General features: G+C 40.5%; 3 pseudogenes; all 3 read right to left on the bottom strand.

The window, feature by feature from the left end:
• The window catches only part of LOC100355051 (solute carrier family 25 member 44 pseudogene), an 18,782-nt pseudogene extending 5,882 nt beyond the window's left edge, over positions 1–12,900 (bottom strand).
• A 26,856-nt stretch (positions 12,901–39,756) lies between these two features.
• LOC103349853 (ankyrin repeat domain-containing protein 35 pseudogene) lies at positions 39,757–113,078 on the bottom strand (annotated as a pseudogene).
• A 17,909-nt stretch (positions 113,079–130,987) lies between these two features.
• LOC100355299 (vasculin-like protein 1 pseudogene) lies at positions 130,988–132,234 on the bottom strand (annotated as a pseudogene).
• Positions 132,235–144,179: the final 11,945 nt, after the last annotated feature.

Genomic DNA, 144,179 nt, shown 5'->3' with positions numbered 1-144,179 from the left:
TGGTAAATTTTAATTAAGAAGAACATGAGGCAAGTGTTGTAGTGTAGCAAGTTAAACCACCACTTGCAAGGTCCACATACCACATCAGAGTGCCGGTTCAAGTGCTGGCTACTCTGCTTCTTTGTCTTTTTTTCTTTTTTTGTTTTAAGATTTTGCTAATTTTCACAAGTTTCTTCTCATTCTCTCTTTTTTAATAAGATTTATTTTATTTATTTGAAATACATAGTTAGAGAGGTAGAGACAGAGAGAGAGAGAACTAGAGAGATCTTCCCTCCACTGATTCGCTCTCCAAATGGCTGCAACAGCAGAAGTTGAGCCAATCAGAAGCCAGGAGCTCCCACATGGGTACAGGGGCCCAAGGAGTTGGGTCATCCTCTGCTGCTTTCCCAGGTGAATTAGCAGGGAGCTGGAGTGGAAGTGGAGCAGCCAGAGTTCAAACCGGCACCCATAGGGGATGTGGCACTGTAGGCAGTGGCTTTATTCACTACACCACAGTGCAGGCCCTGACTACTGTGCTTCTGATATAGCTTCCTGCTAATGTGCCTGGGAAGCATCAAGTGAAGGTTCAAGTATTTGGTTCTCTGCCACCCTATGGGAGACCTTGCCTGACCTAAATCTGTCTATTACAGCCATTTGGGAACTAGACCAGAAGATGGAAGATCTTCTTCCTCTCTTCTCTCTCTCACTCTGCCTTTTAAATAAATTAACGAATCTTTTAAATAATCAAGAAGAACATAAAGAGCCTTAGTACTGCACCAAAGTCTGCCCCATTTTTCCCTAGCACTTTTTCCAGGCTTCAAACTAATTTTTACACTTGTCAAATAGTTCTAATCTCTGTAATATTCTTAGTAGCCATTTACTTTTAGAAAAAAAGATATATTTCTTTTGGATTTAATGTCAGTGTACTGGGTGAATGTGGTGTTTTAACAAATCGTGGAATTAGGGTGGCAATTTTTAAACTGTGGAGAAACTTTATTGCAATTGGAAAATACAATGGAGGGACGCTGACTTTAGAGGAAGGGCATTTAATAAGAAGATAAACTTGATACCAGATCTTTGGACTCAGATCTTCTGTCTTGAAAACAGCTGGGTTAACATGAAGGCTGTTTTCCCAGAGAGGGTTTCCTTACACAGCCATGAAGTCCTTGGTCCGTAAAGTCCTGAAAGTATAGACCACAAAAAGAATTATTTCCTGGGATCGGCACTGTGGCATAGTGAGTAAAGCTACCACCTGCCGTGCCAGCATCCCATATGGGTGCTGGTTTGAGTCCTGGCTGATCCACTTCCCATCCAGCTCTCTGCTACAGCCTGGGAAAGCAGCAGAAGATGGCCCAAGTACTTTGGCCCCTGCACCCCCGTGGGAGACCCAGAAGAAACTCCTGGCTTCTGGCTTCAGATCAGCACAGCTCCAGCCATTGTATAGTTAACCAGCAGATGGAAGTTTCTCTCTCTCTCTCTCTCTCTCTACCCCCCTTCCCTTCTTTCTCTCTGCCTCTGCCTCTCTGTAACTCTGCCTTTCAAATAAATATTTTTTAAAAAAGAAGTATTTCATCTGTGATATGTGCAACCTGTGGTATGTGCAATGAGAGAGAGGCTTTCTCTAAACCATTGTCCCAGCTCGGGATAGCAGTCACACAGCAATTATCTGCAAAAACCAGGCATAAATTCTGGCATCACTAAGTGCAAGGGTGCAGAAAGGAGAAGAAACAAGTTAAAATTGAATTCTATCTTTGAGATTCCTAAAGAATCATTGTAGTTAATTTTAGATTTGGCACTTGGTATAGCTCTGGTCCCTGGAGTGCACTTTAAGAAGCAAAAACCAAAACATGAAGATAAGTGAGATACAGCAGACTACATGAAAGTGATACTTCCACCAGCTGAAAATAACTGAGAAATATGCACTGATATGATTCAGTGCAGTGAAGCATCGTATCCTAAACTATTATACAGTTCTACAGTGCCTCTCCATGTTTTCTTTCAAAGGCCTGTTACAAATCTATCCAGTTCCCATTGAACTGATTCATGGTCACCTCTCTTTTGCTTCCTCTTTTCCACTACTTCAGGAGTCAGATTTTCCTAGTCTTTGTTCTGGCACTATCTTTTCTTGTTGTTCTTTTTTGTTTTACCCCCAAAGTGTGTTATCAGAACAAGCCATTCATTAGTCATGTCTTGAGTCACAGCTTCCACATTTATGTCCCTTACCCAACCTATCTCCATCAAGAAACCACTCCTTTCCCTGTCCTCTACCCGGTGACAGCCTAGCAAATCTAGCAGAACTGGGTGCTAGAAGCATTGCTTGCTTGCTTCTGCTTTTTAGAAATCAAGATGACTACCACCAATATTCTCCAGCAATATGCTCAATCCTGTCTTTTTCCCCAGAACAGAGCCTCAAACCCTTTCTTCTTTCTTCCTTTGTTCAATTTTTTGATGACATGGTTTTAATTATTTTTTGATTTTTAATATACTTTTTCATTCAATATTCTACCACAGCAATTCTTATACAAATATTGCTGTATTTTATGTATTTTATTTTAAGTAATTCTAAATAGACATACAAAATCATGTATTTATGGTATACAACATGATGTTTTGAAATACATATATAGTATGGCTTGATTAAATAAAGCTCATTAATATGTTCATTACCTCACATTCTTAACATTTATTGTCGTGAGAACACTTGAAATTTACTCTTAGAAATTTTCAGGTACACAATACATTGTTATTAATTCTAGGCATCATGTTGCATAGTAGATCCCTTGAGTTTATTCTTCATGTCTATCTAAAATTATGTATTCTTACCAATTTCTCATTTTTTCTGTAAAGTGCATTTCTTTCATAATGACCAAAGCATGTATGAGCTCTTGTGAATTTCATATAAAAAAACTGTTACAACATGGTCGATTTATTATCGAATCCTCCTCTTTTCCCATTAACTCTCGGGAGATGTGATGCAAATGATTCACTGCAGCATCCGAATCTGCACTCCTACAGTTCATACTGTAACTCCTCAGGCAACAGGGCTGCGAGGAGCACAGACTTTGGTGACAAAGGTTTGCATCTGGATTCTACCCCTGATCAGTTTTGTGACCTTGAGAAAGTTTCTCGTTTCATTCCTCTTTATTTTCCTTAGCAGCAAAGTGAGGATGTGTATTGCAGGAGCTCAGGTCCAGACTGAGACAGGCCCGAGAACAGCTGCAGAGCCCACCGCAGATTTCTACCTCTTTATTTTCGTGGCTGCGGATGAGAGCACACAGAGGCTATGCCTCTACACTGGCGGTGGTGGTGAAGCGTACACAGAGCACCCATGCCCAGCGATGCCCCCAGACCTTCTATATGCTTACAGAAAACAGTGGCGAATAGTTACATAATGGAATTGCATCAGCTTGTGAGCTCACTGACTTGCAAAAATTGTATCTACTTCTGAGCAAGAGAGCACTACTGACTATTTCCCCAACAATCCACTCCTTCAGCCTTCCTTGCCTCACAATCTATGCATCAGATATCTTTGGGAGAATCCCTGTGTGGGGAGTGTGGAACGTTATATCCAAATTCCACAACAATAATATAGGCTACAGTAACACACTATGGGTGAGCATGCAACACCAAATGTGATGAGCAAGTCTGTCCAGCACCTACCCCACCTGAGACCCATTCCCTGCTTGTTACACATTTCAGCACTTGTGAGGGCAACTCTATTACTTTTGCATAAAGCCAACCCAGACTGTCACATACAGAACGTCTCATCCATGGCTGGGTCTCATTACACTGCTCCCAGACTACGATCTTCACACGGGTACAGGTGTTATTCCATAATTGGTCTGAAGAATTCCATCCTTCCAACCCGTCCAGCTTTCTCCAGTGGCTACAGTCACTTTCCAAGGCAGTCCAGTTTCAGTGCTGAGAGGTAACTCAGTGCACGCCCAACAAGATAATTGATTGGTTGTCACTGTTAAAGTGTGTGCCCAGTCCACCAGGGTGTTCTCTGCTGCCAAGCTAAGGACAGTAAGACAGAGAAGTAAGTGGTTCCAACAATGGTAAATCCAGAGAGTTGGGTAGGATTTAAGTGGCTCAGTAAAGTGTGTAGAACTGCTTCCAGCTCTGCAAGAAAGTCACAGGTTAGCATCACATCATCCATATAATTGAACATATGCACTATCACAGGTATTGACCATTGTATCAAATCTGCCACTACCAAATCGAAACACAGGTGGGGCCATTTCTTGGGGTATGTTCAGCAGTCTGAAGCCACTGCTGCAAGGTTGGGTCACAGTCAGAGATGCCAATTTTTCCATTTGCAACTGTCTGGAGAGTAAGATCCAACCCCCACCCAACCTGCCTACTCCCTTTGTGCCATAATCAGAGCAGCCAAGTGTCAGTGTATTCAGAGACCTTCTGCCTAAACTTAGACCCCAGATCTAGTTCTGCCTGAGCTATGGATGGAATACAGCACACTCTACCACCGGGGTGGGGTGAGAGGGGGTGCTTATGGCTGTCCTTAGGAACCCTCTGTTGCTGTGTCTTACTCTTTTGAGCGACTACTGGATGGGCCTTAAATAGTCCTGGAGGCTCAGCATCACCCTCATCATCTCAGGACTCAAGCACGTCAACCACCTGGTTATCTCCGGCATTTGTATAGCCTTGTTTCTGGTACAGGAACGGTATCTTCCCTCACCCTTCTGTTCTCTCTCTTCTCCTCTAGGGCACATTGCAGGTGTCATACTCTGATCTCTGCTTGCGACTTAGCATTGATTTCTGCTTGCAAGGCAAGTAGTCAGACTTGTCCTGTGGCTTCTACCACCATTTGGACATCTTCCTTCTCTATACTAGTGGGTGAGCTATCCACTTTGGCCCAGTCTTGAGGGACACCCAGGCAGACAAAGCCATAAACCACCAAGCACCACACACACTCACGGCTAGCCAACCCTGAATCTCACCTTCCACCATGACAGAAGGCTTCACAGTGGCCTGAGAAGAGTCCTGTCAGCTACGCCAAGTGTTAACACAAGAACCCAGCTCCAAGAAGATCAGGTCTGGATTTGGACAGGCCAAACAACAACTGCCAAGCTGACTGCAGATTTATGCCTCTTTATTTCACTGCAGTGGGCAAGTACACACAGAAGGTGCATGCTCGGCTATGCCCCTAGAGTCCTACATGAGCTTACTGAAGGTAGTGACAAGCAGCCAAATAGTTACATAGCAGAATTGATCAGCTCCTGGGCTTTTATGACTTCCAGAATTGTACCTACTCCTGGGTGAGAGATCCTGATTGACTTTATTTTCACAACAGTAAGACAATAAGACAACTTTCCTCACAGCATTGTCTCAAGGATTGTGTTAACACATAAAACACAAACTTAGTGCCTGACACAGTGTGCAGTATGTGTAGGCTCTTTGCGAAAGAAAGTAAATTGAGAAACAAACAGAAACTAAAAGACAAAATGATAGGATTTGACATTTCTCCTCATTTAACCCCCCTCCTCATAATTTCCTCCCCCCTCCACCGACACACACACATACACACACACACACACTCCGAGGCAGCAATACTGGCAACAATGAGTCAACCAAGCAGACAGACAAAATGATGCCAATCCAAGAGTTAGGAAGTTTACTGACTCAGCAGTTGCAGTTGACAGAAGAGTTCCCTGTTCTCCACAACCTCACCACCATCTGTTCTTTTTTTTCTTTTTAACTGGGGTATGGTGTAGTGTTATTTGCATTTCCCTAGTGGCTTACAACACTAAGCAGACGTGAAAACCTCCTCAGTTGTAGATTTCTGTGTATCCAGCAGTTTTCATTTCTGTAGGAGCAGTGCCCAGAACACAGTTGCTGGGTCATAAGGTGGCTATGTTTAATTTAATGAGAAATTATCAAACAATTTTCCACAGTGGCTTTACTGTATGACAATTCCACAGGCAATGTATGAGTGATCCAGTTTTACTACATACTTACCAACGTCTGATGTTGTTGTTAGCTTTTATTTTTTATTTTGATAGGTGTGTGTGGTGATATGTCAATATTGTTTTAATTTGCATTTCCCTAATGGTTAAAAAAATATGGAAATTAGCTTCGTGTTTATTTGCCTTCCATTTATCTTCATGGTTCTCCTTGTGTTTTTTTTCCATTTTCTATTTGGATTGCTTTTTTTTTTCCTGTTGAGTTTTAAGAAAAAAAAAAAGAATTCTTTACATATTGTAGATACTAGTTCTTAGATACTTGCTTGTGGTTTGCAAATATTTTCCTTCAATCTGTAGCTTGTCTTTTCACCTTCTAACAGAGTATTTCAAAAAGCAAATTCTGTAATTTTGGCTAAGTTTGCTTTGTGTGCCACGATGGAGGAGGAATGAAAGCCTCATTCCTGTGTAACGTTTGCTCATAAGTTTGGGGGCAGGGCTATACTCTTCTTCCGTAGTGTTTGGCAGGAGTAGAATCTAAAAGCATTCTGACTTGCCAGCCTTCACATTTCCTGGTCCTTTGGCTAGAGAAAACAACAAGATTTTCCTGAAGCTTTTATGCAGGCAGTTATGTAATTTCCAGGTAACGAACTTTTTCAGCAGAAAGAAAACCCATAGCACTCAACACCATGTGTTTCTTGGGTCTTGGGGTTTCTAGCTGGCCTGTCAACATCTCTCCTCCTTTCAGAGTATTATTATTTTTTCAATTTTTTTAATACATAAAATGAACAGAAATCTTATTTGTACTCAGAGAGATGAATAAGGAAAATTGTATCTACTCTACCTTCTGGAAAGTGTATTTTGTCTTTTCACTTAAATACTAAGAGCTATCTAGGCCAGTAACACAGAAAGTTCCTAATATGTATAAGCACACAATATTCTGTTGAATTCATGTAGCATAATACACTTACTCAGTCCCCCATTTTTGGACATTTTAATAATCATCTGCAATTATTAATAATTCTGCCAGTAATAGGCTTACACATATGTCATACTTCCAGCATGCAAGTATATCTATTGAACAAATTTCCCAAATATTCATCTGTAATTTTGTAAGCTTTTTCCAAACTCTCCTCCATAGGAAGATTTTCAAATTACATTTCAACAAATAAAGTACAAATATTTTTCTATATAACATGTTTGTTAGCAATCATATTTTCTCACATTTATAGGCAAAAGGAGTAACTAGTGTTCTTTAATTTGCATTTACTTTACTTTGAAAGGAATATAGCATCAGCATGTATTTTTTCAGTGTAATTTGTATTTTGTATGTGAATTGATTTTTCATAATCTTTGAACAACACTCTATCAGTTAGTTGGGCTTTATATTCATTTCTAGGATTGCTTTGTGAATTAGAGGCAAAGTATGATTTACGCAGATTAAAAACATCCAATTTGCTATGCTTTGACAAATGCGTTCACTCATGTAGACACCAACACAATATATAGAATCAACTCCCCTGAAATCTTCAAATATAACTTAGTTAAAAGGCTGAATTAGGAAATAATGATTAGGCAAAATACTATTTCATTCACAACCTAATTGCTCCTCTTTTTTGGGTCCACTTTGTGTGAAGACAGAAGGGTGAATACAGGAGTACCTTATCATCTTATGAGCTGTTAAGAGGACAAGAAGCAGCTTTCCCATGTTTTATCCTGCATTTAGTATTTTCAAGTGTGTAATAGACAATCATCATCATTAGTCAACGTTCATTTCTCAGTTGGAACTAGTCAACAATTGGTTGTAAAAATGAAGAAATAAAGACTCCGTTCTTAATATAAAATAACCCCTTTATTATCTAGTGCTTTATTCCTGACTAGACAATTGTAAGTACTTATATTCTAAAGCAAAAAAAAAGATGTTAGCAATAACTTATTTGCCCTCTAAACAAAATGACAGTGAACAATGCATTCTCACACTGAAGTTCTCCTGCAGAGCTGATATGTAATCACTGAGCGCCAGCAAGTTTCCAGGAGCTACACAGGAACGTCATTAGGCATCCATACACAAGACTGGTAATTTGACTTATTTTAGGTTGTTTGTATTCCATGTGGGAAGAATGGAATCCATTAGCATTTGGAGATGAGTGGAGGTCATCTGAATTCATTTTCTATTTACTACTATAGGTAACAAAGAGACATTTAACATTTTGAACCAGTGACTCTGGCAAATAAATGTGAGCATGCTATAGAGTGCTGTGTTTCCAACAACAACATTTAAAATAGGTAGGACAAGGCCATTGGTAAGTAAATAACATTCTTCTAACATTTAAAAGAAAACTCCCTCTTTTTCAATAGAGGCATCTATAATTAAGACAAGGTGCTACTTAAGACCATATTTATAGTAAAATTCTAAATCAATGTGGCTTTCAGTATTTAAAATGACAACATGCATACTCAAGTAAGCTTCTTTTTAATGGAGAGTCAAGGATGTTTTCTAAAAACATCAGAGAGCAAAATAAAGACTTACAGTACCTTGGAGAAAATGCTTCCACAAGCAACAGAATATTTTACTTGAGCTAGGCACAAAAGTAACACAAGGCCTAAGTAACCTTCTTAATGCATAGACTTAAAAAGAGGTCTAGTCAAAAGAGTACTCCTTCTGTGTTTTCTATACTTAGAGTCTAAATCTGAAATCTTTACAAAGTCTAACTTTCCTCCTAGAAATTTTTCTCTAAGAAGTTTCACAATTAATGAAGTCCTTCTTCTTACCCTCTGAACAATTGTACATAGAGTGGGATGCAAGATCAATGGAATCCTTCCAGGCCACCCTCATTCACTGATGATAGGAGAAGCCATAGTACTCAAACAGGCTCACATTTAAGTTTATGGACACAATTCCATTTTAGGACATAAATTTGTAAATGTGCAAATAAGATCCAATTTTGAGGATACTACAATGTGAAGTTTCTGAAGATATCTCAAAGAAAATAGATCTATGAATATTACCTTTCAAATTAAACTGTACAGAATTATCTATAATTAGTAATTCATAGCATGTATTTATTATCAACATATATTTTATCCCATCCCTGGCCTGTCATGCTGTTCCCTAAGATTAAGAGGATGACTGAACAGAGAAAACAGAAAAATCTCACGAAAAATGAGACTAATGTGAATCTACCAGAACCTCAACTCTAAAAGATAATAGTAAACTCTACTGACAACAAAAGAAATATTAGTGGATTGCCTGAAGAATTGTGCACAGTTTACAAAAAAAGCTAGAACTCTTCACAATCATTGATATTTTCTGACTGATTTTGTATATGTGCAATAGAATTCATATTATGAGAATGCATTTATTTTTTAAGATCAGTTAGAAGTTATTAATTTCAGGTCATGGGAGTAAAGTGAGTAACAAAGCTAGTTAATTCCATTTTTTTAAGTTTTACTTATTTATTTGAACTGCAGAGTGACAGAGAGAGGGAGAGAATTTGGGAGGAGAGAAAGAGACACAGCGACACACTAAGGTCTTCCATCCACTGGTTCTTCCCCAGTGAACTGGGACAAATCAAAGACAGGAGCCAGGAAATCCATCCTGACCTACTTGGGTCATCAACTGATGCCTTGCTAGGTGTGTTAGCTGGAAGCTGTGTCAGCAGTGGAGTAAGCAAGTCTCAAACCAGCAGTCTTAGAGCTGGTTTATGGATGGTGGCTTAACCCATTGAGCCACAATGCAAGCCTCAGTGCTACTTTTAAAATTCAGAAACAAAGTAGTAAATTCAGGCACAATAAATAATGATAGTAAAATATAATGTGTTAAATAAAATAGTAATCTATAAATCCTGTTACAAATATGAAATATAGATATACACAAAAACAGGGTAGAAGAGAAAGTTTCTTTGTTATGGAATATCATCTAATAGCCCTAGAAAAAGTACGAAAATTATCATCTTGCATCATAGTAATTAAGGATTCAGTATAGAGTCATCAATGGATGCCCCACAAATTACTTATAATTACACAGTGAAAAATGATAACCTCACAGATAGAAATCAGAGAAGTAGACACTGGTTCAGGCTGATGAAAGGTAGAAAGGTAAGGTTTCCAGTAATGGAGCCAACTGAATCTTACTTGCTGTGAAGTGCTCAGAACACAACAATGATTCTTTTGTATATGTGATAAAAATGAATAAACTAGTTTTTTTAAAAGATTTATTTATGAAACATAAAGGACTAATATCCAGAATCTATAAAGAGCCTAAGAAACTTAATAAGAAAACAATCCACTTAAGAAATGGGCAAAGGACTTGAAAAGTCATTTTTCAAGAGAGGAAATTCAAATGTCCAACAGACAATGAAAAAAAATGCTTATGATACTAGACATTAGGGAAATGCAAATCAAAACCACAATGAAGTTTCACCTCACCCCAGTTAGAATGGCTCTCATACAGAAATCAACAAACAATAAATGCTGGTGAGGATGTGGGGAAAAAGGTACCATAACCCACTGTTAATGAAAATGTAAACTGGTGCAGCCATTGTGGAAAACAGTATGGAAATATCTCAGAAAGCTGAACACAGATATGCCATATGACCCAGCAATCCCACTCATGAGACTTTACCCAAATGAAATGAAATCAGCATATGAAAGTTATCTGAAAAAAAATATCTGTACCCCGTGCTTTTTTGCAGCTTCATTCACAATAGCTTAAAATATAGAATCAACCAAGATGTCCATCAACTGGTGACTGGATAAAGAAATTATGATGCACACACACACACACACACACAATGGAATATTACTCAGCAATTTTAAAAACTGAAATCTTGTCTTTTGCAACAAAATAGATGCAACTGGAAATCATCATACTTAGTGAAATAAGTCATTCTCAAAAAGACAGATACCATATGTTTTCCCTGATCTGTAGTAACTAACGAGTATCTGAACTGTAATGTATTAGAATGAAGTGGACATTTTGAGATTCGATGATTGTTTATAGCTCTTGTCTCTACTGTTGAGGAACAGTGTTTTTTTTCTTTATGCTATTTGTTTAACTCTTTACTTAGTGTAGGGTTAATCTTGTGAGTTTAAAGTAAGCTGAAAATAGATAATTGTAAAAATTAATAGTCGGAATAGAATAGGGAGGAGGAAGAAAGGTGGGAGCATGGGCAAGAGGGAGGGTGGGGTGGGGAGACTCATCATGTTCCTGGACCTGTTTATATGAAATACATGAAATTTGTATACCTTAAGTAAAATTTTTGAAAATAAAGATTCATTTATTTATTTGAAAGGCAATGACAGAGACAGACAGAAGGAGAAACGTGTGTGTGTGTGTGTGTGTGTGTTTAGAGAGAGAGAGGGAGAGAACATTTTTCTATTCATTTGTTCACTTCTCAAATGTTGCAACAGCCAGAGCTGAGCCAGACTGAAGTCAGAACCCAGGAACTCCACCAGGGTCCCCCATATAGGTGGCAGGTACTCAAGTTCTTGGGCCATCTTCTGCTGACTTTACAGACACATTAGCAGAAAGCTGGGGCTTGAACAGGCCCATATCAGATGCCAGTGTCACAAACAATAGCTTAATTGGCTGTATTACAATGTCATCCTTGCATAATCAAATTTCTAATCTTGAGTTAACATCAAACAAACCCAAACTGAGGGATATCCTATCAAATAACTAGCCTGGAATTTTTAAAATGTTAAGGTCATGGATGACAAAGACTGATGAACAGGTTCAAATTTTAAAAAGCTGAAAACTAAATGTAATGCATTATCCTGGAATGGATGCTAGGCTGAAAAAATCCATAAAGAACACTCTGGGACCATTAATAAAATTTGAACATGGTCTAAAGATGGTAATATAATGTGTCAATGTTAATTTTCCCTGTTTTTAGAATTGTATTCGGTTATGTAGGAGAATGTTTTGTTCCTAGGAAATACACATTGATGTTTTTAGGACAATTCAATGTGATGTCTGAAATTTACTTTTTAGTATTTCAGGAAAATTACAAATATATATTTAGAAGTAGTGAGAGAAAATGATAGAGTAAATGACCGGGTGGGTGCTTGGCATAGCAGTTAAGATGCTGCTTAGGACACCCACATCCCATATTGGAGGGACTGGGATCAAGTCGCAGCTTCATTCTGGATTCAAGCTTCCTGCTAATGCACACCCTGAGAAGTGGCAGCGATGGCTCAAGTAGTTTTATCTCTGCACCCACGTGGGAGACCTGGATTGAGTTGCCAGCTCCCAGCTGCAGCCTGGCTCAGTTTCCCTGTTGTTGAAGAGATTTGGGGACTGGAGATTCTCTCTCCCTCTCTCTCTCTCTCTCTCTCTCCCCCTTCATCCATCCATCCTCCTTCACTCCTTGCCTTTTCCCCATCTATCTCTCTGCCCTTCAAATAACAAAATAAATATTTTTAAATGAAAATGACAAAAATAGATACAGGAGATAAAAAACAAGCAATTGTTGAATCTAGGTAAGGGTATATGTAACAGAGTTTCTATTTACTATTCTTCCACCTCTAAGTTTAAAATATAAAGCAATAAATAAACATATACAATTTTTGTATATTTTTAAATTTTAAGCAAATTAAAAAAAACAAGCAAAAAGGAGAATATAGTCATTAAATTTTCTTAGATGATTCAGCAAAATTTATAAAAATATTATTTAAAGAGTCTAAATCATGAAAACATAGAATCTCAAAGTCCACCCTGGATAATCCTAAGCAAGAAAGGCACAAGAGGTTGGGTGTCTGTCTCTTGGCCAGCTGCAGGCAGTCGAGGCACAGCATGGCTGATCCTTTGGTAGAGACCTCATCTCTTGTGGCTACCATTTGCCCTGGCACTTTATTTACTTCGGAGCTTAGCATTCAGGTCCTTGCTTACACAGCTAGTTAAACACATTTGGAAAAGAATTACCTGTCTTCTTTGATAACATAAAATTATTCTTACCATGTAGTCACAGAAAGACCCTCCTTCAAAAAGACACGTGCACATTTAGCCAAGAAAATAAAAGGAATTTGGCCCACAACTTTTAACTCTCATAAAGTGAGAGACCCTACCAAGTAACCGTAGGGTTTAGACAGACAACATATATGAATGTGAGATTGAAAACAATCAATCAGAACCAGAGGTATCAGAAAAGATGAAAAATTCTTACATGTAAGGACTCTCTTCTGACAGCATTTGGTACCCCTAAATATTTTCTTCATATCTTAATTATTTTGTTTCAAAATTCACTCAGTTTCAAACTACTAAAAAGTCTAGACACCCCACCAATAGTGTTAAATCGCATATACCAAATCTCAAAACGTAGAAGTCAATTACCTGAGTATCAAATTCTCTTGCTAGATGGCTAAAGTCCCTTAATGCTAAATGTTTTTAAAGTGCATAGCATAGTGCCTGGCACGTAATCAAAACTCATTTAAGGATCATAGATCACAGTATTTTTCCTAAAGGGATACGTGCTTGGTAATTATGAGGAACGTTTATTATTGAGTCTTTTTTTCAACTATCCTAAAGCAATGTAAGTAAATAAACTCTCTGTTATATGTTAAGCAATATATGCATTTAAAATGTATTCAAAATAATTAAAAATAATCATCCAGTTCCTATCCTCACCTTTATGGCAGTTCATTTTCTGAGATGAGTGCAATGTTGATGTGGAAAAGCACACTGGGTCTCCTATGTGCACTGTTTCTATTTATAGTAGCTACAGAAGAGAGCTGCAGGAGTGTAGATCAAGGCATAGGAGCCACCTTCCAGTGGATGCATGATTTCCTTCTCGTAATAACAAAGGCACTTTGTCACAGCCTCAGATGAAGCACAACATCTTATTCCATTGTCTTTGTTTCTAGTGAAAGCTTTGAAAAATCTCCTTGATTATATAAAAACTTTTAAGTTCCAGAATTCATACACACACCAAATCCAGAATTCACACACACGCACACACACACACACACACACACACACACTTCTATCCTTGTAAACAAATGAAATTTTATGTTTTTGGATAAATTAAAACAGAAAACAGTTTGCTGACTATATAGCACAGGACTTCCTATCATTTGTGGAAATGACATGTTAACACGGAAAGCTATATATTAAAAAAGAGTCATTTCTGTTTGGACACAGAGAACAATTCCTAGACCTCTGATGTCATTTCAGATTGGTTTCTTTATCTGAGTTCCTTGGCTTATATTGCTACTTCTTTTTTTTTTTTTTAAAAATAACATGGGAAAAGGATATATAACAGGACAAATCAGTCTCCTATGGGGTCTTCAAAATAGATCTTACATTAGTAAGTGTCAAGAAAAATAGTCCATCCTTTTGGATTCATAAACCCTACATACCTAAGCAGGGAAAATAGGAAAATCAGCCAGGAACAGATTTTTGGGGACCCCACTCTCTCAGGTGTGCTCTGTCTACTGTATTTTCTCTCTCTAAAGTTGTATTTATTTATGCATGGAAGTTTCCCCAAGTCTCTCTTAGTATTCTCATTCCCAGACAAGCCAGAAGAAAAGCAGTCCACAGCCATCCCCTCAGCTGGTTTCCTTATGACTGGCAGTGGCTGTGCTCCCTCTCCTCTGGCTCCTGATCTCCTCAGACCATGGGGATTGCCATTGTCCCCTTTACTGCTGAGGCTGATGGCCATGCTGTCACCCTTGCCGTGTTTGAGCATGTGAAACACTCCCGGAAGTTAAGTTGCTTCTTCCTAACACTCCCCACTTGTTCTCCCAAATATATGATTTATTTATTTATTTGATAGAGTTATATAGAGAGAGGAAGAGACAGAGACAGAGAGAGAGAGAGAGAGAGAGAGAGAGAGAGAGAGAGAAATCGATCTTCCATCCACTGGATCACTCCCCAGATGGTTGCAACAGCCAAGCCTGGACCAGGCTGAAGCCTGGAGCTAGGAATGTATCCTGGACTCTCACTTTGGTGGCAGGGTATCAAGTACTTGGGCCATATTCCATTGCTTTTACTCAGGCCGTTAGCAGAGAGCTGGATCAGAAATAGAGCAGCAGAGACACGAACCGATGCTCATATGGCTTGCCGGAGTCAGAGGCTGCAGCTTTATCTGCTAAGCCAAAGCTGGCCCTGACATTTCCTTCTTAACTTCTTTTGAAGCCACACTTTCCCTTGAATATTGGTGCTCCCACTTTTCTTCCACTTTCTCCTCACTTGTTCTTAGATATAGAACTAATTGATTCCCATAGATTCAAATTCCAACCAGATACCAATGGCAGTAGCCTAGTTCCGTCTTGCAAATCTTTATTGGATATCTTTACATCTTAGAGTATTATTTAATATATTCCTATTCCCCAACCCACACCTTCCCTTTTCCTTCCTCTCTATGAATGTAGCAAACTATAGCAATAATAGTAGAGAAGATTTATTCAGTTATGCATTTGTTCCATTAATTTTTATTCACTTATCCTGTGTGAGGCTGTTTGGTACATATTTCATATGCACTCTTGCATATAATCCTTACCACAACTCTAAGAAAGTGATCTATGTTATCCCCATTTTACAAATGAACAAAAGGAACCACAGTGTGATTATAGAACTTTGTCAAAGTCAAACATTAAATGTCAGACTCCATCCAAGGAACTCTGGGTAGAGATTCTTTTTTTATTTTTTGATAGGCAGAGTTAGATAGTGGGAGAGAGAGAGACAGAGAGAAAGGTCTTCCTTTTGCCGTTGGTTCACCCCCCAAGTGGCCGCTATGGCCAGTGCATTGCAGCTGGCGCGCTGCAATGATCTGAAGCCAGGAGCCAGGTGCTTTTCCTGGTCTCCCATGGGGTGCAGGGCCCAAGGACCTGGGCCATCCTCCACTGCACTTTGGGCCACAGCAGAGAGCTGGACTGGAAGACGAGCAACCGGGACAGAATCCGGTGCCCCAACTGGGACTAGAACCCGGGGTGCCAGGCAGGCGAGGATTAGCCTAGTGAGCCGTGGCGCCGACCTGGCTAGAGATTCTTTTTTTTTCTTTTTCTTCATTTTTTTTGACAGGCAGAGTGGACAGTGAGAGAGAGAGAAAGGTCTTCCTTTACCGTTGGTTCACCCTCCAATGGCCGCTGCAGCCAGCGCACTGCGCTGATCTGAAGCCAGGAGCCAGGTGCTTCTCCTGGTCTCTCATGCGGCTGCAGGGCCCAAGGACTTGGGTCATCCTCCACTGCACTCCCGGGCCACAGCAGAGAGCTAGACTGAGATTCTTAACCTCTTTGTTTTACTGCCTTACCCCCATCTCCTGTGTTCTTCCTCTGTCAGTTCCCTCTCTCCAATATTTATTTCTAAAACCTGGGCCCTTCTGCAATAGCCTTGGTTTAGTCTTAATTGTCTGTCACTGAATTATTGTAATAGCATCTTCCTGTTTAGAATAACTACCAATTCTTGCCTCTTTAGATGGACTCTCCATTTTACTGTGGAAGATATCTCCAAAACACCACTCTAATCATGTTAAACTACAAATCCTTACAATGATATATGTCATTAAAAATTAGCTCCATGTGTACCTATATCCATTCATATTTCTATTTTTGCATTGATAAAGATTTTAATAATAACAATCCATGTGTGTGATTTTTAAATCTATTAGATTGAACCATATATGAAACCAATGGTCTTCAACCAATTTCAGTATTACAAAATAGCAATTTTGTATTTAGCTTACTACTGAGGTTTATAATGGAAAACAGCCCCTTTCTTTGTCCCTCCTTAGCTCTAATTGTACTCTCGAGAAACAATCATTTTTTATCCTTTCAGTTGGTTCTTTGCCTCCATCTTTGTCATACTGTGATGAAACTATTTGATTTGGATTTGACAAAATTGAAGTTATGCCTTAGATTAGAGAAAGGGGTTTGTGTGTTTGTTTTCTGTTACATAAAAATTTAACATATAAGGAGCCAGATTTCTCCCTGTTCATATTCTGCTATCAGTAGAATATGGCTCTTGCCCTCACGGCCTGCAATAAAATCCACGTTTCAAGCATCAAGATGGAGAAAAAGCCAAAGAAGCCACAAAGAGCTTCCTTTATTCTACTTCCTCACCTGTACTTGTTAATTCTGTCTTTTGATAGTAATTATTGTTACTGGAAAAACATCTTAACGATAGTATGGAGGTTCCCCAAAAAGCTCAAAATAGATCTACAAATGACTCAGTTGACCCACTTTTGGGACCACATCCAAACAAAATAAAACCAGTATATCAAAGAAATAGCTGAACATCCATATTCATTGAAGCAATATCCCCAATAGCCGAGATACAGAAATCAAGCTCAGTTTCCATTAATGAATGAATGGATAAGGAAAATGTGGTATTATACAAAATGCAACTTTACTCAGCCATAAGAAAGAGAGAAATCTTGACATGTACAAAAAAATGGATGAAACTGGAAGTCATAAGGTTAAATGAAATAAGCCAGACTTTATTTATAAAGCCAGACTTTATATATAAATGTAAATGCTTTATATTTTCTTTCATATGTAGAGGTTGAAAAAAAGTTAACTTGAATTTAAAATAGTGATTACTAGAGACTGGAAAGGACAGTGAGGATGGAAAGAGGTCGGATAATGGATACCAAATGACAGTTAGAAAGGTATAATAAATTTTTGGTGTTCTGTAGCACTGTAGGATGACTATAGTTCAGAACAATTTACTAGAAATATATAGAGAGCTAGAGAAGAGCTAATAAGCTCCGAACACAAATAAAAAATAATGAAATGGAAACACAAATTACCTGATTTGATCAGTTTATATTATACATGCATATTGAAATGTTTCCCAGTACCAAATAAAAATGTACAAGTATTACATGTTAATCATAATTTTTAAACTAATAATGCAAACTCTTTGTTTATTATACATTAGTCTTGCTCAGAATTTTCTATTTCACCCAGTTTATTTAATTTGTTGTCATACACTTATTTAGATTAATTCCTAAAATCCTTCTTTTATTGTTTTTGCTTTTTATTAATATAAAGAGAACAGATTTCATGTATTTCAGAGAAGATAACCATACCACCTTCCCTCCTCCTCCCCTCCCCCAATTCCTGTCCTTTCCTTCTTTCTTTTCTTTCATTGATTTTTTGCAAAGACATAATTTTATCCACTCTATAATCATTGGTTAACTCACCACTAACCATAATATTCAACCAGTTAAAAGCAGGAAGACCACATTTCCACAGGAGTATAAACAAGAGCTAATAATGACAATGATATATCACAAAATATCCATTTCATGCCTATAAATTTTTTGTATAATATATTAACTGCCACATATCAGAGAAAGCATATGATGTTTGCATTTTTGAGACTAGCTTATTTCACTAAGAACAATAGTTTTCAGTTGCATCCATTTTGTTGTGAAAGACAGGATTTTATTCTTTTTATGAGTAGTATTCCACAGTTTATATATAACATAATTTCTTTACCCAGTCATTAGCTGATGGATTGGGGTTGATTCCATATCTTAGCTAGTGTGAATTAGTAGCAATAAGCATGGGAGTATAGATAATTCTTTCATATGCTGATTTCCTTCCCTTGAGTAAATTCCAAGGAGTGGGATTGCTGTGTCATATGACATATCTATGTTCAGCTTTCTGAGGTAACTCCATACTGTCTTCCACAGTGGATGAACTAGTTTACATACTTACCAATAGTGGATTAGGGTACCATTTTCCCCCATATCCTCAGCAGCATTTATATTTGTTGGATTTTTGATGATAGTCATTCTGACAGGTGTGAGGTGTAATCTCACTGAAGTTTTACTAGTATTTTCCCAGATGGCTAGTGATCCTGAGCCATTTTTTATGTGCCTGTTGGCAATTCATATGTCATCCTTTGAAAAAAAGCCTGTTAATATCCTTTGCCCATTTCTTAACTGGGTTGTTTGTTTCATTGTTGTTGAGTTTCTTGAGCTCCTTATTTTTCCTTGATATTAATTCTTTATCAGTTGCATAGTTTGCAAATATTTTCTCCCATTCTGTGGGTTCTCTCACCACTTTTTTGAGTGTTTGTTTTGCAGTGCAGAAGCTTCTTAGCATGGTATAATCCTAATTGTTGCTTGTGTCCTTTTGCTTTTATTACCTGTGCTTCTGGGGTCTTTCCCAAGAAGCCTGCCTATGCCAGTATCTTGCAGAGTTTTCCTGATGTTTTCTTCTAGTAATTTGATGGCATCAGGTCATAGATGCAGATCCTTGATCCATTGTGAGTTGATTTTTGTATAAGGTGTGAGATCGGGGTCTTGTTTGGTACTTCTGCATGTGCAGATCCACTTTTCCTGGTATTTGTTGAAGAGGCGGTCTTTTTATTAGGGATTAGTTTTAGCTTCTTTGTCAAAAGTTAGTTGGTTGTAGATGTGTGGATTTATTTATGGGGTTTCTGCTCTGTTCCATTGGTCTAAATGTCTACTTTTGTGCCAGTACCAGGCTGTTTTGGTTATAACATCCCTGTGGTATGTCTTGAAATTTAGTATTGTGATTCGTTTGGCTTTGTTTTAGCTGTTTAAGATTGCTTTACCTATTCAGAGACTCTAATATTTCCATATGAATTTAGCATTTTTTAATAGATCTGACAAAATGTCCTTGGTATTTTGATTATAATCACATTGAGTCTGTATTTTAAATTTATATTATAATAAAAAGGCTTAATACTTCACCAAATAAAAAGTTTATCAAATAAAAAGCAAAAAGACCTTAGTTTAGTGGGAATATAGACAATGACTATAAATAATAATGGAATGTAAAATGATCATTTCACCCCTACACAATAAATTTTTAAGCAATCATAGATCAATAAAACTATATTGGTAAGGGCCGGTGCTATGGCTCACTATGTTAATTCTCCACCTGTGGCATCCCATGTGGGCACCAGTTCTAGTCCTGGTTGCTCCTCTTCCAGTCCAGTTCTCTGCTGTGGCCTGGGAAAGCAGTAGAAGATGGCCCAAGTGCTTGGGCCCCTGCACCTGCATGGGAGACCAGGAAGAAGCACCTGGCTCCTGGCTTCAGATTGGCATAGCTCCAGATGTTGCAGCCATTTGGGGAGTGAACCAACAGAAGGAAGGCCTTTTTGTCTTTCTCTCTCACTGTCTGTAACTCTACCTGTCAAATAAATAAATACAATCTTTTTAAAAAAAACTATAGTGGTAAGACATTCTGAACCATTGGTTTCATAAAGGTATAATCCAAAGTTTTACAAAACTACATTTCCAGCAATACTGATACACACAACATTTCTTTTTTCTTTCTTCTTTTTTTTGTGAAGTTTAGCTCCCACATATAAGGGAGAATATGTGTTATTTGTCTTTCAGTGTTCAGCTTATTTCCTCCAGCTGTATCTACTTTGCTGCAACTGGAAGAATGTCATTATTTTTCGAAGCTGAATTGCATTCCATTGTGTATATATACCACATTTTCTTTATCCATTCATCTGATGATGAATATCTTCATTGATTCCGAATTTTGACTGTTGTGAACAGTGCTGCTATGAAGGTGGTGACATAGGTATTTTTTTATTACATTGTGTTAAGTCTTTGGGTATATACCCAGTACTGAGATTGCTGGATCATATAGCAAGTCTATTTCTAGTTCTTTAGAAATCTCCACACTATTTTCCACAGTGGCTGCACTAGTTTATGTTCCCACTAACAGTGTATAAGCATTTCCCTTTCCTAATCCTCACCAGCATTTGTTACTCTATGTCTTTTCATTTTAGCCATTCTGACAAGAGTGAGATGATATTTCATTGTGGTTTTGATTTGCATTTCCCTGATGGCTAATGATGTTGAGTATTTTTTCATATATTTGTTGGACACTTATATTTATTCTTTTGATAATGGTCTGTTAAAGTCCTTTGCCCATTTCTCAACTAGATTCATTAGGTTTTTTGTTATTGTGTTTTTTAAGTTGCTGATATATTCTGGATATTTGTCAGCTAGGTAGTTTGCAAATGTTTTTATGATAATTTGATTCTTCATTCAAGTCAGTTCAAAATTCCCATCCCCTATGAAGACAGGCCTGTCCCTTCCCCAGTCTGCCACAAGTGCCCTCCTGAATCATTTTATTAATTCTATTGGCTTACCTTCTCTTACTATTTTGCTGAAATTATTTATTGCTACTTCTTCAATTATACTCCTACCAGGAATAGTATGTCTCTGTTCAGTAGTTCTCAACATTATCAGTGCCCTATATAAACAGACACTTAAAATACCAATAGGACAACAGTCCTTGCAGCCAGAACAGAACATAGATTCTTGGCATTCACTGACTCAGACCAGGAGTCAGAGCTGCATCCCTAAGGCCAACAGCAGTGCCCCGGAAAGATCAAGCACACTCCCTGTTGTAGATTCAGGAGAGAAGACTGAAGCACTCTGTGTTCAGCATGAAGCACCTGTATCCTGAGAAAGGAATTTCCTTTGCAGTCAATCCTACAAATCACATGCAAATAATTTTGTAGTAAGTTCTAATTATGAATTTTATATTATAAAATATTGCTTTGCATTTTAAAATTACAAACTATATTTACGTATACATAGATAGATGCTGCTTAATTGTCTTCTAAGGGAGTAAACATCTAGGTTGCCAATGGATCACAAAATATTTTGGGGCAATCTGAGATTCCCTAGCAAGAGATGCAGGTTAGAAACTAGCTTACAGTGATTCAGTAGAGGCTTTTGAGAGAGAATGCAAAGAGCCAATCCCAATAATGAAAGAAATCATCAGGTGTGCTTAAAGTCCAGGAAATCTCCCTTTGATGATTTTGGCATCATGTTGACTGCCTGCCACTGCTATGGTGAACAGTGAACTTCATCAGTGTTTTTCAACATCATAGCATCCCATAAGTCACAGATATCAAGTCAACTAACTTTGTGTGCTTTGTAAGATGTTACAAACGTATACCTAAGTCACATTTAACTGTTGAAAATTAGGCCTTTCTTCAAGCTCAAAGTCTCCAAAAAGTTAAGAAATTTATTGATATTGATATTAAAGCCTAAGCACTCATCTGATTGCTAAAGTGGAAATGGTTGTCTGAAAAGCCATTGAATATTTTGAGGGAATTTTTTTTGAAGAGGTAATCTGACTGCCAAGGTGGAAGTTGTTTTTTTTCTCTAAATATAAAAAAAACTGGGTCAAAATTCCATCAGTAACCTATCAGTTATTATGCATTGAAAACCATCTTCTATGGGAATAATTCATGGAGTTAAAAAAAAAGACTAGTCCTTTTAGAAGGCAAAAAGAAACTAAACTTGGTTAATGAGGTGTGAAACATTTAAGAATATGAATAAAATATTAAGACCGAAGGTTTAGAGACCCTAAAAAAGGGAGTGAACAATTGGCATAGTGGCAGACAGTTTTTGGAATGCTTGCATGCGAGTTCAAGTCCCAGCTTCACTCTCAATTCCAGATGTGGCAAATTTTTAGCTCATTTGTCAAAAATTACTAGATTGTAGATATGTGGATTAATTTCTGGGGTTTCTATTCTGTTGTATTGGTCTACCTATCTATTTGTGTCCCAGTATTAAACTGTTTTGATTGTAACAGCCTTGTAGTGTGTCTTGAAATCTGATATTATGATGCCTCCAGCTTTTTGGTTATTGTTTTAAATTGCTTTGGTTATTGAGGGGATTTTATGTTTCTATATGAATTTTATGATTCTTTTTTGTAGGTCTGTGAAGAATGTTCTTGGTTTTTTTTTTTTTGAATAGCATTAAATCTGTAAATTTCTTAGAGTAATATGGACAATTCTTCCAATCTACAAACATGGAAGACATAAACACCAGTAAAATAATAATAGGGAAATTAAATGCTCCATTTTCATCAATGGACGGATCAACCAGAAAAAAATCAGAAGAAATTCCATGCAAATAGAAATTTTAAAAAAGTCAAAGTATATAGGATAAAAACTGTTCAAAGAGACAAGGTCACTATTTAATGATTAAGGATCAATTCAATAAGAAGATGTGACGATACTAAACATATATGCTCCCAATGCTAGCACACCTAGCTTTATAAAATAAATGCTAATGGATCCAAAGGGAGGCATGGGATTTCTTTTTCCATCATTTCACTTTCCATCTATGTATATCTTTTTTTTTGAGAATAAATCATAGTATTTTGATTTGATAAAGGACAATCTAAACTCAGTAAGAGGGAATAAGTAAAATTAAAATTAGCTGATTAGAAGTGATACTGTTTATTTCTGCTGTGTTTGGGGTACCCATGCATTTTGTGCTGATACATAATTTCAAACAATATGTGAGTATAAAATAAAAAAACAAAATTGACTTCCCTGACAATTTACCCCAATTTTTCATCCATGATTGAATAAATATGCATCTCTTTTCCTTAAATCATTATTGACTTTATTTTTTAAACTGAGTTTTAAAAAAACATTTAATTAGGGGAGGGTTGCGGGTGGGAGGGAAGTCATGGGGGGGGGGGCAATGTAATCCATAAGCTGTACTTTGGAAATCTATATTCATTAAATAAAAGTTAAAAAAAAAACATTTAATTATTTAAAAGAGTCCAGAGAGAAAGTGGGAGACAGATCTTTTATCTGCTGGTTCACTCCCCAGATCTCTCCAATGGCCAGGAGCTTCACCTGGGTCTCCCATAAAGGGTGGCACAGGACCAAACAACTTGGGTAATCTTTTGCTGCTTTTCCCATGTTATTAGCATGGGGCTGGAAAAGAAGTGGAGCAGCCAGGACTCTAACTGGCATCCATGTGGGTTGCTAGCATCAGAGGCAGCAGCTTAGCCATCCATACCATGCATCTTACTGCATGGTGTATATATAAAAATATATTTTTGTCAGTCAATCTTGATTGAGAATATGAACACCAAGTAGGAAGAATCAGTGGGAGAGAACAAAAAAATACTGTTATTAGTGAGAAAAAGAGTCCTTAGTTCAAAAATAAGTAGCAATTCATTGTAGGCTATCTGTCGGTACTCATTCTCAGGTTAAGACTATTTCCTTATATAATTACATTTTGTTTCTCTTACTGTGAATGTATGTATATCTTTATTGTTGAAGTGTGTTTCTTATAAGAAGGATATAGATGGAACTTATTTTTTCATTCATTCAGCAAGGCTACATCTTTTAATTGGAGAATATAGTCAATTTACTTTCAAGGTTACTATTGAGAAGTCATGACTTGGTACTGCCATTTTTCTATAAACATTTCTGTTGTATGTTTTGAATCTGTTTTGTTCTTTGACTAGATAGCTTTCTGCCTCCACTTTGTTTCATGGTGCTGATTTTCTTTCTGTGTTTCTATGTGTAATACATCCTTAAGTATCATTTGTAAGGTTGTCCAAGTGATGAAAAATTATTTAATTTTTGTTCGTCTTTGAAGGCCCTCATTTCTCCTTCATTTATGAATTAGAGCTCACTGGGCAAATTATTCTTGGTTCACAATTTTTTTTTCTTTAGGAATTGGATTATATCTCTCCTTTCTCTCCTAGCCTGACGGGTTTCTGTTAAGAAATCTGCTGTCAATCTGATGGAAATTCTTTTAAAGGTGATTTTGGTGTTTCTCTCTTGCAAATTTTAGAATATTCTCCTTCAGTTTTGGTTTTGAAAGCTTGACTATAATTTGTCTTGGTGAGGATCCTTGCTGATCATAACTGTTTGGGTCCCTATGTGTTTTCTATACTGGATATCCATATCCTTCTCTGAATTTTAGAAATTTTCCAATATTATTTCACTTAATAGGTTTCTAAGTCTTTCTTTTTTCCATATACCTTCAGGAACTCATAAGACTAACATGTATTGTCATTTGATGATATCCCATAGATCCTGAACACTTTCTGGTCTTTCTAAATTTTTCTTCTTTTCTTTGGGGAAAGGGGTTTGATTGATAGATTTCAAAGATTCACAGGCAGAAAATTTTAAAAGAAATAATAATAAAATGAGATAAATACTCGGAAGACAGGGAGTGAGTAGAAACAAGATTCATTTGAACTTTAGTCATCCTAATTCATGGAGCCAGTTACAGATACGTTTTTTTTTTTAACTTGTATTTAATGAATATAAATTTCCAAAGTACAGCTTATGGATTACAATGGCTTCCCCCCCATAACGTCCCTCCCACCTGCAACCCTCCCCTTTCCCACTCCCTCTCCCCTTCCATTCACATCAAGATTCATTTTCGATTCTCTTTATATACAGATCAGTTTAGCATACATTAAGTAAAGATTTCAACAGTTTGCTCCCACACAGAAACATGAAGTGAAAAATACTGTTTGAGTACTAGTTATAGCATTAAATCTCAATGTACAGCACACTAAGGACAAAGATCCTACATGAGGAGTAAGTGCACAGTGACTCCTGTTGTTGACTTAACAAATTGACACTCTTGTTCATGGCACGAGTAATTTCCCTAGGCTCTTGTCATGAGCTGCCAAGGCTATGGAAGCCCCCTGAGTTCACTGACTCTGATCATATTTAGACAAGGTCATAGTCAAAGTGGAAGTTCTCTCCTCCCTTCAGAGAAAGGTACCTCCTTCTTTGATGACCCGTTCTTTCCACTGGGATCTCACTCGCAGAGATCTTGCATTTAGGTTTGTTTTTTTTTTTTTCCCAGAGTGTTTTGGCTTTCCATGCCTGAAATAGTCTCATGGGCTTTTCAGCCGGATCCGCATGCCTTAAGGGCTGATTCTGAGGCCAGAGTGCTGTTTAGGACATCTGCCATTCTATGGGTCTGCTGTGTATCTCACTTCCCATGTTGGATCGTTCTCTCCCATTTTTATTTGAGATGCAGATTCTATTGTCACTTCAATATTCCAGGAGGCTACCATGAAAATTCCATTTCTGTCAGGTTCTTTTGGTTCAAAAATGAAAATGATTAGCAGACTAAGTATGGGTAAGAATGCATTGGTAAGAATATGAAATACTTTAATTGTTTTCATTTTATTTCAAAAGTAGAGAGCTTTCATCCACTGGCTTAGTCTTCAAATGCCTGCAAGAGCTAGGATTGGGCCAGCCTATACCAGCAGACAGGAAAGCCATCAGTGTCTCCCACATTGGTGGGAGGGGCCCACAAACCTGAATCATCAGAGTGCACAGACAGAAGCTGAATCAAGCAGAGCTGAGACTCAAACCAAGCATTGCAGTAAGGGACGTAAGCACCGTAACTGCTGTGCCAAACACCTACCTTAGGAATGTTTTAAATAACAAATATTTATGTAAAGATCTTTGTACCAAGTTTTTATCCCACACTTATTTTCTCCGGAGTTTTACAATTTCAGTCTCAAAGTGGACCAAGCAGAAATACTCAGCAGTGTGCCTCATAAGGCTTTCCAGCAAAACAGGCCCTGAACACTCTTCAGAGTGAACCTAGAAAGACAGTTCACACACTGTCCATTGTCTTTAAACATAATATAAAGTGCAAGGATGAGCCAAACCCTTCATTTCCTTAATTTAATAAATGAACTAGTTATATAGCACCTAACTGGATATTTTAATATTAGACTTTAGAATGTAATTTTTAAAGAACTATGTTACCAGTGAAAAGAATATTTCCTTTCTTATGCATAAACACATATCTACCCCAGACTCCAGCACTTTTTAAAGGAAAAGAAGTAAAAGATGATTCAGCATAAGACATCAAAATTAAGTTATTAACTGGTGTAGGTTTACCTCAAGTCATCTGGTTGAGTTAGAGTTGTGGTTCACCTTCTCTCACTTATCTCACTCATCTCAGAGATACGTCCTTCTTAAATAACGAGACAAATGCAACCCTTTTACAGTTAAATCATGGTGTACTATATCCCAATCTTTGAGAAACATCTCATTCTTTGATAAATAGATCTCCAGGATGGTTGGAAATGTTCTCGCCCTCCCAAATCTCAACTATAGCAAATATCCTGTGCCCCAATCACAGAGTATTTTGTGATTTCTATTTTCCCAAACTTATGATTCACTTTTGGCCACTGAAATCTTTCCATATTGACATTTGAATGTTAATATCTGATATTTTCCCCCATGAATAATTTCCTTATCTTTCAGTTGCCTCCATCTCCCCATTGAATCTCCTGTTTCACATTTCTGAGTTGTAAAGATGAGAAGTTCACCGCCTGTCAAGGTGTTAACAAGGTCATCTAAAACCTAGTGACTAGCATTTGCAGATAAATTACAGCATCATGAATAGGAACGTGAAAACAGTTGTATTTGAAACCTCAGAAATTTGTGCATGCTAGTTATACATTAATCTAAAAGTAGAAACTCCATATTTTGCTGCATATATCTTTTAATGAGCTAAATAGCTTCCAGTTCTGTTATAGTGATGTTTCTTATATGCTGAAAAATGGCAATTGAAATACATACACACACACACACATACACACACATAAGATAAGCTGATCTATGATGATGAAACCTACACACACTGGTACACATGTATGTCCTCAGAATTAAATGCATGTCACAAGAGTCCTTTAATTTAAAAAAGAAAAGATTACTTATTTGATTTATTTCAGAGAGAGAGAAAAAAATAAAGAAGGAGAGAGATATAATAGGTTCTCATGCATTGGTTTCACTTCCCAGAAGCCTCCTACTTCTGGGGGTGGGCCAGGCCAAAGCCAGGAGTTTCAGTCTCCTTAGGTTTTCCCATGTAGGAGGCAGAAATCCAACTACTTGAGCCATTATTGGGCCTACCAAACTGTGTTAGCAAGAACCTCCAATTGGAATTGGAGCTTGGATTCAAACCCAGGTAGTCTGATATTAATAAATATGAATGATACAATGGGTGTCTTACCTGCTATAAAAATATCATTTTAAAAATGTTGTCTCCCCTTTACCACTTATCTGGTAAAACAATAACTGAAAACATGGTTTCAATTCATACTATTTTTCTAAGATTTTATTTATTTATTTGACAGGTAGAGTCACACACAGTGAGAGGGAGAGACAGAGAGAAAGGTCTTCCTTCCGCTGGTTCACTCCACAAATATCCGCAGCGGCCAGAGCCAGGTGCTTCTTCCTGGTCTCTCATGCGGGTGCAGGGACCCAAGCATTTGGGCCATCTTCTACTGCTTTCCCAGGCCATAGCAGAGAGCCGGACTGGAAGAGGAGCAACCAGGATTAGAACCAGTGCCCATATGGGATGCCGGTGCCACAGGAGGGGGATTAACCTAGCGCACCACAGCACTGGCCCCAGATTCATACTATTTTTAAAGATGTTTTTTTATTACCAATAAAGTTTGGAAAGCCTATGAGATACTTTCATAGGTAGAGAGTTATTAAAGTAACAGACCATTAAACTTTCATTTCACAAGTGAGGAAACAAGAGCCCAAGAGTCAATATGCTCATACCCGGCCAATAAAAACAGCAGGCATTTGGTTAATGTTAAGAAAACTGACTTGACTGACTTACCCTCTCATTACATCATCTCATTACATATACCCATCTCATTACATCATGAGATGAGTATATCATCTCAAAACAAAGCCTTTGAGATGGCACCAAGGGACTACTGTTAGTACTTTGTAACCCAAGCAAGCCAAATATAACAAGATGGACTAGAAAACTACAAATATTTTCCATCTCTGAAATTCCGTACGTATATCATTATTCTAAGAGTATAGTTTTATATATAATTAAAGTGATTACAAAACTGAGTGGTTACATTACAAATTTATTTTGTACGCTTTTCTACACAAATATGTAATACACAAATTGTGAATTATAGAGCAATCTATGATCTTTAAAATTAGAATTGGATTTGTGTCTTCAGTTTTGACCTGGTTATCTGCACCAATAAAACCCTTGCTTATTTTTCTTCAGAGCCAATCCCACTTGTCTTTTTCTTTTTTTATATATTTTATTTATTTGAAAGACAGACTTACAGAGAGAGGTGGAACCAGAGAGCGGGGGGAAGAGAGAGAGAGAGAGAGAGAGAGAGAGAGGTCTTCCATCCTCTGGTTTATTCCCCAAATGGCCACAACAGCCAGGGCTGAGCTGATCTGCAGCCTGGAGCCAGGAGCTTCCTCCGGGTCTCCCACATGAGGGCAGGGGCCCAGGGACTTGGGCCATCCTCTTCTGCTATCCCAGGCCATAGCGGAGAACTGGATCAGAAGTAGAGCAGTTGAGATTCGAACCATGCCCATATGAGATGCTGGCACTGCAGGCCAGGGCTTTAACACACCAGTCCCTGTCTTTCTTAAACTGGATTTTTTTTGAATATTCAGAAATTATTTATCTGTTAAGCCCTACTTTAAAACAAACTGATGTTTAATCAAAAGACATCAATCAATTGTAATATTGATTTAAAGAGCTGTTTAGTGAAGGAAAAGAATCTTACCAGATTATTTTAAACAGAAAGAAAAATAGCATTCTGGTAACTTATAAAGTAGTAATGTTTAAATTAATTGTATTCTCCATGCACTACTGCTAAATCATGGTAGGGTATTTTTTTTATTTATTAAATATAAATTTCCAAAGTGCAGTTTGTGGATTACAATGGCTTTTTCCCCCCATAATTTCCCTCCCACTCGCACCCCTCCCATCTCCCGCTCCCTCTCTCATTCCATTCACATCAAGATTCATTTTCAATTATCTTTATATATATAGAAGATTGATTTAGTATATATTAAGTAAAGATTTCATCAGTTTGCACCCACACAGAAACACAAAGTGTAAAATACTGTTTCAGTACTAGTTATAGCATTACTTCACATTGGACAAAACATTAAGGACAGATCTCACATGAGAAGTAAGTACACGGTGACTCCTGTTGTTGACTTAACAATTTGACACTCTTGCTTATGGCGTCAGTAATCTCCCTAGGCTCTAGTCATGAGTTGCCAAGGTTATGGAAGCCTTTTGAGTTCGCCGACTTCGATCTTATTCTGACAGGGTCATAGTCAAAGTGGAAATTCTCTCCTCCCTTCAGAGAAAGGTACCTCCTTCTTTGATGGCCCCACTTAAACTGGATTTTGATGCTGGATCTGAACTATGCAGGCTACTTTTCTTTTTTTTCCAGATGATGTGATGTAAGATTCCTCTAATAGCAAGTGTTAAAGGGACAGAGAAAATCACACTTGAGAAGAAAGTGAATCTTTTTTCCCCAAAAAATATTTGCCCTGTATCTTCAAGAAATTTCAGATTTCTTTAAGAATACTATGAAACTCCCTCCATGTGACTTGAGCAAAGCTTGCTATTTTGTTCTGTAAGTACTCAGGAACATGACAACAGAATACACTGCTCACAACAGTTAATGTTGCTTGTCATCACTGGTACTGTGACATTAGTTTCCTACCTGGACCGATATAAGTTCATTATCTACCAGTCAATGTTTCAGTAAACATTTCTGAAACAGAATCTGATTGGGAGACAGAAATCACACTTGAATTGTGAGTGTGAACAATTTAGCACAAACGATTGTTAATTAAAATCAAATTTAGTATGTAATGTGTTTATTGAAGAATAACAATGTCAATTGTGTTTGAAACCTCACAATTTTCTCATGTGGAATTTGGAGCGCTGTTTGACTTGGAATGGAACTTTTGGTTCAACTCAAACAAAGCCAAGAATCTTCAAATCCTCAGTCAATTTGAAACCTCCTTGTCAGTAGAATAGAATTATTTTCTCTCCTTTTTCTTTTCTTTTCCTTTTTTTTAACGTGTATTTTTGAATTTTACCCAAAGTAAATGAAATCAGCATATGAAAGAACTATCTGTACCCCCATTGTTATAACAGCTCAATTCACAATAGCTAAAATATGGAATCAACCCAGATGTCCATCAACTGATGACTGGAGAGAGAGAGAGAGAGAAAGAATGGAACACTTCTCAGCCATAAAAAAAATGAAATCCTGTCTTTTGCAATGAGATGTATGGAACTGGAAACCATTATTCTTAGTGAAATAAGCCAGTTTCCAAAAGACAAATACCATATGTTCTCCCTGATCTGTAGTAACTAATAGGGTACCAAAAATACCATGTACAGGAGTGAAACTGACATTTTGAGGGGCCGGTGCTATGGCATAGTGGGTGAAGCCACTGTCTGCAGTGCTGGCATCCCATATAGATGCTAGTTCAAGTCCTGGCTGCTCCACTTCTGATCCAGCTCTCTGCTATAACCTGGGATAGCAGTAGAAGATGGCCCAAGTCCTTGGCCCCTGCCCCCATGTGGGAGACCTGGAGGAATCTGGCTCCTGGCTTCAGATCAGCATAGCTCTGGCTGTGGCAGCCAGCTTGGGAGTTAACCAAAGGGTAGAAAACCTCTCTCTTCTCCCCCCCCACCCCTCCTCTCCTTCTCTGTGCAACTCTGACTTTCAAATAAATAAATAAATCTTTTTTTAAAAAAAAAGGGATTGACATTTTGAGATTCAATGATTGTTTACAGCCTTGTCTCTACTGTTGAGGAACAGTGTTTTGTCTTCTATTTGCTGAACTCTTTACTTAGTGTAGGGTTAATCTTATAATTATAAAGCAACTAGAAAGTAGATCATTGTAAAAATTAAGAGAGGAAACAAAAGGGGAAGGAGGAGGAAAGGTGGTAGCATGGGCAGGAGGGAGGGTAGGGTCGGAAGTATCACAATGTTACTAAATCTGTATATAAGAAACACATGAAACTTGTTTATCTTAAAAAATTAATTAAAAATAATTTTAAAAATTTAAAAGTATATGTTTATTTTAATGCCAAAATAAGAATGTGTATTTTTAAGATTTATGTGTTTATTTGAAAGGCAGAGTTACAGAGAGAGAAGGGGAGGCAGAGAGAGAGATATTCCATCTGCTGGTTCATTCTCCAAATGCTGCAGCAGCCAAGGCTGGAATAGACCAAGCCAGAAGCCAGGAGCTTCACCCGGGTCTCTCGTGGGTGTAGGGACCCAAATACTAAGTCATCTTCCACTTTGCCAGGCACATTAGGATTTGAATGGGGAACGGAGCAACCAGGACTAGAACTAGTGCCCATTCATGTTGCCACCATTACAGGTGGATGCTTAACTCATTGCACCACAACAGCAGTCTCTTGCTCTCCTTTATCTAAGGATAATTGTTTTCTTCAGCTTTTAAGCATATCACAACCTAACCTGAGATGGGTGTCTTACTAGAGGATGCCTTTTACACTCGAAGTGCATCCTGGTCCCCACTTTGCTCCTAGAATCATAACTAGAGTAAAAATTTCAAGTTGCTTCAAGAATCCAAAGATAACCATGACCCCAAGAAGTAATTTATATACCGGAAAATTGGCAAAATATTGCTAACATATTTGTCAGAATCTTGGGGAGTATGTTTGGGAGTGGATTCTTAAGGGTGTCATACCAAGCAAGAAAGATTATAATAACATAACAGGATCAATTCTTCAATACAAGCACATGTAATAGAGATGACGTAATTAATGTATTAGCTTGTGCAGCTACAACTTGCTCTAATAGATTAATTTCTTGGTAGATTGAAAGTTTGACTGATTGGTAGCCAGTGTTTAGTGAGGTTGAGATGCAGCACTTCTCTAGTTTGATATAGAGAAAAAATCTAGAGATTTAGAAAAACAAGAATACTGGAACAGATTTATAATGTATAATACACACACACAAACCTACATCTCATGAAAATCTGAAAAAACTTATTTCAAGGCATTGAGAAATACTTTAGTAAGAGGATGCTTTAGAATGCCTGTGTTTTCAATCATTTGAAGGCAAGATCTGACCTCTGGGATATTATCATGTAAATGGACTCCCTAATTATACTGCAGATGCCAAAACAGCAAATACCAGAAGTTAGTACTTTATTGCCAGAGATGTGATAAGCAACCAGAATATTTTGACCCAGAGATGGTTGATGCTAACTGTAAGAAAAGGGGTGGGGCTGACGCCATGGCTCACTTGGTTAATCCTCTGCCTGTGGTGCTGGCATCCCATATGGGCTCCAGGTTCTAGTCCCGGTTGCTCCTCTTCCAGTCCAGCTCTCTGCTATGGCCTGAGAAAGCAGTGGAGGATGGCCCTAGTGCTTGGACCCCTGCACCCGCATGGGAGACCAGGAGGAAGCACCTGGCTCCTGGCTTTGGATCGGCGTACCTCTGGCCATAGTGGCCATCTGGAGGGTGAACCAATGGAAGAAAGACCTTTCTTTCTGTCTCTCACACTGCTAACTCTACCTGTCAAATTAAAAAAAGAAAGAAAGAAAGAAAGAAAGAAAGAAAGAAAGAAAAGGGGTGCAGAACAGAGAGGAGACAGAATACAAATTCACAGCCAGAATGAATTTAGTCAAAGAAAATAAATCTACAGATGTCGACCAATTACCATCATGCTCATAGACTGAACACATGGCAGAGGCCCTGACCCCAGCAGGCTGAGCCCTTTTACTTCTTAGGTGGATTAGGGGTTGGGGTGGGGGGACAGTAAGCAGAGATGAGCTTCTCCATACTGGTTCTTCAGGTTTGGCCCATTAGCTGGGAGAGAATGCAGGGGGTGAGATGGGGAACAATACAGGGTGTGAGATGGAACTGAAGGCAGGGGTAACAAGAAACCTAAAATAGCTGAGGCTTATGTCCTTGTTTCATCAACCCTGATCCTGAGTATAGATAATGAGGTGGGGGACCGGTTTTTTCTGGCTACTTCCTGCTGATATGGATCGTTGACATGGGCAGGGGTCTATACTCAGGATCTGATTGATTGAAGAGCAGTCTTGTGTTGCTCCTGTGAGATGGCTTGAGAGATAGCAGTTATTCATTTCTGCAAGAATTTTTGGGTAAGTTAATTATACATGGCAGAAATAAGAGCACTATGATTATGAGGATGAAAGGAGATGCTAGAGAAATTGCCCATGGCAGAAAAGATGGTCAAAATGAGGCAGAGATACTTTGTGAATACATTTCACTAGCACAACTTATTATGTGTTCGATCCCATCTCTTACCACACCCAATTTATTGGTGTTAAAAACAATATTCTTTACCCAAAAAGAGGCACTCGCTCGGCTGTGAGGAGGTGTAGTGCCCAGGGGTTCTGGAGAGCTACTGCTGCCAATGAATCCACCTGGTCCTGGAGGGGAGACAGTTGCTGTGCCAGGTCATTTATGATTTTCCTTGAGACTGGGAGATAAGCCTTCAATTTTATTTGCCTTATATATATAGTCCTGCCATTCCTATTCTGATTCCTATCAAGATACCCAGTGAGATTATCAAGGGGGTGAGTCCGAAATCCCTCTTGACGCGATGGATTTTAAGAACAGGAAATAGAGATTGGTCTCGGGTATAGGACAAAGGAAGAAATAGGAAGGCAAGCGTACAAGTCCCTGAACAGTTGGTGGGGAGGCAGATGCATGCCTAGTTACCACAAAGAAAGAATGATCCTGCCTCTGGGCCTACACACGTGATCATATGTAAGAGAGAACCTTTACGCTTCCATGTGGCAGGGGAATATGGTGAGTAAACACCATTGCAGCTGTACTCACCGGGTGTGGCCAATAGAGGGTAGGCCTGGAAGAGTAACAACTAGGTCACAGGCCTCTGTCACATGTTCAGTATATGAGCATGATGACCATTTATTTTCTCTGAATAAATACAGTCTGGCTGCACGTTCATTTTATGTCTCCTCTCTATTCTGTGACTCTTTTCCTAACATTTTGGTGCCCCATGTGAGGGGGCATCAATCTGCCTCTTTTCTTAACACTAGTTAGCACAGTTTCCATGGTAAAGAAGTACATGGACAACCAGGAATATTGCTTGAAGTATAAACAGAAAAAAAAAAAATCCTGAGTTTCATAGCCAAAGCCTGAAAAGAGTTACCATAATGGACAGTTATTGCCTCTCACCCAGTTTCCAGTTCTAAACCCTTTGTCTGAAGGGAAGACCACATGTCCTTGAGGACATCTTGTGGGAGCCAAAATTTAAAAATAAACAAAACAGAAAGAAAAAGGAAAAAAAATCCAGTGTATATAAGTATTTCTGCCAATATACTTTTGTAAAACTTTGTCAAATGAATGATTAAGAATGTTATATTTAACAACCTGTGATTACTTTAAAATGCACTGTATATAAGTGAAATGGTATTTTTCCATTCAATTATTATTTACAGCCATTGTCTATATTCCCACTAAACTAGGGTCTTTTTGCCTTTCACTGGTTAAACTTCTTATTCACTGTAATATTAAGATTTTTAATATAATGTAAATTTAAAATATATTATCTCAAAAACTAAAAGAAAAAAATTTGTAAGGAGCACTAGGAGCTGTTTGCTTTCACCTGATGAGGCTGACAGCCCAACTTTGCACTGCTGCCTCTGTACTGTGTCAGCTTTCCAGCTCTTGGTCATAATATAGTTTCCTGAGAGTTTGCTCACCTTGACATTCCATCTGGTCTACATCAAACTATAGCACTAATCCAACTATTGTTGATATTATATGACTGCATGTATAGGATGAGCAGAAAGTGAAAGGCACTTTAGATGCCTTAGAAGGACATCCATGAAAGGAGGAGGAAGCAAAGGAGGGAAGAGGAAGAGAATATCATTATGTTCTTGGACTTGTATCTGCAGATCACAATTGAACCTGTTAAAGTTAATCAAAATTAAACTAAAAGTTTGAAAATAAAAAATAATAAAATTTTTAAAAATAAAAAATAAAGCACAATGCCTTTCTGGATTTTGGAGACAATAGATTGTGTTATTTACCAATTTACCTATAAGACTCTCAATGGCAAATAGGATTCAAGGCAAGAGAAATCTTTGCAACAAGTCTACCTGCATTGTGAGCTGCTATTCTACTTAGGCATAATGATCCAGCAGACACAATATTATTAAAAATTTTGCAGCAATAAGAGTTGTTTTAGGGGCCAGCACTGTGGTATAGTGGGTAAACCTACCGCCTGCTGTGCCAACATCCCATATGGGTGCCGGTTTGAGTCCCGGCTACTCCACTTCCTATCCAGCTCTCTGCTATGGCCTGGGAAAGCAGTATAAGATGGCCCAAGTTCTTGGGCCCCATATGGGAGACCTGGAAGAAGCTCCTGGCTTCTGGCTTCAAATTGGCACAGCTCCAGACATTGCAGCCATCTGGGAAGTGAACAAGCAGATGGAAGACCTCTCTCTCTCTCTCTCTCTCTCTCTGTCTCCTTCTCTCTCTTCTGCCTTTCTGTAACTCTGCCTTCCAAATAAATAAATAAATCTTTTTTTAAAAAAAAAGAGTGCTTTGTATGCCTCTGGCAAGCACCCAGTAAAGGAATTACAGAGCAAACCCATAGATTTCAGAGCAATAAATGCCCTCCTCAGTAAATAACTATTCCATTTTAGAAGAAGCATCTTCAGAAAATATAAAGCTTTGTAAGATATTGTAAAATATTAAGCACTTAACTATTGAATACTAGGTGATCCTATGATCTGAACTGCCCATTCATTAACTGGCTGCCATAGTTTGCCATCATGAACAATAAAGTTGGGTACATGCAACAGGAGTCTGCAAATGGAAGTGGTAAATAAGGACTTGAGTCGAAAGGGTCTGAAATGAATGATGACAGTTCAGTTTTCTTTTCTTTCTTTTTTTTTTTTTTTTTTTTTTTTTTTGGACAGGCAGAGTGGACAGTGAGAGAGAGAGAGACAGAGAGAAAGGTCTTCCTTTGCCGTTGGTTCACCCTCCAATGGCCGCCGCGGCCGGCGCACCACGCTGATCCGAAGCCAGGAGCCAGATGCTTCTCCTGGTCTCCCATGGGGTGCAGGGCCCAAGCACTTGGGCCATCCTCCACTGCCTTCCCTGGCCACAGCAGAGAGCTGGCCTGGAAGAGGGGCAACCGGGAAAGAATCCGGCGCCCTGATCGGGACTAGAACCCGGTGTGCCGGCGCCGCTAGGTGGAGGATTAGCCTATTGAGCCGCGACACTGGCCAGTTCAGTTTTCTTAACATTGTCTCTTGACTCATTGCTTCGTATCTTTCAATTCAATCTTATAGTCTCATGGGTAGTTCCTCATGACCAACTGACTAAGAAAAAACAAACTATGTGGCAAAAGAGATTCCAAAGAGCTTCAAGTAGTACATTTGATCTTTCACTTTGCTGCATTGAAAGAAATACAGATATACACTGGCACATAAATGATTGTTAACTTTTTGGCTGGAAGGTACAGGATTTTGATCAGGACTGTAATGTGAGTAATAATAATGTCTGGAAAATGCTATGTAAACAGACCACTCAGAATGGCACAAAAATAAATATGGTTATGCCTTATATAAATAAATACTCACCAAAGTGCATCCACTGCAAAGGAGGCACTCAATAATTATGTGAGCAAAAGGCCAGATGCAATGACTGTTATTCATCCCCTTTCCCCTAGATACCTCAGAGCTTTATTAATGGGCCCATGAGAAAAAGTGGCCATTCTGGCAGGAATAAAAGCTATACAATGTATGAGAAGACTTTAAAAAGTTTGCTGAAGGTGGAAATAAAAAGAGGTTTATTTGGAGAAAAATGTTTTAAATCCATCCATACTTTGTTTCATAACACACATTGTCCATGAACTTTGTGAAATATCCTCACAGATTTATCCTTACCAAAGTTGACCATGGTGCACCCACTGTTGACTACCGAAGCAAACAATATCGATCAACACAGAGACTCTAGCATGCCATCTTTGGAAGGAATACTCAGCCATCTGGTGAAATGTTGATTATATCAGACCCCTTCTGTCACTAAGGTTACAGATTCATCCTTACTGAAATATTCTGGAGATGGATTTCCTATCTCTCTGCTCATACTTCTGCCAACACCACCATCTGTCTGCTCATATAATGCCTTATCCATCATCATGGTATTCTGAAAAAAAATTTCTTCAAATTATTTCACAATAAAGGAACTGCTGCAGTGGATTCATGTCCATGGAATTTGCTGGCCATTCTGTATACTCCATCACTCCGAAGGGTTTGCACTGAAAAAAGATGGAGTGGTTCATTGAAGATAATTCCAACTGGGAGACTACAACCTGTATATAGTTATTTTCCCCCATATCCAGAATACATGGTCTAATAATCAGAGTGGTAGTGAAGTACATTTCCACTATTATTCCTAAAAGCCATGCACAGACACATTTTGTACCCCATTGTCAGAAAAACACTGCTGTTTTGGGTGCAATATTCCTGTTGCGGATGCAAAATGGATTCACTGATGCTGAAGCTGAGACTTCCAAGAGACCATTTGTCATATATTATGCGGCTGAAGCAAGATACAAAAAGGAAAATCACTCTAATGGCTGACTTGATTGAATTCAATTTCCAATGAGAAATTGTGTTTCTCCTGGACTTGATCCCTTGTACCTTTTCCCTTTTCTAATTTTAAGCTGCATCCTTCTTCTGTGTATGCTGCAACTATGAACATCACACTTTCTTTGAGTCTGGGGGTCCTTCTAGTGAATCACCAAACTCAAGTGTGATCTTGGAGACCTCTGATTCAGTCCTCCAGCTCAGTATCAGTTAGATGTGGTATGACGAGAATGTATTCCTGTGCTATTGCTATATAAATCATGCTTTTAAGTTTTCTCCCTTAAGTGTCTTATGTGCTATAGTTTTTATATTCTGGTTGCTTGTGTTATAGGTACCCTTTATAGATGTATAGGAATTTATCTTACATTGAAAGTTCTCCAAGAGTCGCATGACGTTTGAATGTTGAATTTTATCATTTCTTATCCATCTGATAAGAAAATCATACTTTGGGAAAGTGCAAAGTCTCATATTGAAGGGCATGAATATAGGAAGGATATGTAGATGTCACTTTTTCAACTTACTCCTCTGCCTTGTCTTGGTCTGCTAAAACATTAAACCCCAGCTCATTACTAAATACTACCAGGGCAGTCAAAGCTCTTTTTGATCACTTAACATCATCATTTTTCTCCTGAATTGTATACATGGCAAATATATTTTAATTATTATGATGAAATTTTAGGATTCCTGCACTGTATTGAAAAAGATTCTTCAGGGTGTGGAGTCTGCCAAACACAAATTTGCTGTGGCCTCATTCTTAAATTGTAGTGTAGCTGGGTAAAGAATTCCAACAAAAAGGATTTTTCCTATCAGTACTTTACAGCTAGCATTTCATTGAACTAAAGTACCTGCTGTTATTTAAGAAAACTATTATCTAGTTTTTGTTCTTTGCATTTAGGTTGCACATAGGTACTTCACTATCTTGTTAGTTTTAATATATTTTTCTTTGTAATTGACACTCTCTAGTTTAGTAATTGCTGAAACCTATCCAGAATTAGTGACAGCCACAAGACTAAAGACCCAGAAAGCTTAAAAACAATGAGAAAAATAAATATAAAATATCTACACTTATGTATATAATATTCAGATTTCAGAAAACCAAGGACAAAAAGAAAATTTTGAAAAAACCCAGAGAAAGTATTCACCTAATCTATAGAAGAGCATACATAAGAATTACAGTTTATTTTTCTCAGGAAATCATATTAGAAAGAAAAAATAGAATGAAAAATTTAGCATTTCAAAAGAAAAAATTCACCAACCTAGAATATTGAACTCAGAAAAATTATCCTTCAAAGGTTAAGATAAAATACTTTTTCAGAAAAGCAAAAATCGAGAAAATTTATCAACAGCAGACTCATCTTGCAAGAAATGCTAAGAGAAATTCTTCAGAGAGAATGAAAATTATATATATATGTATACACATATTTTTCAAAACGTGTACCTACATAAGAAAGTAAGAACATCAGATAAAAAGTACATGAAAGTAAAGTAAAATATTTTTGTTCTTTTTTTAACTGCCTTCTGCTTTATTTGCTGCAGGCTTGGTTGCCATCCACACCTTCTCTGGCCTCCTCCATGCTGCTCCCGAGATCCACGTGTTCAGGTTTAGGGTCCACAAAATCAGGCGAAGCCCCTCCTTCCTCCACAACCACACCTTGATGAAGCCTGTCAGTCATTCTGAGGGATGCTTTTACTCCAGCACAGAAATCTCGCACCTCCGAGACACACCACGAGGCCACCCGCCTCACTCTCTTGCAGGTTGAGGATTCTCAGTAGCATGCTGTAAACGTCTAGTTCCATGTAGCCCCGAGCAGCATTCAGCCAATGATTAGGCCGCCATGATCTCTCCATGGTTCTAGGAATCTTGCAGCTGCGGGGAAAGGCGAACACTTTCTCCCGGAACTGCTAGCACTTCCTCCAAAAGCTCCTTGATCTTGGCCTTCCTAACCCGACAAGCCCCAGAGGGATGCTCCATCTTCTCTTTGAGTAGCTCTGCTGTTTTCTCAAACTGCTAGGAGCGCCTGCACGACTCGCACCAGGTCCCAGCTCCTGCTGTACTCCTCTACTACCACTCCTCCCAGCCGGCCCATTTCCAGGCTGGCTGTGTTATATTGGTCCAGCACTGCCTTCAGCTCCAGGCCCCAAGCTTGGGTCAAGGCTACCAATGAACCCCGAGTTTTCTCGTGCTGCCTCAGGCTGGCCGCCTCGCGAACCCGCAGCTCAGCCACCTCCTACGTGGCTTGCTAGAGCAGCTGCTTTAGCTTCCCGATATTCTGGCTTTTTCGGCTCATTGTGGCCTGAACAGCCCGCAGCTCCTCCCCCAGCTTTCCCAGGTCTTGCTCCAAAGGAGCCTCTTGGGGGGATGCTGGGGCCTTGGAGAAAGCGCCCAGCTCCTCACACAGGGGCAGGGACCCGCCCAGCTGCTGGTTCTCCTTCTCCAGCCGAGCCAGCACCTGCTGGGTCTCCCTCCCGGTGCCTGTCCACCAGCGCGCTGATGCAGGCCTGCAGCTCCTCCAGGGGCTCAGCCTCTGTGCCTCGCACACTGCCCTTGCCCACTGGGTCTGGGAGCAGGTAGCTCACAGCCTTCAGGGGCCAGCGGTCTGGGAGGCCAGGCGCTTCTGCAGCTTCTCGGTGTCCTGCGTTTCCAAAGCCAGTTCATCCATCAGCAGCCCCACACTCTGCCGAAACTGCTGCAGCTGGACCTGCACCTGGCTTGGGCGCGAACTCGGCGCTGGAGTCGCTGGCTCAGGGACTGCAGCTCCCCTTGCAAGCGCTGCTGCTCCTGTCCCAGCTCGCCCAGCTCCTCCAACAAGTTACTGTTGCTCAGACCAGGGCTGACACCTCCTTCTCCAGCTGTGCCTTTGCACACCTGTCCCCCTGGGAACAGTTCTCCAGGGGCCCCTAGGGGCTGTCGCCTGGCCCCAGCAGCCCTTTTTTATTATAGGTCGTGAAGGGGAGGGCGGTTGTGGATTCTTTTCTTCAGCTTAGCATAGAAATAAAAAGCTGGGAAACAATTTGCAAGGAGGCAGAAACTTTTATTTGACAGAAAAGAAACTTTTATTTGATTGGCAAGCCACAGAAAAAGTCTTGTCGGATAGGAGACCAGGTGGAGTGCCCGAGTGGCACACTGGCGTTTAGTAAGTTCATTGGATCAGTCCACTGGGGGTGTCCACTGGATCTGGGAAGGGGGTTCATACATCTGTTGATTGGCTTGGGGCTCATGAAAATGGGGGGGAGGGTATCCTGGAGACGGTCTGTTTCCTTAGGAGCTCAGCCCCCTCCTCTGCCAGCTCTGGGTGAAAGATTGCAACCACTCTGGAGATGTGATTTAAGGAGCAGAGTCACACATGCAGCACAAGAAGCTACTAGTCAGGGAGATGCCATTCGGTGTGGAGACAAGCTTCCCCGCCACAGCTGGCAGCCTGCTTGTGAAGGGCATTCTACCCATGTCCGAGGGGCCCACAGAGCCCCAGCCCCACTGGACAGCCTCTCCTTTCTTCTCTTCATCCTTTCTGATCATACCACTTGGTGCTATTATGAATCTACTGAAGTATGATTTTATTTTCCATGAAACTTCATAAAATACAAAAATTACACAAATAAAAATTTCTGCCACATTCATCATGACACCTGAATTATTAAATATTCCACAATAATTTGATGAAATTCATATCCATCTTTAACTGACTGAAAGGCTTTCTATGCAAGTTCTAAATCTGTTTTATAGGAATGTTTCACAACTACTTCTGACAGGAATATGAAAATTATTCCTCATAATTTTCACCCCAGACCCAGACATCTTTTCAGGGCTGGTCAATGAAATGTCATAAATGATAGCTTGAGCTGATACTTACATTGGCTTCATAGGTTGATGAATATTCCCTACAGGTTTTTAAAGACATAGAAACCTCAAATACTAGACATTCCTTTGTCCATGACAAACAAATTATAAAATGTTACTCCAGAAATTTTTTATAGTTGAATATGGTATCTTCTTTTGTATTATCATAAAATTCAAAACTTCTGTTAAGAATAACTTCCTTTCCATTGGGAAAAAAATCTGAATAGTTGATTTTGTAGATGAACAGTGCCCTGAGTCTTTAGTGAATGAATTGTGTATTTCTCCATTTTATAGTTCTAAGAAGCAGTAGTTGTTTTAGCATACTCAGAAAGGCAAGAAATTTCATAGATAGCCAACAGATAGCAGCATATATTTTGAATAACATTCAAGTTCTAATGACTGAGAGATTTCCCAATATTTCTTTTTTTTAAAAGATTTATTTTATTTATTTGAAAGACAGAGTTACAAAGAGAGGTAGAGACAGAGAGAGAGGTCTTCCATCCGATGGTTCACTCCCCACATGGCCACAACAGCCGGAGCTGGGCCAATCCGAAGCCAGGAGCCAGGTGCTTCTTCCAGATCTCTCATGCAGGTGCAGGAGTCCAAGCACTTGGGCCATCCTCTTCTGCTTTCCCAGGCCATAACAGAGAGCTGGACTGGAAGAGGAGCAGCCGGGACTAGAACTGGCATCTATATGGGATGCCAGAGCTTCAGGCCAGGCTTTAACCCACTGTGCCACAGTGCCGGCCCCTCCCAATATTTCAAGCATGCAAAGGCTTCTGGTAGATGTCTATTAGTTGTCACCAGACTATGGCCCTTTCACTTCTTGCAGAAATAGATGCTACTTCTGACATTGAGTTTGTCCTTCCTTGCCTGTACCTCCCTATCTCCACTCCCTCCCCCAGATGCCCTCACTAACTTCCAAGACTCAGTCCTTCATCCAGCCCCATCCCAGCTCAAAGAATCAGCGAGGCACTTGTGAAACAGCACAATAGGAGTTTCTCTTTCTCCCCCTCTTCCCTTCTGGAGTCAAGGAAGTCCTATATTTCTATAATCAGTTTAAATGTACTTATTCTATAGGTTTATTTAGAATATTCAATCACTTTAACTAACTTCCCTCCCCTTTGTTCATTTCCTGATGCAGTTTGCTGTTTTATATTGAGAACATTTCTTTTATAGAACTAAAATTTGTGGGGAGCAACTGGGAGCAACTCGGACTAGACTAAGTTACTGGAATTAAGACTTATTCTATGCATCTGCTCTCCCACAATATGGCGCTGGGAGAGGAGGAAACAGCTTCTACTCAGCTGCCTCCAGTTCAACCAATAAACTGTAGGACCTGCTCCTGATTGAAGGAGAGCAGCGTACTCGGCGTGTGGGTAGCAGAGTTGGGATTGGTGGAAGAGGACTATAAAGGAGGAGAGAGACAACATGCACAGGGAACATCTATCTGAAGGAACACCTGTGCAGCCCCCGAGAGAGCCGGCCAGCGGTATGCCGCTCCCCCGCGGAAGTGGGGAAAGTGGCAGGGGGAAACGCCCTTCCACGGAGGTAGAAGGGATGGTAGCCAACCCGGGAAGAACCAGCAGCAAACCCGGGGAGGGCCAAGCAGACAAAAGAACAATGCAGGGTCCTGTGTTGCTCTTCCACGAAGAGGGGGAGTGACATAATGGTGCCGTGACTCGGATAGGAAACCTAGGAGGGAAGAAGCGGGAAGAAGTGGGAAAATACCGGAGAGAGAGAGACTAGCAAAGAGCCTAGGGAAAAGCCGGACGGAAAAGGTGCCGGAAGAAGCTATTGAAAGCCTAGGCATAGACTCGGATACGGACTGTGGGAAAGAAGTTAGGATTTAAAGTGAAAGCAAGAAGAAACTTAGACTCAGATACAGACTGCAGGTTGAAAGTGAAAGTGAAACCTAGAAGAAACTTAGACTCGGATACGGACTGTGGGGAGAAGCCAGGAGAAGTGAGAGGGGAATATTGTTGGAAGAAAACTTAGGGAAACATACTGGGTAGAGAAAAATATGTTAGGGAGGATGAAGCCGCAGGGGCAGGCTGAAGCGGAGACGTAAGCTATCTTGGGATTCTTCAAGTCAGCCCGGGGTACAAGGGGCGAAAATCTGGAACCAGAGGCAGAGACGTGGGCCGCCAGTTTGGAATCCGTCAGATTAGCCCGGGGAGCAAAAGATGGGAAGCCAAACTGGGGGGCGCAGACGTGAGCTAGGTTGAATTCGCCAGGTTAGCCTGGGGAACTTGGACTGAATGCCGGTGGCGGAAACGTGAGCTGGGCTGTGTGACTCAAGGAAGCCGCCGCGCGCAGAGAGAGCGCACGGGGCACAAACGGGGAGAGCGCACGGGGTGTGAGTAGGAAACGTGGGGCTAGCGCGAAGGCCATGGTGCGGGCGCGAAGGGCGTGGAGACCGCGGAGTGCGTGAAGCCAAGCCACGCAGAGCTGGGAGCCCGCCGCAGGGCGGGCGCCGGGAAGCCGCGCAGATGAGAGAAGCGTGGGCTGAAGCGGCTCAGAGCCGGGAAGCAGCCTCGGGGCGAGGTGCCAAGAAGCAGCCTCGGGGTGGGCGCTGGGATGCCGCAGGGATAAGAGAAACAGAAGTATAGAAGTAAAATGAGAGAAATAGGAATGCTGGCAGATAGAAGTAAAATAGGAGAAATAGGAATGCCCAGAGGTAGAGAAATAGAGAAAAATAAGGCCTCCCCACAATGAGAGAGCTTGGATTCGGTCTGCCTGATTAGTAAGACGATAAGCACCTGTGGGCGGCTGCAGGTCACCGAAGACAGGCACGTCATCAACACTAATAAGTCTCCCCACAATACGGCAATGAGAAGGCTCAGATTTGGTTTGCCTGATTGGTAGGGCTTGTAAGCACCTGCAGGCAGTTCTAGCATAGCAGAGCATGCGCTGCAGGGCACCAAACACAGGCACGCATCAGCGCCTAAAAACCTCCTCACAACATGGCGAAGAGAGGACCCGGATTTGGTTTGCCTGATTGATAGGGCTTGTAAGCACCTGTGGGCAACTCTAGCAAGCAGAGCAGAGTGTGTGCCGTGGGGCACCGAAGACAGGTGTGTATCAACGCCAAAAATAAAAAGAAAGGGGGATCTGTGGGGAGCAACTGGGAGCAACTCGGACTGGACTAAGTTACTGGAATTAAGACTTATTCTATGCATCTGCTCTCCCACAATATGGCGCTGGGAGAGGAGGAAACAGCTTCTACTCAGCTGCCTCCAGTTCAACCAATAAACTGTAGGACCTGCTCCTGATTGAAGGAGAGCAGCGTACTCGGCGTGTGGGCAGCCGAGTTGGGATTGGAGGAAGAGGACTATAAAGGAGGAGAGAGACAACATGCACAGGGAACATCTATCTGAAGGAACACCTGTGCAGCCCCCGAGAGAGCCGGCCAGCGGTGTGCCGCTCCCCCGCGGAAGTGGGGAAAGTGGCAGGGGGAACCGCCCTTCCACGGAGGTGGAAGGGACAGTAGCCAACCCGGGAAGAACCAGCAGCAAACCCGGGGAGGGCCGAGCAGACAAAAGAACAACGCAGGGTCCTGTGTTGCTCCTCCATGAAGAGGGGGAGCGACAAAATTGTTCTGGATCTTTTTCACACTTGCAAGACTGGAACCTTTGTAACTGAGGGAAACACAAGAAACTACTGAGAGTAGCTGGAGAGGAGTACAAACACATTCAAAGGTGAAGCAAAATTGGCTCTTAGTCCTTAAAGGCTGCTATAACAAAATACTCACACTGGGTAATTTATACTCACCAGAATGTATGCTCACTGTTCTGGAGGCTGGGAAATTCACATTCACAGTGCCAGGAGATTGTCTGGTAAGGCTGCTTCCTTCACAGATGCCTCTGGAAGGGGAAAACAGTCTACCTGAGGGCACTTTTCATCAGGGCTATGCCCTCATGACCTATCCATTCCTAAAGACCCGCTTCTTAATTGTCTCACACTGAGGACCAAATTCCAACATAATGATTTTGGAGAGGACACATATGTTCAGACCATGACAATAGTACAAAGAACTTTTATAGAAAATGAAATTTGAAAAGAAGATGGGAAGCAATTTGCGTGACATTTAAAATTCCCTGATTGCAACTTAATAAATAGTTATAACTTGAAAGAGATTTGAGACCAGGAAGTTTATGGCCTGAGCACAGCTTGGTGAAAATTATTTTGGCAGCTATGTCCAATACCAATTGTAGTGAGCAGAAGCTGGTTCTCAGAAGGCCAGCAAGAAGATGGTGGCCATGGTCTAAATGATATGCAATGAGTGCCTGGACAATTTTTTGTAAGACTTATTTTATTTACTCGAAAGAGAGTTACAGAGAAAGGTAGAGCCAGAGAGAGAGAGAGGTCTTCAATTCCACTGGCTCACTCCCCAAATGACTGTAACAGCCAGAGCTGAGCTGATTTGAAGCCAGCAGCCAGGAGCTTCATCCAGACCTCCCACATGGGTGCAGGGGCCTAAGGACTTGGGTCATCTTCTGCTGCTTTCCCAAGTCATAGCAGAGAGCTAGATCAGAAGTGGAGCAGCTGGGACTCGAACTAGTGCCCATATGGGATGCCAGCGCTGCAGGCTGGGGCTTTAACCCGCTGTGCCACAGTGCCAGCCCCCATGGACAATTTGATAGCAGAAGTAGAAAAGAGAAGTCGGAGCACAGAATATGATTTCAACAGTTTTAGTGAGCTACAACATGCCAGACACCCCTAAATACTGAGAATAGCATCTTAGATGAGAACAACCATGATTTTGCGCCCATAAAGCTTACCAAAAAAGAGATAATACAGAAGAAAGCTTCTTTGAAACACTCATTTATTTGAAGGATAAATTAGAATTAGCCAGGAGCATATTGGAGGTGGGGAGAACATATATGAAAAATACTAATTTTCATCAGGTTAAATCTGTAAATTTCTGGCTATATTACTACTATTTGTGAACCATAACCTCATGATTCACTCATTCAATAATAGTTATTGAAAAGTTTACTCTATACCTGCCATAATTCTAGATTCTAGGGATATAACTAACAAAATTTTAAAATATGATGAGAGATAACAAAAAGTAAACTGATAATTTCAATGCACTGTGAGAAGTGCTGTGGGGTTCCAAGAAAGGAACAGCATTAACAATAATCACAGTATGCCCCATTACAAATTAGTAATATTATTAAGAAGTTCTTGAGAATCATCTTCACAGTAGATTTTTAAGTTACATAAACACTACACATAAGAAAGTGTAGTCATAGGGGTGCAAAGATGATAAGAAAATTATGTGGTCATTCCTTATAAAGAACCCAAAGTCACAGTCACTGCATGGGTTTAATCATCTTAGATAGAAAGCGGTCCAGGTATGGTTAGAAGTATCAGCTTTTTATTTCAAGTTTGTGACTAACTCCTGCTGCCTTCATTTCAAATAGAGAATAAAATCACATAAGAAACCTTTTCATAAACAGCAGGAGAAAAGGTGAGAGGGAACTGAAAAACAAATGTAAATCCAGTGCTACGCAAGCATTAAATTTGAGCTGTTTATCTTTTGAAAGAATCAGTTGTTTTGCCAGCAATAACCTTGTCGTGCAGAGTGACCATGCTGAATAACTGCAGGCCTTGTGAATGATTGGAGGCAGGAGGCAGGAGATATTTCCTAAATCTATCTTCCTGAGGACCCACAGAGCTCAGAAGAGAACTTTTACATCTTTACAACAGGTATTGGATATCTCTCATTGCCAAAATTGGATCTATAATGTCTCAAATTCTACTTGTTTAACACTAACACATTTAAGGTGCCAACTGCAAACTTCTCAGGAAACTGCAGTGTTCACGGAATCTTGCCAACCATCTAAGAAGGTTCTAAAGGGCTTGGCTGAGATAAGGAATCATCCAAGTATAATTCATCCAGGAAGAAAGGTCACATAAGTCAAGGTCTGTTGCCAAAATGATTCTACTGAAGATTAATGAACATCTACCAAGCATGCAAGAGTGTCTGGAATTTTACCAAGACTACCTTTCTCAGTCCTTCCTCACACACACAAAAAAATGTAGTGGAGATTAAAACTAGCAAGGCCAATGGACACACGCCTCTTTGACTATAGAGGAATGGGAAAGGACTGATTTGTATCAGAGAAAACTCTACTTTCAAACGCATGAAGATCAGTTTTGTAGTCACAGATCTAGGATGGTTTCTTTTTTTCCATTCAGAGAGAAATAAAGAAAATAGCTACAAACTTATTTAGTCCTAACAATATGCCAGACTCTGAGTTGAGCACATTTGATATGTTTTTTTCAGTTAGCCCTTATAGTAGTCCTGAAATATTGCAAAATTTCCTCCCCTATCCAGAGTTTCACTGTTGGAGAAAGTTGTTACCTATGCTCAACCGTGATCTGAGAATATCAAATGTAGACTTCCCTAAATAAATAACTCATAACTTTAAATTATATGCTACCCACTCAGTAGTTACCTGCAAAAATGGATCTGATAGACTGTCGTGGCATCCTGCCTAATGCTACATCATGATGCTTATGTCATTGACTTCACTTCATTACATCACACAGGCATTGCATCATCTCACATCACCACAGGAATAAGGCTGAGTACACTGTATTTTGAGAGAGAAAGAGATCACACTCACATATTTATCGTGGTATACAAGTTCTATAATTATTCTTAGTTTCTAATCTCTAACTGTACCAAATTTAAATATTAAACTTTATCATAGGTATGCATGTATAGGAAAAACATAATATGCATAGAGTTTGCTACTATTCACAGTTTTAAGCATCCACTGAGGGTCTTGGAACATATTCCCTATGGATAAAGTAGCACTACTACGTTATACTCACTTTAAAGAGAAAGAAACTGATGATTTATGTATTGGCCAATGTCACCCAACACAAATAAATTCTGTACTTCCAGTGCCAAGCTTCCTTTCCCATAGTGCTATGTCTTGCTGGATCTAACCAACTCATTCTTTCCTGTGTGACACTTCATGTAATACATAACATATTACCTATCACTAGAAGCTACTCTGGTCCTGTGGAGTAGGTTGGGCTGGACCACATCTCTTCAACATTTAAAGCCTTAAGAATCACTAATTAGTCTTAAGTATTGGTTTAAACTTGACCAGTCTACTGGTAATCAATAGATTAAAGGAACTCATTGGAAAGGTTTGGCTGCATAGGAACTCTAAGAGCAATGATGACCTAGTTGAGGAATCGTAGGAAAGAAACTGGCCCAGGGAAGGGAAGGTGGTATCCTACGTGTCACAGGTTCATGGCTATAAGCAATCCTAAGGAGGTATGTAAACTCTAGGCAGGAGAACATTCAAATACCCATTTTGTGATATACATTGTGTTGGGCACCTTGCATACAATATGTAAATTAATTTATATGAAATTCTTATGAGTTTACTGATAAGACAAATACCTTTCCCCAAGTCACATGGTTTGAGACTCAAGACTCAAACTTTGATCATTCAGGCTCAAGATTTTTTTTTTTATAAATTTTTTTTTAATTTTTTTGACAGGCAGAGTGGACAGTGAGAGAGAGAGACAGAGAGAAAGGTCTTCCTTTGCCCTTTGCCGTTGGTTCACCCTCCAATGGCTGCCGCGGCCAGCGCACCACGCTGATCCAATGGCAGGAGCCAGGTACTTATCCTGGTCTCCCATGGGGTGCAGGGCCCAAGGACTTGGGCCATCCTCCACTGCACTCCCTGGCCACAGCAGAGAGCTGGCCTGGAAGAGGGGCAACCGGGGACAGAATCCGGCGCCCCGACCGGGACTAGAACCCGGTGTGCCAGCGCCACAAGGCGGAGGATTAGCCTAGTGAGCCGAGGCAGCAGCCTCAGGCTCCAAGATCTTATCAGGTTCTGTTGATGGTGTCTAAGGTCCATTTGGAGAAATCTGTTGACATTTTCACATGGCTTCTACTTTAGGTTTCTTTTTTTAATATTTATTTACTTGAAAGTCAGAGTTACACAGAGAGTGAAGGAGAGGCAGAGAGAGAGAGAGAGAGAGAGAGAGAGAGAGAGGTCTTCCATCTGCTGTTTCACTTCCCAATTAGACATAATGGCCGGAGCTGTGCCGATCCGAAGCCAGGAGTCAGGAGCTTCTTCTAAGTCTCCCATGTGGGTGCAGGGCCCAAGGACTTGGGTCATCTTCCACTGCTTTCCCAGGCCATAGCAGAGAGCTGGATCAGAGTGGAGGAGCTGGGACTTGAATCCACACCCATGTGAAAATGCTGGCATTGCAGGCAGCAGCTCTACCCACTACACCACAGCGCCAGCCCCTTAGTTTTCAAATGTAGTCTGTATATACCTTGTGTTCAGTTGGGTATTTCATTTTATATTATCAATATTTTTATTTCCTATTCTTAAACCATATAATTCACTCTCCCAATTTCAATAGTCACCTTCAAGGCCAGGTAGGCGCCACGGCTCAGTGGGCTAATCCTCCCCCTGCGGCACTGGCACACCGGGTTCTAGTCCCAGTCGGGGCACCGGATTCTGTCCCGGTTGCCTCTCTTCCATTCCAGCTCTCTGCTGTGGCCCGGGAGTACAGTGGAGGATGGGCCCAAGTGCTTGGGCCCTGCACCCGCATGGGAGACCAGGAGAAGCACCTGACTCCTGGCTTTGGATCAGCGTGTGCGTTGGCCATTGGATGGTGAACCATGGCAAAGGAAGACCTTTCTTTCTGTCTTTCACTGTCCACTCTGCCTGTAAAAAAAAAAAAAAAGTCACCTTCAGTCAAATAACTTGCAAGTATTTATCACCCTGACTTCCTTCTGAAGTTTAAAAAGAATATTTCTTACTGTTTGTCTTATTCCTTCTCCCAAATGTTCCTCCAGAATCTCAAATACAACATTTCCTCATATGTATTTACAAAAAATTTAGTTGTTGACTTGATATTAGTTTACTGACAATTAGAATAATAATAAGAAGAAAAAATACAATAAGAATCTCCCTTTACCCCAACTACAACTCACGCGTTTTCTGAATTTCTTATTTTGGTGGTGATTTTGCTGTATTATCAGCAACCATGGTTAAAACCCCTGTCTTCATTTTACTACTCTTTCTTTATCCAACCAACTGCCCAGTCCTATAGATTAATTTTACATCACTGTCATCTAGTCCTATATATCCTTTCTTCGCTGTCAGTCTAATCGTATGTTCTCCTCTAATTTTAGATTCTGTCTCTCTTCTATTTCCTGATCCTCCTGGCCAGCCATGTTCCACTTTTTAAACTAATCCTTTGAATTTGTATCCTTACTTCTGAGCAGCATTTGTTTATTTCTGCTACTTGAGTTTTAAATTTTAGGTGTTGTTCTCACAGACTCTGAAAATCGAATTCTCTTTCTAGATCCCATCACACACTTCATGATCTTCTGTCAGCTATAAATAACTACAATTTTGGTTGGATCAATGTTTATATTGTTACAGCTCAGTGAATGCTTTCCTTTATTGATTCCTCCAGTGTAATAGGTAGGATGTCTTTCCCACCTCTACTGAACAAGTTGTCTTTCCTGGCATTTCATTTGCTTAATTTTTTCAGGAATTCTACCACAAATATTGCTGGATTGTGTCAGTATTTCTCAGTACATTCAAGCACCTGTCAATCTTATGTTAGTGACATTCTCTCTCTCTCTATCCCCCCACCCCTTTAAAGATTTATTTATTTGAAAGGCAAAGTTACAGAGAAGCAAAGGCAGAGAGAGAAAGAGAGAGGTCTTCCATTCGCTGGCTTACTCCCCAAATGGCTGCAACAGCAGGAGTTAGGCGGTTCCAAAGCCAGGAGCCAGGAGCTTCTTCCCAGTCTCCCACGCAGGTGCAGGGGCCCAAGGGCTTGGGGCATCTTCCACTGCTTTCCCAGGACATAGCAGAGATCTGGATCAGAAGTGGAGCAGCTGGGACTTGAACCAGCATGCATATGGAAATACCAGCACAGCAGATGGCGGTTTTACCTGCTACACCACAATGCTGGCCCCAGTGACATCTCTTATTGAAACTTTATACCTTCTCCTTGAAGGGTCTCCTCTGCCCCAGCCCCACCCACCACTCCAACCTATTATACTGTTACCACTTTACCATCATCTTGGTGATTTTTCCTTTTCTAATACTTTGTATTTCTGTTTCTGGACGTACATCTTCTTCTTTCTAGCTATAATCGTTCATTCTACCCAAGTAGCATCCTGAGAAGGTAAAATTTTTGAGACTAGTCTACTCTAATCTTTGATTGGTAGTATGAATAAAAAATTCTAGGTTTAGAAACAAGCAGTATCAGGGCTGGCACTGTGGTGCAGTGGGTTAATTCCCTGGCCTGAAGCACCGGCATCCCATATGGACGCCGGTTCAAGACCCAGCTGCTCCACTTCTGATCCAGCGCTCTGCTATGGCCTGGGAAAGCAATACAAGATGGCCCAAGTCCTTGGGCCCCTGCACCCGTGTCAGAGACATGGAAGAAGCTCCTGGCTCCTGGCTTCGGATCAGCGCAGCTCCTGCTGTTGCAGCCATCTGGGGAGTGAACCACCAGATGGAAGACCTCTCTTTCTCTCTCTCCCTGCCTCTCCTCTCTTGTGTAACTCTGACTTTCAAATAAATAAATAAATGTTTAAAAAAATAAGCAGTATCTGCTAGTCACCAGTGATGCTATTGTCTGCTATATTTTTATTTTTTCTTTTTAAAAGATTTTATTTATTGAGTTGAGAGTCAGAAGTACAGAGAGAGGGAGAGACAGAGAGAAAGGTCTTACATCTGCTGGTTCATTCCCCAAATGGCCACAACAGCCGGAGCTGGGCCAATCTGAAGCCAGGAACCAGGAGCTTCTTCCGTGGGTATGAGGGCCCAAGACGTGGGCCATCTTTCACTGCTTTCCCAGGCCATTAGTAGAGAGCTGGATCAGAAGAGGAGTATCCAGGACAGGAAACAGCACCCATATAGGATGCCACCATCACAGGCGGAGGCTCAGCTTACCACGCCACAGCGGCAGCCCCATATTTTTATTTTTTGATCTATCACTTCTTTCTCATATTTATTTTTCCCACTCTCTGGAAGCTTGTTGAATCTTTCCTTTGTCTCCATTCTTGTGCAATTTCATAATGATATGTTTATTTTAATAGTTGCTTGTTTGTTTTGAAAGAGAGAGAGAGAATCTTCCACCCAGCTGTTTACTCCCAAAATGCCCACCTTGGGCAAGAGCTGTGTCAGGCTAGGGCTGTGTCACGCTGAAGCCAGAATCTAGGAACTCCATCCAAGTCTCCTACATGGGTGATAGAGACCCAACCACTTGGACCACCATCTGCAGCTTCCCAGGGTGCACAACTGGGACTCTGACCCTGGCAATCTGATATGAGATGCAGGTGCTAACTACTGCACCAAATGCCCACCCCAGCTTTTGAATCTATTTTTTTTAAGATTTATTTATTTGAAAGTTAGAGCTACACAGAAAGAGGAGAGGCTGAGTGAGAGAGAGAGAGGTCTTCCATCCGCTGGTTCACTCCCCAGATGGCCTCAACAGCTGGAGCTGGACCAATCCTAAACCAGGAGCCAGAAACTTCCTCCGGGTCTCTCACGTGGATGCAGGGGCCCAAGCACCTGGGCCATCCTCTACTACTATCCCAGGTCATAGCAGAGAGCTGGATAGGAAGTGGAGCAGCCGGGCCTTGAACCAGAGCCCATATGGGATGCCAGCGCTTCAGGCCAGGGCATTAACCCGCTGCGCCACAGCGATGGCCCCAGTTTTAACTTTAAAAACTGAATGTCATACAGTCATTTGATTGTGGTCTGGGAAGGCACGAATTCAACTTGCACCTTTGACTAGATATTGGTGTTTATTTTCTCTTGTTTCCTAAGTTACAGGGGTGTCCTAACTCCCTGATCATGTCAATCATCAGCTCGTAAGCCTTTAGCTTTCCTGTGGAATGAAGCTACCACTACCATCTTCTATTGACTGGAGCAATTGTTCTCAGTCTGCTTACTGTCCTCAAAGTCTCTAGGCACCTGAAGAATTTTTCTGCTAGGATCACCTCTCAGTACAATGATTCACTTTCTCACAACTACTGAGTTTTGCTGCTTCCTACACGGCCTTAGCCTGTCATTTTGACATAATACATCTGATTCCCTGTACCTTTTGCTTTAGTGGGAATTGGCTATTTTTTGTTCCTTTCATCTGCTGTGTATTTCCTTATCTCTGATTTGCTTATGTCTTTTCTGACAAGTAGAATTTCACTTCCAGCTAACAAATATTATTGAGCCTCCAAGGCTCAGGTCAAATATATTTCCTGAAGGAAAAATTTCTTCAGTCCCCAGCAACATAATGCACTGTAATTCACATATAGAACTTTGTGCATCTCATTTGTTTTTTCCTTAAAGATATTTTTGTATCAATATTTCATTGCTATACTTTTTTAAAATATTTATTTATTTTACTTGAAAGTCAGAGTTACACAGAGAAAGGAGAGGGAGAGGGAGAGGGAGAGAGAGAGAGAGAGAGAGGTCTTCCATCCAATGGTTCACTTCCCAATTGGCGACAACGGCCAGAGCTGCACCGATCTGAAGCCAGGAGCCAGCAGCTTCCTCCGGGTCTCCCATGCACATGCAGGGGCCCAAGGGCCTGGGCCATCCTCCACTGCCTTCCCAGACCCATTGCTATACTATTTTATAAACTCCTTCAGAGGGACAGGCATTTGTAACAGCAGTTAAGATGCTCACATCCCACCTAACAATATTGAATCACTGGGTTCAACCCTCAGCTCCCTCCCCTGCCTTCAACTTTCTGCTAAGGTGCACCCTGGGAGGCAGCAGTGATGACTTGGGTGAATAGGTAATTGGGCTCCTGCCACACACATGAGAGATCTGGATTGAGTTCCTCCTTCCAGCTCTCACCCCGACCCCAGCCCAGTCTGGCCACTGCAGACATCTGGTGTATGGGAAGCTTTCTCCCCTAGCCCTCGCCCTCACCCTCACCCTCACCCTCACCCTCACCCTCACCTCCCCTCTTTCCCTCTCCCTCTCCTTTTCTCTCTCCCTCTCCCTCTCCTCCCTCTCTCTCTACCTCTCTCTCAAATAATTATTTAAAAATAAAATCTCCTTCAGAGTGGGAATTATGTCTTATTCTTATATATTTGCCAATGTGATAAGTATATGGGCTCATTTAATTAAATTAAACCTGTCCAAATCATAATGCACAGGGTACAAAATAATTTCTAAAACCTTAAGATATTTTTCCTAATTGCTATATTTTATTTATTTATTTGAAAAGGCAACAAGACTTAAGACAAAGAAACAAAATCCATTTTCTTTTTTTTTATTTAGTAAATATAAATTTCCAAAGTACAGTTTATGGATTACAATGGCTTCCCCCCACACACACAATTTCCCTCCCACTCACACCCCTCCCATCTCCCGCTCCCTCTCCCATTCCATTCACATCAAGATTCATTTTCAGTTAAGTTTCAGCACTTAAGAAGAATTGTGTATTGATTACAGTATTCAACCAAAAGTATTAAGTAGAATAAACAAAAAAATACTAAGAGGGATAACATATTAAGTTGCTCATCAACAGTCAAGGTGAGGGCTGATCAAGTCACCGTTTCTCGTAGTGTTCATTTCACTTTAACAGGTTTCCTTTTTGGTGCTGAAACTTAACTGAAAAGTGATCGCTGTTAAATATAAGAGTGGGAATAAGAGAGGAAAGAGATGTGCAATTCGGGACATGCTCAAGCTGACTTACCTCAAACGGTAGAGTTAGAAACATACCAGGGGATTCCAATTCAATCCCATCAAGGTGGCATGTACCAATGCCATCTCACTAGTCCCAGTGATCAATTTCTGTTCACAATTGATCATAATGATAGGACTAAGAACCAAAGGGATCACAGAAACAAGAATAGTGTCTGCAAATACTAGCTGATAGAATCAAAAAGGGAGAGAATGATCCAACATGGGAAGCAAGATACACAGCAGACCCATAGAATGGCAGATGTCCTAAACAGCACTCTGGCCTCAGAATCAGCCCTTAAGGCATGCAGATCCATCTGAAAAGCCCATGAGAGTATTTCAGGCATGGAAAGCCAAGACACTCTGGGGGGGAAAAAAAAAAAACCTAAATGAAAGATCTCCACGAGTGAGATCCCAGTGGAAAGAACAGGTCATCAAAGAAGGAGGTACCTTTCTCTGAAGGGAGGAGAGAACTTCCACTTTGACCATGGCCTTGTCTAAATATGATCAGAGTAAGTGAACTCAGGGGGCTTCCATAGCCTTGGCAGCTCATGACAAGAGCCTAGGGTGATTACTCGTGCCATGAACAAGAGTGTCAATTTGTTAAGTCAACAACAGGAGTCACTGTGCACTTACTCTTCATGTAGGATCTCTGTCCTTAGTGTGCTGTACATTGAGATTTAATGCTATAACTAGTACTCAAACAGTATTTTTCACTTTATGTTTCTGTGTGGGAGCAAACTGTTGAAATCTTTACTTAATGGATGCTAAACTGATCTTCTGTATATAAAGAGAATCAAAAATGAATCTTGATGTGAATGGAAGGGGAGAGGGAGTGGGAGTGTTGCAGGTGGGAGGGACATTATGGGGGGGGAGCCATTGTAATCCATAAGCTGTACTTTGGAAATTTATATTCATTAAATAAAAGTTTAAAAAAGAAAAAAATTCATTTTCAATTATCTTTATATACAGAAGATCAATTTAGTATATATTAAGTAAAGATTTCATCAGTTTGCACCCACACAGAAACACAAAGTGTAAAATACTGTTTTAGTACTAGTTATAGCATTACTTCACATTGGACAACACATTAAGGACAGAGATCCCACATGAGAAGTAAGTACACAGTGACTCCTGTTGTTGACTTAACAAATTGACACTCTTGCTTATGGCGTCAGTAATCTCCCTAGGCTCTAGTCATGAGTTGCCAAGGCTATGGAAGCCTTTTGAGTTCGCCGACTTCGATCTTATTCTGACAGGGTCATAGTCAAAGTGGAAGTTCTCTCCTCCCTTCAGAGAAAGGTACCTCCTTCTTTGATGGCCCCATTCTTTCCACTGGGATCTCATTCACAGAGAAAATCCATTTTCATCTCTGCTGATTTAATTTATTAATAACAATTGTATAATTTAAGCATGGTCTAAAATTTGCTTACAAATTATGTATCTACAAGAAAAAATCATTACACAAAAGTGCATTTTTTTCTGATAAACCATACTGATCACACTTCTGTGCAGCTTACTGTTAAGAATTTGCACATGACTCACTAAAGTAATTTCCTCAGAGAAAAGAACATCGCTGGCTCGAGGGCTTATGGGTGTTATTACAGTAACTTCAGAGAGACGGCCAAGTATCCACAGATTTCCTTGAACAATTTTTAAAATCTACTTTGGAATTTACAATATTGTTTATCAGTGAGAGCAAAGAGCAATAGACAATAACACATACAGCAGTATGTGGCCATTTGGGGAATAAACCAGTGCGTGAAAGACCTCTCTATTTCTTTCTGTCTCTCCCTCTTTCTCTGTTACATTGCCTTTCAAACAACTAAGCTACTGTGGAGTAGTGGGTAAAGCCTTCACCTACAGTGCCAGCATCCCATATGGGCGCTGGTTCGAGACACGGCTGCTGCACTTCTGATCCAGCTCTCTGCTGTGGCCTGGGAAAGCAGTAGAAGATGGCCCAAGTCCTTAGGCTCCTGCACCTGCATGGAAGACCTGAACGAAGCTCCTGGCTCCTGGCTTCAGATCGGCACAGCTCTGGCCACTGTGTCTAATTGGGAAGTAAACCAGCAGATGGAAAATCTCTCTCTCTCTCTCTCTCTCTCTCTCTCTGACTTTCAAATAAATAAATATTTTTATAAAGACAATAATAATAACTTTGCTTGGTGGAATGGCTCAGGATATTCCAAATTGAAGGTCTCATGTGTTGCAGTTTTTAGATCAAGCAAAAATTTAAATTTTTTCCTGCAGTTTTTAGGTTCTCATTTACTGGAGCTGTCTCCCCAGTTTGCCTGTAACAATGGCTTGGCCTTGCAAATTTCACTGGAGAATCACACTGGATAAAAATAGAAATGTTTGAGCTGCCTAAATGTGAGCTCAGATCTCATAAGACATTGTGTGAGGTGCCAAGAGACTGCTCTGGGAATGGACTTCCCACGACCTGCATCTTCTCAGAGCCTGGCTTGCTACTCCCCACCTGCCTTAGGTGGCTCTGCGCTGGGAAGGAGCCAGGTGAGCAGCACCTGACTTACATGAGGAAAAAAACATGTTGGGCAATGAGTAAAGAAAAAGAGATCTCTAGTTTTCAGTGTTTTTCTCAAGAATATGAGATTGGGGGCGTTTGCATTCAAAGCAACATAAAGAAAAAAATGGACTAAATCTTACTTGCAAGGCTATTTTAGAGAAACAGTCATGCTGGTGTCTACCTGTTCTGTTTTCTCAAAGTGCCCATATGCAGTGAGTCATGTAGAGGGGAGCATGGCAGCAATCCTCTGAGGCCACTAGCGCAAGAACGCGTTTCTGTGAGCACCCACTCAGATTGCAGAGTTGCACTGAGGTGGAACCTGATTGCAGCTGCTGCCCCTCGCTACCTTTCCAGAGTTCAACCCGTAAGTGTCAATCACGGTCTCTTTGACCCCAAAGCTGTGTACTTTCATGTGGGCAATGTTGCCTCTCCATCCAGTCTTCACGGATGCACTGCTTTCTACTCTTTTTCATCCACTCCTAAATTGCTCTGTCAAAGTCCTGAGCACTCTATTCAGTTAACATGCAATACCCTTTCAAACATCCACCATTCTCCTTAGACTCGTTTCCTTTTTTTTTTCTTAACAGATTTATTTATTTGAAAGGCAGAACACCAGCAAGAGAGAATGACATAGAGTGTGAGAGATCTTCCATTTGCTGATTCACTCCCCAAATGGATGCAACAACCGAGGTTTGGCCAGGTTGAAGCCAGGAGCCAGGAGCTCTGTCCAGGTCTTCCACATGGATCGTAGGGGTCCTTCTTTGCTCAGTTCCATCTCATTTCTGCAACTTTTGAAATATCTCAAGGTCTGTGCCAATCACCTTTCCCAAAACCCTTCCATACGTCCCCAGAGGTTTCCCTTTCTTCTGTGCACCTATGGCATTTGGCTTGGAGAACTATACTTTGCTGTGTGTTAAAGTTTCTGTCTGACCCACTGGAGTGCAGGTGAGATTATTTTTGATCTTGTTCTTTTCCAGTGACATTACAATACCTGGCACCACATCATGCACAGAATAGAAAAATAATAAGTATTTTGTTGAATAAATGTCTGTTGAGTACATATTATCAAAATGTTTTTATTTTAAAATCCATAAATTATGTTATTATAGTGCTTTATAGTTTTTAATTATAGAATAAATGCAAATTCTTATAATGAAAGTTCAAATATACAGATGGCATAAAGGGAGTTAACATGATTTATAATGCCAGTTCCTGGGATAATCACTACTAGCCTGTCGGGATGTCTCCTGAGAAGTTTCCTACGCCCATGCGCATACAATATATTAATATCCTGAATGTTGATATCCTGTCAATTCAGATTAAATCTGCTCTCTCCTTAGCATGCTCTTTCTTAAGCTATCCTTCCACCTCAATGATCGGTCTGTGGACAACTTGGATAGCAGTCTATAAGTGTACCCGTGGGGATGGTTGATTATGCCTGGTTCCTTTCTTTGGTCATTATAAGACAGTAAAAAGTCACTACATACAGGAAACCGTCTTGTATTAATTCTAGAAGGTGAACCGGCATCCCTGAGGAGTATGCTGCTAGGAATTTATTTGTTTATTCATGCATGTATTTACCCTTTAGCAATTCACTGTTTTGGGAAATTACTTCTAGAGTAACTGATAAGGATATACTGGTAATAGTCTGATAATATAGCAATTTTATTGGTCTGTTTAATGAAGCAAACAGCACTGCTGGGTTGCTCATGAAATTTACCAGTGGAGCAGCAGGGACTAGAACCGGTGTCCATATGGGATGCCAGGGCTTCAGGCCAGGGCGTTAACCCGCTGCACCACAGCACTGGTCCCTGAACCATCAGTTTTAAAACATTTGTGTGTGTGTGTGTGTGTGTGTATATTTGGAGTTCAGTCTTGAACAGTGCTTGGGCTTAGACTGGAGGATTCCTCTCTCTCTATGATGAAAACTGAAAATACAATTGGATGTCATTCCAACCATTTTGCTCAGGACCGCCTGTTGCCAGGAGCCCTCCTGTGGACCTTCAACCCAGTGCAGTGCAGCTCAAGTTCCCAACTTGCCCACCTCATTACTCAGATGGGTCAGAGTCTCAATGGGCAACAAATGCATCAGCAGGGCTTGTTCCTTTATGGAGGTTCTGTACGTCCCTGGACTTTGCAGCCTTTCGAGCCTGTCCACATTCCTTGGCCTGTGGCCATGTTCCCCCATTTTGAAAGCCAGCAATGACAACAAATGCATCTATTAACCTTCATACATAGTCATATCAGTCACCAACCACAGCTAAGAATGGTTCCTCATTTTTAAGGACTTATAATTTTATAAATTAGGCCTACCTGCTTGATGCAGAATACTCTCCCTGTCTAAAGATTTTTTTTCTTGCTTACAAATGAAATTCTGATTTGTTATGTAAGGTGATGTACTCACCATTTCTGGGGATTAAAATGTGGCCTCTTTGAGGGTGGGAAACATTATTCTTCCTACTGCTCCAGGTCTTCAGGAAAATGTTCCTCACAGACCCTACTCCCTAAAGTGAAATGGGTGTTAACTTCAATTAAAACTATGTGCCTGGAATTGTGCTAAATGTAGTATCTACATCATTTAATTGAATATTCAAGCATGAAATAGATAATACGATGACACAGAAAGGAAGCTGGTAGATTAAATAATGACTAAGCAATTGTCCCGAGTCATGCAGACCAAACCTAGCATCACTCAATGATCTAATTGCTGCTGTGGTTTTCTTATTCCCTGACTATGCTACAATTGACTAACACAGCTAGTCAGAGTAGAGAAAGCATGGAAACGTGTGTTTCTATTCATGCAATATAATGGATAATATTATGTATCAATTTAAGTGACCTATGGGACCCCCAAATATCTGGTTGCACATTATTTTTGGGTGTTCCTACACAGGAATTTCATTAAATACTAATATTTGAACTGGTGAATAGATGAATTTCCCCAATCACCCAATTCACTGAGGGCCTGAATAGAATTAAAAGGCAAAGAAAATTTGGATTTGCTCTCCGAGCGATTACTTGAGCTGGGACATTAGTCTTCTCCTGTCCCTGGTACACCTGGCTCTCAGGCCTTGAGACACAGACTGGAATCTACACCTTGGCTCTCTGACTTCCATGCCTTCAAATTACACGGCTGATTTTCCTGGATCTGCAGCTTGCAAAGAGTAAAGTGTGGGACTTCCTAATCCTCATAATCAGATAAGCCAAGACCTTATAAGAAATCCCTCTAGATACCTGAGGGGGCTTCAAAAAGTTAATGGAAAAATGGAATTTAAAGATGATGCTTATTTTCCATAACTTTTTAAATTTTTATTTAAAAAAATACCTTATTTGAGAAGCAGAGAGACAAAGGAAAAAGGAGCTCTCATCTGCTGCTTCACTCCCCCAGTTGCCTGCAGTAGCCTAGCAGTGGGCCAGGCTGAAGTCAGGAGCAGGGAACTCACTCCAGGCCACCCACAGGGGTGGGAGGAACTCAGTTTCCCGGGCCTTCACTGCTGTCTCTCAGGATCTTCATTAGCAGGAAGCTGGAGTCAGGAGCAGGAGCTAGGTATCAAACCCAGGCATTCCAATGTGGGACACAAACATCTTAATCATTAGGCTAAATGCCAACCTTTATGAATTTTTTTTGAAGTTCCCTCATGTGTATGTGTAGTCTTCAGAAAGTTCCTGAATGATGAACATTGTCTTGAAAACTATTAATGAATTTCAAAAATGTTTGCACCAAAACAAACTTATTTTTTAATTTCATTTTTCCATGAATTTTTGAAGTACCCTCATGCGTAGACATGCATACATGTTTGTGTGTGTGTGTGTGTGTGCACATGTATCCTGTTGGTTCTGTGTTTTGAGAAATTCTGACTAATAGAGACTCTTTTTTTGCTTAGTTACTAGGAGAACAGAATTTTAAGGATAAACTTTCTGAATTGGTTTTGGATTTGGCTCTTTAATCTAATTAGATTGAAAAACATTAATGACTCTACTCCCAGTAACAAAGACAGTGCTCATAGTCCATGTCACGAATTTGTAATTAAGATATGTGACATGTCTGCAGTGCATACTTTTAAACAACCATTTGTTTGTTTGTTTGTTTGTTTTGACAGGCAGAGTGGACAGTGAGAGAGAGAGACAGAGAGAAAGGTCTTCCTTTGCCATTGGTTCACCCTCCAATGGCCGCCGCGGCCGGCACGTGGCGGCCGGCGCACCGCGCTGATCCAATGGCAGGAGCCAGGTACTTATCCTGGTCTCCCATGGGGTGCAGGGCCCAAGCACTTGGGCCCTCCTCCACTGCCTTCCCTGGCCACAGCAGAGAGCCGGCCTGGAAGAGGGGCAACCAGGACAGAATCCGGCGCCCCGACAGGGACTAGAACCCGGTGTGCCGGCGCTGCAAGGCGGAGGATTAGCCTATTGAGCCACGGCTCGAGCTTAAACAAACCATTTGTAAGAAGCAAGGAACTGATGACTGTGTCTATGATATTCTGGGACATTTTTGGAAAACTAAAAAGTATAATGATATTGGTTGGCTGCTCCTAATGTTGCTGAACAAAGTGGTAAAGGAAAAGATGAGCTCAGGGATTTGATTCCCCAGTTCAAGTGCTGGAAAAAGGACCCGAAGGCTTCCAGGCTTCCATGTGTGCCTTAAAAGAGAATCTTATCTCCTGTAACCACAGGACTGTTGTTGCTTAAAATCAAACTCAGAATCTCATCCGTGACTGCCTGAATTACAATTGCAAGCTAAATTGCCAGCCTCACAGGGAGTCTACTATTAAAGTGAAGGCATTGGATGTGAGAGGGTGGTATCCTATTAGATGGTATGAGGATGTGTAGGAAGAAATTGATGAAGCTGGGAACTTAGGGCCCCTAAAATCTGATGAATATTCTTTCTCAATGGAAGCAGTCTTCCTTCCCCAGCAGTACCTCTACATAGGAGATTAACTCTTCACTGCCAGAGGAAACTTTAAAGACCTCCCTTGAAACAGTTGCCATGCAAGATAAGCGGCTTTTCTCATGACCTACATATACCACCCCCTTCTACTTCAAGACCTATAACAAAGACTCAAGTACCAGCAGACCCTTAATAATGAAATACAAATCATGACCCATGAGAGAAAAAGCCAAACTCTGAAATATTTTCTAATCTTTAAAGACAGATATCCAGGCCTGCACAGCGGCTCAATAGGCTAATCCTCCGCCTTGCGGCGCCGGCACACTGGGTTCTAGTCCTGGTTGGGGCGCCGGATTCTGTCCCAGTTGCCCCTCTTCCAGGCCAGCTCTCTGCTATGGCCCGGGAGTGTAGTGGAGGATGGCCCAAGTGCTTGGGCCCTGCACCCGCATGGGAGACCAAGAGAAGCACCTGGCTCCTGCCATCGGATCAGCGTGGTGTGCAGGCCGCAGCGCGCCGGCCGCGGCGGCCATTGGAGGGTGAACCAACGGCAAAAAGGAAGACCTTTCTCTCTGTCTATCTCACTGTCCACTCTGCCTGTCAAAAAAAAAAAAAAAAAAAAAAAGACAGATATCCAGGGAAAGTGTGAGAGTGGATACTAAGAAAGCGGGATAATGGCGGAAAGATAATAACACGGGATCAGACCACCTTTATAGATAGGAGCACACTGAGCCAAGACTCTGCATCTAATATCGCTGCCAGGAAGTTGGGGAGGGTTCAACGGCTTGGATGACTTGTTGGTTAAAACATGGACCAAAAGGTGGTGCACTGCGAGGAAATTGCAAATGCCACACATGACTTCGTTTCATGTAGAGGAGATGGTTCAAAGCCTTAGGGAAACTGGAATGTTAGAGGGGGTTTGTCGTTTTGAGACCCACTCACCTACACTGGAAGGATCAGAACCACAAATTTCTCACCAGCACTGTAAGAACTAAATCTGTGAAAGAAACCTCAGTATTCAGGATGAGCTCTGGCTCTCCTCTGAGGGCCAGACCGCATCACTGGAACAGCAGTCTGAATGGGGAACCCAAGCAGAAGCGAAATAATGGAATCCTGGCGTATCAGGAGAAAGTGGCAGCACTCAGCCACCTAAGGCAAGATGGATATGGCCACTGCAACATACAGCAGAGTCAAACCAGTCATCAGGATAGTTTGAGTCACACAGACATGTGGAGTCTGATGTTGCTAGGAATGAAATAGATAGGAAATCTACTAAGTTTCCACTTATGTGAACAAGATTAAGAGTACAACCTCATGTTTAAGAGCAATATCAAATAAACTTGTTTCTACTATTAATTAGCTGAATGATCTTAGCACACTACTTAATCTTTCTTTAGCACTCTTCCCAGACACGTGGTGAGTGCTCAACCAATATTTATTGAATAAATGAATACACCTCTTCTGAAATGGACTGAATTTTGTGTTCCTACACATATGGACACAAGAATTCATATGCTGAGGCCCTAATCCTCAGTATCTTAAAAACAATTGAAGTTATAAATGAGCTCTTTAAGGAGGTAATCAAGATTTAATGAAGACATTTAGGTGGGCCCTAATCTTTTTTTTTTTTTTTTTTTTTTTTTTTGACAGCAGAGTTAGACAGTGAGAGAGAGACAAAGGTCTTCCTTCCGTTGGTCCACCCCCCAAATGGCCACTACGGCTGGCGCACTGCGTCGATTCGAAGCCAGGAGCCAGGTACAGGGCCCAAGCACTTGGGCCATCCTCCACTGCCTTCCTGGGCCACAGCAGAGAGCAGGACTGGAAGAGGAGCAACCGTGACAGAGCAGGTGCTCCAACCAGGGCTAGAACCTGGAGTGCCACAGGCGGAGGTTTAGCCTAGTGAGCCGCAGTGTCAGCCAGGTGGGCCCTAATCTAATATGACTGGTGAGCTCATAAGAGAAGATTGAAACACAAATATACATAGAGGGAATTCTGCCAGAAAATTGTCTTTGGATTAGAACTAAAGCTATTCCTTGGGTATACAGCCTGCCAGCCTACCTTGCAGGTTTTGAATTTGCTAGCCTCACAATCATGTGTATCTATTCCTTAAATTAAAGATGGCATATATGTAAACATGTATGTATATAGTTTTTCTATTTGATCTATTTCTCTAAAGAGCCTCACTAATCCTTAGTTTCCTTAGTGAAAAAAATGAGAATATATGGTGTCTATATATTACAAGGCTTTTATCACAGAGTCTGAATCTCAGTAGATACTGCTCATCATTATAACTACTACATCAATGAATGAGTTCATCCATTTCCATTTTTCCAATATGCATGCTAATTTTCTTTGATAGATTCCTGGACATAGTTGCTTTTCATTGTTGATACACAGAAATTGTTTTTCCAGAGGATTGTGCCATCTACATTATTATTACATGCCTGCCAAAATGAGATCACTCTTTAAGCCAAGCCACGTTTTCTCCACTTCTGAAAATGGCACAATGAAGGCAATATTTTAAAACTTCAAGAATTTGAAAAAACAATGTCTTTATTCTCTATGCTAAACAATATTACACACATGCAAATTTTTTTCTCTTTTGTACGTCTAATACACTAAGACCCCCAAAATTGTTTTTTTAACAAACTTGAGAAATTTTTTGCCATTCCAAAAATTCTTCTAAGAAATGTCATTGACAAGAAACATATTGTGTCACTTGAAACATCATTAAACCACAAACTAGATGGTTTGTTGATCAATGCTTCTTCAATGGAACTTTGCAAAATCTATAAGGTTTGAAATCTTATTGTTATAGTAATGAAAAATTTATCATTCTGAGAAAGATACATTGAAATATTTGTGAAACTTTCTTTATAATAATAACAAAAGTCTATTATTTTTCTGAGAAATAGAGAAAATAAATATATTGCCGCTATTAAGACGGCTTCAAATCTAAAAAACAATTTAGCCAAATTGCCTGGAAAAACAATAGACTTTAAATGTACTGCTTCCTTGCTAGGCATTATTAATTTCAGGGAAAATAATTTAATAAGTTATACATACTATATTTTTATATATGATATATATTTTAAACTTAATTTTATCTATTGATTTGGAACATTTTTACTTTATAAAGCCCTGGTATCCTTTCATGGTGTAAAATCGGTATAAAATCTGTTTTTGCATAACATTTTATTTGTGAAAAATTATCACTGATTGGGTGCGTTCTGTAAAGCACTCTGTGTAAGTCAAGGAAGACACAGACAGGCCCTGTGTTTGTGGTTGGGACGCCACAAGTCATCATGTTGGAGCGTTATGGGGAGTCACATAGCCACTCTGAACCTTATCTTTCCAGTCTGTGAAAGGAAAAAGTTGAATGAAACAATCACGGAGCACCTGAGTAAGGATGATTTATTTGTAAGGAACAAAGGCAAGACAATTCAAGCAGAAAGGTGAGATTGTAATAATGTGTGCTGAATCTAAGAATGCTAACAGCGCTGTGAGGCTCTCTGTCTCCATCACTCGTCTGCTTGTCTCCGCGTCTCCTCTATGTTTTGACTTCACTCTTCTGGCTGAGGCAACCTCTCAACACATGGCAAGGAAATGCACCTTGGGAAACCTCCTTTCATGTAGCTCATGGTTTAAAAGGAAGAGAGACCATTTTCCCCTAGTGTCCATAGAACAAATCTTTGGGAGAAATCCACATGCCCATCCTTATGTCAGAGGACCCGCACAATGCCGTTGTTGAGACTCGCACAAGAATCCGTAAGTTGGGGAAGAAACAAGTGAGTGCTGAGCAGACAAATAAGGGCAGTGTCTACCGCGCATTCCCTGAGGCGCACAGAACAGAAGCACGTGGAAACTGGCAACTGCCTTCTCTGATGGTCGTCTCTGGATACACATGTGCTTTCCTGCTGCTTCTCTTTGAACATTTGTTCCTTCTTCCTTTCTGGGGAAAAAAATAAATCTTTTCTTCAAAAAGAAAAAAAAAAAACCTGTGTCTGGCTTCGCATGGCCATGACTTCCATGTTACTCCATCCACCCCATCCTCATGCAGCTTGGCTTCCCACTGCCTGTGCTTCTGCGAACCAATTATATATCTGCAATAGAAAGACTCGCTTGAGTGAAGTTTAGTCAGGGATCTCCTTAAGTTGAACCTCTGCAGTGCCATATCCGGGTGGGAAATTCTGAGAAGGAAATGTGTTTCCTATCTACTTGTTCTGCTGTGTAAGGCCCAACCTTGCCTATCACACACACACACACACACACACAGGCTTCTTGCAGATCCTACCCAAAAAAAACCCACACAAACAAACAAACAAAACTCTTCCCATCTTCCGGGCTTTCTTGTAGTACAGCTTCTGCCTAAAATACTCTTTCTTCCAAAATTTTTATGATATATTCTAATACAGTCTTCAATTTTCATGTTAAATAATCCTGAGGTTCTGTAGCATTATACTTTCCTATATGTGTGTTTTCGTGTGCACAGTCTGTTTATGGTCTTTCTGTTCCTCTCTTCCTCACCAGTCTGCAAACTTACAGACACACAAAATGTAAATTTTTTTCTGAAACTTTTTTCTTTTTAGTCTCTAATTCCTCCCAGGAGCAGAAATTTAACTTGAACCAATTTCCCTAGCTCTGCATCTGTGTTTGACAGGGTTTGGGGTGAGGGAGTCATTCGGTGGGATCAGTGGTGTTTGACATCCTCACCTCCCCACACTGGGGCCTGATGGACGGGGTTATCCAGTCTAGTCTTTAACCTTGTGTGGATTTCCCTGCTGCATCCTCGTTAATTTCCATTTGTAAGTAGTCTAAGCTGGTGTTTTCAGAATTAAGGTTTTATAAATGCTGGTGGAGAAAAGGAGACCCTAATACACTTCGTGGGAATGCAGATTAGTACAATCATTATGGAGAATCCTATGGAGAGTCCTCAAAAAGCTAAAAATAGTTTTTACCATATGACCCAGCTATCCTATTTCTGGTTATATATCCGAAGGAATCAAAGTCAGCCTATGACTTCCAGCGTATGACAGAGAACTGTGTCTGGCTTCCCACAACCTGACTTGCATGTTGCTCTGTCCACTCCCCACCCCATGCTGACAAGACCCCTGTACCATGAGATATGTGTGTGTGTGTAAGACAGGAGAGAGGTTAGGAATTAATCAATAGGAAAAAGCAGATGGGAAACACATTTCCTTCTCAGAATACTCCCAGAAAGACAAATGTTACATGTTTTCTCTCGTATGTGTAAGTTAAAACTATATATAAATATATATACATATCTATTAGATATGCTGTATCTTTTTACATATATATAGATTTATATATGTATATTAATGTAAAATAGTGATTACTAACATCTGGGAAATAGGGAAATCAGGAGAGATTTGGTAATGGATAACAAAATGTACTTGGGTGAAGGTAATGGGTTGTGGTATTCCACAGAACAGTAGGTTTACTAGAGTCGGCAACAAAGGAAATGAAAGGGCTAGTTGTCTATTATTGTTGGTTTATACATTGTTAAAATATTCCACCACACCCTATAAAATATACAAGCACTTCACATTAATCCAAGATTTAAAAAATAATTTTTAAAAACTTAAACATTTCTCATGAGCTGTTTATTTAATAACAGTCTACTTTTCTAGATTGAGAATATGAAAACCACCCAGTACATCATAAAAATTGCTTTCTTTCTTTCAATGGCTGAAAACTGACACCATTAAAATAGATGGGATGGGTGGAGGCTGCAGGTAGCACAAGAATTGGCCCATAGATTTCATTTAAAACACTGTAAATCCTATAATTTTCACTAAAGCAAAATATTTTGGGAAAAAAATATGAAGTACAAAAATATGAAGTGCAACTGTCAGTTCTAACAAAGACTTTAAGCATCCAATTCTCCTTAACAAAATTTCCTAAGATCTGAATTCCTCTTGTAGTGAATGAGCTATTTAAATTGATTATATTTGCCTACCTTGTACAGCATTATTTCTGTCAGCAAGTTACTGTAATTAATTCATTTTAATTAAGGAGAGTAATGGGCTGTCATTTATTTTGCTTTTCAAATTATTGTTAACCGATTCTCTGTTGACAGAGTATTTTTAAAATCTCCTAAAGCTGGTGCCTACTATAACACAATTTAGAAAAGGTACTTCCTTCATTTACAAACTGTGAGTGAATGATACGTCTAGATGCCTGCAGTAAAAGGGATATGATGGCTCAGGATACTAGAAGAGTTTGTATTTTTTATTGTGTTATTTTAATCTATGGATTAAAATTTGATGACAAATCTTTAAGCTCTGAGGTAAGTGAGGATATATGCTCCCTCAACTTCTGAAGTTGATTTTCTTGTGTCCAAATTCTCTCTAAAAATCATCACAATCTAAATAATAATGTTCTAAACAATGCAGTTTGGTCTTCTAAGTAGGTTATATCACTATTTCTTAACCCATCATGAAAATAAAACATAAACAGTTCACGATTATTCAAAATACTGTCTTGCATAAACAGCAGTGTGGGTTCCAAGATACTGTGTAAGATACAGAGCAAAGTTGGCCTCTTTGTGTAATTGTCCTCCATTAAAGTTTCATTCCTACAATAACAAGAATGAATGTTGTTATGCTGTTATTCTGCATGGTGAGATGCAAAGGAAATGGAATTTGGATTCAAATATCCTGCAGTTGAATCTTAACAACCTTCTGGGGACCACATGATTAATAAGGTGATAAAAAGATTGCTGTATTGGAAGTACCTAAGAGCAGCCCAGTATTGGAGTCTCTTCCTGGTGCATGAGGAGGAACAGATGCCAACACAGAGGCAATGGAACATCAGGAATAGAAGCATTGACTCTAGGATCTGAGTGCCTTGAACCAGATCTTTTCTTCTATACCTACCAACTATCAGTACATGGACAGGTTAACATCTCTTTCTACCTCTGTGGTTTTATTAACTATAAAATGAAAACAATAAAATAGTATCTCCCTCATAGAATTGCTGTGAGGGGTTAGTGAGTTAATGCACGCAATAATCTGAAGGCTTCATGTGGCATGCAGTAAGAATTACGTGAGGGGCCAGCGTTGTGGCGCAGCAGGTTAAAGCTCCAGCCTGTAGCACCGGCATCCCATATGAGCACTGGTTCGAGTCCCGGCTGCTCCATTTCCTATCCAGCTCTCTGCTGTTGCCTGGGAAAGCAGTAGAATATGGCCCAATTCCTTGGGCCCCTGCATCCACGTGGGAAACCTGGAAGAAACTCCTGGCTCCTGGTTTTGGATCAACTCAGCTCTGGCCATTGTGGTCATCTGGGGAGTGAACCAGTGGATGGAACACCTATCTCCCTCTCCCTGGCTCTATCTCTCTCTATAACTCTGTCTTTCAAATAAATAAAATAAATCTTTTAAAAAATGAATTATGTAAACATCCACTATGAGTATAATGATGCGGATGGTCAAATGGTACTACCTGGTACTGACTCATCTTCCAATTCATTTCAGTTCTGCTCCACAGTTCCAATTGCTGCTCCCCAAGAGCCTCCTAACTTCATGCGATTCCTCCTTTATGAAGTGTAATGACCATGGGCTAATCCACATTAAAATTCATGACTTATCACAAATGTTTATCTTTCCTAGTTGTAAAACAGTAATATATACTTGTTGCAGAAAATTAGAAAATATATAAAAATAAAAAAAGGAAAAGAAAATTAAACAAATGAGGTTTTCTGCTTTATGTATTTCTTCCAAGTGTGTTTTGCTAGGTACATAGACAGAAATTCAACTGAATTTGCCATCAGTATACATGAGGAGTCTTTAAAAAATTAAAGAAATATGCATATTTTAAAAAAAGCATGGATTTCAAAATTTTTGTGCCAAAATAAACATCTTTTAATTCCATTTTCTACTAACTTCTGACGTACTTTCATAAATGGATTTGTATCTTTATTTTTATTTAAATCTTAATCATGAGCTTTTCTCCAAGTTGTTAAATTGTATTCAGAACTAATGTTAATAGCTACATCATATCCTATCATTCCAATTCATTCATAAATGTTGCACAATTGGATATTGAGGCTATTAACCCATGTTCTGCTAGTATAAATTAGATTATAAGAAATATCCTTCTGGGTCAATATTTACCCATGTTATCACAATTTACTGTGGTTATAATTCCAGGACTGAAATTTTTGCATCAAAACACAATAAAATTTTGATTAAAATATTTTCTAGAAGCTTTATAATTTTTTACTGCTGTAGTGGAAATATAGTATCTCTTTTTAATTTGTAATGTTTGATTACAAGTGGATTTGAACAACTTTTCAGTTATTTCATTCTACTCTGACTTTCTTCTGTTAATGTCTGTATATTTTATCTAGTTTTCTTATAGAAATGTTTTTAAGTTCTCCTCTTTGTCTAATTAGCATCGTTGTTAGTGTTTTTTTATTGAATTGTGAGGGAGGGCATATTCCCACCCTGGGTGCTTCCCTCTGGTAGATGGAGCTCCACTGTCCAACACTCCTGGCTAACTCAACCTGAAGTCCCTCCACCCTTAGTGATGAGGGATGCTGATCAGCAAGTCAGGGATAAGGAACTGGGAAGCATAGTTTAACCTTTCCCCAAAGTTGCTGTCCCCCACCCATTATGCACACAGCAGGAAACACCTGTCTCATCTGCTCTTTTCTGTGACGCTCAAAGGGGCAGCTCAACCTGGGGGTCCTAGAGCGCTCCAGGACTGCCTGGAACCCACTGTGCAGACCTGCCTCTTTCTAGGGTTCAAGGATAGCGAGTCCACTGCTACCACTTACAGAGGCAACTTGAAATCCTTCGCTGGTAGTAGAAGTAACACTTGCTCTCTATCTGCCACTCATTGTCTCTGGATTTGTTCAAATCTTGGGTGTAGAAACCAAAGGTGTCACTAACTGGGGTTCCTTAAACCTGCAAATCAATTTGAAGCTTGAGAGAAATATATGAAGTTGGATTTAAGAGAAAAAACAATAATTTCAAAACTTGGAGAGGGAAGGCATTAATCTGGGTGGATTACCTAACCTGTCTCCTTGACATGTCATTGACGTTTCTGGCAACTTTGTTCACAGGCTCGCAGCTGTTTTGTATGTTTTCACTAGGTCTAGGAAAATCCAAGCAAGCTGCAGCAAAAGTCTTAGCATACCTCAGTTTCCCAGGCTTCCAGGCACTGGTAGGGACACAGACCTCAAAGCACATATTGCTGTTGTGTAGTAATGAAGCTACAGGTGCCAACCTTCGCAAGTAAAGGCAATTTGAAAATATGGAAAGATCTCAGCAGATACAGGTGGCGGTAAGATGGGGAAGCAGAGGATTTGATTACAAATAAAATTCTTTCCCTGAGGCTGGCACCGCGGCTCACTTGGTTAATCCTCCGCCCGCAGCGCCAGTACCCCAGGTTCTAGTCCTGGTTGGGGAGCCGCATTCTGTCCCGGTTGCTCCTCTTCCAGTCCAGCTCTCTGCTGTGGCCAGGGAGTGCAGTGGAGGATGGCCCAAGTGCTTGGCCCCTGCACCCGCATGGGAGACCAGGAGGAAGCACCTGGCTCCTGGCTTCAGATCGGCACAACGCGCCTGCCGTAGCAGCCATTTGGGAGGTGAACCAAAGGAAAAAGGAAGACTTTTCTCTCTGTCTCTCTCTCTCTCATGGTCTAACTCTGCCTGTCCAAAAAAAAAAAAAAATTATTTCCCTGACAGATTTTAGATATTTGAGGTTTGTATAAACCATTTCGTTCTTTCACTTGAGATCTTTCTGTCTTTTTGTTATGTTGTGCCAATCATATCAAATGTAAAATTATAACTATATAGGAACTACAGAAAAATACAGTACAGATTTTAGTTTTAAATTGTTAATATGAGGCCTTGAAGAGCAGTAGGCTATATTTCTCCAATTTCTATAATGTTTTATGTCACTCTAAACTTTGCTCTCAAAGCATAAAATAGTGGAGGAGTGAAGTGTAGATATAGTGGCTTGTTCCCAAGCCATTATAATTCTCCCCCAATAGTCTCAAGTTGGCTCTGGATTTATTAATCACATAAGTTCTGAAATGGCTTAAAAGTTTTGTGAGGCCCAAATTGTAACTACATTCAGAGGCGAGCAGAATATTCACTGATAAATGAATAAGGGATTTGGTCTTTTTTAAACATCGCGACAAAAGCTGCCTTCTTGGGCTCAGTGAAGCATCGCAGACCTGAGGAAGAAGAGGTGATTTCAAAGGCCAGCATTGCGACCATTCTGCCTTCTGGAATCCTGTTTGCTCAGGACTGAAGGAGAAACTGGGAATGAAAAATCAGTTCAGTCTTGCTCTCAGAACAGGTGTGTGGAAGCATGAAAATGAATCAAGAGAGACAGGCTGATCAAACCCGAGAAACAAAAAAATTTCCTCAAGAGAAAGGTTAAATCCTGAGGAAATAGATTATGTGGTCATTAAAGGAAACATAAGGTCCAGAGGTCAGAAGAAATCAATAGGGAGGAGAATACCATAATAAACAATTATATTACATTCGATAGAGTAATAATAAAGGAGCATTACACTGGGGTGTTCTGAAGATAAAAGTTACTCCATGGGAAGTCCTTTGAGCAGAGCCTGCCCGGGGTACAGGCACTGCAAGTGTTTGTTAAGTTTAGAGGAGAAAGACACTGACCTAACAGGCAGAATAAACTGTCAGACACTGCAGGGAAGAGTGTGGGCAGAGAAGAGAATGGAATATGTTAGTAGAAAGAAACATTCCTACGCCCCAAAACAATAGAGTAAAACTTGTGGCCAGGGTCTGTGATGTCCAAAGGCTAAGGAGACCTGCTCTCAGGACACCACACAGACAGAGGTAATGGCCTTCGCCTGGCCTCATGGGATACGTTTCTGAACAGAAATCTCGGAGGACTCTGCAGCTGACATTAGGGCTCTGAGGGAGAAATTTCTAGGAGTTAGTCTTCTCAACGGGAAACAATTTCTTGGGCAGAGGAAAGGCCACAGCGCCTGTGTGTGAAGGACAGAGGTGCCCACTCACTTGAAGCAATGCTCACCAGATGGATCCTGCCCTCCTGTCCTCCTATAGTACTGCAGCCAGAGGCCATTTTTGATCACAACATACTCTGTTTTTTAAAATTTTATTTTCTTATCTTAGCAGCCTTCAGCCCTTATTTTCATTACTTTGTGAATATGCCTATTATGATCAAAGCTCCTTTGGGATATAAACTGGGTCCATCTTGTTCATCCCCAAATTTCTAATACATTGTACAATTCCTGGCTTATATATTCGAACAAATAAATAAACTGATGAGCGTAGAAGATGCTAACAAGTTTAATTTTTTTTCAGTTTGATCATTTCAAAGCACAGGATTAGAAACATAATTATCTTTTGAATTTATATATATATATATAATAACTTCTTGTCCTTTTATCTATTGAACTAAGCTTCAAATTCAATGGGGGAAAAGAAGCATCACCAATTCAGTTGCCTGCAGAGACACAGCATTACTGCAGATGCCTAAAGTGTTCAGCCTTAAAGACCATAGGCATGAGACTCTTTACCATCCACTAAGCCTAATCCCTGATTAATTATATTTTCTCTTGGCTGTTAATGTGGGCAATGAGTATATTAACTTCTAATCCAGGTTCTTGCTTCTTGCAGATATAAAAATTCTAAGCAGAAACTAGTATCATGGCCAGATAGGAACAGAATTTATTTACATTCACACATGAGTGTGGGCTGTCTCACACGGAGATATACCCCTGATGAGTGGGCCAAAGAGTTGCTCATAAATGAGAGAGGGAAAATGAAGCCGCAAGAATGGTACCTCTAAGCAAAAATATGAGTGGTCCATTTGAGAGTGGTCCAGGTGAAAAAGAGAGATCTCTCCCTCTTTTTGTAGGGAAGGGAGTGATACTCCAATTTGATATACAAATGGGATGGGGTCTTAGTATGCATCTGGTCCCAGATGCTACAGGTGCATCCCGAGAAGGTGGACATATCAAGCTGACAGTTAAAGAGATAGGGTTACGAGAATTCCAGCTCGCCTAAACTTTGAATATCTATCTAGTTACACCATATCATTTCTCCCTTAGAGATTTTTCATCCCTTAATCTTTTTTTTTTTTTAATTTTTTGACAGGCAGAGTGGACAGTGAGAGAGAGAGACAGAGAGAAAGGTCTTCCTTTGCTGTTGGTTCACCCTCCAATGGCCGCCGCGGCCAGCGCGCTGCGGCCGGCGCACCGCGCTGATCCGATGGCAGGAGCCAGGTGCTTCTCCTGGTCTCCCATGGGGTGCAGGGCCCAAGTACTTGGGCCATCCTCCACTGCACTCCCTGGCCACAGCAGAGAGCTGGCCTGGAAGAGGGGCAACCGGGACAGAATCCGGCGCCCCAACCGGGACTAGAACCCGGTGTGCCGGCGCCGCTGGGCGGAGGATTAGCCTAGTGAGCCGCGGCGCCGGCCCATCCCTTAATCTTAATTTGGTGCTAAAGGATTTTGATCCCACGTCTTTATCTACTTCCTGCTGATCAGAGTCATAGGCCTTGCCAATCCTAGGTATGGAAATCTCTACCTATCTCATTAATGGATCCATCTCAAGAGCAGAACATTTCGATTAGCTATTACTAATGGTCATGGACCCTACATGATCATTATTACTTTGAGATGTCAAACTCTGAAAGAAACAAATTTGTCAATCAGGATGGGCATAATTGGAAAAAGATTGATCATAAGTAGGATCCCTCTTCAAAAGGGCAAATATATTCTATTGTTTCTCCAATAATAGGGGCTGATAGAATTTCCATACCCTAATTGTATAATCATTTTCCTGGGTATAAAGTCATGCAATGTCTGTTTCAGCGAATATACTGCTGTTTAAAAGAAAAGTCAGGTTTCACTAATTACTGAACATGCTCCAACTTTTACCACCAGTACATATTCTAGGGCTAGTTGGTTATCCATGAATACTTTGGTTAATGCCTACACAGACTTGAGTACTTGCTGTAAAATTTGCCCTGTCATCCAGGTTATACTGCCCCAATCAACAGAAACATTTTTCAAGTGGTTTCATGAGACATAGCAGGATTTCCTCCTATTATGGCAGAAGAACTCAATAGTGCATTTTCCTGCCAATTGCAGCTTCCTGAAAAAATTAGGAGAAGTAGTCTAAACATGTCAGCCATAAATTCTAACAGCCCTGATATGAAAAAAAAATCAAGATTTTGCTTATCCTTTTTGCTTTTTTTTTTTTTTTTTTTTTTTTTTTGACAGGCAGAGTGGACAGTGAGAGAGAGAGAGACAGAGAGAAAGGTCTTCCTTTTTGCCGTTGGTTCACCCTCCAATGGCTGCCGCGGCCGGCGCGCTGCGGCCGGCGCACTGCGCTGATCCGATGGCAGGAGCCAGGAGCCAGGTGCTTTTCCTGGTCTCCCATGGGGTGCAGGGCCCAAGCACCTGGGCCATCCTCCACTGCACTCCCTGGCCACAGCAGAGGGCTGGCCTGGAAGAGGGGCAACCGGGACAGAATCCGGAGCCCCGACCGGGACTAGAACCCGGTGTGCTGGCGCCGCTAGGCGGAGGATTAGCCTAGTGAGCCGCGGCGCCGGCCCCCTTTTTGCTTTTGAGGAAATATTTGAGGTCTTCAATTGGCTCGCAAAAGTAGGCAGACTTATCTTCCACATGTACCTGTGAAGACTCAAGAGGTAAACCTTTAATTCTTGACAGACATACTCAACTTGGAATGCCCTATGATTTACCTTCAGGAGGGTGCTAGGTAACACCTGGAAAGGACCCTTCCATCTAGGCTATAATTGGTCAGAAGGGCTCCTTCCTTCTAAGTTTTTGACAAAATTAAGTGTCCTTGGGAAATTGCTGTTCCTGACCTTTGGGGTCTGGTACTGGGAAAATTTTGTTACCATAATTAGCCACAGCCTTCCCTACCTGAGTTACATTGATAATATACTTTTTCCAGTCTTAAGTATCTGAATTAAAGGGAATGTTAGAGGTGAAAAAGAATCTTTCATATAACATTCAAGCAGACTAAGTTTTTTAAGATTTATTTGAAAGTCAGAGGTACAAAGAGAGAGGGAAAGACACAGAGAGAGAGAGAGATCTTCCATCCACTGATTCACTCCCCAAAAGGCCACAATGGCCTGGGTGGAGCCAGGCCTAGGCCAGGATCCATGTGGGTACAGGGGCCCAAGGACTTGGGCTATCCTCTACTGCTTTGCCAGGCCACAGCTGAGCTGGATTGGAAGTGGAGCAGCTGGGACTTGAACCAGCACCCATATGGGATGCCAGCACCACAGGCTGTGGCTTTAACTGCTATGCCACAGTGCCGGCCCTTCCCACACTAAGTAGCCTTTGGTGCTATCCTCCTCCTTAGGAGGGCAAGAGAAAAAAGTTTAAGTCATCGTTCTGAGGACTCTTGGGAAAGCTTAGCTAGAATCTTTTTAGGGCTATGATTAGCATTTTCAGCTAACCATAGGTTTGGAGATGATAAGTGATCCCTAGAGCAGTAGCTATTTGCTGAGCTACTCTAGATTAAAAAAAAATAGGGTTCATCGTCACTTTGAAGTGACTTTTGAAGGCCAAAACAAAGAACTACTTTTTAGCAGAGAATACCCTTTCCTCTTAAGCCCTTTTTCTATTATTAAACCCTTGAAGTGATATTTCTACCATTTGACTCATGGGAGTCTGGGTCAGTTTTTGAAACTCTCTCATAATATCTGACGCTGACTGATGAAATGAGTACCAGCTAGGACATGTCCTTCAGCCTGTCAGGGTCTATATTAGTATACATCTTTAATGTCTTCAGCAGCCATCCCTGGAACAAGGAATCCTTCTTCTGTGTTACTGCTCTGATGTTACCATAATTTAGAGGTTTGATAATATATTTTCTCAACCAAGCCACCAGGCATGAAACTATATGGTCTCAGGGATGGCATAGCCAGTAAAAGCCGCTGCCTGCAGTGCCAGCATTCCATATGGGTGCTGGTTCAAGTCCCAGCTGCTCCACTTCCAATCCAGCTCTCTGCTATGGCCTGAGAAAGCAGTAGAAGATGGCCCAAGTGTTTGTGCGCCTGCACCCATGTGGGAGACCTGAAAGAAGCTCCTGGCTCCTGACTTCAGAGCAGCTCAGATCCAGCTGTTGCAGCCATTTGGGGAGTGAACAAACAGATGCAAGATTTCTCTCTCTCTCTCTCTCTGCCTCTGCCTCTCTATAACTCTGCCTTTCAAATAAAATAAATAAATCTGAAACAAGAAAAAAGAAAGAAATGATATGGTCTCATTTCTGTGAGTCCTTATGGTTCTTTTGATAAGTCCAATCAAGTGCAGCTATTGGGACCACTAAAGCCCCCTACACTGTAGTACCCAGACTGCTGAACTGTCAAAAAATCAGCATAGTCTCTAGTTTCAGCCCAGATATGCTGTTTCTCATTCCTGGTGACACAAGCAGACAAAATAACAGGTAAGTCATCGAAAGTCCGATCATAGACTAGAGTTAGGGCCTGAAACTCCTCAGTTAATCTGAAAGGGTCCTCTGAAAACCTTCCTAGCATTTTCTTACATTGAGTTAAGTCAGACATAGTGAAAAGACATGTATTCTAATTGTCCCAGCATCTCCACTTACCACTTCTCTTAGAGGACAGAGCATATCCTCTTTTGGCTGGTAGGAGGTCCCACTGTGAGTAACTCCAGTTGGATTGTTCTCTGGAGAAGGGAGACTGGGGTAGTTGAAGGCTAAAGGTCATGGAGTGATAGGAGGAAGAATCAGCTTCTAAGAGTATGAGGGAGGGTTTAGCACTCCCTAGGGATGGTTTCTACATTGGCACCCATTGAGCTTGGAGTGGTTGAGGACTACCCTCAAATAGAGGGTCATTCACTCTATCTGTTGTCCCCTTATCTTTGAGAGATCAGAGGTATAATGCAGCCCACTACTCCTTTCATGAGTGAAGTGTTGATATAATGCCATGAAGGCCTGTACATAAGAAATATCTGACCACTTGTGTTGCTTTCTACAGAAAAGACACAAGCTTTGAGACAGTATTACAATTGAGAATCCCATTTACTGGCAAGGTCTCCATTTTCCAGCTTGTGCTTCAGCCAGACAGTATTACAAAGGGAAATAAGCTTTTCCTTAATTATGCCATTCAAGTTAAAAGTTTCCTAATTATTAAGCATGCATCTTAGGGGTGTGTCCATAAGAATGGTTGCAGAGTTACCCATATCTGGGAAGACAAAAGGGAGAGATTCTCCAGTGTGAGTTCAGTTTTACTTAAGCATTAGACTTGAGTCCTTTATATGATATGAGATCTGACATCCCAAAATCTCTTCTTTGAACCCCAAAGTGGAGTTCCGTATCCCAGTCTGCTTTGGGGATCCCCACAGGTTGTTCTAAACCTGGGTTCTCCTCTCGGATCTGAAACAACTGCCCAGTCCCCCACATACTTTGAGAGACTTTTAGTGATGTACCTGGGTATCTGGTTTCAGGGCACTGCCATGCCTAAGGTTCCAGTAAACCAGAGGGAGCTTTGACTTGCACCTGAGATGCATATCTCAAGGTCTTTTCCCACCACAGCATTCCAAATATACACCACCATGCCTAGGGCTTATAGATTCTAAAAGGCCTTGAACTCCACACCTGGAATCTATGTTCCAGGGTGAAATCAGGATACAAGCATCTTCAGACATAGGAGCTGAGAAATTTCAGCATTTGAATTTCTAAAATCTAACCATTGCAGTGAAGGAAGACTTGACTATGCTGCTTTCCCAGGCTATTACCAGGGAGCTAGATCAGAATTAGAGCAGCCGGGATTCAAAACAATGCTCATATAGGATGCCATTGCTGCAGGCAGAAGCTTAGCCTACTATGCCACAGTGCTGACCCCAAAGAAATTAAATTTAAAATCAAGTCTTTCAACTCCCCAAAATCTCTCTACAATAGTAGCAGCTCTAGCCATTGTGGCCATTTGGGTGGGTAACCAGCAGATGGAAGACCTCTCTCTCTGTCTCTCCCTCTCTTTGTCTGTAACTCTGCCACTCAAATAAATAATCTTTTTTTAAAGATTTATTTTATTTATTTGAAAGACAGAGTTACAGAGAGAGGTAGTGACAGAGAGAGAGGTCTTCCATCCACTGGTTCACTCCCCAAATGGCCACAATGGCCGGAGATGTGCTGATCTGCAGCCTGGAGCTAGGAGTTTCTTCCAGATCTCCCAAGTGGGTGCAGGAGCCCAAGGACTTGGGTCATCTTCTACTGCTATCCCAGGCCATAGCAGAGAGCTGGATGGGAAGTAGAGCAGCCGGGACTAGAACTGGCGCCCATATGGGATGCCTGTGCTTCAGGCTGTGCCACAGCGCTGGCCCCCAATAAATAAATCTTTAAAAAATAAATAAATGAATAATATCAGAGTCAGTGAACTCAGGGGGCTTCCATAGCCTTGGCAACTCATGACAAGAGCCTAGGGCGATTACTGAGGCCATAAACAAGAGTGTCAATTTGTTAAGTCAACAACAGGAGTCACTGTGCACTTACTCCTCATGTAGGATCTTTGGCCTTAGTGTGCTCTACATTGAGATTTACTGCTATAACTAGTACTCAAACAGTATTTTTCACTTTATGTTTCTGTGTGGGAGCAAACTGTTGAAATCTTTACTTAATGTATGCTAAACTGATCTTCTGTATATAAAGAGAATCGAAAATGAATCCTCATGTGAATGGAAGGGGAGAGGGAGTGGGAAAGGGGAGGATTGCGGGTGGGAGGGACGTTATTGGGGGGAAGCCATTGTAATCTGGAAATTTATATTCATTAAATAAAAGTTAAAATAAATAAATAAATGAATGAATGAATAATAAACTCACCAAAGATATCTCCAAACAACAAAGAGATTCAAACCAAGAGGGAAATGGGGTTTATACACCACTGCCACTGGGGGACCTACACTGTTCTGTTTCACTTATCTCAAACTCCTGGTGACTTGCCAATTATGTTGTAGGCAATTAATATATTAATTTCAAATCTTTTTAAAAAAGATTTATTGATATGAAAGGCAGAGTTAAGGGAGAGAGAAAAAGGGGAAGAATAAGAGAGAGAGAGAGAGAGAGAGAGAGAGAGAGAGAGAGAAATATTTTCTATCCACTGGTTCATTCCCCAAAAGGCAACAATGGTTAGGACAGGGCCAGGCTGAAGCCAGGAGCCAGGTGCTTCTTCTTGGTCTCCCATGTGGGTGACAGGGGCCCAAGCACTTGGGCCATCTTCTGCAGCTTTCCCAGGCATGTTAGCAGGGAGTTACGTCAGCAGCAGAGCAGCCAGGGCTGAAACCGACACCCACATGGGATGCTGGTGTCACAGGCAGCAGCTTCGCTCACTGCACCACAATGCTGGTCCCAGATGTGAAACATTTTTGTTCAATCTTAGATTTACAAAAGTTCCTTGACACAAAAAGTTGACTCCTGTGGAGGACATGCTATATGCAGTTATGTAATCAATCATCGTCTGGAAGACTATGCCTATCACAGCTCAGAAGAATCAATACAGCATTCCAAAAAGTAATTAGAGGGCATTTATTAGAGCAGTATTTATTCTGTGCCTTAAAAGGTAAACACAATCTCCACCATCCTCTCCAAGTTCTATTTGAAATGCCATTCCAAAGACAAAAGAACCCAATACATACTAACTTTTTCTACCTGGCTATTCATCCTTCAAAAACGTAAGTAGTAGCTTAATAAGGATGAGATAAATATAAGATGAGGGGTAGCAAACAGTACAGAATCCTACCTTTTAAAAAAAAAAAAGATTTCTTTATTTATTTGAAAGACAGAGTTACACAGAGAGAGGAGAGGCAGAGAGAGAGATCTTCCATCTAATGGTTCACTCCCCAATTGGTGGCAACGGCGGGAGCTACACCTATCCAAAGCCAGGAGCCAGGAGCTTCTTCCGGATCTCCCACGTGTGTGCTGGGGCCCAAGGACTTGGGCCATCTTCTACTGCTTTCCCAAACCACAGCTGAGAGCTGCATGGGAAGTGGAGCAGCTGGGACTAGAGCTTATGCTCATATGGGATGCCAGCGTTTCAGGCCAAGGCGTTAACCTGCTGTGCCAAAGCACCGGCCCCAGAATTCTATCTTTTTATAATTACTTTACAACCCTTTAGAAATATCTCTCCTTCCCTTAATTTTACGGAGATTTCTATCAATAAAGTATTTAATAAAGGAACTAATGCATTCAAGTAAGTTTTTCCAGGAGGCCACAAATCTCTTTTTGTGTTCAAATTTCAATCACTTTCCATAAGATTTCATTAAATTATACAATTACAGCATCAAGGACAACTGGTTTAAATAAATTTATTAGCAATAAACCAATATGCACAAATATTTTACAAGCAAATCAAGAAAAAAGAGAACTGCACTTTTTTGTATAAAGCCAGTGCTTATCACAAGGGACTGTGTGGTCTATCATATAACGGAGCTAAAACTTCAAATGCACTAAATAAAACTGATAGCCAAAACCTTCGTACTTTGTCTTTTTCCCTCCATCAGACCAGGATCGATGAAAAAATACTTTAGCAATCTGTTCTTTTCTGTCATGCTGGACTGGGAAGGATGAGCCTCTGTTGTTAAAAAGGGAGAAGTCATGGTGCATGACAGGAGAGCAGAGAAAAATCAGCCATCATAAGAGCTGGCCAGCTTGTCACATACACGAGAAAGGCTATAAATATAAGCAAAGTCAGTGACAGTGAGCAATTCTGCAGTATTTGACTGGTATAACAAATGATTATACTTGGAGACTATCTCTCGAAGACTCGACAGAAACCAGGGGGTAGACAATCAATGGAAGTCAAAGAGAAGTCAAACAGAAAATACATCAAGTCAGCCTTGGAGGTTAAGGCATTGGGTGCCATCTCTCACTCTGTGTTATGCTCTGCCTACTGGAAGCCAGTCCTGGGGAAGAAAATCTGAGGGAGCCAATACTCAACCCCACACCCAGGCAGAGTATTAGAGAAGAGGATGAGGCAGTCTAAGATTTCCTAGGGTTAGATCAATGTGGTGTTTCCCTCTCCCCTATTAGATTTATCTAACACTGTATGAATTCTCTGTCCTACACCCTAAGCAAAACTTCCTCTAGTCTTGGGATACTTGTCAAAGGTTAAACTCAGAGAAAAAATGCTTAGTGTTACTTTGTAGGTATTTTCTAAGACCAGAAATGAAAAGAGAATCACAGGGGGAAAATTAAATTGACGTTCTCAGAAACACAATACATAGGGGTGCAGAGGTGGACAGGAGGGGCAAAAGAGCAAAGTTAATATCCAAAGACATGATCTTCAGAATACTGAAAAACACATTATAGAAATAAAATCTAGGGCTTAAAATTTTATTGCGTCTAATCCTCCTGGCTTTGGAAATTTTGAAACTTAGCACAAAATTTTTAATCTTCTTCCCATCAAGAGGTGGGGCCACATGTCTCCTCCCTTTGATTTTGGCTAGAATGTGGCTTCTTTGGCAAATATAATATGAAGGCTGTGACATAGTGTGACTTTGGAGGCCATGACACTTCTGTCCGGTTTGCTGGAACCTCACTGAGGAGCCACAATCAAAGTCCAATTACAGTGATGGCACCACATGGCAGGCTATCATGAACATACCCAAACAGCAAGCCATCCCTGCTGAAGTACCAACACTGGGGAGCAAAAACAAGCTTTCCAGACTATGCCCCATATGTATGTGCATAATAAAATAGTCAGTGTTTTATACCACTATACTAGGAGGCAAGGTATATCATTTGTTACACACAGAAAAAGGTAACTTAGCATATTCCCAATACTCTCAGACAGTAAAACAGTATTTACTTGTGTGCCCCCAATAGCCATGCTGTACTTATACTCAACTGTATACAACTTCATTATCTGAAGGGAAAGGAAAGTAAAATACTGCCTATACTGTATTGTCTATTCAAACTTATTGCTGTTTTTGTTATGAGAATCTATTCAAAGATGTAACATCATTCCTTAACAAGATAAATGCCTTATTCTTAAAGAATACATTTTCTTCAAATGGCAAATTTTGGCCTTGCTATGGCACTTGACAGTTAAAAGATTATATCATGCAAACCATTACAAGATGGGAAGAAGCTCCCACATACTCTTGCTTCCATCTGTCTGCTTTTGCCCTACTCTTCACTGCCTCTCAGCAGCCGTGCTCACAGATCACCTGTCACTCCCAGCTGGCAAGAGCTATGACAGGCCCGAGTCTGATGCTCAGATCTGGAGCTGTAGATCCTCTTTACAATCAATGAAGCAGATGGCACTGACACATCCAAAATCTAGATGAGAAATGGCTTCCATGGAGCAAAAACACTTTAAATTATCTTAAGTACCCTGTTCTTGTGGGTCACTTTCTTCCAAATAGTTTAAGCAACCTTCATGGATCAACTTTTAAGACAGAGATGAACATATATTTTTCACAAAGTTAAGTCCAAGACAAGTGTTCCCAGATCCATATGATCTATGACTTTCCTTCCCCATTTTATGTTTCTTTTTAAAAATTATTTTATTTATTTATTTACTTACTACTAGAAATATAGAGTTGGGGCAAGGAAGAGAAAGAGGTGGAGAGAGAGAGAGAGAAAAAAATACTTCCATCTGCTGGTTTACTCCCCAAATGACCACATGGCCAGAGCTGGGCCAGGTCAAGGTCAGGAGCCTGGAACTCCATCGTGGGTGGCAGGGGCCCAAGTACTGGGAAAGCATCTTCCACAGCTTTAGCAGGGAGCTAAGTTGGAAGTGGAGCAGCCAGGGGTAAAACCGGCCCTCATATGGGATGCCAGCATTGCAGGTAGCACCTCAACCTGCTGTGCCACAATGCTGACCACCATTTTATATTTATTGAAGGAATATGTTTAAAGTAAAACAAAGCTTTTATGGCCAATTAAGAAATGCAAACAAGAGTGCATGTTCTAATTATTCAGAACTACCAGATGTCAAAAAATTTGAACTTTTAATTTAAAATTATCAATTTCTTTCTTTTTTGAAATCAATTTTCAGTAATATACTTTTAAAAGAAGTCATATAAAAATCTGTTTCCTAGAGTGGTTTGTTATCTCTTTGCACCATTTAAAAAAAGGTAAATGGGCACTAAAAAAAAAAAGGTAAATGGGGCCGGCACTATGGTGCACCGGGTTAATGCCCTGACCTGAAAGGCCGGCATCCCATATGGGAGCTGGTTGAGCCCCGGGTGCTCCACTTCCAGTCCAGCTCTCTGCTATGGCCTGGGAAAGCAGAAGATGGTCCAAGTCCTTGGGCCCCTGCACCCACGTGGGAGACCTAGAAGAAGCTCTGGGCTCCTGGCTTTGGATCGGCGCAGCTCCAGCCATTGCGGCCAATTCGGGGAGTGAACCAGCGGATGGAAGACCTCTCTCTCTCTCTCTCTCTCTCTCTCTCTCTGCCTCTCCTCTCTCTGTGTAACTCTGGCTTTCAAATAAATAAATAAATCTTAAAAAAAGGTAAATAAATCCAGAGATCACTTTTAAGGTGGAAATGAATAACTGATATTGTGCCTACAATGATACTGGGTTTTAAGTAGCCGTCAGCTAAACTTCTTACTTTGTAAATGGATCCGTCATGATTTGACAATCCACATATACCTAGCTCACCTCTATGTCAAGCACCAAGGGCAGTGAACATGGTATGTTTATCATGGATCAGCAATGAGCGTTTCCAAAGCACCGATGAAGAGAGGGATGGGCAGAATGTCCATAGCCCCAGTCATGCTTCCATGAACAAAGGAGAAAGTGGTCAGCTCCTGTGAACCCCAATGCATGTGGCACCAAGACTTCCTGAGCCTGACCCACCAAAACGATGGAGAATGTCCCAAACTTTCAAAGTCTGCATTCATGATGAGCAGTTTATTCACTGGAACAAACAATCCCTAAACACCAGCAGCTCATTCAGTATTTCCTGCCCACATGACAGTGCAATGAAGGTGAACGGTGAGTTCTGGTCTATGCAGTGATTCTGGGATCCCCAATCCTTCTCCCTAGTGACTCCACCATCCTGCAGAGCCTTAGAGTACTTTGTTAAATCTTCTCCATCTGGACAGACAACTAGGGATAAGAGCAAAGGGAGATACTTGATCTGGTCTTCTCAGCTTGGGTGATGACATTCATCACCTGTCCTCACATTCTGTTGGCAAGAACTAGATTCCTGGTCCCACCCACATGCAAGCTCAGCCATACATATCATCAAAACTAGGTTTCTATTTTCAACAGTTTTCCAAAATTCAAAGAGTCTGGCTGCAGCAGACAATGATATGGTGGAAAATAGAATAGTGGCAAACAGAACAGGATAACGGCAAACCACTCCCCTCACCTCCTGCCAAAGTATCCATATCCAACTGTGGAAATTGTGAATGCTACCTTATATGGAGAAAAGGATGTTTCAGAAGTAGTTAATGATTTTCAGAACTTTTGTTCATTTCTTATGTACTTGCTAAGTGGCTACATTCCTAATCTTATGAAAAATATTAGCTAAAAACTTTACATAATCTTTAAGATGTGGTCTGGTAGAAATATACAACTAAATTTAATTTATAGATCATTGATGCCTCAGTAATCTATTCCCATTATGTGTGAGAAAATTCAAAATTTTGGCTGAGAAAAATTACAAGGTGGCATTTAAATCTTCTCATTTTTCTAACCTCTAGTATTAGAACTAATATTTAATATAAAATTCTCAACATATTATGCTATTCTTAGCTCAATTAGAAAATGATGCTGATTATGATGTTGCTATGGTTATCTAAGAAATAATGATTAAGCTTACTTCCTTAGACTCCTCAGAATGCATATTTTGAAAATGAGAAAAAGCTTAACTTTTTTTTTGGACAGGCAGAGTTAGACAGTGAGAGAGAGAGAAAGAGAGAGATAGAGAGAAAGGTCATCCTTTTTTCCGTTGGTTCACTCCCCAAATGGCTGCTATGGCTGGCGTTGCGCCAATCCAAAGCCAGGAGCCAGGTGCTTCCTCCTGGTTTTCCGTGCGGTTGCAGAGCCCAAGGACCTGGGCCATCCTCCACTGCACTCCCTGGTCACAGCAGAGAGCTAGACTGGAAGAGGAGCAACTGGGACAGAATCCAGCGCCCCAACCGGGACTGGAACCTGGGGTGCCGGCGCCAAATGCGGAGGATTAGCTTAGTGAGCCGCGGCACTGGCCAAAAGCTTAACTTTACTAGAAGATTATATATTCCCAAGTTCTCCAAGAAAAGATGGTATATTAGAAATGAGTCCAGGCTCTGATGTTCAATAGATCTTTCTTGAGTGTCTCAGCGAACGTTTTCTTTCTTATCAGCTACAACCATCAGTCCCCAGAGGAATAAACATTTTATGCATCATAGATGCATGATAATTTCCTGTGAAGAGGAAACTTGGTGAGAGTGTTTGAATTATGCAGAAATATAAATTTGCTGAAATGCCATAAAGCATCAGCAAATTAAATCTGTTCATTCATTTCAATTATTTATCAGACCCATCCTCCAGAGTATATGCACAAAAGTGTCACCATAATTTACCAAGACAAACAGCTTCAGAATCATAAGAATAAGATTAATAACTAACCGCTTTTTCACAGAAGTGAGTATGAGACACACAAGGCAAGATCTTTTTGCTTATTGTATTTTAAAAATTATTCAAATACTGCCTGTCTTGCATCTTCCAACATGGCAAATAATTTATCTCCTCACATTTATCATCCTCACAAAGTTTTTAGCAAAAGAGTAAAACTTGAGAAGTATGTATGAGATATCTAAGTCTTTAGATCATTTTGCCCTGCATGAGAGGAAAAAAGGCATTTATGGTAATATTAATCCTCCTGTGATTCTCTCTTTGTCTATTTAACAGATATTTCCTGAGAGCTTAATATGTGTCAAGCCCTGCCTTGATGTTAGCAGCAGAGGAATGAGCAAAAGATACACAGTTTCTATCTTTATAGAGCTTTTAATAGCACAGGTAAGAAATGATGAAGGCCCAGACTGAGACTTGTGATGAATCACCCCTTTGACAACAGGATGAATCCTCAGGTTGCCTTTCGAATTCTTCAGGCTATATTTTTAGCCTTCCTTGCAGGAACCTACCATGTGTCCCACAAAATGCATGACGAGAATCCTGTTTGCTATCTCTGTGAGTATATATATATATATATATATATACATACAGATTTCAAATCCTAACTCAAATCCCACTTTCTCCATACAACCTTCCCTGAGTGTCCCCTATCAAACCTCTGAATACACACAGACTTTTTTCTTTTTAATGTCAAATATCATATAGGAAAATTTATTGAGTTTTTTGTATGAAACATGTACATTTTAAAATATTCCCCAGAAACCTTTTATTTGAAGTATAAAAACTTCATGCATTTCATAAATACAACTTTAGAAACATAGTGATTCTTCCCACTCTATCCACCCTCCCACCTGCACTCCCATCCTTCTTCCTCCTCCTTCTTCTATTCTCATTCTTGTTTTTTACTAAAATCTATTTTCAATTAGCTTTATACCCAGAAGATTAACTCTATACTTAGTAAAGAGTTCAATGAATAGATTGAAAAAAGAAAACTGTTCCTCAACAGTTGAAACAAGGGCTGTTCAAAGTCATCGAATCTCAAAGTGTCAATTTCACTTTTATAGATTGCTTTTTAGGTGCTTTATTAGTTTTCACAGATCACATAAAACACATGGTATTTGTATTTTGGAGGCTGGCTTATTACACCAAGTATAATGTTTCCCAGTTGTATCCATTTTGTTGCAAATGACAGGATTTCATTTTTTTACTGCTATGTAGCATTCTATGATGTACATATCCCATAATTTCTTTATCCAGTCTTCAGTTAATGGACCTTTGGGTTGATTCCATATCTTAGCTATTGTGAGTTGAGCTACAATAAACATGGGGGATACAGACAGCTCTTTCATATGTTTATTTCATTTCCCTTAAGTAAATTCCCAAAGGTGGGATGGTTGGGTCATTTAGTAGGTCTATATTCTGATTTCTAAGGTACTCCATACTGTCTTCCACAGTGGCCAGGCCAGTTTACATTCACACCAATAGTGGATTAAGGTACCTTTTTGCCCACATCTTCATCAGCATTTGTTATTTGTTGATTCATGTATAAAAGCCATCCTAATGGGGTGAAATTGAAACCACGTGGTGATTTTTATTTGCATTTCTCTGTTAGTTAGTGATCTTGAGCATTTTTTCATATGTCTGATGGCCATTTGGATTTCCTCTTTTGAAAAATGCCTTTTTAAATCCTTTGCCCATTTCTTAATTTGGTTCTTTGCTTTGTTGTTGCTTCATTTCTTGATCTCTTTGTATATTCTGGATAATAATCCTTTATCAGTTGTAATAGTTTGCAAATAATTTCTCCCATTCTATCAGTGCCTCTTCACTTTGTTGAGTGTTTCTTTTGCAGTGCAGAAGCTTCTCAAATTGATGTAATCCCATTTGTCAATTTTGGCTTTAATTGCCTGTGCCTTCAGGGTCTTTTCCAAGAACCCCTTGCCTATGTCAATGTCTTGCAGGCATTGCCAATGTTCTCTAATAATTTAATGGTATTGGGTCATAGATTTAGGTCTTTGATCCATTTTGAGTGTATTTTTGTGTCAGGTATAAGGTGAGGGTCTTGTTTCATACATCTACATGTGGAGATCCAGTTTTCCCAGCACCATTTATTGAAGAGACTGTCCTTGCTCCAGGGATTGATTTTAGTTCCTTTGTCAAAGATAAGTTGGTTGTAGATGTATGGATTGATTTCTGGAGTTTCTATTCTGTTCCGTTAGTCTATCCACCTGTTTTTCTACCAGTACCAGGCGGTTTTGATTGTAACTTCCCAGTAGTATGTCTAGAAATCTGATACTATGATGCTGCCATCTTTGTTATTGTTGTGTAAGATTGCTATTTGGGGTCTCCTGTGTTTCCACATGAACCTTAGTAGCATTTTTTCTATATCTGAGAATATCCTTGGCATTGTATTTTGATTGCTCTCACATTGAGTCTATAAATTGCTTTTGGTTGTATGGACATTTTGATTATATTGATTTTTCCAATCCATGAGCATGGAAAATTTTTTTCATTTTTTAATGTCTTCTTCTATATCTTTCTTTAATGTTTTGTAATTTGTATCATCAAGATCTTTGATTTCCTTGGTTAAATCTATCCCAATGTATTTAATTTTTTTCAGCTATTGTGAATAGATAGGATTAACAAGAGAGAAGATCTTAGAACTTCTTTCTGAGCCATGGCATTATCTGTATATACAAAGGTTACTGATTTTTGTGTGTTGATTTTATATCTTTCCACTTAAACTCTTTTATGAGTTCCAATAGCTTCTTAGTGGAAATTTTATTTTATTTTATTTTAATTTATTTTATTTTTTAAAGAGAGAGAGAGAGTTGAAAAGGCAAGTAAATAGATTCTTCTCTGAAAGAATGCAACCCTCCCAATACTTTGATTTGGAACTGTAAGCGATTATATTTGTGTTGCCTCAAACCACTGCATTTGTAGTCATTTATTGTAACAGCAACAGATAACTAGTAATAGATTATCAGGATATCAGATAGTTGAGGATTCTACCCTTTCTTTTTTTTCTTTTCAACTTTTATTTAATAAATATAAAATTCCAAAGTACAACTTTTGAATTATAGCAGCTTTTCCCCCATAACCTCCCTCCCACCCACAACCACCCCATCTCCCACTCCCTCTCCCATCCCATTCTTCATCACGATTAATTTTTCAATTATCTTTATATACAGAAGATCAAATTAGTATATATTAAGTAAAGATTTCAATAGACTGCACCCACACAGACACACAAAGTATAGAGTACTGTTTGAGTAGTAGTTTTACCATTAATTCTCATAGTACAACACATTAAGGAAAGAGGTCCTACATGGGGAGCAGGTACACAGTGACTTCCATTATTGATTTAACAATTGACACTCTTATTTGTGGCATCAGTAATCACCCAAGGCTCTTGTCATGAACTGCCAAGGCAATGGAAGCCTCTAAGTTCACCAACTCCGATCTTATTTAGACAAGGCCATATTCAAAATGGAAGTTTGCTCCTCCCTTCAGAGAAAGGTACTGCCTTCTTTGATGGCCCATTCAAAAAGTTGAGGATTCTAATAAGTAATTAAGGACCTGCCCTACATGAATTGAAGGGTTCTAAGCTTAAATGGAAATAAGTTAATGTTTTGAATATGAATTACATTGTTAGATTTATATACAATTATCTGAACCATTGTGACAATACATAGAATGGAACCAAGAGGCAAGTTTGAAGGATTCTAGGAAAGAAAGTGTGGAAACGCCTATGAGTAAGACTGCCTATTAGGAGCACATGTAAAGGAAGGAAGATGCAGGAGGAATTGTGAGTGTGAGAGGTATAATTGAGACAATAGTCAATTTGGTCATGACAGCAAGTGCTAAGAAAAACAATAAGAGCTGTGGACATGGAGTTTTGCTTGCTGAGATCACATTCATCAGACAGTGGAAGATATATGACTAGATTAAGAGAGGTGCTTGGAAATAGTGGCAGCTAATTGTCAACACCATGAAAGTGTGAACAGAGTTCTTTATTCATTACCTACAAACCCAAACACAGCACATTGCACCTAGTAGATGCTAAAGACATATCTGTTCATGTGGGAAATAGATGATCTTGCTAATAAAATGTATTGCAGATGATTCTGAATTGAAAATAGCTTTTTTTGGAGAAATGTCCAGTTGAAAAGGTTTCTTCCTCTCTTAAGTGATATCTCTTGCTCCTCTTTTCCTCTTTGCAGCTAGATTTCAGAAGTCATACATGAGAGTGCTTCAAGAAGGTCATGGATAAATGGAATTAAGATAAGCTGTGGCATGACAGCTTTACCAGGCATACCATATGGGCTCCAGTTCAAGTCCTGGCTGCTCCTCTTCCGATCCAGCTCTCTACTTACAGCCTGGGAAAGCAGCGGAAAATGGTCCAAGTTCTTGGGTCCCTTCACTCATGTGGGAGACCCGGAAGAAGCTCCTGGCTCCTGGCTTCCAATCAGCCCAGCTGCAGCCATTGCAGCAATTTAGGGAGTGAACCAGCAGATGAAAGATCTCTCTCTCTCTCTCTCTCTCTCTGCCTCTGCCTCTGCCTCTCTGTAACTCTGCCTTTCAAATAAATAAATATATCTTTAAAATAAATTAATGAATGAATCTTTGAAAACAGATTAGCTTAGTTTGGAGAAAAAATGTGAAATCCATGCATAGTCTTTTTCATAACATGTGTTTTTAGAAATACTTTTTTTAAAAGATTTATTTATTTATTTATTTATTTATTTGAAAAGTAGAGTTAGAGAGAGGAGGAGAGGTAGAATGAGAGAGAGAGGGAGAGAGAAGTCTTTCATCCACTTGTTCACTCCCCAGTTGGCCGCAACGACTGGAGCTGGGCTGATCTGAAGCAGGAGCTAGGAGCTTCCCCCAGATCTCCCACGCAGGTGCAGGGGCCCAAGGACTTGGGTCATCTTCCACTGCTTTCCCAGACCATAGCAGGGAGCTGGATTAGAAGTAGAGCAGCCGGGTCTTGAACGGGTACCCATATGGGATGCCGGCACAGCAGGCGGCAGCTTTACCCACTATGCCACATCGCTGGCCTCCAGAAATACTTTCAAAGCTCCTTGCACTCTTAGATTTCTTTTTTTTTAATTTATTTGACAGGTAGAGTTATAGACAGTGAGAGTGAAAGACAGAGAGAAAGGTCTCCCTTCCACTGGTTTCACTTCCCAAATGACCGCTATGGCCGCCGCTGTGCCGATCCAAAGCCAGGAGCCAGGTGCTTCCTCCTGGTCTTCCATGCGGGTGCAGGGCCCAAGGACTTGGGCCATCCTCCTGGGCCACAGCAGAGAGATGGACTGGAAGACGAGCAACTGAGACTAGAACCCAGCGCCCATATGGGATGCCAGAGGATTAACCAAGTGAGCCATGGCGCTGGCTCCCTCATTCTTAGATTTCAAATATTTTTGCACCAAAATAAACTTTAAATTCCATATTTCCATGAACGTTTTGAGGTACTCTAATATCTACGTGATTTTGATGGAAAGATTTTCCAATCCAAAGCCTTTCCTCTGGACCTCGTTGTGTCTGCTGAAATGTGTCTTGATACATTGGTTCCCAGGTGTCCTGCACCAGGCACTGATGAATTGAAGCTGTTCTATGTGGCCATCTGAGCCTCATCTGGCACTTTTTCATGTCCAATGGCCTCAGGATACAAAGTGGTACTACTTATCATATTTATCAATGGCCCTTTGTAGTCGATGTCTCCTGCCTTTTAGAATTTCCCTGGAATTCTCAGTTTCTTTCTCTGCATCACTCTGCTATGTGATGATCCAGTTAAGTTGACATCAAGCAACTGTCTAGAGCACCTGACACTGCCTTGTTATTTAACCATTCCCACATGATAACGGGCATAGTAATGTTCAGGACACACATTTCTGAGACTCTGGAAGGCTCTCTTTTATAGTTCAAAGCAGCCCCTTGTCTTTTTTTCTTTATCTATGGACTTTTAAAAACTCATATCTGAAACTCAAAGCCGAGCAATGAGCTCTATGCAGTAAGGTGAGGACTAAGGACTTCACATTAAAAAATGGAAGATTAGGGGCCAGAGCTGTGGTGTAGGGGTAAAGCCACCGCCTGCAATGCCAGCATCCCATATGGGTGCCATTTCAAGTCCCAGCTGCTCCACTTCTAATCCAGTTCCCTGCTAATTCACATAGGAAAGCAGCAGAGGATAGCCCAAGTACTTGGGCCTCTGCATCCATAAGAGAAACCTGGAAGAAGCTTCTGGCTCCTGGTTTCAAGCTGCCCCAGCCCTGGCCATTGTGGCCATTTGGAGAGTGAACCAGCAGATGGAAGATCTCTCTCTCTCTCTTTCTCTCTCTCTCTGCCTTTGAAATAAATAAACCAATAAATCTCTTTTTTTAAAGGAAGATTATAGGAAATGAGAAAGAAATGCTTGTGAAGGGAAAATTCTTTGGGAGACATTTCCAGTACATTTTTAACCAAAGAGTAAAAGAGAGAGTTGAAGCTACAAAGCAGGACCTAAAGAAGAAGACAGGGAGCAGATTCAGTGACCAAGACGGGGAAGCAAGCTCTCAGTGCCACCAAGTTCAGGGAAAAGAAAACTTCCCAAGGAGGAGACAAGCAGAAAGGTGAAAACTTAAAGAGTTCAAGGAGAATGGAGATCCTATAGTAGCTTCAAGATAAGTACATATAACTCCAAACATTGTTCAAGTCACAGTTAAGGACTGAAGGGACATGGGGCACAAAGAGCATCCAGTTCAGAATTTCATAGTACAATATTGCTTTCTTTACATACTCCTGTGCTACCAATCAGACAAAACAGAATGGAGGTATGAAGGGATGTGTTTGTGTATGTGTGTATTTACAGAGAATAAATATTCTTTTTGCTATTATCTTTATGTAATATTACTAATTATTAATTTCATGTTTGTCCATAAATAACCAAACTACTATATGGCTACAAATCCTCCTAAAGGACATTTGTTGGTGTAAAATTCATTCTGAAACATTATTTTCTGTACATGCTACCTAATTCTCTAAGAGACATCAAGTTATTGTGATTGTAGCAGATGGTCATCTTAGTTCTTACTATGAAATTCTAAGGGCTAGAGGAACTCTAGATTATTCTAGTGAGCCTTCAAAATATAAGAAACAATCCTTATGTTGTAAAAAAGTTTGCTAAACTCTGAGTGACAAATATCAATTTTTGAGTTCAAATGAAGGCCTACTCTATAAAAACATTGTTATGAATTCAAAGGGAACTAAAGAGAAAAGAGATTATATACCATATACATCCAAAATGCATTTCAATAAATACACAAGGAATTGGGTTTTATACTTGATTGAATTTACGCCTCACTATAAAAATTACCAATAAAGATGTGCTTCCAGTTAAACATTTCATCATAAAAATATATCCAATAAGGGAGGCAGATTATGTTTTTCTGACTATTATAAGTACAAAAAGCATCTTTCTGGCTCTTTTTTTTTATGCACCTATTAAAATAGCTTAGACTAGAAAACTGCCAGAAAGCAAAGTGATATTCCTGGTAAATGTTTCACTAAAACGGCTCATAAATTCTAGAGGAAGCAACAACAGGCAAAACTTACTATTTTTAGTCAAAATTTTAAATTTATTTTTAAATGTAAAATTGCTTATGGTTTTATTTAGACTTTTTGTTAAATATCTAAAGTTATAGAACTGATTTTATATACACACTATGCTGAGTTTTTTTTTAAGGTTTTTATTTATTTACTTGAGAGGTAGAGTTACAGACAGAGAGAGAGAGACAGAGAGAAAGGTCTACCTTCCATTGGTTCATTCCCCAGATGGCCGCAACAGCCAGAGCTGTGCCTATCCAAAGCCAGGAGCCAGGAGCTTCTTCCCCGTCTCCCAGGCGGGTGCAGGGTCCCAGGGAGTTGGGCCAAGTTCTACTACTTTCCCAAGCCACAGCAGAGAGGTGGATTGGAAGAGGAGCAGCCAGGACTACAACTGGCACCCATATGGGATGCCAGCACCGCAGGCAGAGGATTAACCTACTGTGCCACAGAGCCGGCCCCTATGCTGAGTTTTTTAAATTAAAATAATATCTTTGTTAAGAAAAATATATAGATTTTTTAACTCATACACAGTAAGTTTTAAACTAATAATAGATCATTAAAACTACAGCAGTATAAGACTTTCAGATTTTCTAAATCCCAATTTCTCAATCTATAAAATTTATATAACTTCTACCAAGATTTAAGATAATGATGAGAGAAATTTTTCTAGGCCAAGTTTTGTGCCTAAATCTCATTGGCTTTGCAAAAACATAAAACATGAAATATGACTCTGTCATAGAATGAGAATCAGTAAAATATTCCTTAATTCTTTTCAAATCTCTTTCCTCAACTCAGTTCAATGAATCGTTTCAGCATATCATTCCACTGACTTATGCTCTGAGCATGCAGAACATTGAGGAAGTTCCTGTGCCAGATTTTACAAAATTGAAGACTGCACTGACTTCTTTTCATTGATTTTATTTCTTTTTTTATTTTTTTAACCTTTATTTAATGAATATAAATTTCCAAAGTACAGCTTATGCATTACAATGGCTTTCCCCCCATAACTTCCCTCCCACCTGCAACCCTCCCCTCTCCCACTCCCTCTCCCCTTCCATTCACATCAAGACTCATTTTCAATTATCTTTATATACAGAAGATCAATTCAGTATATATTAAGTAAAGATTTCAACAGTTTGCACCCACACAGAAACACAAAGTGTAAAGTACTGTTTGAGTACTAGTTAGTTATAGCATTAATTCACATAGTACAACACATTAAGGACTGAGATCCTACATGAGGAGTAAGTGCGCAGTGACTCCTGTTGTTGAGTTAACAAATTGACACTCTCATTTATTTATGATGTCAGTAATCACCCTAGGCTCTTGTTATGAGTTGCCAAGGCTATGGAGGCCTTTTGAGTTCATCGACTCTGATCTTATTTAGACAAGGTCATAGTCATTGAATTTATTTCTAAATTAAAGCTTATCCTCCAAATCAACATGATAGTTGGGACTCGCAAACTCACTTCATTTACCAAAATATAACAAAGCTTACCTTGAGTCTTCACAGGGACAAACAATGGAAAATGTATTTGAGCAGTAAGAGCTCAGCCCAAACTCAACAAATCCTCTACAGCAGAGGCCAAAGCAGAAGACTGTCATTCTACCATACCAGGTGAAGAAAACTGTGTATAAATGTGTAGCCTGGTGGCTGGCATTGTAGCACAGCAGATAGACCTGCTGCTTACAATGATGCCAACATCCCATACTGAAACAATGGATGTAGTCCCAGGTGCTCTGCTTCTGATCCAGCTTCCTGCTAATGTGGTTGGGAAAGCAGTGACAGATGGCACAGGACTTTTGGCCCATGGCATCCACATGGAAGACCGGGATGGAGTTCCTGGCTTCTGCTTTCAGCCTGGCCTACCCCTGGCAGTTGTGGCCATTTGGGGAGTGAACCAATGGATGGAAGACCACTCTCTCTTTCTCTCTTGTGTCGCTTGCTTTTCAAATATTAAGTAAATATGTTTTTTAAATGTGTAGCCTGATGTTGTCTAATTCACTGACCTGTATGTACTTTAAGGGAAGGACTGAAGATTCTGGGGTTGATAAACCTTAGAAACATAGGTAAGCATGAGTGGGCATGCCCTCCCCACATAACCACATTTATAGTAGTGACCAGCTTGTGAGAACTCAGAGTTTTGCTGTTCTATTATTGTTTTAAAAAAATTAATTTTGTGAACTCATTAATGCTCCCTGAACTAAGTAGCCAAACATCAGTGGGTAATGATAAATAGAAGTGCTTTTCTTTTTATGCATCCAGAGGCTCTAGGGTAGGAAAAAAGCAATATGCTTTGTTTTAAAAATGGCAGGCAGCTAGCTTGTTCCTTTTCCCAAAAATAATTGGTATGTGAGGAAAACACAATGAATTCCTTATTAATAATATAAAAGCTAAGTTTTAAAAAGACTCCAGCTTTCAACAGATAGTGAATTGTTAATGATTTCCTTCTATATTATGAGAGAAAAGCCTGGGAAAAAATTCAGTTGGATCTTCCATACCCATCAAATAATACTCATGAGTCTATGCTGCGTATCAATGAGAACTCTGTTATATTATTGGTGGAGGCAGGTATTTAATCAATGTTTTGAGAAGCCCATTTCTCTTCCTTTTCAGCCTTTTTTTTTCTTTTTGACTCAGTTATTCTGCCTTTCCACCAAAGCCTTACATACAAACTTCCACATGGTTCCATTGATGTTTCTACATGGAGCTATGTTTTCTTCCTTAGAATAAAGAATGGCTTAATAGTTTGGTTTGCTGTCTTGCTTGTTTGTTTTCATAAATGCTTGAGTAATTCTTCACATTAAAACTATTTGAGTTTATCCTTTCTTTGAACTCTGCTTCCCTTTCTAATTTTTTTAAGATTTATTTATTTATTTGAAAGTCAGAGTTACAGAGAGGAGGCGGGAGGGGGCTTCCATCCACTGGTTCACTTCCTAATTGGCCACAATGGCCAAGAGCTTTTTTTGGGTACCCCATGCAGATGCAGGGACCCAAGGACTTGGGCCATCTTCTACGGCTTTCCCAGGCCATAGCAGAGAGCTGGATCAGAAGTGGAATAGCTGGGACTCAAACTGGCACCCATATGGGATGCCAGCACTGCAGGCAGCAGCTTTACCCACTACACCACAGCGCCAGTCCCTCTGCTTCATTTTCATACAACTATTGTTATTTTGACTCTTTGTGTACAACTAAAGGATTATTAAAACTGTTTATAATGGTAATAGGAAAAAGCTATAATCCTCAAGATACCTTCTGACAAAAAGATCTTATGAAAATTTCAATTTTTCTCCTTAAATACTACTGTGCTGCAAATAGATTTCAAAATTCTTATAGTAATTTATTCTGTTATAAATTACGAACTATAGGGGTTTGAGCCGCCTGAGTCTGTAACCCTACCATACACACAGAACCTGCAGCAGGATGAGCTCGGGCATCACCCACGTCCAAACTTTCAACCCCAGCAGGATGCTCCCCAAATCCTGCTGCCAGGGTCCAACCTGGCCAACTAAATCAAAATTTTTGGAGGCTGAGACCTAAACCTCTATATTTCTCAAAGTTCCTCAGGTCATTTTCATGTTCAGTAGAGTTCAGAGCCACTGATCTAACATTAGTCATTTTCAGACAAGTAATTGAAACCCAGCGAGAGTCAATCACTAACCCACTAAACATCAAGTGCAAAATAGCAAAGATACAATTACAGCCTCATGTTTGCAGTGCAGGCTCCTTTCAACTTCAAGGGTTATAGGCTTGCAAAAGAGTTTGAGGAACACAAGAACAACTTCTTTCCATTTATCCTAAGTCAGGACTAGCCACATATTTTCAGAGTCTGGTGAAAAATGAAAATATATAGGACTCCTTTATAAATAATTAAGGATTTCAAAAAGTTGACAGCAGAGCATTAAATTTTTGATCCCTTCCCTCCAAAAAATTGATATGTGGAGAAAACACAATGGAACCCCCATTAATAACGTAAAAGCTAGGTTTTAAAACTCCAACTTTGCTGGCGCCGCGGCTCACTAGGCTAATCCTCTGCCTGCGGCACCAGTACCCCAGGTTCTAGTCCCAGTTGGGGTGCCGGTTCTGTCCCAGTTGCTCCTCTTCCAGTCCAGCTCTCTACTGAGGCCTGGGAAAGCAGTGGAGGATGGCCCAAGTGCTTGGGCCCTGCACCCGCATGGGAGACCAGGAAGAAGCACCTGGCTCCTGGCTTCAAATTGGCGCAGTGTGCCAGCCGTAGCGGACATTTGGTGGGGTGAACCAACGGAAGGAAGACCTTTCTCTCTGTCTCTCTCTCTCTCACTGCCTAACTCTGCGTGTCACAAAAAAAAAAAAAAAAAAAAAAAAAAAAAAAAAAAAAAAAACCTCCAACATTACCAGAGAAAAAATTGGGAAAGAATTCAAATAGATCTTTTCTATCCATCAAATAAGATTCATGATGCTATTTTGCATATCAATGAGAGCTTTATCACATCGTTGGTGGAGGCAAATATTTAATCGATATTTTTACAAGACTTCCTCTCTTTTCAACCTGATCTTTCATTCAGTTGTTCTGTCTATTCCACCAAAGTCCTACCAACTTTGAGGGGCCTTCCTTGCACAGGGCTTCAATGCTATTGCTGAGAACACATATCCATCATGCTGCCTCTGGTCCAGGTTTTGAAGATATTTTGTGTTCAGTAATAATTTATTAGTAAGAAGGAAAAATATCCACAGATATAAATTGACAAACAAGCCTGTTTTGTTTTCTTTTCTAGTTTGTGTGTTTGTGGGTTTATTTACTTTTTTGGTTGGAGTAAGTGAGGGAGGGAGGATAGATTGGAAGTGTCATTATGTTCTTAAAACTTATATATGAAATACATGAAACTTGTTCCATTTATATAAATTTTAAAAATTATATTTTGAGAGCCAGAGAGAGCCAGAAAGAAAAAGACACGCAGATGGAACCCTCATCAACTGGTTTACTCCTGAAATGGCTGCAACAGCTGGAGCTGAGTCAGGGCTGGAGCCAGAAGCCAGGAACACAATCCAGATCTCACATAGTAGGTAGGAACCCAACTAACTGAGCCATCACCTACTGCTTCCTGAAATCAGAAGCTAGAGCCAGCGATCAAACCCAGACACTGCAATGCAGAAGATAAGCATCTTAATAGCTAGGCAAAATGCGTTCTTCCTACCTCTTTAAATACCAGAGTTCTTAGAAAACTTCAATAAGTTAATGTTCATTATGATTGTCTTAGCCTGCACCTCATCCTGTGATTAAGTTGGAGAAATCATCCAAAATAACAGAAAAGGGGTGCTAGGAAGAATGAAACAGCAAAGGGAGAAATTAACAGAAGAATTATGATGGTTAGTATATGTTAATTTGACTATGCTATGGGTTGCCCAGATAGTGGGTAAGCATTATTTCTGAGTACGTCTCTGAGAGTGTTTCAGCAAAACATTAGCATTTGAATCTGTAGACTGGGTGAAGAAGATTCACCTTCTCCAATATGGGTGGATATCATTCAGTCCTTTGAGGGCCTGAATAGAACAAAAAGGCAGAAGGGTGAGTTCACTTGTCTTCTTGAGCTAGTACGTACATCTCCTGCCTTCAGACCCTGGCCTCCTGGTCAGAATGATATCTACATCATTGTATGCCCTGGGTTTCAGGTCTTCTGGTTTGGACTAGAAAAACACCACCAGCTTTCTTGGGCCTCCAATTTGCAGACAGAAGACTATGGGACTTCTTAGTCTCCATAATCTGGTGAACCAATCCCTCATAATAAACCTCTTTCTATATATTTATATAGATCCCATTGGATTTTATTTTTGAGAACTCTATCAGGTACTGAGCCAGTCATTGCTAAGGAAATTGGATTAGAGCTCCCTGAAACCCCTGGAAGCACTATGGAGGACACAGTTTAGCATTGAATATCACCCAAGAGACATAAGGAAGCTTTTGTCCTCTGGGTCCTGTGACTAGTAGGTTAAGTGTGGTTCTATTAAGGGTTAACTCCTTGAGAATGTCATGAGAGTTCGTGCAGCTAAAGCTAACCTTGGTCAAGGTATTATCTGTGTGAAGCTGATGGCAGCATCAAGGCTAGAAGGGCAAAGAGGTCTAATATGTGACTTCCTCCATGCTAAGACCCAGCTAGATGTATGCCCAAACTAATTTTAACTAAAATTTCCCAGAATCCCTATTAACATCCTTCTGGACACAGATGACATACCATAGGGTGCAGTTTGGAACAAAGTCAAGGAATTATTATTAGAGTTGGGTATTATTTTTGGAAGAAGTCACACACTGAGAAAGCCAGGTCAGGTAGTGGAAAGACCAAAGGAAAGATTAGAACACAAAGAATGAAAGCCCGCGTCCAGCCAAGGGGCAGTAATTGCTTTGAACGTCCTCCCACAAATACCAGCACCAAAAGAAAGCTGTGCACTGACTGTGCTCTGTGCCAGTTCTTTAGTGCATATCCAGAAAGCTTAAATGGGGCTATTATTTTTATTCAACATAAGTTAGGCATTTTTCAAATGATTGCTAGACAAAACAGAAAAGAGCACTTACTGCCTGCAAACTGGTAATAGTAAAGTTTTAAGTGAATCTGGCTACAGCTAAAAATGACACAGAATGAAGCCACTTTCCCTGTTTAAGACAATTCTAAACACGTGTACTCTTGGGCCTTGTGACTGCTGGCAGAGATTTTCAGACATATTGTGAGTAAATGTCTTCTTACTATATTTGTTTGCTTGTGACAGCAGACTCATAGAGCAATCTTAGCACTCAAGGGGGAAACTCCCTAAATGTATTTGGTGGGGGTATTCTCCATAGAACTGATAGCATTAACCTAACAGAAACCAAAACAACATTTACGTAAGTTACAATTTCTATTTTTATGTGTTCATTTTCCATCAATAACTTAGGGTAAAAAATTCCTCTTAAGTCTCTTCTTTATGTCATTTTTCCAATTTTTCATGCCAGACATTTATTTACTGTCAATGATGTCAAGAGCCCTGAACCTGAGACTGTGTCAGTATGATGTTTATATATTTAGGAAAGCTCCAAAATTTCTGTTTCTTGAGAGACTATAATTGAAATATCAAAATGACAAGATTTCCTGTGTTGAAGGTAGTACTTTTATAAGGTTTTCAAAAATCCAGTATATCTTAAGAGTAATTCAAATCCTTTGAAAGAACATTTTTATCAGGACTTTTAAAATGTAATTGTCTTCCTTTAAAATGTTTATTTGTAATTGCAAAACACGACTTTAAATATTTAGCTTCCCATCTGTTTTAAAATGTGAACACCCACAAAGGATGCATGTTGCCAATCTTCCCTACACTCCTTTTTATTGCCACAATATATTTATGCTTATAAACCTGGAAATTTCACAGAAAAACAGCTCAATAGCAAGATTCCTTTAAAGTTGATATATCGATGTATGAAGAAAATTGTACAAGGTATTCTTGTTCCACTGCTATATTTAAATGTATTGGTGGGTTTTTTTGTTGCTGTTGCTGTTGTTGTGTTTTGTTTTGTTTTGTTTTGTATTGTTTTGTATTGTTTTAGGTGAGGAGAGCCCTGTGGTATAGCAGGTAAAGCCACTGCCTGCAGCACCAGCATCTAATTTGTGTTCCGGTTTGAGTCCCAGTGCTCCACTTCTAATCCAGTTCCTTACGGATTCGCTGGGAAAGCAGCAGAGGGTGGCCCAAGTCCTTGAACCCTTACAACCATGTGGGAGACTCAGATGACGCTCCTGGCTCCTGGCTTCAGATCATCCCAATTCTAGCCATTATGGACATTTGGAGGGTAAACTACTGAATGGAAGACCTCTCTCTCTCTCTTCTACCCTCTCTCTCTATAACTCTGTCTTTCAAATAAATACACAAATAAACAAATAAATCTTTTGAAAAAGAGAGAAAAGAAAAAAAGAAACCAAGTTTAGTGTTATAAGGAGATGGGCTCAGAAGAAATGCTCATCATTAGCCGGCGCCACGGCTCACTAGGCTAATCCGCCACCTGCAGCACCTGCATCCCATATGGGCACAGGGTTCTAGTCCTAGTTGCTCCTCTTCCAGTCCCGCTCTCTGCTGTGGCCTGGGAGGGCAGTGGAGGATGGCCCAAGTGCTTGGGCCCTGCACCTGCATGGGAGACCAGAAGGAAGCACCTGGCTCCTAGCTTCAGATCGGCGCAGCGCGCAGCCATAGTAGCCATTTGGAGGGTGAACCAATGGAAGGAAGACCTTTCTCTCTGTCTCTCTCACTGCCTAACTCTGACTGTCAAAAAAAAGAAATGCTCATCCCCTCATTGACAAAATATAATAGCAAAATTCTGATGACTGCCTAAAAGCCACTATTCTATTTCCAACTCCAAATATTACTATTACTATTATATTACTATTATTATGTAATCATTTTGACTCATATACAGTTGCAAAAAATATTTTACTCATTAATTTATGGTCTGGGTCATTAATAGAACACTCTGCATTTTACTTAAAAATATAAAAGCTAGGTATCTCAAGTTTTAAATGATAAAATAGGTATTTAGTTAATGTATTACAATTTAAATTTTAATTTATTTTTAATTATTAGGAGGGGGAAGGGGAAAGAGAGAGAATCATACATCCACTGGTTTACTCTCCAAATGCTCAAATAGCCAAGTCTGCCAAGCTGAAGCCAGGAGCCCAGAACTCAATCTGTGTCTTCCACATAGGTAGCAGGAACTCAATTGTTTGAACCACCACCTGCTGCCTCCAATGGTGCACCTAGCAGGAAGCTGGAGTTGAACTTGAGGCCAGGACTTGAATTAAGTCATTCCAACACAGGATATTGCTATCCCAAGTGGTTACTTAACCACGGTACCAAATGTCCGCCCCTAGATTACAATTTAAATAAGGATAGTAGACATTTAAACACTTTCCTTGATTTCATTCTTCAATAGCAGGAGTAGTATTCAGAAACAAAAGTGTATGTAAAGAAACAGAATAGAGAAGGTTAAATACCTTTCGATGAACATGTGCTCTCAGTAGCTTGGTTTTATGCTGCCATACAACAGACCAGGAAATGATCTCTTCAGATGGATACTTGACTAAAGTGTTAAATACTCATTCCTCTACCAGTTCTTTGAAGACAATTACAGCATACCCCGTCTTGGTTATGATCAGACTCACATCACCTTAGCAGGTACTTGCTTTCAGTATCATTCACTCTGAAGCTTACAGCATTTGGTTGCAATTATAGTGGTATCTTAGAACCCACTTGCTCATAAAACATCCCAGCTCACACAGGTCCTGAAGGAGAATTATCGGTTTAGGGCTCCATGACAGGAGTGTGTGATAACCTTTCTGTCATCCAAAATAGAGAGATCTGATTATTGAATCCATAGCCTTTACTTTCAATATCCATTCAAAGCTAATCATGATTAGGAGCTCAAATACTACATAATGTGAAAAAGGCTACCAAGCCCTACTATGCTCTCATTCTCACCTATGAATGAATAAGACTTGGTGTCTTCTTGCTGATTTTTGAGCCCTACTATAGCCATGTTAAGCCGTTGAACCTCAACTGAGAAATGGAGAGAATGGATAACTTGTTCTCTCAGTATACTAGCTCTGATTTACGAGAGCACTCCTATCTTCCCTTCTACATTTCCAGGCTTCAGCAGCTGCTTTCCTATTTCTTAAAAAGCCTTGGTAAATCAAAGAAGACATATATATGAACTAACTTCATCAGAGTTGGCTTCCTAAAAACAAATGGAAGAGCTTATAGTAGAGGGTTGCTGCTTGCCCTAATATTTTGTTGCCTGCCCACTTTGAGTTGCCACCAAACATGATCCCTCCATGCGGGCCAGAATAATTCCAAGTCCCTGCACTCAGAGCTTGCCTTGCCAAAATCTCTGTGTACAAGTTTCCTCCTAGCTATTTCATAATGCTTCCCCAAATCACCCACTCCTCCCCACTGACGTCCAAGAGTCTGATTTGAGAATTACTTCTGCTTCTACTTGGCTACCTTTCTGTCCACAAAAAAATTCTGTGGCTCTGGTGACTGGCCTTCTCTTGCATATGAGCAACAGGCTCAGTCTCACTGGGTAACATGGCCACTTCAGCCCACTAGAGAAGATGCTAACTTAGAGATCAGTACTAACCAACATTGTCATTACACAGCTGTCTCCTGCTCCTTCCAAAATGAACTCCCAGAACAAGACAACTCTAGATTGGGGGTAAGGTAGTTAATTATGTAATTAATTATGTGAATTGAATTAACTTCTCTATTATATTTTAATGATTACCTATTTATAATATAATACTTGGATTATATTTCCAAAGTCACTGTCCCAGGGTACTGTGACTCTTCATTAGGAGTAAGCAAGACAAGATCCATTTCTAAGTCTGAAATGATAAATTTTCTAGGGGCTGGCACCATGGTTCACTTGGTTAATCCTCCACCTGCTGCACCAGCATCCCATACGGGCGCCGGGTTCTAGTACCAGTTGCTCCTCTTCCAGTCCAGCTCTCTGCTGTGGCCCAGGATGGCAGTGGAGGATGGCCCAAGTGCTTGGGCCCTTGCACCCACATGGGAGACCAGGAGGAAGCACCTGGCTCCTGGCTTCAGATTGGCACAGCGCTGGCCTTGGCAGCCACTTGGAGAGTGAACCAACGGAAGGAAGACCTTTCTCTCTGTCTCTCTCTCTCTCTCACTGTCTATAACTCTACCTGTCAAATAAAAAAAAATTCTAAAGAGTAATGTTGCCGTTGATTTCTCAACAATGTTGCAGTGGATTCGTTTCTGAGAGGAGCAGTGTGGTGGGGGCAAGAGGCGTGGAGTCACCACACAGACCCCAGGAGTCGGGTGAAAGCAGGCTTGAAGAGAACAGCCTGCAGACTCGTTTATTACAGTTGGAACCACATCTTATATAGTCAAGACCAGCCAATCTGGTCAAGGGGTGGTCTATGCCCCAACCAATCACAGCCTGTTGCCAGGCAGGCACCATTGCCAGGTGGGTTTCAAAGCCATTCCTGAGTAACTGACACTCACTAGCCAGTGGCCACCTTGGCATGGTCTTCTCATTCCACCATTTCTCCCTTTTCGTTTATTTTTGAGCAACGGGAGGCATGATTCTTGACCATACCATTGTTGACCCCGTTTCCATGTGGTCTCCATAAGCAGTTGTGCCTGTGTTAGGTTGTCCCCCAGGATATCTTACCCGTCATTGACTAACCAGCGCTCAAATTGAGAGACCATAGGATTGCTTGCTCAGATAGGGGTAGGAATGAGGAATAATGGTTATCAGGAATGGCATGACCCCACATATGCTGTGGGCCATTTGAGTGGCTGACCAGAGCTAGTGGGGTACAAAACAGTAACAGATGTGGCTATGGGCAGTTTCTCAGGGTAGGATGATAGGGCAGGTGCGTCTGCTAACAAGGCGGAGTCTCGGTCTTGTTCAGCTGGTTCTGGTTGGCTGTCAGTTGCAGGCTTGATGTTTCTGGCTGGTACCCAAATGGGCTGCCCCGCATTCTCTGGAAAGACACAAGCATATCTCTACCTTTGGTTAGCAGAGGGTGTGGTCCTTTCCATTCTCCTGTCAGGGGGTCTTTCCACCTAACCATAGGGGCTGGAGGCTGGGATGGAAAGGATCCCCAATGTTTATAAGCTGTGCTTATCCCTTTGGAATAAAAAGTAAGAAAATTGATAGTGAAAAGGACCTCAGTCAAAGCAAGCTGTGGGTCTGAGGGCATATGATTGTTGCTTTGTCTTTGTAAGAGATCTTTAATCGTCCTATGAGTTCTTTCAATGATTGCCTGTCCCTGTGGGTTGTATGGGATACCTGTGGCAGACTGTATGTTTCAAGATTTCAGGAAGGAATTAAATTCCTGTGATGTATATGCTGGCCCGTTATCAGTCTTTATGGTCCAGGGGACACCAAGGACCAGCATGGCTGATTTAACTGCCTTTATCACATTACTAGCCTTTTCTCTGGATTGGGCTGTTGAAAATACAGCCTTTGAATAAGTATCTACCACCACATGGACAAACTTAAGTTTACCAAAGGAGTTAATGTGGGTGACGTACACTTGCCATAGTTTATTAGGAGCAAGGCCTCACAGGTTCACTCCTGCTTGTTGCAATGGGCCTAACGGGGTGAGGGGTGCACAATTCTTGCAAGAGTGCCTTAAGTGTTTGCCTTGGCTCATTGTTAGCTCTGGGAAAAGCAATTTTATGCTGCTTGCTGACATATGAAATTTTTGGTATAAAACACGGGCTTGTTCTAAGTGTCCAGTGGAAGCCATGTTGCAGGAAATAAGACGATCAACTTTTCTGTTGCTTCAGAAAATAAAGCCAGGTAACCCAGTGTCGCTCCCCCTCTTCGTGGAGAAACGACACAGGACCCTGCGCTTTTCTTTTGTCTGCTCAGCCCTTCCCGGGTTTGCTGCTGGTTCTTCCCGGGTTGGCTACCGACCCTTCCACCTCCGTGGAAGGGCGGTTCCCCCTGCCACTTTCCCCATTTCCACGGGGGAGCGGCACACCGCCGGCCGGCTCTCTCAGGGGCTGCTCAGGTGTTCCTTCAGATAGATGTTCCTGGTGCATGTTGTCTCTCTCCTCCTTTATAGTCCTCTTCCTCCAATCCCAACTCTGCTACCCACATGCCGAGTACGCTGCTCTCCTCCAATCAGAAGCAGCTCCTGCAGCTTGTCAAGTTGGTGAGAGGCAGCTGGGTAGAAGCTGTTTCCTCCTCTCCCAGCGCCATATTGTGGGAGAGCAGATGCATAGAATAAGTCTTAATTCGAGTAACAGTCTAGTCCGAGTTGCTCCCCACAACCCAGTATGTGATCTTGCATGTGATATATACCATGGGTATTTTCTTTTTTCAGTTAGCTCTTTAAGTGTTGTGAACATCTGGTCAATTGGCTTATTGGTCAGGTTAAAGACTGCAAAAGGTATCGTCTTTGCTACCTGTACTGAGTGTTTGCTGTCCGAAAATATATTTACCGGTCAATCTTGGCTAAGGAGTAGAACCTTGACTATTGCTCTTATTTCTCCCAACTGTACTGATCCCCCGTGGGGTTCTACATGCATCTTATCTTTTTCTGTTAAAGATTTGATCACTATTCCAAAGAGTGACTTGTTGGCATCCGTAAACGCACATGGTGCCATGGGTATAGGTTGATTAGCAGGGAAAGCATTTTTTGGATAGTCTATTTCTAAGGTTTGTAGTGTCTGGAGTAGCCTGTCTGCTGACAGGTGATTGTCAATCTGTCCTGGAAAATTTATCATTAAAGTTTGAAAGAGCATGCTATTCTGCATCAATGTTGACAGTTCTAATTGTGATACTGATAGGACCACTATGTCTGGCTCTGTGTTAAATATCTTATTGGTATAATATCTTAATTTAAGTCCCATCATAAGGATAGCATCTACTTTGTTTACTATTTTACGACAATCGCTCCAGGCTATGTGCACCCAAAAAAGTGGTCCGTGTTGTTGCCAAATAACTCCTAAGGGGGCCTTGAGGGTAGATATGGTTATGGCAAATAGAGGCACCTGAGGGTCATATCTAAAGGTTTTTAAATTTGATAACTGGGTGTTAATCTTTTCTATAGTGGATTTGGCTGCAGGTATCAATGTGATTTTTGAAGAAGGGCTGTTTCCCTTAGTCAGTAAATCGTATAGCGGTCTAAGTTCTGTAGGTGTTTGGGGAAGGAAGGGCTTCAGCCAATTGATTTGGCCACATAGTTGCTGAAGTTCATTAAGTGAGTATTTATGCTTGACTTTTAGGTTTGGGCCCATTGGAGATATATGGGAGGAGATTTGATAACCCAAGAATTGAAAGGGAGGAAAATGTTGTACCTTTTCTGTGGCAATAGACAAACCCAGGAATTGTAAATTTCTTACTGTCTCACTTAGACAGGCATTCAGAATTGCTGCATTCTTGTGAGCAAGTAAGATATCATCCACATAATGTATGACCAAGCACTGATCTTTAAGTGTGCTGGTCGCATGAGAAACGTATCTTTGGCAAATGGCAGGGCTATTTTTCATGCCTTGTGGGAGTACTGTCCACTGGAATCTTTTTGCAGGGAGCTGGAAATTGGGCTCCCATACTGTAAAGGCAAAGTAAGCCTTATCCTGCTCTGCAATGGGAATGGAAAAGAAGCAGTCTTTGATATCAATGGTAACTATGTGGTATCCATTAGGAATGGCCCCTGGATGGGGAATGCCAGCCTGGAATGTTCGCATCTTTTTTATATTTTTGTTAATAGCTCTCAAATCCTGTAGAAGCCTATAAGGATGCTAAGTTTGGATTGTATTATTGGCCACTGCTCTACCCAGATGTTTCCTGTTTTTTTCCCATTCAATGGAGATTGGGTTTGGCTTTTGTATGAGGTGAGCAGTGGCCCCTAGAATTGGGGGTGAATCTTACTTGTAGGTTCTCCATTAAAGCTGCTGGCTTGTGGAGATTTGTGATCCGTAGTAAGGACCGCTTGCATTTGTGAGAGTACATCTCTCCCCCATAAGGTCATGGAAACTTCAGCAATTAGTGGAAAGATGGTTCCTGTATCTTCGTTGTCATCTAGCCAAATTACAGGTGTGATGACCTGATCAGCCAATTGTAATCCTCCAACACCTTGGAGGTCAGGTCCGGGTGCTGTCTTCCAATGTTGTATTTTTCTTGCATCCCTAGCTTTTAAGACAGTGACATCTGCTCCCATATCAATTAAACCCACAAAGGCAATGTCATCTAAATATAGGGTCAATTCCAGCCTCAGATTGAAGATGGGCATCGACCTGTTAATGGTAGTGGGACTCCCTCTTACTTGCTGGGCTGAGGGCCGTCCCACTGGGAGTTTAAAGGTTTGGTCTTGCAATCTTTTGCTCAATGAAAGCTTTTTTTACATCTGGGACACAGTGTTTTGGGCTTGCCCCATTTTGCAGCATTTGGGCAGTTTCGCCGTAGGTGTCCTATTTCCTGGCATCCCCAACAAACTGGAGGGTCATTAGACTTCTTTATGCTCAATTTGTTAATGGCTGCAGTCAGGGCCTGTATGGGTGTATCAGCAGGGTTTACCTCCTTTGTGGATACTATCTATTTAGAAATGCTTTCATTACGGACTGGGGCGATTGCTGCTTTTGCCTCTTTGGTAGCACCTTCCCAAGCTAATTGTTTGACCAAATTGTCTTGATCGGGGCCAGGCAGTAGTCTTTTCTCTATTGCCTCCAAGACTCTGGCAAGGAAATCGGGGAACCATTCACCTGGGCCTTGAACTAGATTTCTAAAGAGCTGACTATAATCAGGAGGATTTATATTTTTTAAGGCTTTAATTGCCAAATCTCTGACCTGATCAAAATAGGCAACTACTCCAATGCGGACCTGTTCTTGAGGATATATGTAGGTGCCACGGCTTGTAAGCATATCAAAGGTTACTGCTATTCCATAGGCAGCATTATTCCTTGCCACAGTTTCAGCCTCTTCCTAATAGGAGGCTTTCCACTGTAAAAACTGTGTCTCGACAAACATGCTTTGAGCAGTGCAACCTAGTCAAAATGAGTTTGAAGGTTTGCTGCCCATTGTTTGAGCACTTGTTCAAAGTAGGGAGAGTCAGGACCTGACTCCTGAGAAGCCTTTTTTAGCATAGCAAGGTCATTTATGGGTGTTGGAATCCAGGGCCTGAATTCTGCATCTGCTCCTACATTAACAGCAAACGTGCAGGTGGGCTGGGGTCCAGCTGCTGCCCTAAGAACTTAGGGTGTCCAAGTACTGCCACAAATGTGGGGATCCTCACTGGGTGCAGATGGGATGACCTCAAATGAGTTACTGTCTAGAGGTCCTCTAAGTTCATCCCTCGGCTATGTGGGGGGTGGCTGACTAGGCAATGCTACCTTGTTTGCTACCTTGTTGGCTACATTGTTTGCTACATAGGTTTTTTCACTGTCAGAGCTCTCTCTCCCTAAGTCAACAACCATTGTCTGTGAGACAGGGACCTGGAGTGTCAGGCTCTTATCACTCACAGATTCACTGTCTTTGATAATCTGCACAGGATTCTGAGAGGGGGGTATCTTTCCCATGTCTGAGCGCTTACGAGCGGCACGGCACGCCAACTTTAGCCAAAGGAAAGACACGCACAGCACTGCTGCCATAACAAAGCAAATTCCTAGCACCTCAGCTGTTGATGGCATTTTGCAGGGTTAGACAAACAAATAGTGGTGCATCAGATCGTAAGTATGTCCTGTGCTTAGTGGGGGACTTCCTTGATTTGTTAGGTCAAGGCCGTATGCCCACATGGTGTCTCCGGAGTGTCACCTCTCTCGAGTGAGGGAAGATGACTTGGTTCCGAATTCTGGGATGATGAGTTCCTTATGTGAATTCGCCGGGCGAACCGAAAGTAAAAGGAGGAGCCGAGAAGCGACGTACATTTTTGGGCGGTGTGTGCCTAACCTGGGGTCACTTAGAGGACAAGGACAAGGAAAGGGGTGTAGGAGGGGGTTCTGTGCTCATCCTCACAGAACCGAACAGCACACAAAACACCGAGGGGCCTTCTTGCCGAAATCAAGGGGGGACCTCCCCGAGTCCGACAGGCTGTCTTTCTCTCAGTCACATCGGCTTGGCGCGCCAGATGTTGCCGTTGATTTCTCAACAATGTTTCAGTGGATTCGTTTCTGAGAGGAGCAGCGTGGTAGAGGCAAGAGGCATGGAGTCACTACACAGACCCCGGGAGTCGGGTGAAAGCAGGCCTGAGGAGAGCAGCCTGCAGACTCGTTTATTACAGTTGGAACCACATCTTATATAGTCAAGACCAGCCAATCTGGTCAAGGGGTGGTCTATGCCCCAACCAATCACAGCCTGTTGCCAGGCAGGCACCGTTGCCAGGTGGGTTTCAAAGCCATTCCTGAGTAACTGACACTCGCTTGCCAGTGGCCACCTTGGCATGGCCTTCTCATTCCACCACACACTAAAGAGCCATTTAATTTTCCACTTCTATCACTGCTTTCTACATCTCAAAAATCCATTTGAATTTCATCTACTTTTTTGGAGTAACATTAAGCCATGGATTTAAGAGAGAGAGACAGAGAGTGTGAGAAGATACTAGTATTATAAGTATTTCTGTATGCTACCTATCGTTAGAGTGATTATTGGCAGTGTCCTCATTATTTTACAAAATGAAAACTATTAAAAACTAGGTGAATCAGACAATTAAAAAGTGTAGGAATTACTGACCAGTGAGAATGTTTTGAAGGTAGAATATAGTTGATAGCACATTTGTCACACACAGTTCATCCTAAAATTCTTTATTACCACAATGACCATCTATGTAAATTAGCTTTATCCAGAGAAGAAACACACTTCTCTTATCTTTATGATAGGGAATAGATCTGCAATTTGGAGCAAAGTGCCTATCAAGTTAGGCTCCCACACTCTCATAGATACTGGAAGATAAGAAGGCTAACTCCCCAGATGATTACATTTGAAAGAGATAGTTCCTGGGCCCTGGAGAAAAAACACTGCTGTCAGAAGGTTTACCCGGTTTTCAAAAGGATATCTATACAATTCAAAGAGAGGAGAAAGTACTTACAAGTTGTGCAAAGTAAATGACATAACCAAAAGGAGGAAGCAGGGAGAAATTTCTTCCTTTATTTTCAGCAAGGAGAATTAAGCCTCATTTCCTTAAAACATTAATTTTCAGCACAAGTTCTACCTTCTTCTTGCAGTTTTTTACTGTCATATAAGTTTGTGTTTGGGTCCCAAGCTCACATGTCTTTATCACTTCTCATTTGTGTTTGCAATGCCCACTAACCTTGAGCCTTTGATGCTTCATGGCAAATGGCAAATTCAGCAGCCACGCTCACCAAAAGGAAGGAGTGTAACATGCTCGTTTACTCAGGGTTCGTTATTGGACTGTCTCACACACAGTTGGAACCCGAGTCCATAGAACATTTCAAGTGTTAGGGAAATAATGTAATTAAGCACAAAATCCCCCGCCTGTCCCAAAAAAGCCCTCTTGCAAAAGCAGAGGAAAAAAAAAAAAAACACACATTTTTTAACAGAACAACTTTTAGCCAGAACGTGATGCTCATCACAGGCAATCTGCTAAAGACATTGCAAAGACAGAAAGAAATCTTCCTATTTTATACAACTAAATGCATGCAGTCGTACATTACATTCATGTCTTCTAGATAAAATTACTAATTTTCTCATAGCTTTCTGACTTTGGAGTCAAGTGACAGCTGACTAGGCTCATAATCTCCCAGAGGCTGGAGATAGGGCGTTATCTTCTATGATGATTACATTTCAGAGATATGACTTTCAGGTCCTCCTGACTGGCAAGAGGAATATTTAGAATTCAGAATTTTACCTTCTACAAGAAGGTGAAAGAACTGGGGTCGGAAGAGACTGCAAAGTATCCCAAGGGAGGCTGGACACGAGGTTTAACAAAGATTCTTATACCCAAGCTTGGCAACTCTAATGCCTTTGGATGGTTTTATGAGTTTAGAATTTGTGCATTTCAAGTTTGGGCTATAAAAATGTGAGACTATTGTGCCCATTCCCAAATATTTTTATATAATTTAAGGTTTTTCTATCATTGCATGACCCTGGATAAAGGGAGGAAACTTTTCATCCATGACTCAGACTGAATGTCTTGGGAGCCAGGAATGAGAAAAAAATAGCTTAAAGCCAAGTTATTATATTTAAACATAGTGAAATGTCATATTCCTATGCTAAATGCAGCAGAATAAAATTAGACTTGCTGCATGAACAGTAATACCAGTTATTGTTCATGCAAACAAGACTGAGAAGATCCCTACTGTCATGGAAACCATAGTGTGGTAGGAAAATCACACCAAGTAAGCAGATGATCAAGAAGAATAATTGTGGAGAAAGAAGTATAAGATGGTATGCATGTGCTTGAAGCCCACATTCAAGGTACAGGAAGGTTCCCAGAGATAGAAAAGCATTTTGAGACTCCCCCACCAAGTGAGTAGGAATTATTACCTGTATTAGTAATGCTATGGCAGGGGTGGGAAGCCACTTTTCTGTCAAGAGCCATTTCAATATTCATAACATCATTCACAGGCCCAAACAAAAGTATCAGCTTAAAAATTAGCCTACTATAGGTTTGTTGAATTTTGAGTCCCACCTGCATTTGCATTGGCAGGGCCAAACCAAATGATTTCATGGACCTCACACAGCCTGTGGGCTGGACATTCCCTACCCCTACTAAAGGAACAATGCAATAATGGATTTTGAATAGTGATTCCCCAAGTCAAAAAAAATTTAGTTTTATAAATAAATATATTTTTACTAAAGTTATGAAGTGTGGGCTAGATCTTAGATTTTAGCAAACACTAATTAAACTTCAAAGAGGAAAATTTTTGTTACTTGGAAGATACTGTTATTCATGATATCTCATTTCCTTAACGGTGCCAGATAAATGGTTCTTTTGATTCCTGAACTTCAGATTTTTAAAAAAGATTTATTTTTTAATTTATTTGAAAGGTAGAGTTACAGAGAAAGAGGGAGAGACAGAGAAAGAGATATCTTCTATCTGTTTATTCACTCCCCAAATGGCCACAATGGCCAGGGTTGGGCCAGGCTAAAGCCAGAAGCCTGGAGCTTCTTCTGGGTCTCCCAAGGGGGTACAAGGGCTCAAGCACTTGGGCCATCTTCCCCTTTCCCAGGTGCATTAGCAAGGAGCTGGATCAGAAGTGGAGCATCTAGATCTCAAACAGGTGCCCATATGGAATGCCAGCTTCGCAGGTAGAGGCTTAAACTGCTATGCAACAGCTCCAGTCCCTGAACTTCAGATTTATCTCCCAAAAACTTCAAGAAATTATTTGATAGAATACCACCAAACTTTTCCTTCAAGGAACTCACAGATAATTAAAATGGTTTAGAACGAAATAATTATATTACTGTGGTGACTGATACTCCCACAGACATTCTGTATCACAATTATGTGAAGGCTTTATCATCTCTGTCACCATCAGAATGCGAGCACAAGCTTTACCAATTGACTGCGCCCCCTTGAGGATCCTGCCTGCTTAGGATAGACATTGCCTAAGAATGTTGCACCATTACAGACTGGTTATTTACTTGAAAGGCAGAGTTACAGAGAGAAAGAGAGGAAGAAGCAGAGAGATTGGAAGAGAAAAAAAGATGTCTTCCACTGCTGATTCACTCCCCAAATGGCCACAAACACATCCAGGAGGCTGCACGGGTGGTAGGGATCCACGCACATGAGCCATGTTCCAATGTTTTTTCCAAGCACACTAATGGGAATCTGGGTCAGAAGTAGAACAGCCGAGATGCGTTGTAGGTGGGGGCTCAACACACTGTTCCACAATGCCAGCCTGCAGTGCGGCTATTTCTTGTCACACATTTTTACTGGTAGATTATGTACAGGCTAATGAAAAGCTTCCTTCTGCCTTTTATAAGCTCAATGAAATGAACTGACAATAAACAGATTAACAAGAAAAAAAGGTACTCAAATTATTCACCTTTTTCTTTAAAGATTTATTTTATTTATTTGAAAGACATAGTCACAGAGAGGAGCAGAGACAGAGAGAGAGAGAGGTCTTCCGTGCACTGGTTCACTCCCCCAGATGGCTGCAATGGCCAGAGCTGTGCCTATCTGAAGCCAGGAGCCAGAAGCCTCTTCTGGGTTTCGCACGTGGGTGCAGGGGCCCAAGGACTTGGGCCATCTTCCACTGCTTTCCCAGGCCATAGCAGAGAGCTGGATCAGAAGTGGAGCAACCAGGACTAGAACCAGCACCCATATGGGATGCTGGTGCTTCAGGCCAGGGCTTTAACCCGCTGCGCCTCAGTGCCGGCCCCTCACCAGTCTTTGAAAGCTGAATGGATCTGGAGACAGATAATAGCTTGTGACAGTCCATAGGTGTGGTGACATTCTTCAGTCTTCCTTCCTGTGATGTAAGCTTTGCTAAAGAAACATCATGGAGGAAATGAAAGGCAGCTGCTGTCCTCCTGGCTGGATAAGAGTCCCAGTCCTCTGGCTTAGACAGAGAAGGGAGTATCAAAGTCAACCCTCTTCCAGCACCCACTGGTCTCCAAGGGTCTTTAATTTAAAATAGTCAGCATGTTAGGTAGGAAGTCAGAAATTAGCTTATGTGTGTGTGACAAGGGCCCAAGGGATTGACATCTACAGCGGTCCAGCATCCACATTTCAAAGTCACCTCATAACCTTCCAGGTGCAGCCCAGTATCTGCACTTAAAAGTCCTGCCTGACCCTGATGGCCTTCCCGGGGGTCCTGCCCCTTCTACCTGGCCTGATAAACATCCTTCCTCTAAGGCGGGCACCCTAGAGAGAAGACCCCCTTGGCCAAAGCCAGCCAAGCTTCCCCTGTCTGACAACTTCAGGAGAAAAACTCAGGAAGGAATTTTTTGTATTTACACCCAACAAGTCCTTTGTTCTGGAAGAGAAGAAGGAGAGGGGGGGAGAAAAGGCGGGAAGGCAAGACCCATCCCCTTAAAAACCTCAGCGTAAATGTGAGCTGCGTGCTCTCTCTCAGGTTCTGTCTGGAGAGGTGCCCATCTGTCATTACGGATGTCCCTACCCTAATAAATCTTGCTACTTTGCTTTCAACTGCTCTATGTCTCATGCCTGAATTCTTTCTTGCACGAAGACAGGGACCCTTTGCTTCTCCAGTAACAAGCATACCAGGGTGCCATACATTGGAATGACTTTCCCCAGACTCCTGGAATTACAACATGTTTTTACAGCATATCCTCTGTTTTTCTGTCTGAAAGAAAGGGCCTAATTACAGACTCAAAAAAAAAAAAAAAAAAAAAAAGCCAAGCGTAGGTATGATTTTCCACCAAAAATCTTTTCTAAATTCAAAGTGGTATTTTACTTCTCTTCCTAATATGAAGATGAAAGAGAATATGAAGATAATGTAACTTCTCCTTGGCTTACTTCCTTAGCTCAGTTCAGGGATATAGCTGTTTTATTTCAGCACTTTATTGGATAAAATAGATATTTCCAGAAGAAGAAACTTGATGAAAGAATGCTTTTTTTCTTCCATTTAAAATAGTGATAAATTCAACTAAAATGTGTTTAACTTTTGACTGGATGTTAGATAAAAGTAAGTATTCTCAGACACTCTAAATGTATGGTAAGTGGTAGGTGATGGTAATAGGAGAATCTTTAGTTGAGCCCTTTAAAGTTAAATATTAGTATGTGCTGCTAGAATACATCAAATGGAAATTAATCCTTAAATTGGACATTTAGGTATAATTGCAACTAATCATTTTAATTATATAATTGCATCATCTGAATGGACTGCTTACTATAGCCTTGTTGTTGGTAACTTTGTAGTTAGAGCTATATGCCTTGAGGAACAGACTCTCCCACCAACATTGTATTATCCACCAATAGAACTCCTAATCAATAAAGTCAAAGGCAATATAGTTCCATGCAAATATGCCAAGATACCAGTTCACAGTTTGCAATTGTTCTCCAAAATCCCTAGGCTTCCTCTCAAGGTTTTTATTTCACTCTAAAAAAAAAAAAAAAAAAAAGAAAGAAAAGAAGAAAAGAAAAGAACAATGTCTTTTTATATTATAAAATGATAAATACACAGTGTTTAGGCTTTCCATACAATACAGAAACAAATAAAGGTGAAATTAGTTTTAATATCCTCTCCTAGAAATAAGCACAGCTAACATTTTCTTTCACAACTTCCAGATTTTTTTGCTGTCCACCAGATGCCGGAACCAACAGGGACACCCAACCAGATATTCCGAACCTCCAAAGCATACACTTAAATAAGCCTTCTTTCTTCCTAAGAAGCTCTTCTCAGCTATATTCGATGTAATAACAAAAACACCGATCAAAACAGAAGCTCATACAAAACAAAGGCAATTTCACATGTGAAGAAAAACCAGGTGGCATATAGCAGAGGGCATACTCGTCCTCATTGGGCCACACATATGACAACACCAACTAGAAACTCCAGTTTAGAAACACATTTAGAAATGGAAACTCTGCACATATATGGAAATGAGGGAATTAAGAACAATGCTGGGGGCCTGCACTGTGGTGCAGCTGGTTAACGCCCTGGCCTGAAGCGCCAGCATCCCATGTGGGCACCGGTTCTAGTCCCTGCTGCTCCACATCTGATCTAGCTCTCTGCTATGGCCTGGGAAAGCAGTGGAAGATGGCCCAAGTCCTTTGGCCCCTTAACCCGTGTGGGAAACCAGGAAGAGGCTCCTGGCTCCAGATGGGTGAAGCTCCGGCAGTTGCAGCCAATTGGGGAGTGAACCATCGGATGGAGGAGGACCTCTCTCTCTCTCTCTCTCTCTCTCTCTCTCTCTCTTCCTCTCCTCTCTCTGTGTAACTCTGACTTTCAAATAAATACATAAATCTTAAAAAAAAAGAAGAAGAAGAAGAAGAAGAACTCAGGAAAGCAAGGCTAACAGGTCTGGAGAATTGCAGAACAGGAAGTAGAGATAGCACCACATGATGAGATCTCTGGCCTTCCCACTGGGCTTGAAGAAATCCCAGGAGAGCTATGGGGAACGTAAAGCCATGAGCCTTGATGGGAAAGTTGCTTCTATCATTGAGGCTGAGGGGGTTAGGAAGAGTGCCAGGCTCTGTATCTAAACAGGCAGCCCTCAATTTAGCACTGTTTTTGGAATGCTGAGATCAAAGTAAGATTCTGAAAGAAATTTAAGAAATTTTGTATGCTTTAAAAATCCAAAAATAGTATGGTTGAGAATGGAGACTGAAATTTTTTAAATGTTCTTAAAAGTTGGGAGTGTTTAAGACAGCAGTCTTTCAAAAGCGAAGCATTTACATGTGTGTTGGCTTTTCTTCCATGTGATCTGAGATGGTGTCATGATTAATCTCCACATGGGTGATTACCACCTGCTGACTTTGAAATTTATAAGAAATAAATTTTAGATAATTGGAATTAATCTGAGGACAATCTGGCAATTTTTTTTCTATCAATATCTTTCCTCCCTCCCTCACACACACACACACACACAAAGAACCTGAGTTACTTTTTATCGATTTTTTAAAAATCAATGCAATGGTTACTTGACATTATCTGATACATATCACACATCTGATAGACTCATACCAGCTTGCTAAACTTTTTTTCCCCTGAAAGCAAAAAGACAATGGTGGTTTGCCTGGGCATTGTTTCTTCACATTTTCACTGTGATAGCTGTGTCTGTATGGGGATTTATGAATAGCCTAGGACCCTCAGGAAAAGGTTAATCAGTCATGAGGTGCCCAGACTACATATTATTTCTGATGTGTCTGTCAAGGTGTTGCTGAAGGTTAACATTTGAATAGGTAATGGCTATTATCCTTCAAACAAATAGGCGCCCTCTTATCGATTGAGGCCCTGAATTAAACAAAAAGGTGGAAAAAGACAGAAATCACTCCTTTTCCTTCTTGCCTGACTGCTTGAGTTGAGACATCCATCTTCTGCCCTTGGACTGGCATTTATATTATTTGCTCCCCTATTTCTCGAGCGTATGGACTCGGGTTGGAATTATGACTCCAGCTTTCCTGGGTTTTCAGCTTGCAGATGGCACATTGTGGAACTTCTCAGCCTCCATAATTTTTTAAAGATGTATTTATTTATTTGAAAGTCAGAGTTACACAGAAGGAGGAGAGGTAGAGAGAGAGAGAGGTCTTCCATCCGATGGTTCACTCCCCAACTGGCTGCAGAGGCCAGAACTGCGCTGATCCGAAGCCAGGAGCCAGGAGCTTTCTCCAGATCTTCCACATGGGTTCAGGGGCCCAAGCACTTGGGCCATCTTCTACTGCTTTCCCAAGCCACAGCAGAGAGCTGGATCGGAAGTGGAGCAGCCAGGACTAGAACCAGTGCCCATATGGGATGTAGGCAGTTCAGGCCAGGGCGTTAACCTGCTGAGCCACAGTGCCGGCCCCCTCAGCCTCCATAATTAAATGAACCAATATCTTACAATAAATCTCTGAGTTCATACATATTACATATGCACAGATACATATGCACAGGTTTTTCATTATATGCATAGGAAATTTCTGGGGAAGGGGGCACTTGGGCAATTGCTTAATGAAGGACTCCTTATTTAGGGATCTAATCTAGTGTGGAATTTTGAAACCCAACATACAACTGTGCCTAAGAGTAACTAAACAACTAAAAATGGAGGTCCAAGACTGCAAGTGGGCCCTACAGAAGCCCACAGCCATACTATCCCACCAGGAAAAGCAGGTACAGATCAAGACAGCACCTCAAGGCATAATGTGTAAGTAGACAGAGTTTGTTTTTTTTTTTTTTTTTCCGTTCTCTGAAGTCTGGCAATTAAAGTGCACTTGTGGAGACATGCACTTGGATAAATAAAAGAGATTGTAAACTAAGCTATCCCAGAAGCCATTCTACAATATCCACAAACGTGAACACCTCCTTTCGCTTATTTCACAAGCGCATTGTAAATTTTTATTCAATAACATGGTTTTAAATGGTATACACAGAATATGTTATATAATGTAAATAAATACTGCTTTAAGAAAATATCATTTACAATTATTTAATCTATTAAGTATCATAGCATGAAACAGATATGATTTCTAAGACTGCATAATGTAGGTGCTGACACTGTGGTGTAGTGGGTTATCCTGCAGTGCGGGCATCCCATATGGGTGTCAGTTCAAGTCCTGGCTGCTCCACTTCCTATCCAGCTCTCTGCTATGGCCTGGGAAAGCAGTAGAAGATGGCCCAAGGGCTTGGGCCCCTGCACCCATTTGGGAGACCCAGAAGAAGCTCCTGGCTTCAGATCGGCCCAGCTCCAGCCGCTGTAGCCATCTGGGGAGTGAACCAGCAGGTGGAATACCTCTCTCTCTTTGCCTCTGCCTCTGTCTCTGCCTTTCAAATAAACAAATAAATCTTTTTTTTTAAAAAAAAAAAAAAAAGACCACATAATGTAAACAATGCTTGATCATTAGTCAAATGTCACCAATCAAAGGATGAAAGGGAAAAAGAAATCAACACAGGAATCTCTGGTATGCATTCTGTATCCCCAACCTCTCAGTTATGAAGATGAGCTAAAACTGGAAGGAATAAAATCACTGAGTGGGAGGAACTGTCTTTTACACAGCTTAAAAAGAATCATCTCTTGATTAGGTAACCACAACCTCCTTTCTTGTGCATTAATATTAACCACCACAATTCTTTATCTGTGGTGCAACTATTTCTCAAAGAAAAAATACATGTACAAAAATAAAATTACAGTAATTACATTTATAATGCCATCACAGTAGTAATTATTCCAAATTTATTTGGGAATCTGCAGAGCAATTTTGAAAGAAATATTTTTAAACATCTCAAATGCACTTCTGCAAAATGAATCAAATGTTTTAGGTGACATTTAATTGAGCAAGAAGGATCAAAGGAGTCCAACACAATGGTGTTCTTTAACAATTATTTTTTAACCACCCAAGGATTTGATCTGTACTATTTCATTTAATCCTGCTCATGATTTAAATAGCCAATTTTGATCTTTTCCAGGTTTATTGATATAAGGCAAACTCCTCTCATTTTTATATCATGCATTTTGAATTCAACCAGAGAAATTATCTGGAAAGCGTTTAACTAAGGCATTTTTTTGGAGCAAGGGTTCAGTAAAAAAATTAAACAAGGATTCCAAGAAGGCAGAACAAGGAAGGATGTACTATGCTAGGCCAGGGAAAAATATAAAAAAAAAAAAAAGTGTACTCTCAGGGGAGAATTAGAGAGAAAACCACAGTGGGAATTCTACAAAGGGAAGAGGAATGCTGTGGACCTGCTGTGGATGGTGCGGATGCATAACAAGAACACAAACACAACATACTAACAGCAGAGGGCCAGAGCAGGTGGCAGCTTAGAATTGGAGGTGAGCAGCAGCCCGTGGATATATATAGCTGGAGAACAAGCGTACTCTAATTCCGGCCTGGAGCCCTAGGGGCTAGCGAGAAGCTGTGAAACCAGTGGAAGTGAAAGGGGCACACTTCTCTCATCCCCATCCTCCCCAGAACAGCCCTTAGCACCTGGATGAGAGAGAGCGGGCACCCTTTTGGGCTTGGGTGGCAGCTGTGGAAGCCCTTGTGTGAGCACACGGCAACCTACAGAGACAGCACACCATCTTCTCAGCAGGATTGGCAGCAGTAGCAAGAAGCGGGCAAAATTCAGCCAGTGGTTCTTGTATACACTTGTGATCCAGAGAGTCTAGCAGAGGGGAAAAATCTGCGGTCCCCACTGACATTGAGCCTGGGTGTGAGGATAGACAAGGGACTGGGCACCCGCACAGGACTATGAGGTGCCCCCAACCTTCCAACACACCACAGACTCCAGGGTTCAAGCTCATGGACATCAGGCTTGGGGAACATCCGCCTCTCTGTGGACCTCACAGGCTGGCATGGCAAAGTGGAACTTCTGCACCAAGCAACTGTGGGATCCTTGTATACTGAGACTGTGGGGACTCAGTGGCTGCACAAGAGGGTGAAGGTGTAGCTGGGTCTATGGATAATCACTGTATGTCCACACACGCAGAGCTTCCTGGTTGTCTGGGGCAGACCATGGCAGCTAAACCAGTACTCAGAGTTAGGACTGCACAGATTATTAGCACGGTTCATATAGTGGTGCTGAAGAGTGTCGAATCCACTGGGGACTAAAACCCAGCAATGATCACCAAAGAGGATAGGAGATGAGGGTGTGATCACAACAGAGGTCTACCATACCCAACTTGGGTGTTATCCTGGATAATCACCCCACACTGGCACACTGACCAGAGCTCCCTGCCCACATCTGGCACACACCTCTTGGTATTCACTGAAACTGCAGACATCCCAGTAAGCCATAGAGGCGTAATTCGAAGATAAAAGCCATCAGAGGAAAAAAACAGCAAGTATCTGGACAAATGCTTAAAAATAATTGCAGAAATTGAAGAAACATGAATAAGTAAAACATCATGACCTCCCCAAAGGAACACATATTTCAATATTAGAATGTGAAGATGAAGAAATTGATGAAATGCCAGAAATGGAATTCAAAAAATTAATCATACGATTACTCAAAAGCAAATACATGAACTAAAGAATTCCATATGTGAAATGAATGAAAATTTTTCACATGAAATTGAGATATTTAAAGAGAAACCAAAGTGAAACATTAGAGGGGGGCTTCCAAGATGGTGGAGTAGGGAAGGCGCTTACTGCTCTAGTCTAGGAGAAGATAGTTTAAAATAAGTGAAGAGAGTGCAGTCTCAGGGAAGAGTTAGGGAGAAAATGGCAGAGGAAACTACGTAAATCAGAGGGACACAGTGGACCTACATGGAGTGTGTGGACACCCACAACTCAGGACCTCAGCAGCCAAGAGCTTCCACACCAGCGTTGGAGATTGAAGTGAGACCAGACTGCAACAGGCCAAGCCACTGGCAGTAAAGCTACAGGAAGAGCCTAGCGGGAACGCAGCTTGGAGCTTCGTGGGGGGACAGTGTATCTGCCAAACTAGAGGAGGAAAAAAAAAGGAGGGACACATTTCTCTCTCCCTGATCACCCTCCAACAGCATTCTGTAACAAGACAATAGAGCAAGCGCCATTTTGGACATACATAACAGCCGCGCCAGCTCATGTCTGCACCCAGCAACCATCCAAGCAGAGACTCCTGACTTTGGTGGAGAGAACTAACAGGGGTCTAGGTGCTCCTGACTGAGGCTGTATGGGAGCACCCACAGGATGGCTTGGACTTTGGGAAGTCACTGTGGAGACTTCATATGCTCAGGGCTACCTGGTTATCTGGTGAGGGACATTGCTGTGGAATGTGAGCTTACACTGAGGACTGCACAGATCCTTTGTGAGGTCCTTGTGGCAGAGTGGATGAATATTATACCCACTGGGGCTAGTGCTCAGGCACTGGTCTCCTTTGAGGAGAGGTGCTCAGCTGAGTAGAATAAACCTCCTCTCTAATTAAAAAAAAAAAGGAGGAGACTTACCATGCCAAACCTGGGTGTGTCACCTTAGACACGGCCTTCACCCTGGAGAACTGAACAGAGCTCTCTGGCCATACCCACTATAAGCCTCTAGATATCACTGAAAGCAGAAGCTCTTTAGAGAATAATCTATAGAGGCATAGTACAAAAATAAAAGCAGCCACAGTGAGAAAAACAAAGAAGAAACCAATGAGTATCTCCACAAATGCCGAATAACAAATGCACCAATTCAAGAAACAAGAATAAAGAAGACAACATGATGCTCCCAAAAGAACACATTTCAATACTAGACTGTGAAGAAGATGAGACTGAAGAAATGCCAGAAATGGAATTTAAAAATTGATCATAAGATTACATGGAAGTAATCAGAAGCAAATGTATGAACTACTGAATACATACATGACATGAAAGAAAATTTCTCCCACAAAATTGAGATCTTAAAGAGAAATCAAAATGAAATGAAGAATTCAATAGAACAAATAAAAATGCAGTAGAAAGTGTTAAGAACAGAATCAGTGAAGCAGAAGAATGGATATCCAACTTAGAAGACCACATGGAATGAAGTTGGTAATCAACAACACAGGAATCTCCAAACACAGTGCAAACACAGGGAGACTGAACAACATGCTCCTGAATAAATACTAGGTCATTGAAAAAAATCAAAAAAATAAATTTAAAAAAATTCTGGAAACAAATGAAGGTGACAATACAACATGTCAAAATTTATGGATACAGCAAAACCAGTGTTACAAGGAAAGTTTATAGCAATTGGTGCCTAAACCAAGAAGTTGGAAAGGCACCAAATAAATGATCCATCAATGCATCTCAAAGACCTAGAAAAACAACAGCAAACCAAACCCAAAACTAGTAGGAGAAAAGAAATAATCAAAATTAGAAAATAAACAAAATTGAAACAAAAAAAATCCAAAAGATCAGCAAAATGAATAGCTGATTTTTTGAAAAAATAAACAAAACTCACACACCATTGGCCTAACTTACCAAAAAAAGAGGGAGAATACCCAAATTAATATAATTAGAGATAAAAAAGGAAATGAAATGTAACAGACACCACAGAAATAAAAAGAATCATCAGAAATTACTACAAAGATCTGTATGCCAACAAAACAGGAAACCTATAATAAATAGGTAGATTCCTGGACACACAGAATCTACTTAATTGAGCCATGCAGACATGGAAAACCTAAATAGACTAATAACCAAGATAGAAATTGAATCAGTAAATAAACACCCTTCCAATAAGGAAAAGCCAAGGATCAGATGGCTTCATTGGTTAATACACTGACATTTAAAGAACTAACTCCAATTCATCTCAAGTTATTCAAAACAATTGAAAGAAAGGGAATCCTCCCAAAATCTTTCTATGAAGCCAGCATCACCTTAATTCTTAAACCTGAAAAAAATACAACGAAGAAAGAGAACTACAGACTGATTTCTCTGATGAACATATATGCAAAAATCCTCAACCAAATACTAGCCAATTGAATCCAGGTACACTCCAGAAAGAACATTCACCTGGACAAAGTGGGATTTATCCCTGGCATGCAGGGATGGTTCAATATTCACAAATCAATCAAGGTGATACAGCACATTAACAAAATGAAGAACAAAAACCATATGGTTATCTCAATAGATGCAGAGAAAGCATTTGATAAAGTACAACATCATTTCATTATAAAAAATTTAAGGAAATTGGTTATAGAAGGAACATTCCTCAATACAATCAAGGCAATTTATGACAAACCCATGGTTAGCATCATATTGAATGGAGAAAAGTTAGAAGCATTCCCACTAAGATCCAGAACCAGACAAGGATAACAACTCTCACCACTGCTATTCAATATTGTCCTGGAAGTTTTAGCCAGAGCCATTTGGAAAGAAAAAGAAATCAAAGGGATACGAATTGGGAAGGAGGAAGTAAAACTATCCCTGTTTGCAGACAACATGATTCTATATAGAGTGGTTCCAATAGACTCCAATAAGAGACTACTGTAATTCATAAAAGAGTTTGGAAACATGGCAGAATATAAAATTAACACACAAAAATCAATAGCCTTTGTATACATACATAATACCATGGCTGAAAAAGAACTTTTAAGATCAAGACAATTCACCATAGCTACAAAAAAATTAAATATCTTGGAATAAATTTAACCAAGTTCATCAAAGATCTCTATGATGAGAATAATAAAATATTAAATAAAAATAGAAGACTTTAAAAATGAAAAAATCTTCCATGTTAATGGATTGGAAGAATCAATATTATCAAAATGTCCATACTACTGAGAGCAATTTAGGTTCAATGTAATACCAATCAAAAACCAAGGAATTCTTTTCAGATATAGAAAAAATGATGCTGAAGTTCATATGGAAACACAGGAGACTCCGAATAACTAAAGTAATCTTATATATCAGAAACAAAGCATGAGACACCACAATACCAGATTCCAAGACATACTATAGGGCAGTTATAATCAAAACAGCCTAGTACTGGCACAAAAAGAGATGTATAGACCAATGGAACAGAAACTCCAGAAATCAATCCATGCATCTACAACTATCTTATTTTTGGCAAAAAAAAAAAAAACTTAAAACAATCCCTGGAAAAAGGACAGCCTTTTCAACAATGGTGCTGGGAAAATTGGATCTCAGCATGCAGAAGGATGAAGCATATATCTTACACAAAAATCCATTCAAAATGTATAAAACACCTAAATCTATGAACCAATACCATCAAATTGTTAGAAAACATTGGGGAAACTCTGAAAGACATTGGGATAGGCAAAGAGTTCTTGGAAAAGACCCCAAAAGCATAGGCAATCAAGTCAAAAATAACAAATTGGATTACATCAACTTGAGAAGCTTCTGCACTGCAAAAGTAACACTCAGTAAAGTGAAGAGGCAATTGACAGAATGGGAGAAATTATCTGCAAATTATGCAACTGACAGAGAATTAATATCCAGAATATATAAAGAGGTCAAGGAATTCAGCAGCAAAGCATAAAACTCAGTTAAGAAATGGGCAATGGACTTAAAGAGGCATTTTTCAAAAGAGGAAATTCAAATGGCCAACAGACACATGAAAAAATGCTCAGGATCCCCAGCCATCAAGGAAATATGAATCAGGACCATAATGAGGTTTCACCTCACCCTAGTTAGAATGGCCTTCATAGAGAAATCAACACACAAACAAATAGTAATGAAGATTGGGGATAAAGGTACCCTAATCCACTATTGGTGGGAATGTAAACTGGTAAAGCCACTATGGAAGACAACATGGAGATACCTCAGAAATTTGAATATAGACCATATGACCCAGCCATCCCACTCCTGCTTATTTACCTAAGGGAAATGAAATCAGCATAGGCAAGAGTTATCTGTACCCGCATGTTTACGGCAACTCAATTCACAATAGCTAAGATATGGAATCAACTCAAATATCTGTCAACCGCTGACTGGGATATGTATAACATGGAATACTGCACAGCAGTTAAAAAGAATGAAATCCTGTCATTTGCAACAAAATGGATGTAACTGGAAAACATTATATTTAATGAAATAAACTAGTCCCAAAAAGACAAATGTCATATGTTCTACCTGATCTGTGGTAACTAATAGAATACCTAAAATTTAATCTATAGAAGTGAAATTGGCATTTTCCAAAGTGATGACTTTGAACAGCCCTTGTCTCAACTGTTGAGGAACAGTTTTTTTTTTTCATACTATTTATGGAACTCTTTTCTTAGTATAGTGTTAATCTTATGTGTATAATGTAAATTGAAAATAGATCTTAGTAAAAAAAAATAAGGATGGGAATAAGAGAGGGAGGAGGAATAAGGGTGGGAGTGTGGGCAAGAGGACAGGTAGAGTGGGAAGAATCACTGTTTCTAAATTTGTATTTATGAAAAGCAGAAGTGTGTATACCTTAAATAAAAGGTTTCTGTGTAAAAATAAATAAGAGAGGCAATTTCAAAAACAGATGTCATTGAAGAAAGATACTTGTTCTCCTATCTTGGAACATTAGAACCACTCCATGCCCTGAAGTTTCCCTAATAAAGATTTGTCAAATGAAAAAAAAAGAACTGTTAGAGATATTAATTCAGTCATTTCACCATTAATAGATTACAAAAATCACATTGTCTATCACAAACACTCTTATATATAACAATTTTTTATTTGAAGTTTGAAATGTAAGAAATTTTAAATTTTATAGGGTCAAAATTCTCTCTTAATCACATAGCTTCTGGGAAATTTTCAACAAACCCTTTGAGAACAGTACAGTTTAAGTACATCAATAATTCCACAGTGAGTGATTTTTAAGACTGTGTATTTCAGCTCCATTCAAATTCCCAATGTTAGTCATTTCTTAAAATGTCCTTTGTTTATCCAAGCTTCCAAAACCCTTTCAAAAGAACCTGGATTTGAAGTACGATCACACAAAGAAGCTGAAGAAAACATTTTGCACCAGAGGCACTGTGTAAATTTTTATGTATCAAGAAAGTAGACAGAAGAACGTTTGTCACATACATCTTAAATTTTCTTCCAATTCCAGAGTTCATGCCATTTGACAAATTCCCTAGGTCTATTCTATCTCATTTCCTTCATATGTTCATACAATAATGAAACCATAAGACCTCAATCACTCTTCAATTAGGACTCACAGATCATACCAATCTAAATCTCATTAACTTGTACCAGGAGTTCCCAAAATACAATTTCAATTTACTGAAAATGATTAAAAGGCACATTGGCACTTGTACCACAGTGAGGAGTTAGTAGTGAGTGAAGGGCTGTCAGTCTCAGAGTTTCGTTCTTTATTTTGTAAGCTTATGTATTAATTTTAAAAGAATTACAAAGTCAGTTTTCTAGACAAGAAAATAGAGCACTGATCAATTCCTAGAAGTGCCCCACTGGAAAAGCATACGAGTAACTGCTTCTGTCAGATCTCTTACCTTAACTAACCCACAAATATATATTTCACTGAACACAGCACTTCACTTGAGAAAATCTAAGCAGAATATTGTAAGACATAATGTAAACAGGCCTTCACCCTAAGTATTTTCATCCTTTCTTCTCATAAACTCCACAGCCAACCCATAGACAATGCCTGTCAGTGCTTTATATTAAAAAATGTTTAGGGGCTGGCGCTGTGGCACAATGCGTTAACACCCCGGCCTGAAGTGCCGGCATTCCATATGGGCACCAGTTCGAGACCCGGTGCTCCACTTCCAATCCAGCTCTCTGCTTTGGCCTGGGAAAGCAGTAGAAGATGGCTCAAGTGCTTGGACCCCTGCACCCACGTAGGAGACCCAGAAGAAGCTTCTGGCTCCTGGCTTCGGATCAGTGCAGTTCTGGCCATTGCGGCCAATTGAGGAGTGAACCATCGGATGGAAGACCTCTCTGTCTCTCTGTTTCTCTTTCTCTCTCTCTCTCTCTCTCTCTCTCTGCCTCTCCTCTCTGTGTAACTCTTTCAAATAAATAAAATAAATCTTTAAAAAAAAAACAGTGAGACTGGAATATTGAAAAACAAAGCAAATAAAAGGCACACATAAAATTTCATTGCTAACGAATCATAGGTTAATATCTTTTCAAGCATATGTAATGTATTTACCAAAAAAAAAAAGTTAAAGACCACAAAGAAAATTTAACATCAAAGACTCAATGTGATATGGTCTATTTAACTTTATTTGAAATTAAATAAAAATCAATAAATTAAAAACTTTTAAAAAGATAATATAGAGATACTGGCGCCATAGCTCACTTGGTTAATGCTCTGCCTGCGGCGCATATGGGCACCAGGTTCTAGTCCCGGTTGCTCCTGTTCCAGTCCAGCTCTCTGCTGTACCCCAGGAGGGCAGTGGAGGATGACCCAAGTGCTTGGGTCCCTGCACCCACACAGGGAGACCAGGAAGAAGCACCTGGATCCTGGCTTTGGATCGGCGCAGCGCTGGCCATAGCTTCCATTTGGGGAGTGAACCATCGGAAGGAAGACCCTTCTCTCTGTCTCTCTCTCTCACTGTCTATAACTCCACCTATCAAATTTAAAAAAAAAAGATAATATAGAGATGAAAACTAAAACCATAATTCTAAATAACTCATAATTTTAAAATGACATAATAGAAATTTGGACCAGATTGAAATATAAAAAGCACTAGGTATATAAATTTCTTAGAGCAGTTATATTTGCTTTTTAAGATGATTTATATTTAAATGTAGGTTAGAAAACAAGAAAGATTGCAAATATGTGAGGTAACTATTTTTATGTAGCTAGAAACAAAATTTATAGCAAACACCAAAATGTATAAAACTGGAAATAAAAATTACATGAAAAAGTAATGAAAAGAAAACAAAGAAGAATTGACTTGATTTCCTAAACTGAGAGCTATTTCTTGGACAAGACTGTAAAACAGACAAGTCATTGGCAAGACTGATTAAGGAAATGATAGGGATTGTAAAAATAAATAATTTTAGGAATACAACCAGAAGCATAGTAACAAATGTAGTATCTATCTGTAAACTCAACATGAAAATACATGAATAACTATGTATTAAATAAGAAAATACAATGAATAACTATGTTAATAAATTCTAAAACTTGGGCAAAATTGACAAAATGTATGAAAATATGCTCAGTGATTTAAAATCCTCTACAAAATCAAGTGAGAAAAAATACCTCTCTGCAATCAGAAAACATTGTGTGTGTGTGTGTGTGTGTGTGCGTGTTGCCCAAAACTATCAACAATCATGGAGCAGATGTTTACCACAAGAGTTAAGATGCCACTTAGCCAGAACTGCAGCTCTGCAAGAAGCCATTCTTCTGAAGCCATTTCTTTTCACCTGCTCTGTCTTCATGTGCAAGTCTTTGATCTCTTCTTCTCTGAAGGGAAGGCATTTCTCATCATTTTCAGCATATTTCTGTCATCCCACCGCTGTCTATAACCTGTTCTCTGCTACCAGAAACTGTGAGAGGCCCTCCCCTTCTTCCATGACAGCCAGAGAAAGACCATTTTGATGACAGCTTTCCCTTTGATTTTCCTTTGCTTCAGTGTGCTGTTGTCCTCCAAATCCTCAGGTTTGTCAGTGTCTCTGTTTTTTGAGAAGTATCCATTTTGGTCATCCCTCAGAGTCTTCAGAAACTCATTCTTCCTATCAGTGGTTCAGCAGGTCAACTGATCACAACTGGAGGGTTGATGCTAGAGGGACTCTCTTTGGGGAGCTTCAAACTGCAGTGCCAGCTGGTACCACTGGCTTAGTAACAGACTGGACTTGGAAAAGCAGACTCCTAGCTAGAGGAAAGGGATCCTACGTTGTGTGTAATTCTGCTAGCTTTCCATGCATTGGGGTTGAAAGGAGGTCATGCAAGCTTAGGAACGAGGTTCTTATAGACACTTGGAACTGTGGTTGATGTTTTGTTCCCATTTGCATGCTAAGATTCTGGTTTGATGAATGCATCAGAGAAAGCAGGAACGTTTTTGATGACTCACATCTTGGAAGTTTGCTTGGCACTAGATGATTTCTCCCACACACCAGAAAGAGTCCCAATAGGTCTATATGGCTGATTTTCCTCTTCAAATTGCAATTTTCCCACCTTGTCTTTTTCTTTTCTTTAAAAAAAATGTATCTTTTCCTGAAATGTACAGCCTTTCTGGGTGTGCACGCAGCCATTCCAGTGTCAACGGTTCCTTGCTCCACCTCAACTACACTGGCTCACACCACCACGATGACCTTGGGAAGACCTATGCCAACCAGCCATGTTCCCTGTGATCTCAGCAGATGCTCCTTTAGAGACAGCAGAGTGCACAGAATCATGGTAGAACCAGGAGGCCTGGTGACAGGAGTCCCCCAGAGTACACAAGAGGCCATTGTTAAAAAAGCCATCAGAGGAATTGTGTCTATGATTGCTTACTCCAATCTACCTTCTCCTCTTGAAAGATGTTCTCTGTGTTTTTCAAAGGTAGCTGTAGGTGATTTAACTGACTGAGGTGTTGAGAAATTGATTAAAGCAGGAGCAAAGTCGTGCTGTGCCATTTAGGTCCAGTGTCTCTTTTTAGCAAGGTGAGACATTCAACCCCATGGCCAAGATCCCAGAGTATCACCTCTGGGATCCTGTTTCCTGAATTCCTTGAGTCTGCCGGTTGGATCTCCCACAGGATTTTCTTGTGAGTTGAAGTAGCCTGGCCAGCAGCACACCTTGTGTTAATGCCCAGAAAAACTCATGTTCTACGTGGATCACTCTCAGTAGCCTCCATTGCTCATCTTATACTATCTAGTTGCTGACATGTTCCCAAAAAGGAGAAAGAGTGAAGGGGAACATGAAAAGTAATGGAACTATGTTGCTTAAATGTGTAATACATGGACATTTGTACAGTGAGTACAAACACTGTCCATACAAGGTCATAGCTAGAAAAGACAGGTGGCAGGGCCAGTGCTGTGGTGGAGCAGGTTAAAGCCCTGGCCTGAAGCGCCAGCATCCCATATGGGCGTCAGTTCTAGTCCCGGCTGCTCCTCTTTCAATCCAGCTCTCTGCTATGGCCTGGGATAGCAGTGGAAGATGGCCCAAGTCCTTGGGCCCGTGCAGCCACATGGGAAACCCGGAGGAGGCTCCTGGCTCCTGGCTTCGGATCAGCACAGCTCCGGCCATTGTAGCCATCTGAGGAGTGAACCAATGGATGGAAGACCTCTCTCTCTGTCTCTACCTCTCTGTGTAACTCTGTCTTTCAAATAAATAAAATAAATCTTGGGTTTTTTTAATAGTATCCTGAAGATTCCTGACAAGCAAACTGTTGAAATCTTTACTTAATGTATGCTAAACTGATCTTCTGTATATAAAGAGAAACGAAAATGAATCTTGATGTGAATGGAAGGGGAGAGGGAGTGGGAAAGGGGAGGGTTGCGGGTTGGAGGGATGTTATGGGGGGGGGGGGAGCCATTGTAATCCATATTCTGTACTTTGGAAATTTATATTCATTAAATAAAAGTTTAAAAAAAAGAAAAGAAAAGTGAAAAAAAATAAATAAATAAAATAAATCTTAAAAAAGAAAAGACAAGACAAGACAGGTGAGCTCACATGAGAGCAAATACTGTCATCAAGGTGATGAATGAAAAAATAATATTAAAGAACTATAAGAGATTTGAGTAGTCATCTGCAGTGGTAAAACATCCACATGAAAAAGCACTTAATAAATTCCATTAGTCTTACACAACTACTAAGAATTGTGCAGATATATGTTTATATTTGTCTTAACCTTCAAAATCTAAGGACATAAAAAATCTTGTTTATAAGATTTTTAAAAATCAGACAGGAACTTGATATACTTTTCCTTCTATGGAATAGCAGCTTTCAAGACAAATTTCTTGGTACAAAACTCCTAAAGGTATATTCTATTACTTTGGTCTTGATAAATTCAGAGCAAAATTAAAACAAGCAAAAAGATATGGAGCAAGGGAAACAGTTATGGAGTTTGATGTACTAATACCATGGATACATATTTTTTAAAGATTTATTTATTTATTTGAAAGTCAGAGTTGCACACACAGAAAGAGAAGGAGAGACAGAGAGAGAGAGAGAGATGTTTTCCATCTGCTGGTTCCCTCCCCAGTGGGCTGCAATGGCCAAAGCTATGCCAATCCAAAGCCAGGAGCCAGGAGCTTCTTCTGGGTCTCCCATGTGGGTGCAGGGGCCCAAGAACTTTGGTCATCTTCTACTGCTTTCTCAGGCCATAGTAGAGAACTGGATCAGAAGTGGAGCAGCCAGGACTCAAACTGGTGCCCTTATGGGATGCCAGCACTGCAGGCAGTAGCTTTACATGCTACATCACAGCGCTGGGCCCTGTATTCATATTTAATAAAAGTACAAAAATCTGCATGGTCATGATAGACATAAACTATCGGAATGATGAAAACTTAAGTCATAATATTTTATTCCTCAAGAAAAAGGTTAGGAGCAAATATAGCAAACTGTGTATCTATAATAAACCTGGACACTTGGTACATGAACTGTTATTTTAATATTTTGTGAACTTTTCTCTTTTTGAACTTTTGTATGTTTTGAATATTTTTAGAGGGAGAGTCAAGTAATGTCAAGCGCTGTGGTGAGAATGAGTAAGATAACCAGCAAATCATCCTTTAAAGTTGCTGTCATGGATATCACTGCTGAATTTAACAGGAGCTGATGATGTGCAATGAAATGGCCAGAAGGTGACTGAATTGAGTGTCATCATTAAATGGAGCGATAAGAATGCAAATGTGTTAACCAAGTTCCTTATCTTTTGTGATAAGCAAATAACATTAAACAAATGTGTGAACCAGTATTCTGGATAATTACCATTTCATTTGTACTATTCAAGAGCTTCAAAGTCATGAGGGCCCCACTATCATTAGGTTAAGAAACTTCTTTTAACAAAGAAAGCCCTAAAATTGTAATGTCGTCAGAGGAGGTTATGCTAGAATTACCAAGCACTTCACAAACAGGCAATGTGACTGTATTAGCTTCAGACACCCAACTTAAGTACAAAAGAGTATCTCAGGATCACAGTCTCTCCTAAAAGAAAATGAGAGTTTGAGAGTTTTCATAGGTCAGTTTTAAAGTCCAAAAATAATCAGCTCCACAAAATGCCTGCCCTAGCCCTGCTCTTCTTTCAAGAAAGAAAAAAAATGAATGTAAATTTCAAAATGGTAAACTACATTCCCTAATACTTGCAAAGTTTACAAATCCTTCACACTGCCTTAGGCATTCCATCAACCATTGCTTTCCTCTAACACCCCAAATTTGAAGACATAAACCTGAACAGTCAAAAAGGAAAAGGCTAAAGGTTCAGATTTATAGCTTAAAAATATGACTAAAACTCTCTGACACACTTAACCAGAGCAACAATGCAGAGATAATTCATAGTGTGCAGTTATTGAGTGATATCTATGTAGACTGGCCTGTAAAAATAGCCATGATTTATTAATTTGAAAAAAACAGATATTGTATGATAAAGTGTATAGGATGACATCGTTTTCGTAAAGTGAATAACAAATAAAGAAAACTAAACATGATGTAAGTTTAAAAGTTTCTGTGAGCAGAGAGGAAAATATGCTAAGTACACTTAGCTAATCTTTATTTACCTCAGCAGGGTGTAATTAGGAAGAAGAAAGCAGAAATCAAAGTCTTTCACATTTGTTTATTGTTTTGACTTTCTAAAAAGGAGTATATTATTTTATAATTAAATAAAACAAATATGTAATGGAAAAAGATGATAAACTAAGGAAGACATGCATCATATATGAGAAAATATTAGATTCAATATGTATTTACTGAATACTAGGTTCTGGGCATATATCTCAGATCCAGTGCACTTGACTACAAGTAACAGAAAATCCAACTCAAATAAGGGAACCAGTTGCACATGTAACCAGAAGTCCAGCTGTGATTGGTTTTCAGTAGCGACAAAATCCATGAACTCCAACTCCATCATTAAGATTTCCTTGGCTTTCTCTTGCTCTGTGAGCCAGCTTCATATTATAGTAAAAAGAGGCTACATTTTTTAACATGTCTTGATGTATTACAAATCAAAAAGAAAAAAAAAATCATCTTTTTGGAAGTGTCCCTGGAAAACAAAGTGAATGCCCTCAGCAAATCTTTTGTTAGGCTTCATTAGCCCAAACTGTATCACATTACCAATACTAATAAACTGATTGACAAGGGAGATATTTAATTTAGATCAACCGGACTGCCCTTAGAGTGGGATGTAGGACAAATCTCGTGTGAGATGGTCTCCTTTGAGACCGTCTCCTATGAATTGAGGAGGGGGCAGTGCCGAATATCTGAGCAGGGTTCAACCAGCAAACAGAAAAATATGAGCAAACTATAAGCAATACCCACAATGCCCATCCTCCCAAATTTTTCCTTTAAAGTAAATATTTGTTTATGATTAAACTGGTGGGAAGTGAGAAAGAAATGGGGGAGGGGTAGTTCTTGATTCTATTGGAGCAACTGTTGATAGGATGGACAAATGAGCTATCAGGTGGGATCATCATTAATCATTTTGATTACCATTAGCAAAATGGTTTTTATGTGCCATAGGCCTTGCAAATATTACTTTATTTCTAAGCCTTTCTAAAATAATGAAAGGTAGATTTTATTTTCCTTCCTGCTTAAATAAGAAAACAAAGCTTCAGGGATTAACTGGCCAAATCAAGGCTTTAATGCAGATTTGCTACAATCCAAAATCCTTGTTCCTTCCTCTATATTAAGCTACTTCCCCAAAGCACAGTTTTTACATCCATATCCCACATTATTATCATTGTCCAGTAGATGTACTTCCATATTTCAGTAGCTAGTTCAATATTTATTGAGAGAGTTCATATCTCAATTGCTATATAAGGGATTAGATATTATTTCAATGGATGGATCAGAATTTGCCAAGTAAATGTATGTCCTATTCGATTCAGGCTATTATAACAAAGACATTATAAACTGAAGAGCTACAAACAACAGAAATGTAGTTTTCAAAGTTCTGCACAGGAAAATACAAGATCAGTGTCTGGTGAGGGGTCACTTCCTGGTACATAGGTGGTTGTCCTTTTGCTGTGTTCTCACGTGGGAGAAAGGGCAAGGGAGCTCTCTTCAGCCTCTTTTAATTAAAAAAAAAAAAATTTACAGGCAGAGTGGACAGAGAGAGAGAGACAGAGAGAAAGGTCTTCCTTTTGCCGTTGGTTTACCCCCTAAATGGCCGCTACGGCCGGTGCGCTGTGCCGATCTGAAGCCAGGAGCCTGGTGCTTCCTCCTTGTCTCCCGTGCAGGTGCAGGGCCCAAGGACTTGGGCCATCCTCCACTGCACTCCCAGGCCACAGCAGAGAGCTGGACTGGAAGAGGAGCAACTGGGACAGAATCTGGCACCCCGACTGGGACTACAACCCAGTTGTGCTGGCGCTGCAAGCAGAGGATTAACCTAGTGAGCCACCGGTCTCATTCATGACAGATCCATCCTCATTACCTAATCACTTCCTAAAGTCTTCACCTCCTGGATCCAACATCTTATGAGATGGGAATTCTGAGGGAGTGCAAATATTTAGACCTTAGCAACACGTGTGGCACACATACACCCTAGGAGCAACTTGCACTCACCAATGGGACCTGGATGACTATCTGCATTTGTGTGCTTCACGCTGGTGACTGCCAGTCCAAAATGCCAGGCATAACCTGTACTCTACCTTTGAGACCTGGGTGCAGACTCCCCTTCATCCTGCAGCTCTGGGACTGGGACAGGGACTGTTGGTACTATAACTCCCAGGGATACCTGCGTTCCCTGCCAGAGGCTGGTGAAGACACTATCTGTATTCCTCTACTCAAGACCTGTACCTGCTAATGCATAATCTCCAGTACCCTCCAAGTTCTGCAGCTCTGGTATGGGGACTTTAGGAGCTATGTTACATGGTCATCTGACTTCACCTGGGTTCACCAAAACATTAGACTTCACACACAGATATAAGATAAATTAGTAAATAATTTTTAAATCCTTGGAAAAATTTATAATGAAATAATGATGAGTGGATTTGAAATTTTTGCACCAAAATAGACATATTTTGATTCCATTTTTCATGAAATTTTTTAAAATGATTGATTGATTTGAAAGTCAGAGAAACAGAGAGACAGGGAAGAGAGAGAGACAGAGACAGAGATCACCACTGGTTCACTCCCCCAATTGCCCACAACCAGGGCTAGGCCAGGCTTACCTCGAAGCCTGGAATTCCATCTGGATCTCCCACATTGTTGGCATGGACCCAAGTACTTGACCCACAACCTGCTGTCTCCTAGGGCATGTATTAGCAGGAAGCTGGAACAGAAGCAAAGGAGCCAAAATTCCAACCACGTACTCTGATATGGGATGCAGGAGTATCAAGCAACTTCTTAACCACTGTGCCAAATGTCTTCCCCAGATTACCCATTTTTAAATCTGAAAAATAACATCACAAAACTCAGAAAAAGATATATTTTATTAACACTTGATATAGCCCCCTAGAATCCTTTTTTCTACACATTCTCGGTGTATACTCTATCTCTTTGAGTAACAAAAATGGTCTGGTATAATTTTCCCTAAGATAACAAGAAGATAACCTAGTCATTCCTCTGATGTGATCACATAAAATTAAAGCAAATATCACAATCAAGCGAATCACAGTAATTCTGGGATTTCTCAGGACATACAAAAGTTATATTTATACTATAGTCCCTTCTGTGAGCAATAGCACTGTCTGAAAAACAATGTAGATCTTTCTTGTTGCAGAGTCTATAGCATCACTTGTGGCTTCATTTCTCACTTTTGTTACAGATATGGCTTCTTCCCTTAAACCTCGGGAACCAACCTCTGCCACCTGCAAACGCTCCTTCTGCAGCCTCCCCACCTCTCTCAGCCTTCATAGAATTGAAGAGAGTTGGGGCCTTGTTCTGGATTAGGCTTTAGTTTAAGAAAGTGTTATGGCTGGTTTGCTATTCTCTCCAAATCACTGAAATTTTCTGCATATCAGCAATAAGGCTGCTTTGCTTCCATGTCATTCCTGTGTTCACTGGAGTAGCACGTTTAATTTCCATCAAGAACTTTTCCTTTGCATTCACAATTTTACTGTTCAGCACAAGAGGCATAGCTTTTGGCTTGTCTCGACTTTCAACATGCCTTCCTGAGTAAGCTTAATCATTTCTGCCTTTTAATTTAAAGTGAGAGATGTGTCACTCTTTCTTACCTTTGGACACTTAGAAGCCATTGTAGAGTTATTAGTTGGGCCAAATTCAATATTGTTTTTAGGGAAGAGGGAGGCTTGAGGACAGAGGGAAAGTAGGGGAAATGCCAGTTGTTGGAACAATCAGAACACAGGGATTTATGGCTTAAGTTCATTATTTTATATGGCCACAGTTCATGGTGCCCCAAAGCAAAGGACAATAGTCACATCAAAGATCACTGATAACTGTAACAGATACAATAATAATAAAGTTTGAGATATTGTGAAAATTGCCAAAATGTAATGCAAAGACTTGAAGTGAGACTATGCTGTTAGAAAGATAAATTGACTTGCTTGAGGCAGGGTTGTCACAGTCCTTCAATCTGGGAGCAGTGCAAAAATCTGTGAATCCCAATAAAGTAAGCTACAATAAAAACGAGGTATGTCAGTATTCATATTTAATGGTCAGAATACATAAAACATTAGACTTCATATGTAGGCATTCTTGTCGCTTGTAATATTACAATGTATGTTTCCCAACAGGAAATAAGATAAATTCTATTTCACATTATGTGTATCCTGAAAATAAACATCTTAAGCTGAATTTATTATTGTATTATTAAAAATATTCCTAATGGAAGAGAATTTCTCTTTTAACTGGGCTTCAATGGGAACTGAATTCTTCACTTACATTTTTACATATGTGAAGACTGGGAGAATTTACCAGATGGGTTTCTTGCTCCAAGCACTTCAGACATTGTTTTTCTACCACTATCCTCAAACATCAAGTGCACCTTCCCATTATGGTGCAGGATGAATGGGCACAGCGAGTAGTGGGAGTATTCCTGGAAACCATTCCTACACTGGGCTTGTTAGCACGAACTGAACTATAAATGCATCCCACTAAACCTTCATTGTGTCTCCCCTTCAGTTAGGACCTTCAACTGCCTACAAACTCAAAACACCAAGGAAACAGGATGAGAGGCAAGTAAATACAGCAAGAGAGAGTGGTCCTAGAGTAAGTAGATCTATACAGAAATATTACAATTAAAATGTTTTACCTTTGCATATTGTAAATGCACGTGGCCATCTGAATACACTATGAATGTCACACCTACAACCTTGAAAGGGGATTGGGCAAATAAAAAGCCTTGAAATTTTAATAAGCTTTGTTAGCCTTATAGAAAATTTGTCTCCAGCTGTGAGAGAAGTGCAGATGGAAAGGAAGACTTTGCAAATAGAGGAGAGGGCACAATGACAATTGGGAGCTTCCTACAGGAGAGAAGACTGGAGGGAAGCACAGGGCAGAAGAGGCACAGGTGGTTTTAATACAAATGAATTTGTGTATGTAGGAATAGGGAATGGAGAGAAGTCTCAGTTTTTACCCACAATATTTTGTAGGAAGAAGCAAGATTATCTGTTGGAGGTGACTGGGGATTTGGGGCTAAGGAAAATGGATGAAGCTTAGGAATAATCCTTTTTGGAGCCCATGAAAGAGACAACCATGGCAATGTGAAGTTTGCTGACTAGTACTGAAGTCCAAATAAAACTGGAGAGCATGACTTGAGGAGGCATCAATGTTTTGTCTGCATCAGCATTTAGCAGTTCAGTTGAAAAACCAAGTACAATGGAAATTGGTGTTTTTTGACCATCCAATATCCATAGACCATCATTTTAGTCATTGTATCTTAACTTTTCTCTAAGGAACCACTCACTTCTCCTCTCGCCTTTAGCCCACATACTTCTGAAGTACAGGTAGGAGCATGTTCCTAAAACAGATTGGTGAGTCATTTACAATGGAGTAAATCCTGCCAGAATTTTTTTTAAATGTACTGGAGTTGGGATAATGTGCATGATGGATAAAAAAGATGAATCAGCAAGGGTGTAATGGAAAGTAACAAGCACTTTCCATCCTTAGCCAGGAAATTGGCATTCCTTGCTAAGGAGTAGTGAAATATTAAATATTCACTTGTATCTTGGGACTGAGTCCCCTAAATTAAATACTTAATAAGGAAAGAGTTAAGAGTTCAGAGAGTGTTATTGACTGTGGTCTTCTGTAAGATCATATCCAGAAAAGATTGATTTAGGCTGAAATTGGCCCACCCAAAATCAGGAAAAAGTGAAAATTATAGATATGCTAGGAAGAACAATACAACAGGAATTAGAGACAAAGTATCAGATCCTAAGACTAAAGAGAACACACTAATGGCAGAATTAAGTAATGAGGTCACAGGTAGGAGAATCTTACCCATGAAATGCTACAAATGGAGGGCCATGAGACATATGGAAATATTTAAGATGCACTTCTATATGGAATGCTTGTGCTTCTCGTAGTTGATTTTCAGCACTAGTTCCCCATGATCCTCCAAGTAGACATTCATGAGTCATAAGCCTTATCCCAATGCTCACCCATCAAAGGTAATCAGTGGTATTTATTCAGACATGAACAAAACTGGGGCAGCTCAGCAGGGGACAGGATATTCTAGTTACCATTCTATGGGGTTTTTCCTTGCCCATCTCAATCCCATGAGGACTCAGGGTCCACTGGTTTATTGGAACAGATAGAAGAGGGAGGAAGAGAGAAGGGAACAGAAAAGCCAGGAGATGCACTTACTAGAGCAGGCCGCAGTATTCACAAATCACTGAGTAAATGGAGGAAAATCTTTGGAGAAGTAGTACAGCTGCAAATCTACCCACTGACTGCACTTTTCTGTGGCAGTAGCATATCTCCTCCACTCATAACTTCAGCCTCAGCCAATGAAAAGAAATGGTTGGCTGGACAGCAGAACTTCTATACACAATTAACCTGTGGTCCACAGCAAGAGATTACAGAAGTACCCAAAAAGTCTTCCTGCTATCAGACACTCGAGTTCCCTTTGCACCTGGAAAAAACCTATACCAGCAACCAGAATTTCAAGGTACAGGAATACCCTAGCTGATGTTGCAGTAGAAGCAGCCGATGGTAGTGGAGGTACCTGCTACCAGACTAGAATGGGCTGACATGGCCTGGAATTCCTTCAGAAACCCTGTATGGTGATCCAGAATTAGTCCCGTTGGTAACAAATGTAGGATTATTCACCCATTTGTTTCTCTTATCACCCAAGATATCAAGATTGTTTCCTTTGTCTCCCATCCATGAATTTCACAGCTTGACACAGGGAGCATGACATCTGGCAGAGTACCTAAGGGGAAGCTGAGGCTTCACAAGAGGGAACCCTCCTGGGCCACTACCAAATACTGAGGGACATCCAGTCTTGGGAGGAGATCTCCTGTCCTTGTGACACAAACAAAAGTGTCTCTGTTGGCTTTACGGAGACAGAAAACACTCCTTTTTTTCCACCAAAATTCATTTCTCCTTCATTTCAGACACACAGAACACATTTTTGAGTCTCCTTTGCAGGAAGGTGTAGCCACATGGCCAAATCCTATCCTCTGGAATTTGAGTTAGATGAGAGCAGGCACTTGCAGAGTGACAAAGCCATAGACTTGGCTTCATGGGTGAAAGCGATGAATGCCATTTCCAGGTCTGGCTTGTCATAATCTCCCAAGTGTCCAGGCGTAGTACCTCTTGACACTGGGATCCAAATACCAAACTGGAGTCTTTTACGATTGCTTGGAGCCAATGAGGAACATCTGAATTACATTGTTACATGAAAAAGAAAGGAACTACTCTTGGCTTGGGGTTTTCCTTGTCAAAAAAATTGGTTTGAGGAGCTTTTTGTCACAAAAGCTAGCATAGCACTAGTTTAATGAATGCTGAGATGGTTGCCCATGTCATTTTTGGGAAACCACCAGAGTTATGGTCAGACCAGGAGAGATATTTTCCAGCTGGCCAGAGGAGGCATGACTAGAGGTAGAATTTCTGAATCAGGATTAACAGAGGAAGCCATTCATAAGAGGGAAAGTAATGATGTTTGTGCCAGGAAACCTGTTAAAGAATAGGGTTGTAGAGCATGAACATGATCAAAGTAAGTGGTATAGAAGAACAAGGGCAAAGAATATGTAAGGGCAACAAAGGCCTATTTTCTTCCAGTTACAATAGGCACTCTGGAGGTGTAAATGGAACTGTGAAAATCCAGACAATTTTGCCCCCATCTTTGATAGCTTGCTTGACATTCCATTAACTTACTGAGGCCTTTACCGCCAGACTAATTTTTGCATATCACATTCCTTGGGGTTGGGTCATTTCCCAACTTCTTTTCTATATCCTTGATCTGTACCTGCGTCTTAACACCTCTTATGATTATTTAAGTTTGATAAGGTCAACAGATCAAGAAATTATCACCATTGCAGAAAAAAAAAGTTATTCTGCTAATGCTCGCCAAAAGAGAAGGTAAATGTTATGTGAAAGGGAGTCACACAAGGAATCACTGTGATCAGTAATGGGGCAGAAGGCAGGTATGGGCAAAAGTTTTTATTGTGGTTTCCTCTGGAAAGAATACATGAGACAGGGTGAGCAAACAAGACTGCATATTTTGAACAATTTCAGGAAGTTCTTAAGCATAGGAGCTGTTCCTGGTTGTCTAGTACATTGCCCTCGAGTGTTTAGGAAAAGCAGGGAATAAGAGCCACTAGGAAAGGTGGTTAAGTGTGTGGAATTACAACTGCTTTAAGGGCTATTGACCAGGCTTTAACCAGGATTCCCAAACTAGGTCAGGATAGCATTTGAAAAACCCCAATATAAGCTGCCACACAATGACAGTGTTTTCACACTGCATTCCTAGTCCTCACCATACCCCATGCCTCAGATTTTAGTTTTTCTCAGTCTGGTGATGGCTGAGTATACTTGTGTGGGTAAAGTGTTCCTTTCAGAAGAGGAAGTTTTGTTTTTACATTGGTGACATTCCTGTCCCTAGGAATTCCTGCAGTACCACACAATGTCAGCTACTCCTTGGATGATACTGGAAGTATCCAGACGAGCACCCAGACTGTAAATGGGGACAAATTTCCAGGAGGCCCCATCTCGGAGAATCTGGACTTCACAAGCAGAGCCGTGGGACTCTAGGATCTCTATGGTCCTGCGGCCAATTCCTCAGGAAGGAGGTATCTGGCCTGCAAAGGAACTTCACCAGCATGAGTCACCCCTTCACCACCTAAATCTTTTCTACTTATGTGTTAGTCACCCAAGAAGAACATCAGCACAAAGAAACTACCATCCTTTGGATGATTTGGATACTAAAAGAAAGACTCTTTGAAAGAACAAACTGTGTGCCCATCTGGCCTGCCCAGATTTCTGTTCCATATTCAGATGTTCTCTGAGGATACACAGGCCA

The sequence above is a fragment of the Oryctolagus cuniculus genome, chromosome 5 (genome assembly GCF_051225735.1).
Source record: "Oryctolagus cuniculus isolate XC-2025 breed Fujian yellow rabbit chromosome 5, ASM5122573v1, whole genome shotgun sequence".
NCBI lineage: Eukaryota > Metazoa > Chordata > Mammalia > Lagomorpha > Leporidae > Oryctolagus > Oryctolagus cuniculus.
This window is presented reverse-complemented; position numbering and strand designations above follow the sequence as displayed.